General features: G+C 33.0%; 4 protein-coding genes and 1 long non-coding RNA gene across 9 annotated transcripts in view; 4 read left to right on the forward strand and 1 right to left on the reverse strand.

Annotated features, from left to right (window-relative positions):
* The window catches only part of LOC18429695 (polygalacturonase-like), a 2,038-nt gene extending 483 nt beyond the window's left edge, over window positions 1-1,555 (forward strand). The window contains exons 2-3 of the mRNA XM_020664613.2: window positions 1-28; window positions 1,262-1,555. The exon at window positions 1-28 is cut by the window's left edge and continues 32 nt beyond it. Coding sequence (XP_020520272.2) covers window positions 1-28; window positions 1,262-1,555 — 322 coding nt within the window. The remainder of the gene's footprint in view (window positions 29-1,261) is intronic.
* Window positions 1,556-7,211: 5,656 nt separating this feature from the next.
* LOC18429696 (polygalacturonase) lies at window positions 7,212-12,631 on the forward strand. Of its 3 annotated transcripts, XM_006838979.3 has the most exons (4): window positions 7,212-8,011; window positions 9,245-9,534; window positions 10,564-10,789; window positions 12,105-12,631. In XM_006838979.3, exons 1-4 carry the CDS (start codon window positions 7,592-7,594, stop codon window positions 12,321-12,323), a joined length of 1,155 nt encoding a protein of 384 aa, XP_006839042.1. In that variant the 5' UTR covers window positions 7,212-7,591; the 3' UTR covers window positions 12,324-12,631. The 3 variants fall into 3 exon arrangements, with proteins under 3 accessions (XP_006839042.1, XP_088705828.1, XP_088705827.1); XM_088849702.1 differs by lacking the exon at window positions 9,245-9,534; XM_088849701.1 differs by lacking the exon at window positions 9,245-9,534 and having other exon boundaries at window positions 7,220-8,025; window positions 12,105-12,438.
* Window positions 12,632-46,758: 34,127 nt separating this feature from the next.
* Window positions 46,759-54,577, forward strand: LOC18429697 (small ribosomal subunit protein uS7). Its single transcript, XM_006838980.4, has 4 exons — window positions 46,759-46,878; window positions 53,188-53,459; window positions 53,996-54,199; window positions 54,295-54,577. Exons 1-4 carry the CDS (start codon window positions 46,813-46,815, stop codon window positions 54,347-54,349), a joined length of 597 nt encoding a protein of 198 aa, XP_006839043.1. The 5' UTR covers window positions 46,759-46,812; the 3' UTR covers window positions 54,350-54,577.
* A 10,803-nt stretch (window positions 54,578-65,380) lies between these two features.
* LOC148780126 (uncharacterized) lies at window positions 65,381-66,426 on the reverse strand. Its single transcript, XR_016042770.1, has 2 exons — window positions 66,231-66,426; window positions 65,381-65,758 (listed from the first exon to the last, which is right to left on the reverse strand). It is a non-coding gene; the product is annotated as an uncharacterized LOC148780126 (long non-coding RNA).
* LOC18429698 (Man1-Src1p-carboxy-terminal domain protein) lies at window positions 66,397-96,798 on the forward strand. Of its 3 annotated transcripts, none has more exons than XM_011623457.3 (10): window positions 66,397-67,551; window positions 78,366-78,493; window positions 78,606-78,677; window positions 78,874-79,019; window positions 79,098-79,212; window positions 79,509-79,589; window positions 80,403-80,540; window positions 95,035-95,122; window positions 96,227-96,334; window positions 96,446-96,798. In XM_011623457.3, exons 1-10 carry the CDS (start codon window positions 67,239-67,241, stop codon window positions 96,466-96,468), a joined length of 1,212 nt encoding a protein of 403 aa, XP_011621759.2. In that variant the 5' UTR covers window positions 66,397-67,238; the 3' UTR covers window positions 96,469-96,798. The 3 variants fall into 3 exon arrangements, 2 of the variants coding, with proteins under 2 accessions (XP_011621759.2, XP_088705829.1); XM_088849703.1 differs by having other exon boundaries at window positions 67,157-67,551; window positions 78,366-78,407; XR_016042768.1 differs by lacking the exon at window positions 95,035-95,122.
* Window positions 96,799-121,167: the final 24,369 nt, after the last annotated feature.

Below are 121,167 nucleotides of genomic sequence, written 5' to 3' on the forward strand. Positions count from 1 at the left end.
TGCTGGAGGGGTTTTAAATGGCTCACCTGTATTTTTCGTATAAATATATCCAAAGTCTAGATTGAGGATTACACAAGCAAAAGAGAATTGTATAGAGTTATATACATGGCTCATGTTTCATGATAAAAAAGACAATTATAAGTGCAAGAAAATATTTGAATTGATGATCTCGACTTCGAGAATTATGTACTTCAAAAATTGAGGATTTAAAACCTAAAACATGATATATCTTGTAATACATTATATGGACCATCTTTTTCTAAAGTATGTATAAATCCATGAAATCTATGATGTTTTTGGTGTTTTAAATTAGTGTAGAAATAGATTCAAAGGCCCATCGTAGAGATCTTCGATGCCAAAACTACCTTTTGCTTAGTTCTTTTTGAGGTAAATGATGTGCAGATTTACTTTCTAAACTATACCTTATACTAAGAAAAGAGTTTGGGCTTAATTGGTTAACACTTGATGATTTGTAATGCTACATCCTAGGCTCAATTCCTACCAAGGGTAGGGGCTCTCTCCTCACTAACACATCCCCCAAAAAAAAAAAAACAAGAAAAAAAGTCTACCAAAGGTAGGGGCCCTCTCCTCACTAACACACCCCCAAAAAAAAAAAGAATAAAAAAAAAGAAAAAACTGGACCTTATACTAACACACCATTGTGTATACATACATGGATAGATTATATAAGGGAAAGAAATAGTGATATGACCTATATATTTATTAAAACTATGGATTTGAAATTTGTCCTCATACTTAATACAACAAAATTCAATCTCACTTAAGTAACTGTCTTTTCATTATTTTATTTGTGTTCCAGGCGTAGAAGCGTAATTGGGTTTCAATGATTATAGGGCGTAGAAGCGTAATTGGGTTTCATTCAATGATTATAGGGCACATTCTGTTGGGGGAGAGGAATGGTGATATGACCTATATATTTATTTAAAACTATGGATTTGAAATTTGTCCTCATACTTAATACAACAAAATTCAATCTCACTTAAGTAACTGTCTTTTCGTTATTTTATTTGTGTTCCAGGGGTAGAAGCGTATCCTCATATTTAATACAACAAAATTCAATCTCACTTAAGTAACTGTCTTTTCATTATTTTATTTGTGTTCCAGGGGTAGAAGCGTAATTGGGTTTCATTCAATGATTGTAGGGCACATTCTGTTGGGATTCAACTGTCTCATTCCAGTTTTGAATGCAAGTCATTTTTTCTATCACACTTTTTCCTGAGTGTTCTTGTTTTGAATGCAGTCTCTAGTCTTCAACAAATGCAAGAATGTAAGTGTAAACAACCTCACGTCAATGAGCAGCAAAATGTTTCACATTATTTTTTATGAGTCAGGAAGGGTTAGAATTTATGGTGTAAAGGTCAGAGCCCCTGCTAATAGGCCTAATACTGATGGTATTCATGTGGAAGGATCAAGTGATGTCCTCATAACAGATGCAAATATACATACTGGAGATGATTGTATCTCAATTAGACCAGGAACACATGATATGTGGGTTGAGCAGGTGACTTGTGGGCCGGGATATAGCATCCAGTAAGAATCCTTATAATATTTGAGTTTTGATTAGGGTTTGGCCCCTTTGTTGAGTAGTTAAGCTCATTGCATAAAAAATCACCAGTTTGATTGAGGACTAATCTAGTATAACTGGATTGGGAGTGAAGCGATTCTGAGCCTAAAAAAGGGAATTGCCCAATTTTCCTAATCTTTCTATAGTGTTTAGACTTTACATATTGAAATTGCCTAGCTCAAGTCTGACCGGTCATGCTAAGGTTTCGACCCATAGTGAGACCAATCCCAAGCCTGACTTTTTAAACATAGGGCTTAACATATGGTCGTGAGTTTGTATCCTAGACTTCTATAGTTTTATGATGTTGACTAGAATTTGTGGTTTCTAATCAGCCATCACATACTTATGTTAGATATTTGTGAACTCTAATCCTCTCTTGCACAAATTCTCCTTTTGAATAACAATAACATAGAAAAGAAAGCCTACCAAATCGTACAAGAGCTAGAATTTCATTGCTTTGAAATAATTCATATATTACATGCAAAGGCTTAAGTACATTTTATAATAAGTAAATAAATGAATAAACATTTTTAAAATATATAAATAAAGCTATTATAATACATTAATATATTTTCTTTTGGTGCAAAAGGATTACAATCATCCTTATCTGTCAGATATACAATTAGGTAGATGGGAGTGAGTCGGGAAAGTTTTTCCTTCTAACTTCCAATTGCCAAAATTCAACTCAGTGCTAGGGTGGCTATGGCCTTTTAGTACCAAAGGCAAACAATTTTATCGAATACTCTCCCATAAATAAGTATGTACACATATATGTTTTATCTTTTTTAGCAAAACCTTGGTTTTTTGCATGATATATGTATAAATATGGTGATTGTGTATATATGTATTGTTTCCAAAATATTATGCACGTATACATGTATTTTAATATGTTTTTGCACTATATAAGACAAATATATGTCACAAATATATGTTTTTGTTCACTTTCAGATGCCAACATTTGGGAAATTGCAGCTTGGGAGCCTTGGACAATATTTGGATGAGCCAGCCGTGAGTAAAAAATGTAGGTTTTTACGGGATAACGAATGGGTTAAGGATAAAGACAGGCAAAAAGAGTATGGCTGTGTGAAAGAGAGAGTATTGATAGGGTGGTTACGAACAATGTAGAAAACCCGATCATCATGACCAGAACTACTGTACACATGAACAGAACTGCCCATGACCAGAACTACTGTCCACATGAACAGAACTGCCCAGATCAGGTCTGTGGGGAAATTATAGAAACCTCTACTTATACATATATTTTAAGTATACCTTTTGTCAATTTTGAGTACCCAAATGATGTCTTATCCAAGGCTGCAAACTCGATAGTGTTTAGAACTGACCCAGACCTGGACTAGATATGTTAGTGTGCGCATGTACATGTATGCTGGTTGTGTGTATGTGTACAGGTTTTAGACTTGGACTAGGGTTAGGTTATTCAAGGCGGAATTAGACCGAACTCGATAAGGTCCAGGACTGACCCAAACCTAGACTAGAAATGTATGTGTGTGCATGCATGCATGCATACGTTTGTGTGTGTGCATGCATACGTTTGTGTGTATGTGTGCAGGTTTTAGACTTGGACTAGGGTTTGGTCTATTGATCCCACAATTTGATTTGGATTGGTGCAACCCTTTTTAGAAAACATATTTTATCTCACAAAAAAAACCCAAATCCCAAATCTCAAAAGAAAAGAAAAGAAAAAACCTATGAGCCCGTAACAAAACCTAAGTGAGAATCCCTAGCTATTGCTACTCTAAATTTGAGTTTGAGCCTATATAGATCAACCTAAAGGTGCTTATTATTATACTTTTAGGTCATGACAGTCTTTATTATTATTTTTTAAAAAAAATAAAAATATTAAAACATAAAACCCTAAACCCTAAACTCTAAACACTAAACAAAATTTGTTAGCGCAAAAATCTAATGTACAGATAAGCGGTGTGACATATATATAAAAACGTTACATGAACTTCTGCAACTGAGGTGGCCATGAACTTTGATTGTAGTGCTAGCAATCCAAGCAGGGAGATTGAATGGCAAGATGTGGATCTCATTTACAAAGACCATGAACTTTGATTGTAGTGCTAGCAATCCAAGCAGGGAGCCATGAACTTTGATTGTAGTGCTAGCAATCCAGGCAGGGAGCCATGAACTTTGATTGTAGTGCTAGCAATTCAGGCAGGGAGCCATGAACTTTGATTGTAGTGCTAGCAATCTAGGCAGGGAGATTGAATGGCAAGATGTGGATCTCACTTACAAAGACCAAAAGGCCCCAAGCCTCTTGCATACATGCTAAAGGCACAGCAGCTGGTTTAATCACACCACCAAGTTGTTTATAGATTTTTATTGTTATTTTACTTTCTTTTTTTTTTTCTTGATTGGTGTCACTAGCTCGACTATGAACTTAAAATATTGCTAAATTAATTTAAAACTATCGCTAGATAGTGAAATTGGAGAGAGATAACAGATTGAGGGAGAAGGTAGTGAGAGATTTGGAGAGAGATAAAGAGACATTAAAGTGAAATTAGAGAGAGACTAGATTGTTAGGAATTTTAGGAGAGAGAGAGATTGTTAGGAATTTTAGGATGATAAGGTTTGAATGCAACGACCAAAACAGTTCTTGGAATAACAAACTCATGGGTCACGTTTTAACTGATACTCTAAGTAATGTAAACATGCAAACAAAAGTCTTTGAATAATGAACAAAGAATTAAAGATTTCAGCTCCCAAAAAATCGAGCGCTACGAAATACAAACATTTATACTTAGGAAAAATATTTCTCTAATGGATATAAATCATTGAATTTTGAGACCCATGATTTTTAGCCTTCTTTCTCGGCTTAACATTTGGGAGTCTATAGGCATTGGCCCAAATTTTATGGGAGAGAATTGTGGCTTTTTGGAGAACAATGAGAACCCAAGAATTTGATTCGAAGGCATAAATTTGGGATAATAATTAAAAAAGATTTTTAACATTGGTAAAAAATAAAACAAAGGGAAAATATAGAACAAGACCATTTGCCCAGATTTCAAGAGATAGAATTGTGGATTTCTTGAGAACAATGGGAAACCTAAAGTTTGATTCAAGAGGAAAATGGGAAAGTGGAGCTTCAAACTTGGATAAGCACCTTCCAGTGGGAAGTGTGCTTCCAGCATTCCTTCATATTACAAGGGAAGAGAATGGACGATTGTGAATTTTTCAAACTTGGATAAGCACCTTTCCAGTGGGGAAGTGTGCTTCCAGACTTGCACAATCACCTTCCATTCCTTCAGATTACAAGGGAAGAGAATGGACGATTGTGAATTTTTTATCATATGCATTGCTTAAATTTTTTTTTTTATTATTCATATTGGATTGACATGAGTGTATGTGACACATACGCACCTCATGAAACTAAAAATATCATTTTGAAAAAATAAATAAATCAAAATATCTTTGAATAATTCAATTGTATCTTGTTTGATTTTTTTTTGGTAAATCAAGGTCGATTAATTATTTATTTAAAAAATAAATCGACATTGTTTTACCCCTGCGCATAAAAAAAAAAGAAAAGACCTATCATGAACTCGGTGGTGGTGGATGATGGATGCCATTCATGCAGTTTTTTAAATGCATGGCTCCGATGCACGCATGCAAGCGAAAGAGAAGCTTATCACTTATATTGTCAAAAATAAATAAATAAAACAAATAAAAGAGATCAGAGAGAAGTGAAGTTTATCACTTTATCTTGTTTTCTGATTTACGGTTTTATCACTTTATCCAGATATTAGATAGAAAAGATACAGATGGGGCACTATATGCAAAGAGAGACACTCATGCAAGATATTAGATAGAAAGCACTAGGTACGGATGGGGCAATATATGCAAAGAAAGACTCTCATGCAACTTAGGAGAAGGGAGGAGGGGTGGTAATAGACCCAGACCCAACCTAGAACCCGACGGGTAGACCAACCCGGATTGGGTATAGGTCCAAATATTGAAGCTGATGGGTTAGGTTCGGGTCAAAATTTTGGACCCCGAATACTATTAGGGTCCAGGTGTAGGTCATGTAGACCCGACCTGGATCTAATTCGAATAATATTGATATTTAAATAATATTTAACAGTAATTTAAAAAATACCGGATCGGCATAGAATTGCCGCATCCGACTCGGACTTGTTCCAGTTTTACGTATATATATGAAAATGGCCAAGTTTAGAAGGGAACTAGCAGTTCTGCACAGTAAAACGATGATTCTCTATATTAAACGGCGATCCAGACTGCATTTTAGGGTGTCTGATCTAGTTCATCGATCATTTTTTTAAATCATTGATATTTAATATATGATATTTAAGTATAACTATATATTTTAATTATAATATTTAATTAAGAGTATGTTTTGTATAGAGCTCTAAACAATCAAAGTAAAGCTCACCTTCAAATAGAGTAGAGAAATGTGGTTTCAATACTGAAAATCATTGTGGTAGCCTTAAAATATATTTTCATCTTTATTTATAAAATTTAAAGCTTAAAAAATAATGTAGATCAAGCATATCAATGAAAGCTTGAAAATCTTGAAATTCTTGAAAATTGACGGTCCAAAAATGCGTTACAAGATGCACTATTTTCAAAACTTGAAATCCATTTTTTTGTATTTTCAAAACTTGAAATCCATTTTTTTGTCATCATCCATGCGTCTTGATGTCGAGTTGCTCAATTTGAAGATATTTGGCCATCAAGACAACCCCTTCTTGTGAAATTTTTGAGATGGGCTCTAATTTGATTGTTTGGAGTCCCCCTTCTTGTGAAATTTTTGAGATGGGCTCTAATTTGATTGTTTGGAGTCTAGGCTCTATATAAATTTCTTGATAAAAAAAAGAAAAAAGAAAAAAAAAAAGAAGAATCATGCAACTTAGAGAGATGGTCACGTGTTAACCGATATTCTAGGCAATAGCAGAAGAAACTCAATAGGAATAGAAGCAAAAGGATAAGGAATTATAAAGTAAGAAATAACGGCTTCCATGCATGAGAGAGGGAAAAAAGTATCACAGCCTTCATACACGTTAAAGGGCAAGCCAAAAAGGCGATAATTGCTCCAACGGCCAAGCACTAACTTCCTGATGCCCCTTAAAAAACGAGTCAATTCTATAAAAGATAAACATCTAAAAACAGAAATATAAACATCTAAAAAAACTAATTCGATATAAATAAACATTTCCAACTTATCGATTCTTCTATTATTTATATATACCCATCTCTTTTAAATTTATAATTTTTCCTTTTTATTAAAAAACAAGCCAATTCTATAAGGATAGACATCTAAAAACATAAAATAATGAATTTCTATAAAATAAAAATTTCTAAATTTTGAAAATCTGGTCATAATTTTCTCCTCCCCAAAAAATACTAATTCAGTGGAGATAAACATCTCCAAATATCCATTCTTCAATTATATTCATCTCTTCTCTCTCTTTATATTATATATATATATATATATATATATATATATATATATATATATATATATATATATATATATATATATATATATATATATATATATATATTCCCTCCTGCATCCACATCTCTTTTAAATATTAAAATGTATATGACATATATCCATCCCTTCCCTCTCAACAACCTCATATTTCTACGTAGTTTTCTATTCCTCTATGCCCCTTTATCTCCTTCATCCAAACCTCATATCATATTCTATTGGATAGAAATGCATCTTTAAAACCCCAAATTTCTACGTAGTTTTCTATTCCTCCTCTAAAACTCTTTCTTCTTCATCCCAACCTCATATCATATTCTATGGATAGATATGCGTCTTCAAAACCTCAAATTTCTTCGTAGTTTTCTATTCCTCCTCTAAAACTCTTCATCTTCTTCATCCCAACCTCACATTTTGTACGTAGTTTTCTATTCCTCCTCTAAAACCCTTCATCCCATTAAAGCTTGTTTTGATCTTCCTCTTCCCTCTCCATCTCCACTGTTTTGATCTTCCCTCTTCCCTCTCCATTAATGGAGATGAAGTACATCTTGCTTATCATTATCTCCCTCCTCTTCACTCTCGGTAGTGCCGACATCAATGTTACACAGTTTGGAACGAAGGCTGATGGAAAATCTGATGACAGCGGTGCCTTTACAAAGGCATGGAAATCGGCTTGCAACTCCGACGACTCGACTACCCTTTATGTTCCAGTCGGAAACTATCTGCTCTATCCGACCATCTTTGGTGGACCATGCAAAAGTCCAAAAATAACCATAAATTTGGAAGGAAATTTGATTGCTTCTACTGATATTAACAAAGTAGATGATGGATCATGGCTTAGGTTTGAGAATATTGACGGGTTAGAGATCAATGGTGGAGTACTAGATGGGAAGGGAGCCCCCTATTGGCATTGCAAAGAAGATGATGGAGATTGCCCTGTGGGTGCAAGAGTAAGTATTGAAAGGTATTTTGATCAATATTTACTTTGGTTGTTTTGTTATGGGTAGTTTTAATCATTTTGTTTCGGTCATTTTTTTCTCACGTTTTTTTTTGTTTTGAGTAGTTTTAGTCATTTTTTTATGGATGCGTTTTGTTATGGGTAGTTTTAGTCATTTTTTTTATGGAAAATTGTTTCAATGCCTTTTGTTATGGGTAGTTGTAGTCATTTTTTATGGAAAATTATTTTATGCGGGCTGGCGGTCCAAAAAAAGTTAAAGATGGATCTACAAAAATGGATGCAAGTAGGTTTAAAGATGGATTCAAAAAGATGGATGCAAGTAGGTTTTCCATCTATATAAAGCATTCATCTTAAAGATCGATGCAAGTAGGTGTTCCATCTAAAAACAATGGAAACTAACGGTCCAAATATTTTTTTAGTAGAATTATTATTTCTAGTTTTTAAAATTTACCTATTTTTTCATATTCATGATCTCCATGTTAAAGACTACATGTCCTAAAAAATTAAGTCAAAAAATCCATCTCAAAAATAGATTTATTAATAGGCCTCCCATTTCTACATATGGGGCTTAGCAACATAGAAACTAGAAACCAGGTCCTTTGTTTATTGTGATATGAACAATGCATTTATTTAAAACTATGGATTTGAAATTCAATCTTACTTAAATAATTACCTTTTCATTATTATTTGTGTTCAAGGGTTTCCATTTTCTATATATATTAGGATTTAGGAATAGAACAGTTCAAACTTTTTTCAGTAATTTCAAAATATCTGCTTTTATGAATTTTCTTTTTATTGATATTAGATCACAGATGTCACACCATTTCTCCTCGGACATCGTTTCTCCTCCAATTATCCTTTGGGATTGATGGGTTGATTTTTTTGAGCTAATTTTCTTGAAAATTTTCTAAGTGAGTCGAAAATTATCTAGGGGACTCCCCTGATTTTTGGGCAAGTCCCTCAGGAGTACTTAGGGTTCTAATCTGGGTGGATTAGGGTAATTATAGTGTCTACTGCCGCATTTCTCATAATTGGTCCACAAAATGATAAATCGAACAAACTTCTAAGTACATCACCTAAAACAACTCAAAAGTTGGGCATTTTTCCCTTTAAGCTTGCTACTCTTTTAAAAGTAAATCTCTCACTTACAGAGTCTATTCTTTTCTAAGTAAAAGTCATTCTTGTTTTTGTTATTTTCTAAGTAAATTCTTTGTTTGGAATGCAGTCTCTAGTTATCAAAAATTGCAAAAATGTAAGAATGAACAACCTCACATCAATGAGCAGCAAAAAGTTTCACATTGCTCTTGATAACTCTAAGGGGATCAATCTTCATGGCATAAAGATTAGAGCCCCTGGTAATAGTCCTAATACTGATGGTATTCACGTTGATGGATCAAGTGATGTCCTCATAAGAGATGCAAGCATACAAACTGGAGATGATTGTATTTCAATTTCACCAGGAACACACGACTTGCATGTTGAGCAAGTGACTTGTGGGCCTGGACATGGCATCAGGTAAGAATCTTTATAATATGTTTTGATTAGGGTTTGGCTTCTTTTTTGAGTGGTTAGGCTCATTAAATAAAAAATCACGGGGTTTGACTGAGGGTTCACTAGTATAATCGGATTGGGAGTGAGGCGGTTCTAGGCTTAAGAAATGAGAATCGTCCAATTTTCCTAATCTTTTCATAGTGGCTCGAGTGTCAGACTGGTCGTGTTATGGTTTGGACCCATAGAGAGACCAAACCCAAGCCCGAGTTTTTAAACATGGAATGGGCTTGAGGGCTTCATATAACGTCATGAGTTTGTATACTAGACATCTAAAGTTTTATTAACTTCCAATCCCCTATTATGGTTAAAGTATATATTGATTAGAACATGTGGTTTCTAATCGGCAATCACACACTTATATTGAATATTTGTGAGCTCTAATCCTCTCTTCTTCAAATTCTCCTTTTGCAGAACAATAACATAGAAAAGAAAGGCTACCAAATCTAACAAGAGCTAGATTTTCATTGCTTTGAAAATAGTTCAACATATATTACATATAAAGACTTTAGTAAATTTTCGTAATAAGTAAATAAACAAATAAATTTTTTATAATATATAAATAAGTAAATTTTCATAATAAATATATAAATAAATAAAATTTTTATAATATATAAATAAAGTTATTATAATACATTAAGATATTTTCCTTTGGTGCAAAAGTGTTACAATCATCCCTATCTGTCAGATATACAATTGGGTTGGGTGGCTGAGAGAGTTTTTCCTTTCGACTTTGAGTGCAATTAATGATATAGGCTATGGCCTTTTTTGTACCAAAGGCAAACACTCGTATTGAGTACTCTCCCATAAATAAGTATACATACATATATGTTTTATCTTTTTGAACAAAACTTTGTGTTTTTGCATGATGTATGTAAAAATATTGTGATTATGTCATTACGCACATATACATGTATTGTAATGTTTTTTTTTGCACTATATAACACAATATATGTTTTTATTCATATTAAAATGTAAACATTTGGAAAATTGCAGCATTGGGAGCCTTGCACATAGTTTGGATGAACCAGGCGTGCAGAATGTGACAGTGAAAAATGTAGTGTTTCATGGGACAACAAATGGGTTGAGGATAAAGTCTTTTGCACGAAAGAGTAATGGTTTTGTGAAAAATATAGTATATGATGGAGTGGTCATGAACAATGTGGAGAACCCCATCATCATCGACCAAAAATACTGCCCACATGGACATTGTCCAAATCAGGTATGACAAATATTTTAAAAGTGCTTTTTATCAATTTTAAGTGCTTTTTATCAATTTTGAGAACTCGAGTATGCAAATTTCCTTTTATCTAGGGCTGCAATCAGATCGAACTCGATAGGGTCTAGGATTGACCCAAACCTAGACTAGATGTGTGTCCATACGTGCTTGTATATGTGTGCAGGTTTTAGACTTGGATTAGGGTTAGGTCGACTGACCCGACAAGATCCAAGGCTGCAATCAGAGCGAACTCGATGGGGTCTAGGATTACCCAAACCTAGACTAGATGTGTATGTGCACACGTGTTTGTGTATGTGTGCAGGTTTTAGACTTGGATTAGGGTTAGGTCGACTGACCCGACAAGTTGATTCGAATTGGTGCAACCCACTTAGAAAACCTATTTTCATCTCACCAATAAAAACCCCAAATCCCAATTCTCAGTCAAAAAAAACCTCCCAAATCCCAATTCTCAAAATAAAATTAAATTAAATTAAATTAAATTTAAAAAAAAAAACAATAACCTTTTAGCCCATAAGCCCAAGCCCAGTGTTTGTATACTCGTCTGGTTCCAATTTTGGCCGGTATTGGTGATCCGGCATGATATTTTAAAAAACTTATATAAAATCCCACATTATAAAGGATTTGTTTGTAATGTATTATTGAAATTTTTTTTTTTTTCATCATTTTGGCAAAGACTAGAAAACATTTTGACCATAAGTTCTTATTTTACATTTTTCCCTCTTTTTTAAACATTTCAAAAATACCCTAGGCACAAATCGATTTTTTAAAATTCATTTTTCTCACTAATTTTCCACTTCATTTGGATGTGTTTTGTTTAGTCATGCTTTAAATATAATTTCCATATTTTTTAGATTTTTTTTATTTCTTTTTTTTTTAATACTTTTTTGCCCACTGACCGGTTCACCACTTACTTGGAACCGGCCCTTCTGAGGTTGGTTCGGTTCGATTTTCAAACACTGCATAAGCTTGAATTTGTTAGAAGACCCTAAGTGGAAATCCTATTTGCTATTATAAATCTGTGGAAATCCTAATTGCTATTATAAATCTGAGTTTGAGCCAATAGCTTAACCTAAATGTGCTTATTGTTGCACTTTTAGGCCATGGTAGTCTTTTATTATTAGTTTTTTTTCATCATGCCTATAGCGCAACGTAAATGTGCTTATTGTTGTACTTTAGGTCATAGTAATCTTTTATTATTATTATTCTTTTAAAAGAAAAACTCTAAAACCTAGTTTACTAAATAAAAACCTGAATCCTAAACCCTACACACTGAACAGAATTTGTAACTATCGTGCAGAAATCCGGCATAAAGATAAGTGATGTGATGTACAAAAACATTACCGGAAGTTCTACAACTAAGGTGGCCATTAACTTTAATTGCAACGCAAGCAATCCATGCAATAACATTGAATTGCAAGATGTGGATCTTACTTACAAAGGAAAAAAGGCCCAGGCCTCTTGCACGAATGCTAATGGGAAAGCAACTGGTGTAGTCACACCACCAAGTTGTTTATAGATTTTTATTTCTATTTTACTTTTTTTTTTCTTGGTTGGTGTCACTGGTCTGATTGTGGCTTAAAAATATTACTAGATTGTTTTCTTTTTTGGATAATTAAGTGACAAAGACATACCCCTACCCATTTTTTCAAATAGTTTAAGAGTGAACCTTTTGAAGTGTGTGGTGACTTGGGTGTGGAGGTGCTACCACCATAACCGCATCCTTTTTTCCAAATATTACTAGATTGTTGAAGTAGTGGACTATTTTGTTCATGGACATGGTGAAATTATTCAATGAGAAATTGCTCATACCTTTCTATTATTTCCTATTAATGGTTCAATGGTGTGTGTGTGTGTGTTTTTTTTTTGACAAAAAGATTCATTATTGTTTTTTTTTTTACAATAACAAAAAGGTTCATTCAGGTTAATGGATGACATGTGAAACACCTCTAAATCTTGGAAAGTGTTGTTCTTAATGATAATAGGATTTGATTAAATTTATAAATTGTGTGTGTCCGTGCGTGTTTCTTTTTGACAAAGAGGTCCATTTATATTTTTTGTTTTTTTTTTACCATAACAAAGAGGTTCATTTATATGAATGGATGACATAGGAAACACCTCTAAAATCTTGGGATTTGATTAACTCTTTACCTTTGGTAGAAGAAGGTGATGGAATGTTGAATTTAGACCAAGCATTCTCTCATAGATTTTAAACATCACTCTTATCTAAGGGCATGATTAAAAAAATAGGAAGATTAAATTTTACTCAATTATAAAAATGAATATCTTAGAATTAATCAAGTAAGCCAAAAGTGTATTTATTTTTATATAAATTGAAGATCAATAAAGAAGACTATTTGAAAATTATAGCAAATCTTAAAATTTTGGGAGTTTTCTCTCTCTTTTAATTTTTATCTTCTCACATCTCAACTCTCTCTCCCCATATTTAATACCGTATGTTTTCTCATTTCTATCTCTTTATGTCATGTGGTTATCTTATCCATGTCTAAAATATCTTTTTATAAACCTCACTACATATTGTGTCTCATCTTTAAAATCACAAATCATATATCTATATCCAATTTATTTATCAAGAATCTCCTAAAACCCTAATTTGTCCAAAGTGTGGTCTCTAGAATGTTATCTCTTAATCTATATTCTCTAGGGAAAGGTTTCTATGACCCCCTTCATCCAGACATCTAATTTAGATCTAGTGAGCCACTAACCATTTAATCTAGAACTGATGTCGTTAACCATTCAATCTAGATCTGATGGCTCAAAGTATTAGAGCAGACGCCTCAGAGTATTTTATTTTTAATTTTTTTCCTGGTAACTATATGAACATGAACATTTGTACATTGCATCATCTCAATGGGACGCACCTAAATAAAATATTAAAAAAATATTTTTGACAAAATACAATAACCAAATACCCTTGAAACTTTTAGGGGTATTTTAGTCATTTTATTTTATTGAGAGTGCTTTTTTATATTTTTTATAGGTGCGAGTTTAATAGAGTATGAGACTCCCAAATTTTGGTGTCTACAAAGAGACCCATTTACTTTTTGTATAAGGAGGACACAACTGCTTCCACTCATTAGATGTCAAATTGGATGACTTGGGATGAGTAACGAAGTTAGAGAATTATTCTTTTGAAATTTTATGTTTAATCAATAATACTCTTACAACTGCCCATTTTGAAATCTATATTCTATCTAATAATAGAGGTCTACTCTAATTGAAATCTCTCACCCAATAAGATTCTACTCTAGTTAATGGTCGTAAATGCAATAGACCCCCCAAAAACTTCACAATAAACACTGCAATTTTATGAAGCCCGTTCACTTAAAAGTAATGTCGAAAGATTCAGTTTTTGGTTCAATTTAGATGGTTAGATCTAAGCATATAGAAACTCAAATCCTATCTTATTTTTTGAAAATAGTAAACAGCGCAGGTTCGAGTCCTGTAAGTGGTCACTTTATGTATAAAAAGCCAAGATTATAGGACCGTCTCCAGCTCACCCCTCCCAAGACTTACGTAGGCCAGACCAACACCATATTATGGCCCTTTTTAATCTAACGAGTAGTTTGAAAGTGTTTTACTCTTACCTCACGAATGTACATATGCACTTGCTTTGTGTCTTACTCTCTCTACACTTGCTTTGTATCTTCTCTCTCTACATTAGCAATAGAGTACAACACAAGTCTCTCTCTCTCCCCCTCTCAATAGAGTGCAACATACCTCATGTGTATATACATGCATTGCTTTCTATCTTCTCTCTCTCTACATTAGTAATGCATTGCTTTCTATCTTCTCTTTCTCTTAGACATTAGTAATAGTGCAACATAAGTCTCTCTCCCTTTTGCTCTCCCTTGACATGCATGTGCCTTGATCGTTTTTTTGGCAATTTTGGGGGAAGCCCTTAAAAGGTCGTTGTGAGCTTCCTTTGGACAATGGAGCAAGACAAATTTAAAAGTAGAGCCCAGTATTCTTGCGGGTCACATTATTAACTTGCTCCCTCAAACAAAAGAGCTACTCAGGACAATTTTTTCCATATCAGATAATAGGTTGGCTTTTGATTCATCGGATGGGCATTTTTTAAAAATACTTAGATCTAACTGTTCAGTTTAAATCTAACCTTTTAATTTCATAATGCTATTTTCTTTTTAATTTCATAATACTTCTTTTCCAGGCAAATATAGAGTACATTTGAATGATTTTTTTTATTTACAAGGTTGAGGTTAGGAGCTTAGATTCTCAAAAATTTGATGTCCCTAATAGTACTCCCACATTGGGTTTACCTAACGGGGTGACTGGACGGCTTGCTCCCGAGGGAGCAAACAAACTTTTGGCAAAAAAGTGAGATATAATATTATTAACCATGACACAATTAAACTTGAAGTAGCCAACTACCCTAGAAAATGAAGAATGCAATTATCCATATAATATATGGGAAAAGTTTATATAAGGGCGAGGCCCTAAGCAATCAAATTAAGGCGCACCTCAAACATTCACTAGAAGATGTTGTTTCGATGCTTAAAAATCCACAAATTGATCATCTCAACCTCAAGATGTATGGACATATGAAAAAATAGATTTCAAGTCTTGGAAATAATGCATCCTGTAATGTACATTTTATACCATCAATTTTTAAGATTTTTCAAATATTTGATAGATATGCTCGATATACATTGTTTTTTTAAGCTTTAAATTTTATAATTAGAAATGAAAATTAATTTTCAGACCATCACAAAGATTTCCAGTTTTAAAAAAAAAATCTTTCAATACTTTTTGAATGTGCGCCTTACTTTGCTCATTTAGGGCCTTGGCCTAATACAAACCATATCTATAATATATATCTTCTTCTTTCTTTTTTTTATCGCTCTTTTTGTTTTGCCACCATATTTATGCACTATTTGTGAGAGTGTATGAATTTTTTTCATATAATATTGAGATTATTTGTATTCTTTTTGTGTTTCCTTGTATCAAAGGTTACGAATTGTCAACCAAGGAAAATGCTAAAAAGTACTCATACTTTAATAGCCATTTTCTTAAGGTTGGGTTTGGGGTGATTTTCAATCTTTTTCTTAACATCATTTATTTGGTACAAGAAGGTCATAATAATTTTTAATCATCAGATGTGAAAATTTAACATTTTGGAGTTGTGACAAACTTTGAAAAATTTACCGCAAGACTTTGACTACAGTGAATGATACACTTCTAACTGCCCATACATCTAACAGCTAAAAGTAATTATAACCCCCCTTACATAAAAAATGAATAACCTTATTGTATATTCTTTTTATAAATAATTGTACAAGACCTAAGGACACAAATGTATGATCATGCCCCATGAAAATGGGGTGGCTAGGGTAGGCCATTTCATTTCTCTACCCCAATCAAAGGGAAGTGTTTTTTAAACTCTGAGGGCAGTCGAAATCATATCAGTATAGAGTAATTTTAGCTTTTTTACGGTCTTCTTATATACTTTTCCTAAATGATTTAATAATTTATATGAATGATTAATTACCTTATCTATTAATGTACTTGTATTGAATATCAAAATGAAATAATAATAATTAAAGGTTGGGAAGGAATATGAAGGTTCTAAAAGTATTGTGCTTGCCGTACAGATCCGGCTGACTTGACTTCCTTGCTAAAACGGCTTGTTGCTTGGCTTTCTTTGTATTTTTCTTAATTTTCGAGCTATATTGAGGGTGTGGTTTGTATAGAGCCTAGGTTCTAAACAGTCAAATTAGAGCCTACTTTCAAATAGTGTAGAGAAATGTAGTTTCAATATTAGAAATCTTTGTGATAGACTTAAAATATATTTTCATCTTTATTTATAAAGTTTAAAGCTTCAAAAGTAGTGTAGATTACAAAATATGTTATTTCCAAAACTTGAAATCCATTTTTTCTCATGTCCATACATTTTGACGTTGAGATAAACAATTTGAAGATATTTGAACATCAAAATAACCTCTTCTTTTTTGAGATAGGCTCTAATTTGATTGTTTGGAGCCTCGACACTATATAAACTTTTCCCTATTAATTAAACCTTTTCGTTATTTCTAGTTTAGGGTAGGAAAATTTTATATAAATTTATGTAAGGGTGATGCTCTAAAGTCTAAACAATTAAATTAAGGCACACATCAAAAATTTACAAGAAGATATTGTTCCAATGCTGAAAAACGTTCAATTCGATCATCTCGAGCTCAAGATTTATGGACATGAGAAAAATAGATTTCAAATCTTATAAATAGTGCATCTTGCAATATATTTTCTAGATCGTCAATTTTCAAAATTTTTAAGTATTCATAGATTTGCTCAATCTATACTATTTTTTAATCTAAATTTTAAAATTAAATATGAAAATAAATTTTCTGGTCATCATAAAAACTGAAACAACTTCTTTCGGTCCTATTTGAAAGTACATCTTACTTTGATTATTTAGAGCCTCTACCTTGTCCAAGGGTATGGGATGCATAAGTCCCTAAGTCAAAATAGGGCACACTATTTTTTACCGACCATAAAAAAAAAAAGTCCAAAAACAAATAAAAGAGAGACCACATTGAGAGAGAAAGAGAGAGAGCAACCATGTTGAGGAGAGAGGGAGAGATATCACATTAAGAGAATAAAATATTCATAAATATATTTTGCATGTATATCTAATTAATGAATAGGTGAGAGAGCAAAGAACATAAAAGAGATCATCGAAGGAGAGAGAGTACGTTGAGAGGGAGAGAGAAAAAGAGAATAAATGAGAGGAGAGAGAGCTTGTGGAGAGAGAATAAAATCTTTATAGATATAATTTACATGCATATTTAATTAATGGCCTATAATTATTATGTATAAAGATGATAATTCATAACAAAATTGATTTTCCTCTTTTTACCTTTTCTTGAGATTTAGATAACTAATAAATATTGCATTGATAGATAAGAGGAGTTCTTATGAAAAATGGATGAGAGAGAATCGTTGGAGCGGGAGAGAGAGAAAGATATATAATAAATATTCTCATAGACATTTAAGCACTCTCTAAATGGAAAATAGAAAACTGATATGTATCTATTTCTCTCTCTAAGCGTGCCATATCTATCTATCTATCTCTCTAATTACAATGGGTGCGGTTTGTATAGAGCCTAGGCTCTAAACAATCAAATTAGAGCCTACCTTCAAAAAGTTGTCAAGAAATGTTCTTTTAATAGTGGAAATCTTTGTGTATAGAGCCTAGGCTCTAAACAATCAAATTAGAGCCTACCTTCAAAAAGTTGTCAAGAAATGTTCTTTTAATAGTGGAAATCTTTGTGATTGCCTTTAAAATAAATTTTTACATTTATTTATAAAATTTAAAGTTTAAAAAATAGTGTAGATCGACAGATCTATGAGAAGTTAAAAATCTTGAAAATTGACGGTCTAAAAATGTGTTACAAAATACACTATTTCTAAAACTTAAAATCCATTTTTTCTCATGTTCGTATATCTTGATGTCGAGATGATCAATTTGAAGATATTTGAGAATCAAAACAATCTCTTCTAATGAAATTTTTGAGGTAGGCTCAAATTTGATTGTTTAGATCTTCGGCTCTAGATAAACTTTTCCCAATTAGAATATAGAATCTTTGTCGCTCTATAACCTCTAATAAATTAAGCCGACATGTATCCACCCCTAACTATGTGGCTTAATAATGTAAGATAAGATAAGATAGTAGATAATAATAGATAAGGTTAGAAATTCACACTAAATAAGAAATTTCTCGTAGATATAACCAAGAATCCTAATCTTTTGAATTACTATTTTTAAAAAAAAAAATTATCAATATCAAGGTTAATCTTACATAATATATATTGGGAAAATCACAAAAAAAAAAAAAAAAAAAACTACAATGGCAACTTACCCAACCTAACTTTTCTCTCACTTTTACCTAACTTTTACTAAACCCACGCGCCTCTCTCTCTCAGCCCACAATAGGGCTTACTTTACCTAACCCACGCCTCTCTCCTGCCACAATAGGGCTTACTTTTACCTAACCCACGCCTCTCTCCTGCCGGGCTCCGACACTGTGTAAATGCGGTCCGGTCGTAGGACTCTGGCACTGTGTAAAGTGAGGTCCGACAGTAGGATTCCGGCACTGTGTACAGTGAGGTCCGAGAGTAGGGCTCCGGCACTGTGAGGTCCGACAATAGGGCTCCGGTACTGTATAAAGTCCGACAGTAGAGCTCCGGCACTGTGAGGTCCGGCAATAAGGCTCCGGTACTATATAAAGTGTGGTCCGGCAGTTGCAAAGGGCAGTCCGGCAAGGATCAGGCACTATGAAAGGGCGGTCCGGCAGTAGTTGTTGCTTGATTCCAGGGCCCCGACATGCGGTCCGACAGTAGGACTCCGCCACTATCTAGTGAGGTCCGACAATAGGGCTCCGGTACTGTCCGGCAGTTGCAAAGGGCAGTTGTAGATGTTACTGGATTCCAGGAATCAGGAGTGCAGTCCAACAGTAGATGTTATTGGATTTCAGGGATCAGGCACTATGTAAAGGGTAGTCCGGCAGTAGTTGTTACTTGGTTCCAAGGCCCGACATTACGTAAAGGCTCAGATCTAGATATTGCCGACTCCACAAAAAAAAAAAAATCTAGATATGGGTTTTGTAATTTCTTTGTATCAAAGGTAAATGATCATATAGTGTATGATTCTAATATTTATATAAAATTTAATCAATATGTTGTCACCTTCAAATAATTTAGATATGGGGTTTGGATCTAAAATTTCAAAAATCGTAATCTCAACCAGTATAAAACTAAAAAACATGAAATTCAAACCTTAAGTAGTTCTTTAGAGATCATATCTTGGATATTTATGTCTTCAAAACCTCTCAAAACGAGCGTTTTGCTAATTTCAAAACAAACTTAGAATGTCCCTCCTTAATAATGACATTATTTCATATTTATAATATTTAATATTTAATATTCACTATTATTATTTTATTGTTGTTGTTTATATTATTATTTCTAATATTTATCATGAAATATCATCAAAATTATAAATATTATATTAAAATATAATATCATTATATTTTTATTACAGTTTATCGTATCTTTTGGGTAAATATTATAGTATTATCTTATTATCATAAGATATTAGTATCGTATTATATGAATATTAAAATATGATATATTTTATTATAACATTTATTAATATTATAATACTAATACTTAAAAAATGAAACTAAATTATTATATAATTATTATACTTATTATATTATTATATTATTATAATATTTATCTGTATTAGTATTATTATTGCTGCTACTAATGTTAAATTAGTATTTAAAATATTTTTTGGAAACATTGATCATTTAAATATACTACTACTATTATTATTATATTAACAGATACTGCTACTACTGCTGCTGCTATTGTTGTCATTGCCTACTATATCATTATATTAGGATTATAATAATACTAATATTAATAATGGTGATGATAAATAATAATAATAAATAATAATAATAATAATAATAATAATAGTAGTAGTATATATAAATAATATAATTTAATATAATAATTATACAATAATATAATATTGTTTTATTAATAGCTTTAAATGGTCACTATTTCAAAAAAAATTAAATAATAATAATAATAATAATAATAATACAATAGTAGTAGTATTAGTGAGCTAAACATGGGATTTTTTATATACTAGGTTAATCCAGATGATATTATTCTTAAAAACCATCTCTTACAAATCCGGAATTTGTATACCTAGGATTTGATGTATAACCAAGTTTTGCAAATACACGCCCCAAAAGACCCATAGAGGTAAATTTCTTTAAATGAATTAAAATGAATGGCCCGAAAAAATGGTTGTAAAATAAAGTTTAATATAGTTAATTTTAAGGTTTGAAATCTACTATTCGAGATTCATGTTTGTGGTAGTTGAGGCTACCGACCATTTAAATTTTAGATCCAAAATCCATCTCTAATTTGGACTTTTGGAAGGAGCTTGAATTGAATAGTGCATTGACTACGCACCATCGCCAGGGGTACGATTTATGCGCATTTGGGGACGCATCTATTATAGTGATTGCACCCTCAAAATCGATACTGGAGATGGGTTTTGGATTTAAAATTTTGTAAGTTTGTATCAAGACACTACAATCATAAACCTGGAAAAGAAAACTTTTTTTTTTTTTTAGCAATGGCAGTTATTATTTTGTACTTGTTTTGGATTGTTTATATTAATTATTCAAATATCATTAGATTTGTAGTGTTTTTTTTGCTTCAAATTTATGGATTTAAGATGGAATAGATTAAAGTGATTTAGGATGATTTTTAGATCCTAAATCCTTCAAAAACCATAAAACACATGAGTCGGTCAGTTCACCAAGTACTTCTCTTTTTAGGCAAAGGTCTTTTAATCCATATGAAAATAAAATCGTTATTGATACAAAGATACTATTTACCATTTATATATAGAGGTCACAATCATTCATGTCCTTTAAATTTAAAAATTAGTGGTTGTAAGAGTGTCATTAAATAGACAAAGTTTCAAAAAAAAATTTCGAACTTTATAACTCATTCCAAGCCATCCAATTTGACATCTAATGAATGAGAATGATTGTGACCTCCATTTACGAAAGATAAATGGCCTCTTTCTAAAAACACTTTCATTAAAATCTATGATCATTAATATTAATTGCCATATAATCAATATATGGAGGTGATGCGAAGAGAGAGGTTAGGGAGCTATTAATCGTGTTACCCATCCCTCTCCTTCACTATCCATTCATTTAAGAGCAATGACTATTTTGATCATATATGTGGTCATATGGATCATATTACATTCTTGAAAGTGAATATAGTTCCTTAGGATTAAAAGAGAAAAAATCACATATGAAAGATGAATGATACTAATCACCGATTAAACTTAGGAGGGATTGAGAAAAGCTCAATGTATGCACATCATGTGGATGGTGTATGGGTGCACAAGCATCCTTCCAATGGTTCAGATTGGCCTCATCAAACAACCACAAAACGTTTTATTTCTTATTTTAATTTATAAATTATCTTTATTGGAAAATTGATGTGTAGATGAATTTTTATATAGCCCACCAAATAAAAATAATACAAAAAATTTTGACTAGAATAACTTTCAGTTGCTTCAAGATAATCTAATCGATTTTTTGTTCCAAATATATTTTTATTATTTTATTTGATGCAATATATAAAAAAGCAATCACCTCTCAAATTTCAGATAAATATGATTTCTAAATAAAAATAAATAATAAATAAAAATATATAGTTTTGGGTATCAGACAAGACTAAGTTTAATAGGAACTATTGAAGGGTGATTGTGCATCCTTCAAGCATCCTAAGGGTCCCATATTACTTCTCTATTGCAATTTTCCATACAAAGACTAACTAGTGCAATGAAATAAATAAATAAATAAATAAATAAATAAAGTAAAAGTAATAAGCTCTCCATAGGTAGGCAAATTAATGATACACTGCATAACAAGTCATAATAACAAAATAGAAGTTAGTTAAACTACATTTATAGTTCATTATTAGTTTTTACTTGGCTAACGTGGGATTCAAATTTTGGAATTTATCTTTATTGAGAGTAGCATTAAGAATAAGAGAAAGGCATACGATTTAACAAAATTTTCACCACAATGTGTAAAATTTTGCCATAAATTCGGGGAAATTGTTATTAAATATTACTTTTCTTTTGTCTTTAATTCAAATATTAAAAAAAAAAACAAACAAACAAACCAAGCATAATATAATTCCTAAATGCTCTTCCTTGACTACAAATTTGAATACATTTGGTTCTTCTATGAATTGGCCATGGACCCTGAATTTCGCCCTCTACAACTCTTTTTATAAATGAAGCTAACAATTTTGAAAATCAAGTAATCACATCTAACTTTCAAAGTTTAATGTTCAGCTTGTTACAAGAAAACAAAAAGAATGCTCACCTGGTTGTTCATGCCCATAGTTTTAGAACTTGTCGGTCCAGATTGAGAATCACTAATCAAATAGATTTTAGAGGGTTATTTACTTTTTTTAGCTCCCTCTCGAAATTGGTCCTAATCACTTTGAAACACCATGTTCCCATGTTTATTACTTTTTAATTAATATATAATTCATCAAAGAAACATAGAAAATATAGATTTATGCAACACTTTTGCTCTTTCTTTTTTTTTTTCCTTTTTGGGTGTGGTTTTTCTTTTTCCTTGTTTTTGGGGGGGTGGGGGGGGGGGGGGGGGGGGTGTTCAGTTTCTACATTGCTGATTCGGATTGTCAAATCGGTCAGTCCGGATGGAGGGCAAATCCATACATAATAATCTCCAGGTCTTGAAACATTATTTGAATCTCATATCATTAGCAAAGGTATTCCAGATTATCATGAAAACTTATGGCACTAATCAAAATTTGTTAGCCTTGAGGAAGATCATGTAGGTGTTATTTCCATTGTGCCTTAAGAATGCGAACACCCTTGGTGAGGAAAAATGCGATCATAGGTTTAGGGAAAAGACCAATAAACCGATGTGTTTTTTTTTAGCTACAATGCAAATCACCATTCAAAGTGTACAGTTAGAGGGGGATTTTTTTTTTTTTGACAAATATTCCTAAATTTTATTGATGACTATGAAAAAGGAAATTACATCATTAGAGATAACAAGAGAAGGTGAAGCACCACCCTTAGTCAAGGTATATGCCATAGAGTTCGCTTAATGAAAAACCTGGGAGAAGGAAACTAACAAAGATTCCACCAAATCCATAACCTGCAACCATAAAGATCGCAGCTCCCAGGGAACTTTTCGCTCTTTATTACACCATCTAATAATCCCTTTCAATCCATCAATTATTACCAAGATTCCTATCAACAAAAATTTTTACCTCACTAGGTAAAGTACTCAGTTCAGCAAAATTGGCAGTTAGAATGGGTAAAGTACTCAGTTCAGCAAAATTGGCAGTTAGAATGGGAATTTTTTTAGGTAAAATCTTGTAGATTTTTTACTGAAAAACAAATAAAATATAAAATTTGATATTGAGTTCTTAATGCCCTAAATTTAATGTCCACCAAATAAATGGTTTGCATTCGCACTTTCTGCGGTGACTTAAATAATAGATAAGCTTGTCGGCTAGTACAATCTTTTTTTTGGCTTAAGTTATATTTCTTTATTGCCCTGATATTTTTAATAATTAGGGTCTGCTTGTATTATACATAATACACTATCTTATCGAAAACTTATACACTCGGGATAATATTATCTTATTATCAAATTAAAACTTTTTTAGCCCGTTCCAACTATTTTTAAATATTTCTAGCAAACAATATGTGAATAAAATAAAAACAGCTTCTCGAAAGATAAATTGTCTATAAACCACCAATAAGTTTATCTTAGATAACTTTATAATGAACATTGTCAAATAACAAACATTTCATTATCAGGATTAATTTTATTGAAACAATGAATTACCACGGATAATTACTCCCTTCATGTGCCAATATGTGAAAGATTCTATGCTTCTGTGGGACCATACTATCCATTTACTTATTAGGGTAAAACCTAACCTAGGTGAGTTTGTAAGACATATTTTGGGGATCTATCCACTTCAACGTTGCAACCAAAAAAATAAAAAATAAAAGATCAATCGCACGCTCTTTATATGCCTGAAAAATAGTCCTAACATTGCACATAGATCATCTAATTCTTGGACAATCAAATCAATATGTTAAAGAACTCAAAATTCATCTTCTTTTTAATACAATCATCTTGTGATTCTTAAGTGAATTCCAAATCTCGTATATGTAGAAATGCAGATCTCTTAATAAATCTATTTTTGAGATGAATTTTAAGATTTAAATTTTAAGGACATGTAATCTCTAACATGGAGATCATGAATATGAAACAATAAATAAATTTAAAAAACTAGAAATAATAATTTTAGCAAGAAAACATTTGGACAGTTAGTTTCCATTGTTTTTAAATATAACACCTACTTGATGCTTTACACTTTCTGGACTGCATATGTAGAAATGCGGTTCAGCCCGCATGAAACAATTTTCCAACAATTAAAATAAGTTGCATCTTTAAATAGTTTCGAAAGATGTTGTTTTAGTACCAGAAATTTTTATGACAGCCTCATAATTTATTTTTATCCCTAATTATAAAATTGAAAGCTTCAAAAATAGTCTAGATTAAACAGATCTATGGACACTTGAAAATCTTGAAAGTTGACGGTCCAAAACTATATTACTAGATGCATTATTTTCAAGACTTAAAATCCATTTTTTGTCACGTCCATACATTTTGAGGTCGAGATGATCGATTTGAGGAATTTTGGGCATGGAAACAACCTTTTCTAGTGACTTTTGCGGTGCACCGTAATTTGATTGTTTAGGGCCTCACCCTTCTATAAACTTTTTCTTCAACCTAAAGGGGAAAAAAAAAATAACTTAAGATTTCGAATTGTATTTTCCAAATTTACCAAAACAATCAATGCAAATAATTGATTGGCGCTGACGGGGGATGCTATTTTGGACCTTAATTACTCTTCTTGCATTCTTCCCATCATTTGGAGAGGAGTGTGAGAAAGGATTTACTAGTATTTAGGAAATCACCTTGGGCCAGGTACTTGGCTATAGCCCAAGGTATCTCGGCAAGTCCAGACCAAGAACCTTAGAAAATTTAAAAAAAATAAAAAAGTATATGGAAAATAAAAAAGTAATAAAAGTAAAGCCCTAGAAAAATTTTAAAAATTCAGAAAAAAAATATGGAACTTTTTAAAATGACATTTAAAATAAAGAAAAAAAGCAATATGTCCAAAAAAAATTTAAAAAGTACAAAGAAAAAATGAATTTAAAAAAGGGATTGTATACAATTAGATCATTTACTTTTGATACAAGGTAGTCACAATTCCTTATGACCATTTGATATAAAATTTGATAGTTAGGATGTGTCACGGAGTTGGAGAAAATTTCTTTTGAGGTCAATGGAATAATGCAACCACCCAATTTCACATCCCATGGTCAAGATTGTTAGGATATGGATATCTCGTGTTAGTATGGATATACATCAATATGGATGCATAGATTAGGTGGTGTCTATCCATAACCATTGATATTTATCTTTAACTGTTATTGGTCGTATATTTATACGGAGTCTTGTATATTCTTGATTAATCAATAAAGAGATAATTCTCTGCAGTAGTCTGAAGCAATCTTCTATGGCGGGCCTATGGTCCAAATATACATAAATACAACTTATAAAGCCGATCAATAGCAGACAAACAGACCTTCAGAACATCAGAAATACAGTTTCTAAACCCGATCAATAGCAGACAAATAGGCCTTCAGAACATCTGGGATTGAGTAACAAAAAACTCGATCAACAGATAGGATCAAACAACAAAAAACACGATCATCAAACAAGATCGAGTAATGAAAAAAAAAAAAAAAAAACTCGATCATTATCGATGAAATACCAAATCATGAAGATTGCTTTGATACCATGTTAGAAACTGAATTTCTGTATATTTGGGCCTTAAGCCCCATGGAAGATTATTTCATAATACTACAGAAAACTCTCTCTTTATTAATTAATCAAGAATATAAGACTCCGTATAAATATACGACCAGTCACAGTTAAAGATAAATACCAATGGTTATGGATAGACACCACTTAATCGTATCAAGAGATATGTATCCATATTGATGTATATCAATACTAACACGAGATATCCATATCCTAACAAAGATTAATGTGACCACCTTGTATCAAAGGTGGTCTTGTTTTATACTTTTCTTTTAAAAAATATAATGATTATTACAAGAGAAAATCATTAATGTTTTCCAATAACATTTAAATTTTATATAAAAAGCTTATATAACAATCCCATTTTTTAATTTTGGAATTTTTTTATTTCTTTTTTTTTTTATGTACCGACTGGGCTCGACAAAATCCGATTTAGAGAGAGGGAAAAAAGGAGATAGCTTGGTTTGTGGAAGATTTTTTTATGACATGCTCTTTAAAGATTTTTTGTGCTTTTCCATTTGTAGTATTTTGTTTTATCGCTATTGGAAGGTCCGAGGTATCCGTATGCCCGCATTTTTATGAAATGCGGGCTTCGTAATAAATATATTTTTAAAATATAATTTGATCCAGCGTTTTAGAAAATATATAATCCTAAACATGAAGATCATGAATTGTTTTTAGATGGACCCTTAATTAGAACTGTTTTTAGATGGACCACCTATTTGCATCCATGTTTAAGATGGATGCTTTGTACCTCTGGACCGCATGTTATAGAAATGTGGTCTGCCCACGTAAAACAATTTTCCTACAAGTACTAAGAAACCTTATCAGTGTGATGAAGTTCGTTGTTGACTTCTTTTTGTCGAACGGAAAATTCTTATGTCATTTTTTTTTGTTGTATTTACTATATAGAAAAAGTTTTCTATATTTTAAACTCTCAATATCTTTTTTTTTTTTTTTTTTCTCTTTCAAAATGCCCTTTGAGTCCCACCAGGGTTTTTCCTTTGGACGCAACTTGATAAGGCTCCAAACTTTGTCGTACGATGTAATTCTAATGTTGAAATTTCTCAAGATGGCTCAAGATTGTATTTTCATCTTTAATTATAAAATTTTAAATTTAAAAAATAGTTTAAATCAAGCAGATCTATAAACGTACGAAAATCTTGAAAATAGACGGTCTAGATAATTTATTGCTATATAATTTTGGGATTTAAAATCCTTTTCTTTTTGAAAAATATTTGTATGGAGCCTAAGCCACCTCAAAATTTCACTAGAAGAGGTTTGTTTTGATGTCCAAATATCCTTAAATTGATCATCTTGATATCAAGATGCATGGACATGAGAAAAAAATGGATTTCAAGTTTTGAAATAGTACATATTGTAACCTATTTTTTTACCGTTAATTTTCAAGAATTTATGTTTACATAGATCTGCTCGATCTAAACTATTTTTTAAGTTTTAAATTTTATAATTAAATATGAAAATATATTATAAGGCTATCAAAAAGATTTCCTGTATTGAAACCACATTTCTCAACACTATTTGAATGTGTGCTTTACTTTGATTGTTTAGAGCCTCAGCTCAATACATACCGCACCCTTGTTTTCATATCCATACATCTCAATGTTGAGATGATCAATTAGATGGATTTTATACATCAAAACATTTTTTGATAGGTTTTTGATGTACACCTTAATTATATACAATTTAAAGTATCAATCTTATAAAAACTTTTTCCTTTTTCTTTTCTTTTCCAAGTTTTTGGTCAGAATATAGTTCTAACTTGAAATCTTTTGTAGAAAAAATGGGCTGGCAACTGAAGTTCTCACCAAGTCATTGAAAAAAAACAAAAACAAAAACAAAAAAAAACGAACAATTTTGATACTGGTTCGAAACTTCATTTCCCAATCCACGCTTTTTGCCAAAATTAGTGTAGAAAATTAAATTGGAAGTTGAGCTTTTGATCCAGCTATTAAAAAAGATACAAGTATTTAAGATGGATCAAAGGTCCGAGACTTTGTTTTTTTTGGAAAATTATTTCATGCGTGCTGGACTGCATGAAACATATGTAGTCCAGAAAGTGTAAAGCATCCTTCTTAAGGACCCGGTTTCTATACGGCCAAGCCCGCATTTGTAGAAATGTGGGCTTATTAATAAATATATTTTTGAGATGGATTTTTGCACATAATTTTTAAGGACTTGTAATCTATAACCTAGAGATCATGAATATGAAAAAATAAGTAAAATTTTAAAAATAAAAATAATAATTCTAGTAAGAAACAATTGGACCGTTAGTTTCTACTGTTTTTAGATGAAACACCTACTTGCATCCATCTTTAAGATGGATGCTTTACACTTTTTGGACCGCATATTTAGTCCACATGAAACAATTTTCTAGATCTTAAAGATGGATGCAACTAGATATTCCATCTAAAAACAATGGAAACTAACATCCCAAATGTTTTCTTGCTAGAATTATCATTTGTAATTTTTAAAATTTATTTATTTTTCATATTCATGATCTCCATGTTAAAGATTACATGTCCTTAAAAATTACAGTCTTAACTCCATCTCAAAAATAGACTTTTTAAGAGGCCCGCATTTCTAGGTATGCAGGCTTGGCCGCATAGAAACCGGATCCTTGTTTTCTTTAGACTTTTAGAGTATAGTATTGCATCCACGAGTTGTAGCCACTTAAAAGAATTATTTTTTAATGGTTCATATTGAACCGGCCTCATGCAACGGTCAAAAATGAATTTCATTTTATAATTTTAATTTTTAATTTAAAAGGGATATTAACATGAAATTTAAGTTTTAGTTTTCTTTTTTACAAGTATAATTGAATAAAAATAGTAATAAAATATTTTAAATAAAAATATCGATTAAAATAGATTTAGAGGTATTTTAGTTCTTTTTATTTAAATAATTTTTAATTATTTTTATGAAAATGGACCGACAGCCCAAAATTTAGAAAAATATCTTATTTAAATAAAATAAAAATAAAATATTGAAATTAACTTTTGACAATTAGATATGGCCCTGTAAAATCTCACCTATTATAAAGATGCTTCTTTCTACCTGTCCAAAATTATGTGGAAGAGATACTTTTTTTTTTCAAAAAATTATGTGAGAAATGGATTTAGAAGTTGGAGATCCGGCTTAAATAAATAATTTTTAAAAAAAATTACTTTTAAGACCGGATGGAAACTCCATATTCCAACCAATTTTTTAACAAAATTTTTGGGTATGCCAAAAAAAAAAAGTCAAAATTCCATTATCCAACCCAAGGCATTTGGGGAAACAATTTAAAAAGTAAAACAAATGAGAATGAAACTCCAAACACAAAAGACATTTTCCAAATACCCCAAAAAAATAAGATATTAAGGACAGTTTTCCTTTGTCAAATAAGAACATTACATCTTAAAGATAGAAAGTGATAAAATAAGGCCTAGGTCTTATGAGAATAAGTAAAGTCGCATCTCATTCTCATCGAAAATTGTACTTCAAATTAATCATTTTAATCTTGACTATTATAGATGTGATAAGAATAATGATTTTAAACCCCCAAAATATTATATTTTGTAATGACCATCTATTTTCAATTGCTCATGGATCTGGAATATTATTATCATTTTTGAGCTACAAATTTCATAATCGGCAATGAAAAAAGATTTTAAAGCCATTACAAGAATTTCCTATGACTGAAGAGTTTTTCCGGATGAAGTTATGAGGTGGGGCTTTACTTTTTGTCCTTGAAGGCCAAAACCTTGTAGAAACTACATCCTTGAGTCTCTATCCTTGACACAAATGCGAGAATACGAAACATCTACAGAAAAAAATGACATCTAGACATGACACGTTCGCACAATACATTCGTGTCTACAAATATATGTGTATGTCTATATAGTCATATGTTGAAATTTTTGTGTAGTTCTTATTTGCATTTACTACGGTTTCTATGCGGGGGCATATTGTAGAAATACGGGCTTGGCAATAAATATATTTTTTAAATATTTGATCTTAATTTTTGAAGAATATACCATCTTAAGGGGACGGTTGTTTCCTGCTCCATCTTCTAGTGTAGTTTAAAAGATGTGGCTTTCACAGGGGTTAGCATAAAAGCGACGCCTACCCCAAATTAAACTCGTTCAAACATGGACTTGGAAGCCGTGGCTTCCAAACTAGTGTTGCGATTCTTACAATCAAACGTGGGAAGTGCAACACTGGTGTAAGCCTCGACTTCCAATGAACAAACATACTCTAAGGCCAGTTTGATCAGTTTCATTATATTTTTTTTTTTAGTGAGTGTGATAATTCGTTAAGGTAATGAAAGGTTACAAGAGGAAAATAAAAAAGAAAATAAAAAAGAAAGGAAAGAAGAAAAAAAAAAACAAAAGAACAAAAGAAGAGGAAACACACAGCCATAATGCTAAGAGGCTAACGGCTAGTTTGGATGTCAAATAAAAAAACCTTCACACTAAAAAAAATCGAAAATTTTGTCATCCAAAATTAAGAAACATTCTCATCTTTTTTCATTATTATGTTGGACTGTTTCGATGGGGTTAACATACTAAAAAAAAAGTTTGCATTCTACCCTTCTAAAATTCTCTTGCCGATCCAAAAGGTTTTTCTGTATCTCTCGAAGCGGTAAAAAATTTGCTTCCATGCAATAAAAAAACTTGCAACCCAAGCTTCTCCTTATTCATGAAGAGAAGCAGTTCCTATGGTTATGGTATATGAGAAAAGGTTTGCTTTTTGTAGAGAGAGAAATGACGTTGGCTTAAAACAAACACCACCTAGGACTGCCATGGATGGGGTTTGAGCTGGCTTTTTACAACCCGAGCTTCTCCTTATTCATGAAGAGAAGGGGCTTCCCATGGATATGGTATCACCTTTTATAGAGAGAAAGGGTCTTGGTTTTATCGCCGCGTAGGGCTATCATGGATGGGGCTTGAGCTTCTCTTAATTTTTTAGAGAAAGAAAATGAAAATGTTATGTTTCATAGAGAGAGAGTAGCTTTGGGGTTTTTAAAATATGACGGAGTTAATGGGTCACGGGTTGAGGTTTGCACGGGGGTGAGAGAGTTGCACTTTTCATAAAAAAAAGTTCAAGTCTAACTTGAATTTTTTTTTACACTAACTTTTGCCATGACACTGCAGTATTTTTTATTTCAATAGAAAAATCAAACAAAATCTTGAAATTGTCCAAACGATGCAAATCTGTTTTACAATATTTTGAATTGTAATCCAAAAATATTACAATTTTGAGTACATCCAAACTGGCACTAAATGATAGAAATGTTCCATTTCATTATTATAGGTCTTCCATTTGCTTATGTTGCTTATTAATAGGTCTTCCATTTGCTTAAGTTGCTTTTTCAACACCCTTTTTTTAGAGTAGTTATTGTACTGTTTGCTTTAAAAAATATGACCTTGAGTTTTTTCTTTTCCTGTCCTAGGCCAAGGTAAAAGGGTTGGATTGTGTAAGTTAGGCAGCATAGTTAAATTTTACCAAAGCTCATATTGAGGATCATGATTCGTGTAGCTGATCCCAATTAATTGGAAAAAGGCTATGACGATGATCATGATGATTGTAGCATTTCGAGTATTGTTAGCAAGTCTCTGTTTAAAATATAATTTTTTAAAAAAGTTATGATTGTTTAAAATCTGTTATATTTTTGAATTTTTCAAAAGATCTTCAAAAATTTTATTTTATCAATAGTGGAACTAATATAAATTTGAATTTTATCCTTTTTTGAAAAAAAAACTACCTAAAATTTATTTTATTATTAGTGGAACTAATACAAATTTGAATATTATCTTTTTTGTGAAAAAAAAACTACCTATATTTCATCGTTTAGTATCTTTGAATTTTGTTTTAGAGATAAGTGCAAGTAGATTAAGAATATTGATTTTTAAAAAAATTATACAAAAAATTATCCAATAGTTGCCCTTTAAAAAGTGCAAATAATCCATCAAAACAGCTATATATTTCAAAATAATAGTTAGAGTTATAGGAAAAGTAACTTAATAATATTAAAAAAAAAATCTTCTAAATATAAAGCATCATTATAATGAGCAAGAAAGAGATTCAATGACAATTAAAAATATTCTAGGATGAGCTTTGAATATTTGGATTTTCTTAAGCATTTTGTTGCCTTCTTTTTTAATATAGAAGTTTGATTAATTTCAACTTTTCAATATTTTTATTTTATTATTTTATACGACATCGAAATTTGGATGGACCACTATTTTACATTTTTGGTCTTTTGTGTTTTAGTAACTGCAACCTTATACCGAAGGTTATTTTTCTTTTTTTTTTAACAATAATTCTATACGTTGGGTCCCGCTTTTGTTGTTTGCTAATGTAATTCTTGTGTTTGATACTATTTTTGTTTTATTATATACTCTCAATAAATTCTATTATATATTTTGTGAGGTGACTAAATAGTAAGTATTAGTATTGTTATTTTATTTATTGAAAGTCTAGACAAAAATTTGTCAAGTACGCCTCTAATTACACCACGTAAGGACATAAAAGCTAAAGTTCAATAATTTTAGTGTTTCCACATAATAACTGTAACTCATAATCTTATAATGTGTTATCTTTACATATCCTTTTTTTTTTCATTTTTTTTTTTTAGCAAAATCTGTAATATTTGCCATTTTCTAACTTAACAAATTTTTTATGATTCATGTTTTTTACCCCATTTTTTGCCTCCCACTTTTTGGAGCAAAATAGATTTATTTATGATGTTTTGGTTTTTGCCGGGTATATTATTATTTCCGACTTGCTAACTACGATTGCAAGTCAATCAGAAAATGGATCTTGGGGTGCAATGCAATGTGTAAGCGGCCAGGATTGCATTGTCCCATGACTAATAAAAACAAAATTTTTATATTTTTATTTCTTGGAAGTTTAGTATTTTTTATTTGATTCATACGACAAGAAGGCACTAAATGTGCAAATCTGAGGTTTGAAATTGATGGATTTTACACTCGCGAGTTAATCGTCCACTTTTTTAGCTAGAAAGATTGATTCATAGAGAGAGAGAGAGTGTCTAAGTTTCAATGAGATAAATTGATATTCATTCCATGCATCTAGAGAGTCCAGCTTTGAAGGGGAGATCAATTGGCATGAGGCATAAAGAGGGGCAAGCTTTCTATGCTTCTCCCACAACATAAAACTTATATACTTCCTCTTATCCAACCCTTTATTTTGAATGAAGAGTTAAGATTGTCCCAATCCTAATGTCACATCTCTACATTATTTTTTTAAAAAAAAAATTTATATAAAATATTTTGACACCAAATTTTGAGCTTCCAATCCTCTATTAAACTCGTACTTGTAAAAAATATATATAAAAAAAAATTCAATAAAACAAAATGATCAAAATACCCCTGAAAGTTTCAAGGGGTATTTTGATCATTATATTTTATCAAAAAATTATTTTTAATATTTTTTATAGGTGCGCCCCAATGATAAGATGGCACGTATAAAATTTTGTATTCATACAATTTTAAAAAAAAAATTAAAAACAAAATACTTTTAGGCATCGGATCTAAAATCAAAAGGTGAATGGCTCAATTGATCAAACTTGGACGGTTGGATGGTAGGGGAAGCATAAATCTCCCATGCTATAGAGGAAGTATAGAAACCTTTCCCTATAAAAAAACCTATGAGAACTCAATTCAGTATGATCTCAATGTGGGCCCCCATAAAAGAAAGCAATTGCGAGTGTAGGCTGATCTTTCATAGAGAGTGATGGTTGGGTCCAATGTAGGAAATCATGACTCCGGCACAGTACCGGGCCTTAGGCCAAGCCGAGTAATTATGATCGGGTCGGGTAGGTAATGGCTAAGCTAAAAAGTGTTTCAAAAAAAACAAACAAACAAACCCAAAAAAAATATGAAAAATATGTTTGAAGTAAAATTAAACGAAACACACCTAAATGTGGTTAAAAATGTAGTAAAAAAATAGACTTTAACAAATCAATTTGTGACAAGTATTTTAGGAATAATTAAAAAAAGATGGAAAAATGTAAGCATGCTACTTTGCCAAAATGATAGAAAACATAAAAAAAACACATTATAGATAAAATTTCTTATGTTTTGAACTTTTAAATATTTTTTTGAATTTTTTTTTTTAAAAATCCGGAGCTTGCACTAGAGCCAAGCTTAACCAGACCGGCACACTAAGTCCGGCGGTTCCAGTCAACCTATCCGATTTTGGGAACAGTGGTCGGGCCTTCTTCCTTGGAGAGCAACGATACATCATCTTTGATAAGAATGAAAAGAGAAATTATTTAGGGAAAAAGTTTATATACGATACATCATCTTTGATAAGAATGAAAAGAGATATTATTTAGGGAAAAAGTTTATATAAGTGTAAGGCTTTAAACAATCAAATTAAAGCACACATCGTTTGCTTTTTTTTTATGCAATACTTTTGTTTTTTTTTTTTCTTTTTTTTCTTTTTTTTCTTTTTTTTTTTCTTTTTTGGGTGTGGTTTTTCTTTTTCCTTTTTTTTTGGGGGGGGAGGGGGAGGGGAGGGTCCAGTTTCTCGATTGTTGATTCGGATTGGCAAATCAGTCAGTCCAGATTAGTCCAATGGGGGGCAAATCCATACATAATAATCTCTAAGTCTTGAAACATTATTCGAATCCCATATCATTAGCAAAGGTGTTCTAGTTTATCATGAAAACTTATGGCACTAATCAAAATTTGCTAGCCTTAAGGAAGATCATGTAGGTGTTATTTCTATTGTCCTTAAGAATGCTTAGGGAAAAGACCGATAAGCCAATGTGGTTTTTTTAGCTACAATGCAAATCAACCTTCAAAGTGTACAATTAAAGTGTGAATTTTATGGGGTAAAATTTTGTACATTTTTTATTCAAAAATAAATAAAATTTAAAATTTGATCTTGAGCTCTTAAAGCCCTAAATTTAATGTCCACTAAATAAATGGTTTTCATTCACACTTTCTGTGGTGACTTAAACAATAGATAAGCTTGTCGGCTTGTATAATCTTTTTTTGGCTTAAGTTATATTTATTTATTGCCCTCATATCTTTTAATAATTAGGGTATGCTTGTATTATACATAATATATTATCTTTATCGGAAACTTATATATTCTAGATAATATTATCTTATTAGTTATTTGGCACATTTTTTTAACTATGTATAATATTATCAAATTATTAACTTTTTTAGCCCGTTCCAATTATTTTTAAATATTTCTAGCAAACAATATGTGATTCTCAGCAAATTGTTGTGAATAAAATAAAAACAGCTTCTCCAAAGATAAAATTATCTATAAACCACCAATAAGTTTATCTTAGATAACTTTATAATGGACATTGTCAAACAACAAATATTTCACATTAATTTTATTGAAACAATAAATTATCACGGATAATTACTCCCTTCATGTGCCAATATGTGAAAGATTCTATGCTTCTGTGGGACCATACTATCCATTTACTTGTTAGGGTAAAACCTAACCTAGGTGAGTTTGTAAGGGAATCTATCCTCCTCAACCTTGCAACCAAAAAAATAAAAAATAAAAAATCAATCACACGCTCTTTATATGCCTGAAAAATAGACCTAATATTGCACATAGATCATCTAATTAATAGACAACCAAATCAATATATTAAAAAACTCAAAATTCATCTTCTTTTTAATACAATCATCTTGTGATTCTTAAGTGAATCCCAAATTTCATATCCAAAATCTGCCCAAACAAAACTTTGGCCAGAGGGAATAAATGGTAAAGTAGGCTCTTGCAAGTGCACAACATATGAACTTGAATAGTACGAATCATTGCATCTATTGCTTGTCAATCCGTGGACACTTTTACCAAAGGGTGTGATTTGTATAAGGCCAAGGCCAAAACAATTAAGGACCTCGTTGCTATGCGGCCAAGCCTGCATATGTAGAAATGCAGGTCCTTTAAAAAATCTATTTTTGAGATGAATTTTAAGATTTAAATTTTAAGGGCATGTAATCTCTAACATGGAAATCATGAATATAAAAAAATAAATACATTTAAAAAACTAAAAATAATAATTTTAGTAAAAAAACATTTGGACCGTTAGTGTTCATTCTTTTTAAATGTAACACCTACTTACATCCATCTTTAAGATGGATCGTTTACATATTCTGAACCGCATATGTAGAAATGCGGTCCAGCCCGTATGAAACAATTTTCCAACAATTAAAATAAGGTGCATCTTTAAAATAGTTTCAAAAGATGCTATTTCGGTGCCGAAATTTTTATGACAGTCTCATAATTTATTTTTATCCCTAATTATAAAAGTGAAAGCTTAAAAAATAGTATAAATTGAACAGATCTATGAACACTTGAAAATCTTAAAAATTGACAGTCCAGATACTATACTGCTAGATACATTATTTTCAATACTTAAAATCTATTTTTTCTCATGTCCATACATTTTGAGGTCGAGATCTTCAACTTGAGGAATTTTGGGCATGGAAACAACCTCTTCTATTGAACTTTTGAGGTGCACCATAATTCGATTGTTTAGGGCCTCACCTTTCTATAAACTTTTTCTTCTACCAAAAGGGCAAAAAAAAAAAACCTCTCATTATGGTTTCGAATTGGATTATCAAAATTTACCAAAAGTTGAAGGCATTTAAGCTATTTACGGATTTCGGATCAATGATTTTCTAAACAATGGTGTTGAGCGTTTCTTTAAAATGAAATTCGATGTTGTCATTTCAATGAAAGTTGAGGCCATCCGAACATTTCAAGTGGAAATTCGATGTTGTCATTTCAACGGAAGTTGAGGCCATCCGAACATTTCAAGAGAAAGGCTGCGCCGGTAGTCTCCTCGCTATCAAAGAAATGCAATAACGCAAATTGTCCTAGAAGTCCATGTAGCATGCACCTGCGGGAGCATATACCGTAATTTAACTCCCTCGGGCAAAATAGCGACTAGAGGATAAAAGCATGATTCTAAAAGGTTCAGGAGAAATTTGCTCTCCCTTTAACCAATAGCTTTAGATACCTATTGTTTTTTTGGTACGGTATATTATAAGACATTTATCTTTGATATAAAGGGGCACAATTACTTACAACCAGCAGATGTTAAATCTGATAGCTTGGATATGGCAAAAAATTCGAGTAAATTTCTTTTTAAGTTTAAACATGGTCAATAGGACAATTGTATGCTGATTGTCCATTATGTGCCTAATGACAATTGGCAAGAGGTGCAATTATTTTTTATGTGCCTAATGATAGCATGCCCCATAACTATCTTTGGTCCATATAATATATAGGAAAAAGTTTGTAAATGTATCAACCTTGTGCTATTGAAGTAAGGTGCACCTAAAAAAGCCATAAAAAAGTTCGTTTCGATATTAAAAAAAACTCCCAAATTCATCATCCCAATCTGTATGATCATGAAAACAATATTTGTAATGCATTATCTAGACCATCTATTTTCAAAAATTTTAACTTTTTATAGATATACTCGATCGCATCATTTTTGGAGCTTTAAATTTTATGGTTGAGGGCGACAACAGATTTCCATGCCCTCGTAATGTCTTTCGGCACCAAAACTGCATCTTTGAGCATGCTTTTGAGGTGCACCTTACTTAAATAATACAAAGTGTATATATATATATATATATATATATATATATATATATATATGAAAAAGTTTATATAGAACGGAGGCTCTAAACAATCAAATTAGAGCCTACGTAAAAAATTTCACTAGAAGAGGTTGTTTTGATGCCCAATATCCTCAAATTGATCATCTAAACGTCAAGATGCATGGACATGAAAAAAAAAATGTATTTCAATTTGAAAATAATGTATTTTGTAACGTATTTTTGGACCATCAATTTTCAAGATTTTCAAGTTTTCATTGATTTGTTGATCTACACTATTTTTAATGATTTAAACTTTATAAATAAAGATGAAAATATATTTTAAGGCTATCACAAAGATTTTCAGTGCTGAAACTACATTTCTCAACACTATTTGAAGGTAGGCTCCAAATTTGATTGTTTAAAGCCTAGGCTCCATACAAACCACATCATATATATATATATATATATATATATATATATATATTCAGAGCCTTATATAGGCCCTCTATGTTGGAAAAAATGAAACGAAACACATCTTTCTAAACTGCTCCTTCTTCTCTGAACTACTAGAGAACAAATTATCCACCCAATGGCAGATTGCTATAATGTCTCAGCAAAGTTATAAAAACATGTTGTTATCTTTAAAGATTTATTACTGTTCATTTTTCTTATATACTTCAAATTATACTGGAAACATCATTTGTTTGTTATCGTGCTTCTTAAAATTATTTATTATAATTCATTATAATTTTATTAAAAATTATCTATATTTCACACAAGCTTACTAATTATAATTATTTTATCTTCTCAATTTTAAATTTATAAATTTTCGTGCACTCAAAAATATCTATGAATGATTATAAGTTTTTATTACAATTATTAAATGTTTGGAAATAACTAAAAGGCCTTGCTATAAAAAATAGATTTATTTTTTAAAATTTTTGAATAATTTATAATTAAATTAAAAGTCTTGTGCTCTAAATGTAGTTTAGGACTAAATTTCCAGTTTTTCAATAATAATTTTCAGAATTTTCCAAAAATATCCCCATCATATTTTGCTTTACGAAATGTTTTTATAATTTTCAAAAAATATCCTATCATATTTTCCTTTACCAAAAATTTATTTTCTAATTATAATATTAGAATATAGATTAGTTTTAGAATCTTTTACCTCTTGAGAGCTCGAAATTAATGCTTTCAAGTTTTTTTTTTCATAAGTCATTTTGTTGTGTTTTAAAGACATTTCAAAATAGAAAGATCAGAGTAAATTTTACTGTGAAAGTCTCGTGCTTTCAAAATAGTCTATGATTAATTTTTAAATTTCTTATAAATTAGTCAATTGCTCCTACTGTTTAACTATAATATTCTTTTCCCTTTTATTTTAGAAAAACGGTTATATAAATCCGAGGATCTAAACAATCAAATTAAAGCCCACCTAAAAAATTCCAATAGAAGAGATTGTTTTGACGTCCAAATATCCTCAAATTGATCATCTCGATATCAAGATGCATGGACATGAGAAAAAAAATGGATTTCCAGTTTTGAAAATAGTGCATCTTTTAAAGCATTTTTTGACCGTCAATTTTCAAGATTTTGGAATTTTCATAGATCTGCTCGATCGACACTATTTTTTAAGCTTTAAATTATATAATTAAATATGAAAACATATTTTAAAGCTATCATAAAGATTTCCCGTATTGGAACCATATTTCTCGACACTATTTGAAGGTGGGCTTTAGTTTGATTGTTTAGAGCCTCGGCTCTATCCAAAGCACCATTTACTATATTTACAAATATCTTATTTTATTGGGCGCTTCGTTAAGATGACATTTGAACCTAACGTATCTTTTGGTTTTTTAATCTTTTTTCAGTCTTCTATCTCTCATTGCATGTCTACGTGCATTAGTTATTATAATTTAAGAAATCGTCATATGAATTATTCATTTTGTTTGTCATAATCCTACTTTAAGTGTGTTAGTGTGTTATTTTCAAATAATCTCCTTCATTGAATTGAAACATCAACAATAGATAGAAAAATAAGCCGCTTTATGACTTGCACATAAAGCGAATTCTCAAATTTATTGGACAAAGGAAGTTAATTTCCCAAGAATTTACCCTCATCGAACGATATCAATTTAATTTCTAGATAAACCAATTCCTTAAAAAGGACATTTGCAAGGATTAAATTTTCTCTAAGGTTTAAAAAATGGGAAATTTTCGCTAATATACTTTAATTTTAAGAAAATCACAAAAAACTCTAAACTTCCTAAAACCTCGCCCACATCCTTTTTCTCAATTTTCGACATTTTTTGGACAAAAATACCATTTACGGTAGTCTTTCGACCGTAATGCATTGCGACCATTACGATAATTAAAATACTGTTGTAAATAGAGATAGAATTACGGTAATTCTAGTACCTTAATAACATAAACATCTATTACGGTACTTTAATTACCGTAATAACATAGAGTATTACGATAATTAAAACACCGTAATAATTTAAAGTACCGTAATAATTTAAAGTAGTATTACAGTAATTTAAGTACCGTAATATTACCCCACTCCACACGAAAGATGTTTTTACTCTCTCGAGCCTACTATTTATTTACTCTTTAGATGAAAATCCACGCTAGCTCTTATTTTTCAAATCTCAAATTTTTAGGATATAATCTCTACTTAATTTTTATATAGCTCTCAAAACTTTTAAACGAAAACACGTTTAAATAGGTGTTTTTTAACGAGGGATTAGATCCACATCGTGCTCCCATGGGAACATAGATTTTTTGAAAAGGGTATCTCTGATATTAGTTTTAGTTTGAAGCTTTTAAAGTATTACCATAATACTTTAAAAGCTTCAAACCAAAGCTAAAAAACATGGGAGCACAATGTGGATCTACTCCCTCTCTCAAAAATACCTATTTAAGTGTGTTTTGGTTCTAAAATTTTGAGAACCATATAAAAATTAAGTAGATATTATATCCTAAAAATTTGAGATTTGAAAAATTACAGCTAGCGTGGATTTTTGTCGAGGGAGTAAATAAATAGTAGGCTCCAGAGAGTAAAAAAATCTTTTGTATGGAGTTGGGCAATATTACGGTACTTAAATTACCGTAATACTACCTTAAAGTATTACGGTAATACTCTATGTTATTACGGTAATTAAAGTACCATAATAGATGTTTATGTTATTACGGTACTAAAAGTACCATAATTCTATCTCTATTTACAACGGTGTTTAAATTACCGTAATGGTCGCAATGCATTACGGTAGAAAGATTATCGTAAAAGGTATTTTCGTCCAAAAAATGCAGAAAATTGAGAAAAATGTGTAGACGAGATTTTGGAAAGTTGGAGGTTTTTTTGCGATTTTCTTAAATTAAGGTATATTAACAATAATTTTTCTTAAAAAATTAGATCGGGTGGCCGAACACATCCCCACTAGGTTATAGTTGACCCGATGAACCAGCCGACTCAAACAGATTTGACTAATTAGGGCTTACCCGAGTTAGAAAGCATTTTAAAAAAAGAAAGTTAAAAAATCTAAAAATCAAATTAAGTTGATATGTAAAAAACGATGAATTTGTTGCATATTTTGATAAATTATTGAAAGGTCCGAATATCGAGAATTTAACTTTTGTCTGAGGGCCACACAGTCATTTCATAACCTAAAATGTAGTAATTCGAAAAATAAATAAAAATGCAAAAACAATAAAATCTAGAAAACTTTACACACATATCCCTGAATTTTCCTATTATTCAATATTCCCCTTGAAATTTCATAGTTTATGTTCATCCCACTAGTTTAAAAAACAATCGGTGACTAGGATCGGGCATCTCAAAACCAGTCTGGATCGGTGAATTGGAGGTCCGGATCGCCATATTATTGTAGGAAAAAATAGTGAACCAGCAAAAAAATACATATAAAAACAGTGAACCGATCAAGAACTTATCAAGATCGGTGAATTGACATTTTAATTGTAGCAAAATGACATTTTTACTGTAGCAATCATCGGTCCTCTTTTAGACCCAGCCGATTTCCTATATATTGATAGAAGCAGTACGGGGTGACCGATTCCTGGGTCATATCGAGTGATTATGTGCCAACCCGAGGCTTTTAAAATCAGTGGTTCATCCCTAAAAATTTAACTTTTTTTTGTTTTGTTTCAACGACCCTTATTTCGAGCCTTGAAAATAAAAAACTCTATACGCTAAAAACGTCTGGGTATTGGATGGGCTATTAACCTTGTTATTAAAAAGTACACATATTTCCAACATTGAAAATCCAAAATTTTGTATTTCAGATATTCAATTCCAAAAATCACAAATCAAAATATTTAATTTTGGATTTTCAATAACTTAAATTTTAATAATCTAATAGAATAGGGTTTGTTTAGTTACATGACATGTAGGAACGCTTACATATAAAAGTATAGAGTTAATGTACGCAAAAAGACGAATGAGAGTAAACATAATTTATCCATAATACTAAGTGGAAAGGAAAAAAAACTAAGAAAATAAATAGGCGTTATATAGGAAATGATAATAATAAAACTGTTATCGGCAAAAAATGGACAGATTTAAAAGGTAAAGTTGTTAATGTCAAGAGATAGGTGATATGCTCCTATCAATTAAACTTCTATTATGGGAATAGATAATTAACGTAATAAGTACTTATGCACCATAAACAATACTAGATGATAAAATTAAGAGACAATTTTAAGAGGACATAAATGGACTAGTGCAAGACATACCAAATAGAGATAACCTTTTTAGGAGGTGACCTAAATGGTTTAGGGAAGGATACTAGATGGTATGAATGGATATATGGGGGGATATGGATTTGGTGAAAGAAATGAGATGGTTGAGGCTCTTCTAGATTTTGCAATGGTCTATAACCTAGTAATAACAAACACTTAGTTTAAAAAGTGAGATCAACATTTAATAGCTTATAAAAGTGGATCATATAAAAATGAAATAGACTTCGTCCGAGTTACGAATGTAGATTGATCATTATATAAAGGCTATAAGATTATCCCAAGAGAGAGTCTAATTGCACAACATCGACTCATATTTATGGATATCTGCACAAAGAGATGGAAGAGAAGGAGGTGAAATGAATAGGTGTTCGAGAATTAGGTGGTGGAATTTTTAAATATTAGATCATAAACTTATTTATGGATAATTAGTTAAAAAAGGAAAATGGAACTCTGAAGATGAGGTCAAATGTCATATGGAATCAGATGGTTGACAATATTAAGAAAGTGGCAAAAGAAGTTTTAGGATAAACTAGAGAAAAAAAATTTGCGATAAGAAAACTTGGTGACGGAGTGATGAGGTTCATAATGCCATTAGTAAAAAATAATCACGTTATAAAACTTGATATTGTAATAGAAATGATCAAAACTTAGAAGAATACAAAAATGCTTGGAAAAACACTTAAAAAAATAATAGGTAATGCCAAAATTAAAGCACATGATAACCTATGCAGTAATCTAGAGACAAGAAAATATGAAAAATATGCATTCAAATTAGCAAAAATGATTAAGAAAAAATTTAGAGACCTAAACCATATTAAATATATTAAGAGTGGGGTTTGAAAGTGCATGGGAGAATTTAATAAAAATATGTCATTCCAAAGCATGTCATATTAAAAGCATGTGATTCCCAAATTAAGAGCCAAGGCACACAAAATATTTGACAAGTTCGTATGCCCTATACACTTAAATTTAAATTATATGTCAATATTTACATCATATTTTACTAAAGTAAAAAAAATGTAGGTGTAGAAAATAAAAACAAATGATCAAAATTAGCACTTACCAACGTTATTTTTGTGGTGGACGATCCACCCCACTAATTGAGGTTTTGAAATACTGACTATTACTAGTCTTGTCATTATAAAATTCATGATTTATTGGCACCATATGGTAGATTTCCTCCCAATTTTAATTTTATTTTTGGATTCTAGTACACTATCACACTATCACGATACGCCGTTGGACATGCTGAATACGGGTGAGAATTGCCCTTATCCGGATCCGAAACCTGGATTTCAAATCCAATTCGAATCCAAATGAAATCCGGATACGAACCCAAAAGTTTGAATTGAAATTCGGATCGGATCTAAGTGCAGGTGGATCCAATCCGAATCCAACCCGGATCCAACCTAGTTTATTTAATAATAAATTTTTATTTCATATAGATATTTTTTTTAAATAGTATATAGATAAAATAATTCAGATCCAAATCCGAATCCTAATCTGATGTGTACTATTCAGATCCGGTTTGAACCCATATCCAATCCAAATTTATCTATCCCCACATTCTCACCCCTAATGCTGAACCACACTCAATCCCAAACCATAATTCAGCCCTGAATATTATGATAATATTCCAAGCATCCATAATATTCTATTTTAAGAAGCCAAATATCCTTAGAAATATAAAATCCTTAGTTTAGGAAACCAAATCACCAAATATAGGCAGATTTTCCAAAGAATAAATACTACAATATTTGTCAAACTGAGATTTTTTATTATCAAAATTGGCAAAAAAAAAAAAAAAAAATCTCTATAAAGTGGTATTGCACATGGGTGCCCAAGTTCCTTCACTCTTTTATGCTTTATTTTCTTGATTATGTCTTACTTTATTACTTTCCTTAATTGTATCATCATTTAGTTTTATTGTTTTGATAGTTATATTATTCTTGTTTTCTTCTATTTTTGCTTCTTTTGTATTTCACCTTACCTTAGCCAACTCGGTTGTTGAATGCAAGGATAGGTCTTTGAGGCTGATTTTTTTTGTAGGTCCGCATTTGGTGTTAATTTTAGATACGATATCAGATAGGTCGGACTTTGATTAGTCGCGTTAGTTTCAAAATTGCATTTAAACACACTTATTTTATGGCTTGTGCAATCTGCAACTATATTATATAACAAAATCAAGTGCGTAAACACATACCTATCTTATAAATTGTACAATATGCAACTATATTATATTACAAAACCAAAAGATACATACTTACATAGTGTTCAACGTTTGTACTATATATTATATCTCCCATCCTTATGTAGAAGTATTGCCTAATATGTTCCCTTAAGAACAAATTGTATACTTAATCCATAAAAATAAAAACAAAAAACGTATTTAGTAATATGTTATGTATTTAAAATTACGATCTACATTTAAATGCATAATTTAAAAGAAAATAAATTGAAATTTATGTTTTTATAAGGATCTTGTGGTGATAGATCATATATCCAAGGAACATGTGATGCATATGTATGTTATACTATGAATATTAGTTCCTTCAATTATACTATTGGTTACCTCATAAAATAGGCTCATTTTCTTTTTATTTTATTTTATTTTTATTTTTATTTTTTTGACTTTGACAGCTTTACCTTTTTTCTATTCTTTAATGGAAAAGGTTTAAGGAAAATTTTATATAGAACTCTAATTTCTCTTATTATTTCATGGTAGACCCTCTTTCTTTTTTTCTTTCAAGTGGTATAAAGAAACCCCTAAAGATTTCACCGCACCCTCTCATCTCTTTTGACCATAAAAATTAGCCACAACAAATCTATTTACCATTTCAACTCAAAACCTTTTTTAATCATCTTTTTCCCTTTCCACCTATTAAAAACGTTTTTGGGTTGAAATGCTATAAAAAGACTTTTTGGAGTTAATTTTTATGATCAAAAGTCAATAATAAAAGGAGATAAGAGATGATGGGGTATAATGTAATATTCGGGGATTCCTTAAGCGGCTTGAAAGAAAAATGGAATGAAGGTTTACCATGAAATAATACTATGAATTAGGGTTCCATATGAAATTTTCTCCAAAAGTTTATATAAAGTTGCAACCTTAAAATGTAGAACTACGGATGCACCTCAAAAATCCATCAGAAAAGGTTGTTTTAATATTGCAAAACCCTCTAATTGATCATCTTGATGTCGAGATGTATGACTATGAAAAAAGAAAGGATTTTGAGTCCTAGAAACGATGTATCTTACAACACATTATCTAGACCGTCCATTTGCAAGATTTGCATATGTTTATAGATCTACTTGATTTTAATCATTTTTGGAGTTTAAAATTTTGTAATTAGATATGAAAATAGATTTTGAGATAATCTTAAGAATATTTTTACATGAAATTGATATGCTACGATAAAATTTGGAAGTGCGTCTTAAATAGATTCTTTAAGGGTACAACCTAATACAAACCACGCCCTTCTTTAATTTATGTTTAATTTCAAACCGCATCTTAAAATATTATATATTACATGACGTACAAAGCTATCTCCATATTTTTTAATAAAGCCGAACGATTTCTTCCTCTGGAGGAGGATACCATCCATTTCCTCCCTCTAGGAAAAATATATGCTACTTTTTTAATATCAATTTTGGGGGAGGTAATCTATATAACAAATAAAACAATTATTTTATTTTCAAAACAAATCCTTTATATATTACAAAAACTTATGCCATAAGATTGAATAAAGATTGTCTAGTTTTTGAAGGGCTAAATCTAAGTATCATAAAACTTAAAAGTTAATTTTTTTTTTAAAAATAATCATCTAGTAATTATTATGTGCCTTACAAAATTTTATACAAAAAGTTATCCAAAACAAGTGTTTAGACTTTAGAGCGAGGAAGAGAATGCACAGTACGCTCCTGCGAGAGTGTTTGCACATTTATGCATTTACACACGATTTGCTGAACCGCGCGTGTTGCCCGCCTAGCTCGTGCTTTATATATAGTAGATAGTGGAGATTGGGAAGTTAGGGTTTTTGGGCACATTTCCAGTCGCCTCTCCTGTAAAAGGTTAGAAGAGAAGATGGCGGAGGTCGCTACACTCCCTGAAGTGAAGCTTTTCAATCGCTGGTCCTTTGAAGATGTCGAGGTTCGTTTTTGTTCCCATTTATCTTTTTCTTTTATTGTGATTATTTGCCTCACCTATATTTAATTTTCATCCAATAATCACTTTTATGTTAACCTAGATAAATTTTCTCTCGCTAAGATATGGTTGGTCTTTCTTCTAATTTTTGAAGTATCGGCATACCAAAATTTTTTCCATGCCTTTGCTGAAAGTTGTTTTTTTAACTTTCTTTGAGGTTTAATTGTATTCATTGTGACTTGTGTTCTTATATAATAGTGATTTAAGATGGAAATAATGATCGGTTGAAATAACTGTGAACTTTTTTTTTAGGTTTATGTTATTTCCCATGTGGAATTGAGATATTTTGTTTCATGCATTAAATTTGCATTTTCAGTTTTGATTTGGCTATTTTTTTTCAGTGTTTTTTGTTAAAAATCTGTTGCATTTGGGTTTTGGCCTCAGATGATCAGTTCATTTCATAATTGGAGAAGGAAGAAAAAGAAAATCTATTGATTCGAAGGTTCCAATTTTATTTGCTGGATTGATTCAGAGCTTAGGTGTATGTTCAGAGATTTGAAATCTTTATTTATTTTTGTTTTTATTTTGAAATGATTCATTATTCCCCACAATGTAATTGTAAAAGCTTTATGTTTTGGTTATTCACCATGTGTGGTTGGCAAAATGATGGACATATTCTTACGAAAAAAAAATATCAGGACTCTTCGTCTAAAGATAATGAATTTATAAGTTTTACTTGAAAATTTGTGTTCATGGTTCTTTCATGGATACATTATTTTCATAGATGAGAATGGGGCTCTGGTCGTGGTGGTAGTACCACTTGAGTCTCAGTTAAAGGTCATGGCCTCCATTCTCACCAACACTTTCAAAAAAATTGACTTATTCCATAACGGTAGGGACCTATAATCCCCACTGACCTACCCACCCAAAAAACAAAAATTTCTTTTCATAGATAACATTGTTATGTTTAAAAACCAATAGAAAAAATTTCTATGCTCAAAAGAGTTTTAGTTTTTTCCCATTGGTAACCCTAGTACTCTGCAGATAGGAGTTTTAAGAGTAGGGAAAGAAAACCTTTGGATCCCCAAGAGAGGGGCTTTTGGTCCTGTCTCAGTGAGAAGGTTTACATTGAGTGCTTTATGTGGTCCACTTGTTAATTTAGATGTTGGTTTATCTGATTGGTGTGCTCACTAAAAAATGTCAGCTTAAAATAAAACAAGGGATCCGGATGAGTTGTTTCAGGGTTTCTGTGGATAACTGTGGAATATTTCAATTATTGTGATCTTGCTAGACCATTTAGAGCATCCGTCAAAGAGACAGATATGCCTGTGAAGATGGTGGTGGAAGATGTTACTCAAATATTACTGAATTAACTTCTGTGGCAGCAAATTTCCAGTTTTAATTTGGAACTTTTGTAGTCTATAGAACGATTCCAAGTTCCAACTCATCTACAAGATGACATTTAACTATTTCTATAAAAATGCTCTCAATTGGTTGGTTGTAATGGATTTATATTATGGTGGTTGTTTTGTCTATTAAATATTTTGTGATCACACATTAAGTGATGGTCTTTGATATATTGTGATGTGGATGGAGAAAGTTAATAAGTGATGATTATTTAGATGAGCTTTGAGTGATAAACAATAATGTATAGAGCTACGATCAATGGTTAAAACAATGCATGTTTTTTGTGTAAATTAAAACAATGAGTTCATAAATAATTATTGGATATTTAATTTGGATCAACTTCAGTTGTCTGAAGTTGTCCTAAGAAATAGAGTGGTGGTTTTGGGAAGTTTTGATACCCAGGGTTCTTTCCCACCTAAGCACGCCTAGCTTGGATTTCATATTTGCTTGAATTTCATGTTTGCTTGGATTCCATACTTGCTTCAAATCTACGTACAATGGTCATTCTAGCTGTCCGAAATTCTTCATTTTCCTTTCATTGGTGTAATACATTTTGTAGCAATATGCTGCTGTGTATTTCTTAACCTAACCTTAGATATATTTCTTATAAAGGGGGTTTTGTCGAAATTTTTAATATAATTGGTTATTTTCCTAAGTTTGTCCAATGTTTTGTTAATTATACTTTTTACCCAAGGTTGTTTGGTGATTATTCGCCATGTTAAAAGTCAAGATTGTCCATTAGACAATTCTTACTAGGCTAATTTGGAAGTCCATATATTTTAAACTAGTTTGGGTCAATATTAGGGTTTTCTGGAGTTGTTTTTGTAATTCCAGTCACCTAGTGACATGTATATAAGATTAGAAACACTATTTTTATTAAATACAAAAGCAGCCCTTTGTTTTGATAGCTTTCAATATGGTGACCGGATTAGAGAACTCTGGGAGGGTAGATATTTGTTTTTTTGGTTTTTTGGTTTTCCATTGTCAAAGAACCCTTAAGAGATGCTTATTTCAATGCTGAATCTATTTGATTTCTGAAGTAAGCGAGCACCCATACCTATTTTTGTCTGGATTGGCAAGAGTGATGGTTCCCACTTCCTCCTCTATCAAAAACATATTTGCTTTTCTAAAAAATAATTGTTTATAAAATAGTGGTATTTGAAGTTTACTTGCTCTTTATCTTAAAGAAAAAAAATGTACTTTCATCTTTCAGTGTTTCTAGCACCACGTATCATGTGTTTGATGTAAAATATTAGTAGTTTAGAGGCTTTTGAAATGGTATCCAGAAAAAGAAAAGGACTTTTGTGGTGGAGGTGCAAACTAGAAAGTATTGTTCCTATGAATATCATCACATGGGAAAAATCAAATGAGTGCTGTACTAGAATCACTTTCTCCTATGATCACTCTGAGAGAATCCTTTTACTGCCATCTAATCGCTTTGTTGAAATTCCTGCAGGGGCAGTTTTTTTTTATGAGGTAAGTCCACCTGCCTTTCTAATCAGAAACAAAAACTCCTCATGGAGTTGGTTTTATTTTCCTGTATTGTATGTGGGGATGATCTTATAGGGTCAAGAAAAGCCTCTCGTTATTATGTGGTTTGAGTATTTTTGGTTCTGCATTAGGGTCAGGTCATGTATTGTGCTTAAGTTATCTTGAATGAACACCTGAATATCATTTTTTTCTATTTACCATGTGTTGTGCTTTAGAATGTCTATATTCTCAGAATTATGAATTTATTAAAGCTTTGTTACCTACCATTATAAGAAAAGATCTCTCAATTATCCATGTTATTTTCCTCCTCAAATCTCACTATTGTGCATCTTTCCCTCTTCCTCCTCTTTCCCTGCACAAAATATCCTAGTCAACTTTAGTTTTTTTTTTGAGAAAGGTTAACTTTGTATAACTGGTTAAGAAATGTACAATTGGCCTAGTCAACTTTAGTTAATTGCTTCTGGTATCTGCTTTGTGAACTCCTCGAGTTTTATCTCATTCTCGTTACTTGTTATACCATTTGGTACTCTTCTCACCTTTTTGTGCATGTGTTTACGCATATGGCATGGTAGATATCTGCCTTTTAAGTTTAGTTTTTCTTATGTGCCATACCATTGTGGAACTTGTGTTGGGACTCATGTGATTCCTATGGATTTTTCTACTCATTCCTAAGTGTTGATTATGATGTTGATAAAGACTTGACCTTTTTTTATTTTGAATAAATTTGACTTTGAAAAGCCATATGGCTTCAACTCTCCGTGCCTTTCATGTCACTTATCTTAAATTCATGAAAACTTTTAGTTATAAAAATTTGCAATTAATAATAAAAATTATGGAAGTGTCATATTTCTAATTTTTGGTAAATAAAACAATTTGAGAACAATATCAGTAAAATTTCCAACTAGCACAAAAAATCAATGGCTGATTAGATCAATTTACTCACCAATAGTGCTTTCTCAAAAATTTACTCACCGATAGTGGATACTTTTTAATCAATCTTTTCACTTAGGTTCCTTTTGAGCTATTTTGTTAAAAAATTACTCAAACTAGAGAGGGCCCTTTTGTAATCTAAGCCACATAAGTCACCTAATTCAAATGATCTGTGTTCATACTTGTTCCAAATTTCAAAATTAGAGGAAAAAACACTTGGTCCAGTTGTTTGAAAATTCGGCTGCCTAGCCACCTAAGCGGCGGCCAATCACTTAAAACGCCTAGGCGGGGGCACCTAGGTACTACCGTCAAGGCTCCTAGGCGCTATAGTTAAGGCGGCCTCCTAGGCACCTCCTCGATGCAGGTTGCTGAGGGCAGAAAAATGCCCTCGGTTACGGTCAAAATAGTAAACCCCCCCCCCCCCTTTTAAAAAAGGGGGAAAAGGGATTTGGTAGACATTCTAAACCTCCAAAACCAAAATTGTACCATCTAGAGAGAGAAAAATTCTCCAAAAACCTCTATTTTGTGATTTAAAAATAGATCGAAAAAATTTCGATTTTTCCCAAAATCAAAGGCAATGCTTCGTGGTAGATTTCAGAGCTTCTGATGGTCAATAGTGAGGACTTTTGGAGATCGGATAGATTAGGTTTGGGCCGACATTGTTTTCATTTTGATATTTTTAGAGCATTATGCAATTATGATAATTGAGTAAGAGTTTTGATATTTTTTTGCTATGATGTATAATGTTTTGAATCAATTTTTTTTTTTACCTTTTTTTTCCTTCTGTTATATATTTACATTTTTGTACTTGAAAGATGATTTTTTTTTGTGATTAATTGATTATTAATTCATTTGAACGATGAAATTGGTCCTATATCAATTTATTTTATGAATACTTGGTTCTTACTTTGTACAATGTGTGATGTTTAGATATCCTATTAGTTTTGTTTTACATTTTTGATATTTTTACATATTTGTAGATGGAACATTTACAGATTTGGACTTATATTTTGTGAATAGTCATAAGCTTTGGATGGAATTGATATTTTGTGAATATTTGATATCCAATACCAAATCTTATGGATATTTTTTAATAAACAATAATTATATTATAATTTATATCTTAATTCTTATGTGAATAGTCTCTACCCGTCCCCGCCTAGGCTGTTACGCCCCCAAAACGCCCAGGCACCGGCCTGCACTTTTTTTAACATTGACTTGGTCTAAGGAAGCCAGTTGGGATATTTATGTAAATTCTCCTGCTTGTTTCTAGTTTTAAACTGCAATAAAGCTATTTTAATGAAAAAAAGCGTGTTATGATGTAAATTCTCCTACTTGTTTTAGGTTTCAAACTAGGATAAAGATATTTTAATGAAAAAGTGTATTCCAGTTTTTGAAGATGGAATAAGCAAGGGTATTTAGGCCATTTGGCTCAAGTATATTAAGTGGGCCAAATCATCAAAATACCCTTGCTTGTTTAAGGTTCCTAAACTAGAATGGGGCAATTTATGCATTTTTTGACAAAATAGGTGACGGGATACCTAACTGCAACTATTTTTGATAATTCTGTAAATTGATTGATTAAAGTCCTCTTCGATTTTTTGCTGTGGTGTGACTTTTATGTTGATATATTCCCAAAACTTAAAAGCTATCTTATTTTTTGGACTATATAAGGGAAGATGCCTTTGAGAAAGAGAATCTTTATCCTGAATTTTGATGAATGATTTTCAAATAGCACTAGATCTATTTGCATCAAGACTCTCTTTAATAGGATAATAAATGGTTTTGATGGTTATGATTGAATAAATTATAATGGAAGGCTATGATTGCATGATGATGATGATGTAGAAATGGACATCACAAGAAATTTAGTATGAAACTTAGATTTAAGTTCATGTATTTTATTTTTATTTTTGGGGTTCATATGTTCCCTTTTGTTAGTTACTAGCAATAGTTGATCTCTTGTATCATCTATCTATCCATTTCTTAGGCCTAATAAAACGAGAGAGTATGATTTTATTTGGGACAAATTGCAAGTTTAATGTTTTCATTGTTTTGACGATGATGGTTTTTAGAGCTTCCACAATATTTTTATCATTGTTTTACTTTAGTAATCATTTCATTTGTTTCCCTCATATTGAGGGAAATGACTGATTCTGAGTAAGTTTAAAACATATCTGATCTGATTTGTTAGCATATATGCTCAACCTGGTATATCTGGTCTTTATATATCTGGCTATCATCTGCTGAGGTCTCACACTGGTTTGCTATGACTCTATCTTAATAGTGCTGCACTCCCCATTGAGAATGGAAGGGATTCATTTATTTCTTTGTTGTGTGTGTTGTGTGTGTGTGTGTGTGTGTAAGAGAGAGAGAGAGAGAGAGAGAGAGAGTCTTAAGAAGTTATTTCAAGCTTTTGTATGCTTCTCCAGACTTCTCAGTGCTTACACCTTACTAATTTGCTGTAGTTTTGATTTTCATTATCAGGTTAGTGATATCTCTTTAGCAGATTATATCGCTGTCGCCCCATCTAAACATGCAACATTTGTCCCTCATACTGCTGGCCGTTATTCAGTAAAGAGATTCCGCAAGGCTCAGTGCCCCATTGTGGAGAGATTGACAAACTCCCTCATGATGCATGGGAGAAATAATGGCAAAAAATTGATGGCTGTGCGCATAGTCAAGCATTCGATGGAAATTATCCACCTTCTCACTGATCAAAATCCGATCCAAGTAATAGTTGATGCAGTTATAAACAGGTGATTTTGGTTTTATTTTCTTGTCCCTACGATAATTATGTAAATTTGAATGGGAGATCTATATACGTATATGGTCTCCTCACTCTCTCTCTCACACACACACATGCATATAGCCATGCACACAGATGTACACTTGCACATCTTGTATTATCTTTGAGCTTCCTCAGCTTCTGTATCAAAATAGGGGGATCCGTTTGTCTAAATGGAGGTGACCCAATGTGGTTTCAATGTAGTTGTGACAAACACGCCCAATAGCACACATAATTTCTTGTGTTTTATCCCTGAAATGGAGGACCATGTGGTATCTCTCCTCTGGCATCCACTTGTACACAGATCCTACGTTTATCTGTTATCCTTAAATCTTTTATCTACTATTTCACGCTCTGTCTCTCTCTCCTATATTTAATGGAAGGTCCTTTCATGCTCTTTCTCTCTCTCACTTCTATATTTAATGGAAGGTCCTTTCATGCTCTCTCTCTCTCTCTCACTTCTATATTTAATGGAAGGTCCTTTCATGCTCTCTCTTTCTGTGGCAGTGGGCCAAGGGAAGATGCAACTAGGATAGGTTCAGCTGGTGTTGTGAGGCGGCAAGCCGTGGATATCTCTCCATTGAGGCGTGTGAATCAGGCCATTTACCTTCTAACTACTGGTGCTCGTGAGAGTGCTTTTAGAAACATTAAAACGATAGCAGAGTGCTTGGCCGATGAGCTCATCAATGCAGCTAAGGGATCATCTAACAGGTATATTTTTTATTTACTTTAATTTTGGTGATCTCTTCTGGTTTTTGCTTTCTCTTAATGTTCTGTTACGTAATACTGGCCTGGTTGCTCAACAGCTATGCCATCAAGAAGAAGGATGAGATTGAAAGAGTTGCAAAAGCTAACCGTTGATGGATTTGCTTTACTGGCGTATTTTTCTTTCCCAAGAGGGCATTAAAGAGATAATGTGAGAAATCAACTGAATCTGGCTTTTATTTGTGGTAGTTCTTGGATGGAGCTTGCCTTTCCCTTTCTCTTTTTGAATATGTATGAACTTTTGGAGCGAAAAGAATTGCAATTTTCGCTTTTTTCCATGAAACCAAGGATTCTAAGAAATGAGCACAAAATACTTTTGCGCAAGGGTCACTTGCATTTTCTGAAAACCATGGTTTGAAGGCATTTTAATGATTAACTTGATTGTCACAAAATAAAAGGAAGACATTCGTTTAGATTTTGGCTTTTTGGATGCCCGTGCAAAGTGACTTGCATTCATAGGTTGGACTTCAAACTACAAGTGAAAGAGAGGTCTTATTATCGACTTTTTTCATCATCAAAACGACTCTCTCTCTTTCACGCACACGTATTTTGCTGTCACTTCTTTCCGCTTTTTTCCGATCCTCAATGCATTGAGCTACCATGTGAAGAAAGAGAAACAATGAAATAGAGATTTGGAGAAACCTAAACTTGAAGATGATACCTGCTCTTGCAAGCCTTCATCCAAAAACTGAAATTCAAGAGAAGATGGGGAATTAAGGGGGTTCTCTCTTTATGCCTTTTTGATACCAGGTGGCTTTATTTCTCAAAAGCTTCTATCTGAAAAGACTTCTCTAATTTCTCGTGGTTTGTAGCCCGGTTGCTGAATTTGTGATGGGTGATGATGCAACTGCCATACGGAGGGTTACCGCTCCTGCTGAGACAATGACGCATTCGTTTCAAAACCAGGAGAATCTGCCGTAGCACAAAGCTGAGTTACTGGTTCAATTGAGGCATTTGAGGCTGGTTTTTTTAGAGAGAGAAACAATGGGTGAGAGAAGAGAGGTTTTAAGACCCTCATAACACACACTCTCCATTATAATCTAAATGAGAATCTTTCATTGTCCATCATCATATTGACACTCTTGCATGCAATCCAGACCTGCAAGTTTTCTAATAACCAGACAGGGAGATTGGTTCTTAAAAGTTTGGAGTGTACCTAGTTACGAGGATAAAACAACCCATGAGTGACAGTTGTTTAATGAATTTATAATGGCCATGGCTTATTGACGATTCAGTAGGAGGAAACCTATGAGTGCAATGGTTTATGTGATGTCAAATTGGATGGTTAGAGGTGAGTTATTTGATAATTTTTTTTTTGGAATTTTGTGTCTATTCAATGAAATTGTGTCTAGATACACTTCCGACCATTTTTTTTCAAATTTAAGGCGTAATGGATTGAGACTGTTGTGGATAAAAGAAAAAAGAAAAAGCTTATATAGAGTTGAGGCTCTAAACAATCAAATTAGAAGCCACTTCAAAAATTTTAGTAGAAGAGGCTGTTTTGGTGCTCAAATATTTCAAATTGATCATCTCGACATCAAAATGCATAAACATGAGAAAAAAATGGATTTCAAGTTTTGAAAATAGTGTATATTGTAGCGTATTTTTGGATTATCAATTTTCAAGATTTATAAGTTTTTAGAGATATGTTCGATTGACAATATTTTTTAAGATTTAAATTTTATAATTAAAGATGACAATATATTTTAAGGCTATCACAAATATTTTCAATATTGAAATCATATTTTTACACTATTTGAAAGTGGGCCTTAATTTGATTGTTTAGAGCCTCAGCTCTATAGTAATCGCACCCAAAGAAAAATGGTTTCTTCATAGAGAATACCGAGAAATAAAATTGATAGGTGGAAAAAAAGCAAAATGTCCCTGTCACTAGCAAAGTAAGGAGAGATTTAATTGTACGATTACACTGCATAAGTGTCGAGTCTTGAAGAAATATATTAAGGATGCAAAGAGTCTCAAGTGTTTTTGAAAAGGCTCAATGTTTATTAATCATATAAATATATAGACTTGTCTTTTATAGACAAATTATAAATAAAAAAATATAGAAATAAATTTCAATTTCTTATATTATACCCAGACTTATCATAAATACAATATTGTATCTACACTTTCCAAATATACATATTAGCACAAAAAGCAATGACAGATCAACAAACCTTACGAATAGATGGTCTTAGGAACTGAAGGCCATATCAGAGTAGGTTTGATCAATCAGACAAAAATTTTAGAGATAAAAATAGATCATAAAGTCGAAAATGACTTGGCAGAGAGACAAATCTAAGAGTCGAAACACGACCCGGCAGAGAGTCGAAACATAACTCGACAGAAGTTGTACCGACTGGGTGAGCAACAGACTCGTCTTGAAAATCGGCGTCAATGCTTCAGGGACGAGGAATTGACACAACTAAAATGAATATGGTTCTGATATTATGTGAAGAGTCCTAAGCTTTTCTAAAGAAACTTAGTGTCCATTAATCATATGACTATACAGACTTGTCTTTTATGGACAAATTCCAGATAAAAAAATATATAAATAAACCACATATTCTTATACTATACCCAGACTTAATAAATATAAGATATTATATCTACCATTCCTAAATATATAGATTAAAATATGCGCCTTCCATATTAATTGAATATACAATATATTATTTCCTTTCACAAGAGAGTTCAAACGGTAAACGGCTCGAAGAGAGGGTTCTAAATACAAAAGTATTCCGCTCAATTGCCAAAGCCAGGAAAAGAGTTAATAACATAGATGACATCAAAATGAAGGGGTTAAAGATATGTACAATGAAGAGACAGGAGAAAGTCAGTTCGGCGTGCGAGTCCAGTTTTCCATTGAAATTATTTCTCTCCTCAAAATCCAAAATACTCTCATGGCGTACTTCGAACAATTTCGCTCCCTTAGAAAGGGGGATACATGAATAGAAATGGATTCATAACTGTTAAAAACCATTTTTCTAGAGGGATTCCAGAAGGGCGTGCTTGATAACAGAAAGTATTTTATTGGAAGTTTAGAACTTTTTAATACCGTTCAAGTTTCGTGTTTGATAAGAAAATGGAACTTCAAACAAAACTTCAAGAAACTTTTCAAGTTCCAATTTTGCTTTAAAAAAAAAAATTCCAACCCAAGGGTTGGAACTTAAACTCGGAATTTTTTTTTTTTATGAACCACCCCATAATAAAATGTATATATTTTATTGTAAAATATACAATATAATTTAATGTATAATATATAATATATTTTATTATATATTTTATTTTATTTATATAATAGATATTTATAATATTATATAATAAAAATATATACAATGTATATTATATTATATTATATATATATATATATCTATATATATTATTATAATATTATTTTATGTATATTATATAATAAAAATAAAGATTAACTTATATAATACAAATATATATCAATAAAATAAATATAAAATACACTATATGATATTTTACATTACATTATATATGATACATGTCTATATTTTATTGTATAATATATAAATATAATATATTTTATTATATATCATATTTTATTTATATAATAGATATTTATAATATTATATAATAAAAATATATATTAATAGAATAAATATAAAATACAATGTATAATATACTATATTATTTTATATAAATATATATTATATAATAAAATAAATAAAAAATCACATTATGATGTTATATTTATTATACATTTATGTAATATAATATATAGTATATAATATATATTGTATAATAAAATAAATATAAAATACACTATATTATATAATATACTATATTATATATATTATACAAAATATATATTTATGTAATATAATATGCTTTCTTATATATATTAAAAATAAATATAAAATACATTATATTATATGTTATAGTATGTTGTAAATATTATAAAATATAATAGATATTTATAATATTATATAATAAAAATATATATTAATAGAATAAATATAAAATACAATGTACAATATACTATATTATTTTATGTAAATATATAATAATAAAATAAATAAAACGTACATTATTATGTTATATATCTTATAAATTTATGTAATAAAATATATTTTATTATATATTATATATTATATAATAAAATAAATATAAAATACACTATATTATATATTACACTATGTTATATATTATATAAAATATATATTTATATATTTATGTAATATAAGATATTTTAATATATATATATATATATATATATATATATATATATATATATATATAAATTACATTATATCATATATTATAGTATGTTATAAGTATTATATATTTATATTTAAGTTATTATCAATGTAAAGATAAATATAAGATATTTACCATATATCCATGTTCAAACACAGAAACTATGAACTTTTTAACTTTCCAGGGAGGTTATCAAACACAGAAACCATGAACTTCTTAAGTAACTTCTAATTTACAGTTAGAAACTTCCAACTTACAGTTCATGAACTTTCTTCCAGTTATCTAACTGGCCCAAAAGGTCAAGTCAATTCAAAGCATAGAACTATTTTTAAGAAGAGCTTAAAAGGTTTTCAAGTGGGATTTCTTCCAAATGACTATGGTGAACATAGGATCAAATATATCTCAAGGATCAAGATAAATATTTGTACCAGTATCCTTGTACTGAGTTCAAAGCTTCATCTGAATGGAAAACAAATCCAATCCCCATTGATGACATTATGTAATGGGGACAGCTAATTCAAGATGCAGAAAGTAAAATTTTATAAATTGGCTTATCTTCAAGCACTTGAAAGAAATGGCTAGTTCAGGGGTGTCTTCATATTTGTGTATCTAATTATCTTCTATGTCGAAAAGGATTCTAAAAAAGAGAGAAACAAAGTAGATATGAAAAAAGAGAGAAACAAAGTAGATCAAATTTTTTTTTTAAATATCTATCAGGATTTGATGATTATGCCAGAGAAAAGTGATACAAGAAAATTTGAGCAACCAGGAAAATCAACAAGGAACAAGCCAAACACAAGCATAATTCAAAGAAACTTAGGGTTTCCTCCTCGCCCTAAGCTAGGTTCTAAAAGCCTATATTTTTTCATTCTTTTTCAATTTTTAAAAATCATATATAATTACCCCCTCAAGGCCCATACATATTTTATATATAATTTAATATTCAAATACATTAAATATCCATACAATAATAAAATGACCCGAAAAGGCTTAGAGAAATTTACGTACAGACCATATTGGGGGGGTCAATTACAAAATGGAATCACGTTTGTCCCAAATTACAGGCGGCACCCCCACCATCATGGGTATTTTTTTTCCCAAGTCACCCCCTATATGGTAACACAAATACAGGACATGTGGGATTTATACCGTGCCCCAAATTACATGTGGCACCCCCCACCATCACAGATATTTTTTTTCCAAGTCACCCCCTATCTGATAATACAAATACCAGGCATGTGAGATTTATACCATGCAAAGCAAAATAGCTATCCGGTGTTTGAAATACCGGATAACTATCTGCTATCCCCATACCCAGCAAGCCATCTTTCTCTCTCCAAACATTGTGACTTTGTATTTTTCTTAAAATAATCTCTCTCAACCCTTCTCTCTCCCCCAAACCATCTCTTTCTCTCTCTCTCTCTCGTAACCCATTTCTCTCTACCCTTTGATCTGTAACACGCTGTGTTCGCATCTCTCACTCTCTCTCTCTCTCTCTCTCACACACACACACATATACACATGGATATACTATCATTAGATCTATCACACGTCATTCATGCTTCCTTTTTGCCACTCTAACAATGCATCCCATCTCTCTCTCTTTGTGTGACAATCTATCTGGGCCCAATCTAATGGTCACGACCTCAGTTCATGTTTGACTTTTCATTTTTTCTTATATAAATTCAAATCACTTGAAAGTTTGAAAGACTATTATTAAAAAATAGGATAATCTAATAAAAATATAAAACAATAATTCATAAAATATAAATTGATCAAAAAACCCCCTGAAACATTTCAAGGGTATTTTGATCAATTTATATTTTACGAATTATTATTTTTTATATTTTATTAGGTACGCTTTGATGAGAAGAATGAATGCCTAAAATTTCAACTGATTTTGATTTGTAGAAAAAAGATGAAAATTTAAATGCAAATTTAGGTTGTAATTGTCAGATCGGCCCAAATTAAATTTGGGCTATAGCTGACATTGTAGTCATGAGTGAATATATATATATATATATATATTATGAACATTGATTTTGCCTACCCTCATCACCATCCAAACTTCAATACACGGTCACGATTGTTCAGCAGTATTTTATTTTTAATGTTTTTTCTAAAAATTAGAATGATCTGAAATTTGAAGTGTGTGTTTATAAAAAATATGTGAATCTATAAAAAATATCAAAAAAATATTTTATGCGAAATAAATTAACTAAAATACCTCTAAAATGTTTCAGGGGTATTTTGATCTAATTTTTTTCACGAATTATTTTTTTTATATTTTTATTAGGTGCGTCTCACTAAGATATACACATACTCCAAATTTCATATCATTTTGATTTGTAAAAAAAAAAAAAAAAAAACTACTCGACAATCATGACCGTGCAATGAACTTTGGACGATAATGAAGGTAGGCAAAATCACTGTTCATTTCGCCTATAGGCATTGGGAAGACTTTTCCTATATATATATATATATATATATATATATATATATATATATATATATATACACATATGGGAAAATTATGTACATATATGTAATAGTTTTTGTTATTACCAAACTACCGAATAGTTTCTGTTATTACCTATCTGTCCGTTTTTTCATAGCGATTTTTTTTAAAAAAAAAGACAATTTTACCTTTTTTCGATTTTTGAACAACCGAAATCAAGCTAATTTCGGTTCTTTAAGAACCAAATTTTTTTCTCTCTCTGTCTGAATATTCTCTCTCTATCGACTAATCAAATTTAATTTTCAGTTATTCAAAAATAAAAAATTTAATCAAAAATTTTAAATTTTTGGTTCTTCAAGAACCCAAATTTTTGTTCTTTCTTGTAGGTCATCTGCGTATTCTATTTTTATTGACTAATCAATTTTTTTAAAATTCAATATTTGAACAACCGAATTCTATATTTCATCCATGCTTCACCCGTCTTTTTCCTTTAAACTCTTCCTTATATTTATCCATTCTCTTTCTATACCTTACACTAGGTGGGTTTAAACTCTTCCCTATGTTAAGCATGGGTCTAAACTCTTCCCTATGTTAAACATAGGATGAGATTGCAAACATTGTGTGGGTTTAAAATATAGGAAAGAGTTTAAACCCACTCAATATAAGGCATAGAGAGAGAATGGATAAACATAGGGAAGCGTTTAAAGAGAACAGATGGGTAAAACGTGGGTGAAAGAAAGGTATAGAGAGAGAATTCGGTTGCTCAAAAATTGAATTTTAAAAAAATTGATTAGTCTATAGAGAGAGAATACGCAGAGGATCTACAAGAGAAAAAAATTTTCAACTGAAAATTTTGTATTTTCGGCTTTTCAAAAACCGAAGTTGCCCTGATTATCCATTGAATTCGGTTGTTTAACAACCGAAAAAAGGTAAAATTATCTTTTTTTTTTAATTTTCGTTATGACATGAAAAAAATGGACTGATAAGTAATAACAGAAACTATTAGGTAGTTTCGTAATAGTGCAAACTATAACGAATATGTATGTAATTTTCTCTCTCTATATATGTAGGGAGTGGACATTGTCAACCAACGCGCTGACTGCTATAGTATTAGCCAATGGTTTAAAAACCGGATCGGTGACCCGGATCGGGCTTTTTAAAAACCGATCCGGATCGGCGAATCGGCGATCCGGATCGGAATCGGGTGAATCGGTCAGAATAAAGCTTCAAAAAAATCCGAAAAAATTATTAAAATTCATTATAAATATTGGTTTTTAGGAATTCAATAAAAAATGAGGGTACTCCATTAAGAATTTTCATGTTTTTGAATGAATATGCAAATATTGATATGTTCTTTCCCTGCATGAACCGCCATTCAGCATTTAATTTACAGTATTTCGTGCTCATCCCTACACTGTTGCTGTTGGGACTCGATATGTGAATAATATGGTTGGGATAGGGTGGCCTCAGAATCATCATCTCTCTCGTTTTCTCTTTGAATAATATGGATTAAAAAAAAAAAAAAACAAATTTTCAAAAAAATCTATCATGGATTAAAAAAAAAATCACAAATTTTCAAAAAATTCTATCATGGATTACAAAAAAAAATTCGATCATGGATTAAACAAAAAAAATCACAAATTTTCAAAAAATTCAATCATGGATTACATAAAATTCGATCATGGATTACATAAAATTCGATCATGGATTACAAAAAAAAACAAACAAAAAAAACAAAAAATTCAATCGTGGATTACAAAAAAAGAAAAAAATAGTTCGATCATGGATTACAAAAAATTCAATCATGGATTACAAAAAACTCTATCATGGGTTACAAAAAAAGCAAAAAACAAAAAATTCAATCATGGATTAAAAAAAAACAAACAAACATTTCAATCATGGATTACAAAAAAAAAACAAACATTTCGATCATATATTACAAAACATTCGATCATGGATTACAAAAATTCTATCATGGGTTACAAAAAAAAAAAAAAAAACAAAAAAATCGATCATGGATTACAAGAAAAGAAAACAAACATTTCGATCATGGATTACAAAAAATTCTATTATGGGTTACAAAAAACCAAAAAATTCGATCATGGATTACAAAAAAAATCTATCATGGATTACCAAAAAAAAAAAAAAAAAAAAAAAAAAAAAAAAAAAAATTCCGTACGGAATCGCCGATTCACTGTACAGAATCGTCCGGTTTTCTCTAGAACCGGACGATTTCCGATTTTTGGGGCGATCCGGTTCCTTTTTCACTATTTTCGAGTCGAACCGGGCGAGTCCGGTTCGACTCGGCGTTTTTTAAAACGCTGGTATTAGCCAATGACCAAAATTCAATCTGGGCTGATTTAACAGTTACAATCTCATTTTGTATTTGAATTTTTATTTTTATTTTTTTTTACAAATCAAAATCACTTGAAATTTTAGACGTTCATTTTTCTCATCAAGATGCACCTAATAAAAATATAAAAATAATAATTCGAAAAATATAAATTGACCAAAATATCCCTGAAATATTTTAGAGGTATTTTGATCGATTTATATTTTACGAATGATTTGTTTTATTTTTTATTAGATTATTCTATTTTTGAATAATAGACGCTTTAAATTTCAAGTGATTTGGATTTGTAAAAAAAAATGAAAATTCAAACACGAAATGAGATCGTGACCGTAAGATTGGCCCAGATTCAATCTGGGCCATTGGTTGACACTATAGCTATCAGCCCGTGGGCTGACATGATATCCCCCCCCAACATACACACACACACACACACACACACACTCACACACACATATATATATATATATATATATATATATAAATTTTATAATGGGTGTAGTTTGTATAGACCCGAGCCTCTAAATAATCAAAGTAAATTGCACCTTCAAATAGAGTCAAGAAATGTGGCTTCATTACTGGGAATTTTTGTGATAGTCTTAAAATATATTTTCATCTCTAATTATAAAATTTAAAGCTTGAAATCATGTTTTTCTCATGTCCAATCATCTTGATGTCGAGATGATCAATTTGAGGATATTTGGGCGTCAAAACAACCTCTTTTATTGAAATATTTGAGATGAGCTTTATTTTGATTGTTTAGAGCCTTGGCTTTATATATAGTTTTTCCTTTTATAACTATACTCAACAAATTGTGGACTCAACAAATTGTGGACACTTATATACATTTATTTTGTATATGGAACATTTTTTAGTAAAGGTAATTTTTGTCATAGGAGGAGTGTGACATCTTCCATATGGGGTGTGATATTACCCACATAGAGCATTAAGTATCACTAGTGTACCTCATGTAGATGATGTCTCACTCCTCCTAATGACAAAAAATACCCCTATTAAAAAACATTCTACATATAAAACAAGAGTATATAAGTGTCCAAAATTTGTTAAATACAATCATAAATTTCTATATAATATAAACACCATAACATAACTATATATATATATATATATATATAGCTATATATTTGAGTGTATCAAATATTGAACAAAAGTTATAGCAAAGAAATTGTTACACAACAATACTAGCGATTTGGTTTTTCATAGTTGAGAAGAAAACCCTAATTTGAAGTCAAAGATTACCCGTTAACAGTAAAGCTCAGTCTATGATGAAAGTGGCTGGAATCCATGGTAGGAAACATGAGTTTCTGATCTACTCATGCTTGGTTGGAATCCGTGGGGAAATCCTCCCCTTTGGCTCTTAGATGAGAGAGAGAGATGGGGGAGAGAGGAGAGAGAAAAGATGGTAAACATAGAGAGAGAAAGAGAACCCTATCGTGTCATTTTTTATATTATTTAGGATATAAATATGTCATAAAATGGTGTCAAATTGGTTTAAATGGTTAGAAGGCAGATTTTTTGAAAAACTATTACCATTAGATACATTTCAGATACATGGATCTACTGAGAAATGGTTTACCAAATTAGGATATAAGGAGAAATTTTCCCTTCGAAATTTTTGGGTAGTTGGCAAAACATATATTTAAAACCTTGTCCACTAATAAGAGCCCAATATCATAAGTTGGTATAGATAACCATAAATAAAAAATAATTTTGAATATGGAGACAATAGCCGATTCATCCTAAGTCCGAAACAAAAAGACAATATAAAGACATTTGTAAAGTGTTTAAAAGAGCTCTACATACATCTCAATATATAAGCTTCTATGCTAATATCTCTCCTTATGTACATCGCATATTAGTTAGGCAATATGGATATGACACACACGTGCGTGCTCATGTACGCACACACACACAAGCAGAGTAGATCCTCTTTATAATTACCATTTCTATTCAAGACCAATCCTGAATCTACCAAATAAAATGATGTCTTACACAAACATATGATAGACTATTATGTTTTCAAAAGATCCTCCACATTGGTCACACCAAACATCAACCACACTAAATACAGATTCTCAAGCAAACATTTCATTCACTATATGAAATATCCTCATGCACCCAATTCTTTAGTACATCCATTTGGGTAGTATAGATATGTGTATGTGTGAGAGAGAGAGACCCTCTTCATAATTTAGCCTCTTACATTCAAAAAAAAATTGCATCTACCAAATACAAAAAGCCTTATGTCCACACATATCAAGACACTTTGGCATTCTCGAAAGATCCTCCACAACATCAATACCAAATGCATAAGAAAAACTTTCATTCGTAATATGTGTAAGAGACAGAGATAGATATATATCTTTCTTTTCCCATGGTAAATGATGTGGCAACTAAGAGGAGGCTCAGTCTTATGTGCTTCATTATGATAGGACAATTTCCCCCAAACCTATGGATCATAGAATTTATTAAAATAAAGGAGTTAGTTTATAAGAAAACTCATATTCCATTCGTAAAAGAAATTTCAATATAATTCACCTTGAGAAATCACATATGTAGACATGATGCTGCAAACATTGGCACTTGCATATTCTCATATATAATTGGTTGAATTAGGCAAAAATAATAAATCAATTGAGGTCACAAAAAATCCAAAAGAAACTAGAATAAGCCAATTATTTGTATATTATGGAATTAAACATGCAAATCTAAAGCAAGTTCCACTTCAAATGCATAGAATTATCAAAAAATTAAGTGAAGAGATGAGGGAGAAGAACAAACTTCATACTCCTGAAAACCCCCATCTCCAAGAAACCCCATTTGATTTTCTCTCTATAATAGAGAAAAAGCCCATCCCCAATTTTGAGCTTTTTCCAAATTCACAAAGCAAAACCCCCATCCCCAATTTTGAAGAAGCATACCTTGTTTTTAATGAAACACAGGTCTTCCAAAGACGTTGCTGCTCTATCGAGCTTCCTTTTCAGTGAGCTCAGGGGAGAAGAGAGTTCTATCGAGCTTCTTCCTGTTTTCAAGTCTTCCAAAGCCGTGCTCCATCTTTTTCCCCAAAAGTCTTCAAATTTCACAAAAGGTTTTGCAGAAGCGGTTTTCAATGAAAACAACTACGAAAAATAAAAAGTAACCTTTATATTAACTATAGTTAAAGCATTTAATGATAAAAAAAAATTGTGCATTTTTTTGGGCATATTGATATTTGCTAAAGTATTTAAGTAGATTTGGGTTTTTAAAGTAGATTTTGGCATGTTGATATTTAAGTAGATTTGATATTTGTTGATATTTAATTGTCTTTTTTTTTTTTTTTTTTTTGGGTATGGTGATATTTAAGTAGATTTGATATTTGTTGAAGTGTTCAATGTGAAGATTTATATGGTGTATTTTGGGTATGTTGATATTTAAATAGATTTGATATTTGTAAAAAAAAGATTGTGTCTTTTTTTTTGATATATTGATATTTAAGTAGATTTGATAATGTGAAAATTTATATAGTGTATTTTTTTTTGTTTTTTTTTAAATAGTTGTGATCTTTGTTAAATTATTTAATTTATATCGTGTATTTGTTTTTTTGGTATGAAGTAGTTGTGATTTTTGTTAATTTATTCGATTTTTTTAGCTTAATCCGATATATTAACGATATTTTTAACTGAAGTATTTTTGTCAATCCATATTTTTGATCCAACTTTTTAAAGTAAAAATATATATGTATTTTATTTTAAAGTAAACGATTTATTAAAAATCCCCAACTTGCCAATTATGATCATGAGCTGAGGCGTCACTTTTAGGATTGCAGCTTTCGTCTATATATATATATATATATATAATTTTTTTTTTTGGGTGTTTGGGTGATTCAAAAACCCCACCGTCCAATTTATTGGACTGCTCATAAGGCGGCATCCTTAGCTGTTACCGTACAAATGCAACCATATATAAGCTTTCTCATCCTTCAACCCCGAATTCAATGGTTTCCCTCTCAAGCACCCTGCTCCACGCTTTCTCTCTCTGAACCCTTGAAAGAAGCTGGCTTTGGTCTTACAATGAAGCGATCAAGGGCTTCTTCTTCTTCGTCATCTATTTCTGATCTCTTGCCTTCTACAAAGGAGCAGTTTCTTCAACTCTTAGGCGTTGCTGCTATTGCTGTGTCGGTGGCCATGTCCTGTAACTACTTCCTCAATTACTCTTCTCTCACCATCACTCTTCCTTTCTGCGACAATGGAGCAGATTCCTCTGGTAACCTCTCTCTCATAGTACATACACAAAAAATAGTAGTCTCTTTCACAAAGTACACTACAAGAGTGGGTTCTCTCTGTGTCATCGTTATACAATTTGAGAGTGGGTTTCTTTCTCTATCTCTAACATAATATATGCGATCTAAGAGGAGTGGATTCTACTCTCTTAATTCAATACAAGGGCTAGTTTCTCTCTTCTCTCTCATTTCATGCTATACAGAGTGGCTTTAGTTTTCTTCCATCTGTCTTTTCATATGCCAGTTTGATGCAGGTCTTTAGATTCTCCCTTTGAAACGATATTAAAATATGCAAGAAATCAAACCAACAAACGCAAGATTATGCAAAGTAGTTGAAGAAGGAAATCAATCATGAAACGAGCATCACAACCTTCAAGTTTCTTTTTAAAACCCAAATAAAGCTTATTTTGTGGCTTCCTAAACCCCATTAACCTATACTTAGAAAATACCAAAAATAAGCCCTAAAAATCCCCAAATAACATTGATCCACAATTTAAATGCATAAAGAAACCCAGTTTGTCCGTCCATCAGTCTCCTCTGATTGAAAACTCGTCTTGAGGTCTAAAGAGAGCTAAGATGGGTTTTGCATCAAATCTTCATTCTTCTTCAACTTTGTTCTCTGTGCACTAAAAGTATGAATAGTACCAAGAATCAATGTTATCGGAGCCAGACCAATCACCTAAACAGTGTTCTGGTTTGGCCCAGTCAAAGCCAGTCAAATTGCTACTGAAACCGGTTGAATTGAATTCTTAGAAAATAAAGAAAAACAAGAACACTAGTTGAAAAATATGAACTATGTAAAAAAAGAAAAAGAAAGAAAGAGCTTTCTCGTCTTTGTTTTGTTGTCCAAGCGGTCAAACTTGACGAATCCGACTGGCCAAAACATTGGTTTAACCAGTTTTCAACCAAACCATGTTTTTGCTTTGGATCAGACTGGTCAAAATTGGTAAAATATTGGTTTAACCAGTTTTCAACCAAACCATGTTTTTGCGATCAGATTGGCCAAGGCTTTGGTTAGTTGTCGACCGGTTGGACCAACCAATTAATCTAGTTTGGTCTTGATAACACTTGTGAGAATAAATCAAGAAATGAATCAAGACATGTAGATGGTAGAATTAATACTAATAAGTAAAATTCAACCACCTTTTCATTAGTTGTGGATTTCTCCTTGACCCTTTCCTCCTGAAAATCCAACCTCTCTATTGTAATTGGATTTGCAAAACCCAAATGATCATTTGGGTACAGGTCAAAGATAGGTGGTGAGTACTAATCTGTGACTATGAAAGGATAATGACCAGAAACATTATGCATTCACAATCATGGAAACCAACTTGTGTCAAGGCCCCTTGTTGGTGAAGCAGGTTGACAACGAATGTTTCTCCACAACAGTGAATCTTGTGCTCTTCACATCTGATCCCCAATATCCTTCCATGCTGCTAGGCCTCTTGCACATCATGCATGATTTGAAGTAGTTGGCGATGGTTTGTTGCAATTAGGTACATCCGTCTTGATCAGTAGCAAAAGCTAGTCTTCTCAATGAAATTTTCTAATTGCGACTTGAATTCCCTAAGAAGCTTGGCTGTGATGCCAAGTGACATAAGCCCAATATTGTATTCTTGAAAAATATCAAATCATGCAAGTCGCCAAGCCAACAAACACAAAATTAACATGAATTAGCTCGAGAATGAGTCAACCATGAAGGCAAAAGCATCACAAGCTTCAATGTTCCTTCCATAAAGGAGAACAAATCACAAGAGTAAACAATCCAAGTTTCCTCTTAACTACCCACCTGCTATTTGAATAACTTTGGTTCCTAAAAACCCTATCAATTCCTATGAAATCATAACTGTCAATTCCTTAATGATCTCAACAATCTATTCCCATCATAATCCTACTAAATAAGAGAAATTTAAAGATACTAGAATAAACACAAAATGGAAACTGAAGAAAACCTAATTTCATGACTTCTTGAATTTGATAACCTATAGAGATATACCAAAATAAGCCCTAAAAATGCCTATGATGTATGCCTCAATCCCTAGAATCAGATTCCAAAGAAAATCCAAATCTGTCCATTCCATATTGTGCGCATGTCAAGTTTCGGCCTCAAATTTGTTCTTTAATTTGAAAAAATGAATTTTCTGTCCCTTTAGTGCATTTCATTGGAATTTTGTGGGGTTATTGGCATTTAGTGGGTTGATACTTGAAAGTCTTATTTGAAAAGTTCATCACCTTGATCAACTATAGAGATTTAGACTTTTTTTTTTGTATTGGAGCTTTATTGCATGCCTACTAGGAGTAAATTTATTTGAAATACTAGAGTGATAGTTGGAATACATCATGATTGATGAGCAAATATGGTTTTTGTATTGATAACCGACTCTCATTGGATGATACTGCATCATGGTAATGGAGAACTATTTGTCATCCAACACTTTTAGGAGGACTATTCATAACCAATTATGAAGGTTACACCTTCAATTAATTGTGAGGATGACGAGAGATTGACTTGGGGAAGAATGGATAAAGGGACTTGTATTTTTTGAAATTTTCGTCTTATTTAATGGTACAATTATTTTGTTTTAAGGATTGCGCATTGCTTTCCAGGAATCAGTGCAATCGCTGGTGTAATCTAAATGAAATTTGTTGCAAGAAAATTTTGATGGCCACTTATGCAACCAATGCCTGGTGAGATTTTCAAGTAATCTTTTATTGAGTGGTGTGTCAAAAATCATGCAAATAGAGGATGGACTATGCTTTTGAGGAGCGGTGAACCCTTTTTTTTATTTTTAAAAATTATTGACTATATCTAGTTGCTCATGGAAAGCAGACTAACATGAACGATCTTGGAAGAAAAGAGGGGAGACAATAAAAGTGGATGCGGTTAGCCCTGCGTATTAGGAGTCTCTCCCACGGCTGACCTGAGCTAGTGTGTTAGCAATGCTGTTCACCTCTCTTACAGTGTGAGTGGAGGTCACTTCCCTCCCATGACATCAATCTTGGATTTCCTCCTCGAACTTGGCCAACCTCCATGTATAAGGAATCATTGCCATCAATGGTGCAATCTAATTGAAATTCGTTGCAAGAAAATGTCAATGGCCACTTATGCAACTAGTGCTTGGTTAAATTTTGAATGGGTCTTTTTTAGAGAGAGGTGTTAAAAACATGCAGATGGAGGATGGAGTATGCTTCAGAGGAGGGGTGAACCACTTTTTTCCTTTTCTAAAACTTAAATGGGAAAACTGACTAAATCCAGTTACTCATAGAAGCAGACTAACGTGAACAATCTTGGAAGAGAAGAGGGGAGAACGATAGAAGTAGATAGGGGTAACCTCTGCGTATAAGGAGTCTCTCCCATGACTGGCCTGAGCAAGCGTGTTAGCAGTGCTGTTTACCTCTCTTATAGTGTGTGTGGAGGTCACTTCCCTTCCATGACATGGATCTTGGATTTCCTCCTCAAAGTCAACCAACCTCCATGGATAAATAATCATTTCAATCGCTGGTGTAATCTAATTGAAATTCATTGCCAGAAAATGTCGATGGCCACTTGTGCAATCAGTGCTTCGTGAGATTTCCAATCACTTTTATATAGAGAGAGGTGTCAAAATCATGCAGATACGGGATGGAGTATGCTTCTTAGGAGTGGTGAACCATTTATTTCCTTTTAAAAATTAAATGGGAAAACCAACTAAATCCGGTTCTCATGGAAGCAAACTAACATGAACAATCTTGGAAGAAAAGTGGAAAGTAAAATAAAAGTAGATAGGTTTAGCCCTACGTATCATGAGTCTCTCCCAAGGCTGCCTTGACCTAGTGTGTCAGCAATGCTGTCTTCCCTCCCATGAATCTTGGATTTCCTCTCCGAAGGCATCCAACCTCCATAGAAAAGGAATCATTGCAATCAGTGGTGTATTCTACTTGAAATTCGTTGCAAGAAAATGTAAAGGCCACTTATGCAACCAGTGCTCAGTGAAATTTTGTCCAATCTTTTATCGAGAGGGATGTATCAAAATCATGTAGATAGAGGATGAAGTACGCTTCTGAGGAGGGGTGAACCATACTTACCAAACTTTCTCGCCCAAAGTCGCGATTTTATTTCAGAATTCTGATTCCGACGAGGAATCTTCATGGAATCCATTTTGCGAAGTTAGAAATCTTGATTCCTTATTTTAAGAATCTTGATTCAAACACTAATAGAATCTCGTTTCCAATATTTATTGATTCTCGATTCCTTAATGGTTAAATCTTGATTCTATATTTGTTGAATCTGGGTTCCACATATAATGATACTCAATTCAATTATTTTCGAATCCAGATTTCTGAACATCAAGTACTGTGGTTCGTAGATGCAAGAAACCAAAAATTAATCAAACATCGAATCTTGCTTCCACGCTCATAGAATCTCGATATGATTGTTTTGAAATCGTAACATCACAAAATCAAATACAAATTTTTAAGGTGCACAAATATGTGACTTATGGATTAGTTCAAATATTTATGGATTTCGATTTGAGGTATTTGGAAACCGGTCTGGAAACGTCTCCTATAATTCATATGTGCTCTGGATAATAATCCGATGAGTGAATTGTCGAAGTATTGGTTCCATAAATCAACTTTTAAATACAAATGTCTAGATTTATGTTCTTGATAAGTATCATTCGTAAGTCTTTTGCAGGTAACAAAGCAATTGTAAATTCTTTTATAGGTAAAGGCAAGTATAAGTTGGGCGTTGAAGCATTAAAATTAAGAGAACTTGGGCCTTGCAACGTTAAAAGTTGAATACTCCATGTCGTCACCCCGGGTATCAAAGGCTCATACTACACCATAGACAACACAATGGCACACAAACAAAGTCCCATTTTGAACTATAATAAAGAAATCAAAATCATATTTTTAAAATGTTTGAGATAATATTTGTATCTTTTGTAGACAATTTCCCTAATTGGGCTACGAGTGTCTATTAATTGGCCTTACTTTTGATGCTGTGTCTAAGGCTTAATAGTCAAGACATTGGCTTCAAATCTAAGGAGCTTTGGTCTTAGAGACCTCTGTTCTCGTGCTTGATGAGGTTCTAATTTGTTAAGGTGCTAGATGTCGTTGATGTAGGAATGTTGGTTCAAAGGGGGTTGAAACTCGACCCCATAAAGTTACAAAACTCGATTGCCAAGTGGGTGGAAACCCAATTCCAAACTGATATGAATCTCGATTCTAACTACTTCAAAAACAAGATTCTAAGGATGTCAGAATCTTGATTCCCTGTATGAAGGAATATTGATTCCATATTGGTTGATTCCAAATAGGTCAGATATTCGATTCCATAGAGGTTGGAATCATGGTTCCATATACGTAGGGATCTCGATTCCGTTGGGATTGAATCTCAATTTCTATAAAGTAGGAATCTTGTTTCTTTTAATTTCCCTTGTATGGACGTCGATTATGAAAACAAGAATATTCTAGCCGGTTTCAATTCTGCGATTCCGATTCCTAAGACGATTTGGAATCTTAGGCATTTCCAAAAACTATGGGGTGAACCATCTTTTTCTTTTTAAAAATTAAAGGGGAAAACTTACTAAATCCAGTTGGTCATGGAAGCAAGCTAACATAAACAACCTTGGAAGAAAAGAGGGAAGAAAAATAGTAGTAGATAGGACATATTAAAAAAAAAATAGTAGATAGGGGTAGCCCTGCGTATAAGTAGTCTCTCCCATTGCTGGCCTGAGCTAGTGTGTGAGCAATGCCGTTTCCCTCCTTACATTGTATGTGGAAGTCACTTCCCTCCTATGACACAAATCTTGGATTTCCTCCTTGAATTCGGCCAATCTCCATGGATTATTTCCTTCACTGTGAGCCCAACGTATGGCTATCCAAGAATCCCTCCCAACTACAAGAGGATTTTAGAAAGTTTAAGAATTAATCTTCAGCCCCATAAGCTAGGCTCTGGTTTCAGCCACATTGGCATTGCCAGTGCCCGTTGGTCCTGCATAAATTGGGAGAACATTATCGCTGTATTGTTTGATAACTCGTCCCACCTATGAAGGCCTGATTGACGAAAGAGTCTTCATCGAAGTTTGGATTAAGCTTCACTTCTTTCAGTGCATGGGTCCTAATATTGGGTAACGTGCTGCTTGCTACCTCCTTGGGCTTTCATAATATCCTGTAGCATCAAGCAATGAAGTTCTTTTCTACTTTAGGCTCCCAAGATCATCACGTCTCTAACTCTTTCTCCCACTGTGGAAATTCTAGAGTGAGTACCTACCTTCCATCAGTGAACTATAACCAAGGAGAACTCCCCATAGTTCTACAAAATGCTCTTTAATGGACTCATAGTTGATTTTGTTGGAGTCTGTTGTCACTTTATGAAGCTTTGGAGGTGATGTTTTGCCTTGTATGTTAGCAACAATATGAGAATGTATAGTCGCAAAAACTTTCATTGCATGTCAAGAAGTTGAATATGCATTTGTTAGAAAAATGGCTGGTGATATGTGATATGTGAAATGTGGTGAGCTGTAGAGCCCCTAATAAAGGAGAGCACTCTTGGACACATTTCTTTACCAAATGTTGGAAATATGAGACACGGCCCGCTGATTTCCCTAAAAGCCTAATAAATAAACAAACTAAGAGAATAACAAAAAACAACCATTTCCTATCTATCTCCTTCTCGATGAACTCATTAGATCAACTCAAGTGCTTTGCCAATTCTCTCCACATCATGGCATTCAAATGATTCCATCAAGAGCTTCCTCCTTGTGAACAATCCATAATTACCCGAATCTCTCACTAAGGTCGTGATTCTGATTCGAGACCCTGATTCGATGATTTCGAATCCTGATTTGATGATTTCGATTGGGAATCTTCATGGAACCTGTTTCGTGAAATCTAGAAAATCTCGCTAATTCTCGATTTCGCAATCGGTGAATATCGATTCTATACTTGTTGAAATTGGTTTCCACATTTAATGGAATTCTACCGCCTGCCTCCTTTTTTTTTTTGCTTTTTTCTTTTAAAAGTGATGCTTAGAAGTTTTGAATGCCTCAAACTACTCGAGCTAGACATACAATCTCAAGCTACAAGGTGTGGTCATCTTTTGGTGAATCTCGATTCTATACTTGTTGAAATTGGTTTCCACATTTAATGGAATTCTACCACAGTGTTTAAAATGCGGCCGCATCATGCGGTACGTGGTGGGCTCCGCATAAGAACTGACCGCATATGCGCTTTTGACCTATGCGACTGCATATGCACCGCATCAAGCCGCATCGTATCGCATCGCACCCCATCCCATTGCATCCCCTTCCGTCGAATTTTTTTTCGATTTTGCCCCTCAAGGAGGGGCAAAATGGTCTTTTTGACCATCCAAAAATGGGGGAAATTGTTTGGGGGGTACTAAACCCCCTAAACAATGATTTCTAGCCATTTTTGTGGCTTTTTTTGCATCAAATCAAGGGAAAAAAATAATTTGACAGAAATTTATTTTTCATTCAAATCTTTGATTTGGCGGTTGTTTGATACTTGGATGCTGATTTGACGCTTTTGATTGTTAATTTGGGGATGTTAGGATGAATTTGTGATAAGAAATCGGGGTGCAAAATTTGACTTCAAATTTCAAAATTGAGTCTCAAAATGGATGATTGTATTAAGTTATTAACTATTAACTCTGCTTGAGCTTGACTTTTGGTTTGTAATATCACTATTTTGTGCTTATGGTTGTTTATGGTTGTGCTTATGGTTGTTGATGGTTGTGCCTATGGTTGTTATGGTTGTGCTTATGGTGTAAATTTGTGCTTATGGTTGTTGATTGTTGAATGTTTTATGAAGCTAGTTTCAAGTTTCTATTTTCTATCAGGGGATAGTGGATAACTGGATACAGAATCTCTGACAGCTAATAATTTTGAAGTTAATCATTAAACTAAAATACCTACTATCACATATATCACCTCCATATTTTTTTTTATGCATTAACCTATTTTTTTAGATTTTTTAGAATTTTTTTACATTTATTGACTGCATCGTCGCGATGCACCTGCATCCGGGCCACATCGAGCCACATTGCCGCATCGCTCCCCCTACCGCTTTTGGCTGCATCCCGCATTTTAAAAAACTCTACCACTCCCCCCCCCCCCCCCCCCCCCCTTTATTTTCCTTTTTTTTTTTTAATTGTTTAAAAGTGATTTTTAGAAGTTTCAAGGTATCAAACTACTCGAGCTAGACCTACAATCTCAAGCTATAAGGTGTAGTCATCTTTTTTGGCATGAAATGGCCAATAGTAACCAAAGTAATGGTCTACGTTCTCTACTTAAGTCTTTAAGAATGAATCGTGTTTACCCAATGAAGAGATTGCAACTCCAAGATGTTAGAAATAATGTAATACAAATCATGTAAACGTGCATGTTGATTTATGAGTAGGATTGAGACATCTATTTTTTCCTCCTCAGTTCCCTCTCAATTCCAAAGATGTCAGAATCTCGATTCCATATTGGTCGATTCCAATTAAGTTTGAAACTTGATTCCAAAGATTTAGGAATCTCGATTCCATCTACATAGGGATCTCGATTCTCTTTTGGTCGAATCTCTATTCCTAGAATAGGAATCTCATCCCCCCTGATTCTTCTTGTATGGATGCCGATTCTGAGAGTCTTCCAGCCAGTGGCGATTCCGCGCTTCTGATTCCTAAATCGGTTTAATTTCCGAATTACTTCAGGTAACTATGGAACAGTCACCAACCTTTCTGGTTCCCATCCTTGGCCAAATTTACGATTCCAAGGACCATCCTGACATAGTTTTTTTGAGAATGTTAACTTTGTATAGAATAAAAGAAATTTGCATGAATAATGTTCTATGTACAGCATCCCACATATCAGGCTCAAAATACAGAAATTAAAGCAGAGAGAGCGCTGAGGTTCAGGGGGAGAGAGATAGTTCAAAAAAGAAGCAACCCCACTTATTGGGTTTTAAAAAACAGAACCTAAACCAAGAGAGCGTAGTTGTTCAGGGGGAGAGAGAGAGGACCAAAAGAGGAGCAGGCATAAGATAATACAGCGGTAATGAGTGAAAGTAAACAAAAAAGAAATAAAGCACCACATTCACAGTGAGCGAGTCTTCATGGTTTCCTGAGGGGGTATTGCTGAGAGCCTTCATTTCTAAGAAAGTCTTCAGGTTGAGAAAGCATTGCTGAGGAAGTCTTCATGATTGTCTGATGGAGAATGCTGTCAGGTCTGGCTGGGATTCTGCTAAGATGGACTTGATGGCCTGTGGGAGAACTGTTGGTCCCTGATATTAGAAACCTGCGGTTCTGAGATTGGAGTACATGGCCTGTGGGAGGACTGCTGGTCCCAGAAATTAGAAACCTGCGGTTCTGAGATTTGGAGTCCATGCTTCGCAGTTGTCTGTGTGGTGTCTCCTGTCTTCAGCAGTGTGGCTTCCTATAAATCAAGCGGTAAAAGGCGAAGGGGCAAAGGCAAAGATTAAGTCTGAGATAGTAGCGATATTGCACATTTGGCATCTAGGGACGTCGAAGGAGTTGAGAGCGATGGAAATGCGGAATGAGTTGGTAAGAAGACAGAGATGGGTTGTGATACTCCTGATAGGGAATGTGGAGCAGGTCGTGTTGTGGAGGTTAAAGTTTGGGATATTGAGGGATGACTGAGGTATGGGTTTTGGGGGCAAGGAGGTTAAGAGAGAGGGTAGATAAAAGATGAAAGGGAGCTATAGCCCAAAGGCGAAGTAAAATATGCTAGACTTCCATATGCCCAAAGAGTTGTAACAGGTTGTCTAAGAAGGAGAGTGGAGAGGGGGAGGAGGATGAGTAAGTGGGAGAAGAAGAGGGGGAAGAATGAGAAGAAGAGAAGAGAAGAATGAGGAGAAGAGAGCGATGAATGTGAGAAGCGATGGTGAAGAGAGAATAGAGAGATGGTTGTGAGAAGCAAGGTGAAGAGGTAGAGAAGAAAATAGAGGAAAAGTGCAGTGGAGAGAGAAAAAGAGAATATGGGTGAGACTGGAGGAGAGAGGATCAGTCCCATTCTCAAGCAAGGACTGGTTAAGTCTCTGAAGAAGGCCCAGTGCTTTTACGTATACAAAAGCTCGGTTTTCCCTCCCTTTGACTAATCGTTTGATGAAATAATGTCCTTCCACGTTATTTTTACATAAGTTCCTTTATGCTCAAGCAAGGACTGGTAACCTTCTTAGTTTTCCTAGTGCCCCGATATCTTAGGTGTGCTCATTCATTCCAGTTTGATATATAAAAGCCTCTGACCTTGCTGGCATCTGTGCCAAAAACATCAGGTTGTCTCTTTTGTCTTAATCACTTCCTTGGAAGGAAGTAAGTTTGCTAAGTGATATATTCATATAGAGGCAGCTTCGTCTCTTAGACTTCCACTAATTGTAGACTCCCCGAATTTGTTGACAGGAGGTCAAGGGTTTGACGAACAAACTAATTTGACCTACCCTTTTTTCTTTCACAGAGAGGCAGCTTTGCTAGTAACTTAAATGAGAGTAATCCTGACTTCTGAGAACTGCAATACCCCTTTTCAATAGTGTCCTCGTTCGTGATTAACTTATTCTTCTTATTTTTTTTTTAATTTTATAGCGCTTATGTAGCAAATGGGCTTTTCTATAAGGGTTTCTTTTTTATTTTAGGAGTTATGCTACTTCTTAGTTTTTAACACATGGAAGAAACCAAACATAGAATGTGCATTTATAATTTTCAAAGGCTTTTTGACCCTTCTGTAGTCGTTCAAATATTGATTATTATAGTTTCATGTTACTTTTATTATTTTTAACCACTATTTGGTATTTGTTTCAGATTTTTGCGAGCCTTGTCCAAGCAATGGCTTGTGTTCTGAAGGCAAGTTGTCATGCATTGATGGATATAGAAAGCATGGGAGATTATGTATTGAAGATGGAGAGTTAAATGAAACAGCTAAGAGACTTGTGTGTCCAGGAAATTTCTTTTTTGAGCTCCGAAACGGGATGCAAATTTTTCTGAATTACCTTCCTTTAGGATCTTTCCAATGCTAGTAGTTACTGTGTTAAAAATGTGCAGTCAAAGATGGTTGAACTTCAGGCTTGTGGATCATATGCACATTTCCTTTGTCACGGAACTGGGGCAATCTGGGTATGTTATCATAGTTCTCCTTTGAGCACCATCCTTAGCCTATTTATTCCATTGTGGATCTCAACCCATCTTTTCTGTAAATAGGTATGTGTGTACAATAAGTAGACCTAGTTCTTACAAACAGCTTGCAAAGTTGAAGCTTCAAGCATCACTATACGCAATTTGGAATAACTTCAACTGAATCTTATATGTGCAGTTTCAGGAAGAAGAAATCTTAAGATCTGTTTGGGAATCCAATCTGAAAGTAAACTATGGAATTGACAGCCACATATTGGAGCATACAATACAAAAAGTACGAGAAATAGTAGAAAGCTCATTTGACATCAAAACAAGTCCTGATGGGTATGTTTACGCTAGATATTGGACCAAATTGGGGTACTAGACAGAAACATTGGAAATGTTGGTATGGTTTCTGTGCAGGATGAGAGAATTGAAGTGCCCAGACTGGCTAGCAGAACAGTACAAACCACTTCCCTGCATTCTTCGTATATGGTTCTTAAATCACATTCATTATATACTTCCAATTTCATTACTGGTGTGTAATCATCACATCTTCTAAAGATTTACGGTGCATTTGTTTACCAGAAGCTGCAGCATCCAGAAGCTGTGACTTTGATGACTGTTGCATATCCTGCATTTGTTTGTGGGAAGGGTGACGACGTCAAAGCAATATGTTTTGGGGAAGCCATGGGTTCCTTGCTAACCCCTGAAAGCAGCTTCCAAAGTGTTGTGAAAAATGGGGCTTTGGCTGCTCCATCTTTGTTTAATAAAACACATTCTTATTATTGCTTTCAATCAAATAGCATGTGACATATTGATTCCAATCTTCAGCTTGTAGCATTTGTGAGGCTTCTTTGGAGGGTTCACATGCATAGAAAATTGTCAACCAGAGCTGAGCAGATTTATGAGCAGGTATTCTTTTGAGCGCTTTCAAAATGTCCATTTCATGTTTTCAACCCCGATTGTCGAAAAGGAAAGTTAAGCATGATAATCATGCAATTGGCTATTTTTTTAGGAAACCATTGGATACTTGAATCCCCAAAGGAGCCAGCAAAAGGTTACTCTTTGGCCTCATCTATACACTTGCTCTTCTCAGAATCCAAAATGATACCCTGGTCTGACTAGTCCTGTTTTGCCAGCTCTCCCTTTGCACTGGGCATGACCTCCTTTACTTTATTTGGCCTTGTTTCGCTGAAATGTCAACATCAGTCCTCGTCTTGATGCCACAACTCATCCCATTGACACAGCCCACATATAAGCTCATTCACAACTCATGCCCACATTTGCGCCATCCATTTTCTAAACAATTCCTTCTTTGTCATATGATATTTTGCTGGCCATGCACAATTCAACTGACTTTAATATATTATAAGCTATTTCTATCTGGCTGACAATATCTCCCAATTGCTTACACTATTAAATAGGCATTCTTTAAAAATCATAAAAGAGTTTATACTGATGTAGTTAGAAACTGTAATTTATTTCTTTAAGCTTAGTTGTGGAGATCATGTAGAGAATTCTTGCTCCTAAGCTCAATGTTTCCTTGGTAATTCTTAGAATTTGTGGTGGAAATAGTCTCTGCCTGTATCCTTTCCTCTCCCATAGGTATACCATGGAATTTTGCATAGCTACGGTTCCACGGGGAAATTTGTCTTATATGTTGCATTCCTCATGTGTTGTTCATCTATTTCAGCACTGAATAAATTGTGTTACCTAATTTGACAGGTTTGTGAGGCACTGGAAGAGAATGCTGTGATGGTGAAGAATAGTCGTGGTGATTGTGGAGCATGGGTGGTTGCCTCTCGGTTGAGAGATCACTTACTTCTTCCTAATGAACGAAAGAATGCTAGTCTATGGAAAAAGGTACTCCTTGAATGTTATGGTAGTTTTTTTATTGGTGCTTCCTTGAATACAGTGCCTATTTGGGCTGTTTTCTTTGTCTGTGTTGTTTTCTTTCCTGTGGATCTTCTCGTGCATGTTGAAGTTTGCAAACTTCAACCCTATGTTAAAGAAATCGGAAACCGAATTGAGAAGGGCTGGTCCATTTCTGTTTCATCACAATAATAGCCATTATGAAGGAAAAGTGGTGTTTAAATGGAAACGGGGAAAGTAGGTAAAAAAGGGTAAAACCAAGGTTTAAAAGCTAGATCAGTGACCTGGATCGGCCACTCCAAAAACCGTGTCAGATCGGTAATCTGGATTAGAGAATTGGTCAGATCAGCTGGTTTCAACCTCAAAAACATTAAAAAAAAACCAAAAATCCTTCAAAATGGTTTTTTTGATTTTGCCAATAAGGGGGTGGTGCATTATGTACTTTTATTATTTTACAAAAATATGTGAATATTAAGATGTCGTTCTCCTGTTTGGATGTTTATCGACCAATGCGTTCACATCATTGGAGCTTACAATCATCATGGGTATCAATACATGGTCCAAAATAGAGCATGGAGCAACGAAAATGCAATCTAATACCAAAATGAAGCTGTTTCTTGTCCTCATTGTGTTGGCGCCTCTGATTGAATTGTCTCGACAATTCATTGAGCCGATCCATGTTCACCTCATAGTCATAGGTGCTGATCTGATTCTGCCCGGGTCGACCATGGTTGGTCTGCTGCTCTCTTAGCCCAAAGTCCCCAAGGTTTGTTTACCCCTCATGATGGATACCACTCTCTCGCTTGCCTTACCCTATTGCTTTCCCCCACCCCTCTTGTTAGATCTCGTATTGTGTATATCCTGGTGGGGACAAAGGTTGTCTCAAAATCATAATATCTCTCATTTTCTCACATACCTCCTTCCTACTCTTCTTCAACAGGTGCAACACTGGCTACATCTCCAACTAAAAATAGAATTGTCGGTGGGGAAGCTCCTCCTGCTTCTCCCTACTTATCAGTATATTCTTCTTCACATTCCTCGCTAATTACCTCAAGGAATACTCTCTTGCGTATCACTGAATCTTCTTCCTCCACCAACCACAGTTGCGTTGTATCTGCGATAAATATCGCATCCAGGTCGATTGGGTTATAATCCTCAATCTTCCTCAGTAGATTTTGTTGTCGGAGCTTCGAATTATGAACGAAAATGAGCTTTTGAAGCCTTAATGAAGTCAACCAAGTTCTTTTAGGAGTGTGTATCCCCTTGAAGGTATTCCAGTGTTGCTTAGATCTAGTAGTTGAACATGTATGGGATAGTACTTTGATTGCTATCCTATTTAAGTGAGGTCCGTCTCCACTACGACACTCCCACCACTCTGCTGAAATGAGATGCAAAGAGCGCTGTAAGAAAGGGCCAAAATATTTCATAAAGTGAATAGTGTAAAAGAAGATGTAGTTGCAAAAGAGGATCCCTTAATCCATCGTACTGCGGTAAGCCATGACAAATCTTATTTCTAATGAGCCTTCCGCTTCCCTATATTTAGACATGCAATAGACATTATGCTTTAGTGCTTTACTTATGGGTCACAGGTGCATCAAGTCAATGAGATTTTTAGGGGCTATAATAATTGTTAAATCTTATCTCACTCAATACTGCTAATTGATTTTTTTGGCTCCTCTCCAACCTCTCAATAATGTATTTCATCCCCTTGATGATCTTGTTAGGAAGAATAGGCACCCAATAAAAACAATTGGGGTCGAAGTAGAAACCTATACAATACAAAGATGGAGAAACCATTTAAATTGATATCGATGAAATATTTTAATTTAAACTTTCTAAGCATATAAGTAAACATTTACCTGCATAATGGATCAGGCCTCCCAATTAACTTTTCACCTTCTATCTATGCTTCTATCTATGATCTCACCATTATAGAGGTGAAACTACATTTCTTCTGAATAGATCTCTTTGCCCTCTCGATCCCTTCATAGACGATTCCCATGGTGGATTTCTTGTCACCATCCACCATTCTTAACAGTCTGACTAAAGTAACAATTGTGAGTTCCATGTGAGCACACTTGGACCAGAATCTCTTATCGGAGATTTTGCCCTCAACATTTTGTCCCACGGGACTTTGCGTGTTTGTCATTGTCCACTCCTCATTGGTGAACAATCTCTTCAATGCAGCTTGGGACTGTACAATAGAGCTCATAGCCACGTAGTCCGTTGCGAAGTAGGTGATAGTGGGCCTGATGAACTCCTTGTCGGTATGCTGTCTCATCAAATGAAGGATCTTGGAGCGGTTATAGATAAATTTTGTGATCGACCTTATCGAAACGAGTCTCCTTCACATACTTGAGCCCACCAATCTCCTCCAATATGAGATCAATACAATGGGCAGCACATGTGGTCTATACCAAATGTTTCTTTTTATCCATCAACCGTGACTCCACAGGAGTACAAGTCCTGACATTATTTGTAATAACTTGGACCACATATTTCTCTCCTTCCTCCTCGACTATCTGGTCCAATAATTGTGCAATGAACTTTGCTTCCTTCCTCACCCTAGTAACCTCTCTATTGGACAAGAAGGTCTTACCACGTGGGCATTAAACCCAAAAGTTTAGATAATGTTTTTGATTGACTTTGTCCCACCAACCATCACTCTAAACATCGTCTATCTTTGCATCCAAGATTGCTCTGCAAAGCTCATATGTTGTAGGAGGCTTCACCCTAGGCCTTGCTTTTTGAATTTCAGCGACCAGAAAGGGGTAATATGGGTTGTTGGCTGCATTAAAGGGGATTGCTTGATCGTACCACCATTTCCCTGTGGCCCTTCCCATTACATGCCTTGCACCATTGATCATACCTTTGAGGGTCATCTTTAGAGATTAAGACTTCGAGGCTAATGGATCAATGCAATCATTAGCCATTGGCCTCGTTGGTCTACTATTTGCTCTTGTTTTGCCCTCCATGGCACTAGCACTTCTGGACAAACCAGAAGTTGTCTTCTCTACATTTGAAGTGTAGGACGAGGTTGCTCCAGATGACCCCTCTACCGCAGTTGAACTGGCACCAGGTGCCCCTATACCTCCTTGCATACCCATACAAGGCCCTCCGTACATACCCATGCTAGGCCTTGTAAGCATGCTCGAGCTGGGCCATCTATTCATACTCGGGTCATGCTCTTCATACATGCTCCGGCCAGGCCCTCCATACATGCCCATTTCGTAATCACCATGCATGCCCTTGCTGCTCTCCCACCTCTACACTTCTTGCGAGCTAGCTCTCATTGCAAGTTTTATATCGAGGTTGAATTGCCGGTCTAGATCCATGCCACTTGATGGCACATATTAACTAGCGATCTCCTCATCCATCTCGTGTTTGGCTATCTTTGTACTCTTATTAGCCTTGAGGAGAGATGCCATTTGTTTCCTGATGTCGGTAGGTACATTATTACATGGAGCAACCTTCCCCTTGACCTCTGCGAAGTGCTGCTTGAACCGGTTTACTCCACTAGTTATAACCCCTTGGCAGTAGTTACATATGATATTGTCTTTCTTGTTTGCATCAACTTTTACCATGTGTTGCTATGCAAGGTCTTAGATTTAAACATGATGATAACTGTTGAAAATGCAAATGATAAAAAAAATCATACTGAAAGTCCAATATGAGAATCAATTTGCCCTCTGACCTAATGGCCACCAACTTGGCCTAATGGCCTAGTAAGTAACATAGTGCATTGTCATTTTGTGCTTATTACGTGCTAGTGTAGGTCATAAAGTTTTTCCTTAATGATTGTCTTTCTTCTATACTTCTTTTAGGGAAACAACAAACTGTGTTGATGAAGAGTAACCGCTGAACACAAGTTTAGCTATTGCCTAATTGAACGTAACTACTAGCTACCGATGTTCCTGTAATTTCTTCTAAAATGGAATTATAATCAAATAACATCACATGCACACATATTTTAAGAAAAACATGCAACTAATAGGAATTTTAAGAAAAGCATGCTAATGGCAGAATGAATATATTGTCTACAAGAACATGACTGGTGGCCAATGTGCTTATTAGCTCTCCTAAAATTGAGTTCACACCAGCACACTAATGCATCTAAATAAAAGAACAAATATAATGGCTTTATATGATTCATCTTTAAAGAAAAACCAAATGGTATGTCTATGAAAAGTTAATCACCAAGAAAGAATCAATGAACAATGACCAATGTATTAAGGCATACCATTTGAATACAAAATACAACATTGCGGTCCACAAATGGTAGTATCTGTATCATTTGTGCTAATTTGAAATTGGTCAACATTAAAATTTGGTCTCATGAATTTAATTATATAAAATAGCTGAGCTATTCAATACACCAATATTACTACTATATAATCATAATATTGCATCATGATCTAAAAATAATAAGAAACACTTCCATCTTATAAGATTTTAGAAAAAAAAAAACGTATTAAATTTTCAGTTTATAGCATAAAAATTATATCTTCAGAGATATAATTTTTCCCTGAAAATTTAAAAATATATACATAAAATTCGGTTTAATTATAAAAAATAAAAAAATACTGATTCACACATCAGTTGCATGGATAACATACATGCATCAAAAACCCTAATTTTTTTGGTGAAACATTGATTTTTAAAAAGGCAATTTATCAAAAACCACAAAATTGATCCTCATGTTAGCCAAAATTCTGTTTTTTTCAATTTATATCCATCAATTTGAATATCTAGTACCAAATATAGTCTCATTAGGATCATTTTCAATCAAATTTGAAATTTGATTGAAATTTGAGGAAGGATTCCTAAATTTCGTAGAACATGCGAGCAAACAAAAAAATTGTACAAAAAAGATACATGAAATGAAAAAAAAAAAAACCTAATTTATCGTATGATTGGGGCTTTGTAGGTCGAAAGCCCCAGTGAAATTGATCGAAATCAATTGAATGAGGCCGGTCTCTTCGATTTTTGTTTACTATGTGAGTTTCACCAACCCTAGAGTTTCAATAAAAAATTGATGCACTTTAATAAGGAAAATTGCGATAATGATTTTGTGGGAGATTCAACCACTTTCAATTTGAATCAATTTTCACAAAGAATTGTTGTGAATCGAAGCTAAAATCTGCAATTGGTGGATCTGTTTAAACTGTGAAAACAGGCCCTCAAATTTGAGGGAACTCTAACATTCCTATGAAACAAAAAATTCATTAAAGAAAGAAAAGAAATAAGAAATGAATATACTTGCTTGATTTGAGAATTGAAGCTATGGACATCAAAAGCACACCTTAGTTTGAATGAAATTGAGCTGCAAATCGATCGGGTTCTTAAAATTTTGGATCGTCATCATGCTTTTCAACAAGAATCTTTTGGGCAAAAATCAAGGAAGAATCTTTACTTAATCAAAGAAATAAACACAACAATTATATTAAAGACTTCATTTCCTTCAAAATGAACCAAATTTCAGACAAAATCGTTGTGTCGAAGAGAAAATATGCAAAAATGGTGGATTTGTTGAAACTGTGTAAAAACGGGCCTAAATTTGACGGAAAGTTTTTATGATAAATTTTTCATTGGTGAATCTTGGTGTTATAGATATTATACTATCACTTCATTCATTAATAGACTGAGAAAGCTTCAAAAGCATCCAAAGTGACAAATATGTGAAGATTCTTCAACTTTCAGTACATTATTGACGTAATCAACAAACCATACTATACAAAATTGGTTGATTCACTATACAGACGATCTACAGGGTGACATGGCCGGATCCTTACATAGTACGCAAGGTTTAAAAAATCACCGATCCAGATTGGAATCGCCCGATCTAGATTGGATTACGCACTGCCCATTTTGGATCCCCTCATATATTGGGATTCACCTGTTTTCTCCTCGGATCGCCGATTCCACTTTTCCGAATCGGCAATTTGCTATAGTAGAATCATGGATTCCATTTCTGAGCTAATAATGCCCCGAATATCACGGGTGCTTTTTCACCCTTTCCAATGCTTTTTTTTCTTGCCATTCTGAAGCTTTTTTCAGTCAGTTATTGAATGAAACGATTGTATGATGGCTATAAAAATAGGATTTACGAATCAAACGTCTATCGAAAAAATTTTCAATTGAATTTGAGTGCGTTTTTTTTCAGTTTTGAAAAATTTGCTAAGTTGTGGATTTTAACTTCGATAGCCAACCATTTTGGCTGAAATTTGGTGCATTTTAAAGAAACTAGAACCCTTTACATGATCTTTGTGTTGATTTGTTCAATTAAACGAAGATGGTAGGTGGATTTTTGCTCGAAAGGTTGCTCTTGAAAATCGTGACCCCGATCCAAAATTGAAGATCCCGATCGATTTATAGTTTGATTTTGATCAAATTAAGGTACTGTTTTTTATCTCCAAGCCTTCAATTCTCAAATAAAACAGGTAAATTCATTTATCATTTACTATCTCTTTTCTATGAATTTTTTGTTGCTCAGCTGTGATAAACGTTTTAGGGTTCCGCATTTTCTTAAATATTTACTTCAATTTTTAATAGAATTTCTTCAAATTTGATTCAAAATGATCCTAAATGTCCTACATAAATTAATATGGATCCAAGTTAATGGATCTAAACTGAAAACATAGAGAATTTTTGCCAAATGCACCTCAATTTAAGGGTTTTTTGAGTAATTAGTTTTTGAAAAGAAAAAATTATTTTGCTGAATGAAATTAGGGCTTTTGATGAATATGGGCTCTTGATACATATGGTGTGAGAATAGCTGAATGAAATTAGGGCTTTTGATGAATATGGGCTCTTGATACATATGGTGTGAGAATAGCTGAATGAAATTAGGGCTTTTGATGAATATGGGCTCTTGATTTATATGGTGTGAGAATACGTATATTTTTTTAATTTTTTGTTATCTTCAATTTTATCTCGTGATTTTGCAATTTTTAGGGGAGAAATGTTGATTTTTGAATTATTATTTTTATAATGTTATAACATCTAGACTTGAAGCGTATTATCGTTTTTTTTTTAATTTAATCTTATAATATTGTAGTATTTCTTTGTCCTATCTTTAATCAGTTTTTTTTATAACATCTTGACTTGAATGCTCGTGTTTTTCTTTGATGTGTATGTGTTTTTTTTTGTTATTTTCATTTGTCTTTTAACAATCCAATAAGTTTCATTTTTTGGTTTCAAGATGAATGTTTCAATGTAGCCGACCGCAATTAGTTGGGAAAATGCTATGATGATGATGATGATGAGTGTTTTAATGTATTTATCTTCAATCTTTCTATATTTTTATTTGTTTAATTGTAGTTAAGGTGTTCTCCTATTTTTGTAATAGCGTTTCTCTTTGATGGGTGGCTTAGATGAAAATAGAAAATCCTAAAGTAATGCAAATAGGACATTTGGATTACTAGATAATGATATTTGGCTGTTCAAATGTAATATCTCTTTAGTTTAATTTTCTTGCCTGATGTACTGATAAAAAAAAAAGTTAAAAAAAAATGCCTTGTCCCTTGTGTGTTGTTTATCCTTGAATGAAAAGATTCTCAAAAGGTCTCGGAAAATACTGAAAAATATCTCATTTGGCCTTTGGAAATGTTGCTTATGGAACCCTTGAATCGTTTGGGATTTGGCTGGTTTTAGAGTTAACTTGTTTAGTCCCATGCTGACTTTTGGGCAAATGTGAAACAATTTTTTTATTTTATTTTAAGTGCATGATAGAGTTCTTTAAATTAGCTCTCAAATTTATTTATTTTTGAGTGATTTTAAATTAGCTCTCTATTATGAAAATATAGTATTCACTTGGACTTGTCAATGTCTAAGTAGTTTGTACAAGTTACTAATGTCTTGGATAACCAAGCATTTTTAAGTCTCCCTTCTCTCTGTCTGCCATTTTCAAGTAGAGGTTCATTGTTTAATTCTAAATTTGGTATGCGTAATTATTTGCATTTAATTGTTATCATTTTTTTTATTTATTTCATGTTTACATAGTGTTCCTAAACCCTTGTCGCATTGTATGCTGAACCTAGATTTTAGGCAAAGAGCCCCTCTGAATCTTCAAATTCAAATATTTTACAGATTTCATATTTTCTTATATTCAAATTGGCACATATGATATAGATACTAGCATTTGGCGACCATAATGTTGTATTTTGGATTGTGTCATGATACATTGGTGATTAATTTTTGAGTTGTTTCCGCAATGATACAGATACTAGCATCTGGTTTTTCTTTAAAGATGCTTCTTTTAAAACCATTAATATTTGTTAATTGCTTCATTTATTAGATGAGACAATTAGCGCATTGGTAGCCAGTTATGTTCTTATATACAATATAATCCTAAAATGCTTTTCTTAAAATTCCTATTGCTTGCATGCTTTTCTTAAATTCCCTATGCATCCAATGTTATTTGATGATAAATTCCAATTTCGAAATTACTATAGAAATTACAAGAACATCTTCAAATGTTCCCATATTTCCTCCCAATTGTTGTAAAGCGTTCATGTGGCTCATTTATGTGCACTGTGCACCATGGGATGACATTTGTGAGAACCACCATCATAATAAGGGGCCAAATGGTCATGCTTTAGAAGGTGGGATGGATTTGAAAAGTGGGAAAAATAAACTGAAATAATTTCATATTAGGAAACCAAAAGGAAAAAAATGCAAAGAAAGAAAAGGTTCCACATTAGTAATAAAATAGTTATTTTGTTAGGGCACAATACTAATAAAATAGTAAAAAAATTGTTGGAGCATATTAGTAATAAAATAGTTATTTTACTATCAGCAGGGCACATCGATTTTCCTCTCGAACATTCAGGATGATTTTCTGACTGTTTGCATATTGACTAATTGTCATCATGTCCAAATCTAAGGAGGATCGTGCACGACGCCATGGGGTCAAAGGTCAACGTTGTTCCAAATAAAAAAGACAAAATCATATATAATTATTGTCAATTGGTCATAACTAGTGGAGTAAACCGGTTCAAGAAGCATTTGGCAGAGGTTAGGGGGGAGGTTGCTCTATGCAACAATGTACCTGTCAATTTCAGGAAACAAATAGCGGCTCTCCTTAAGAAGATAGATAAACAAAAGATGGATGAAGAGATCGCCAGACTATATGTGCCATCAAGTGGGTTGGTTCCAGACCAACAATTCAACCTCAACATGGAGTTTGCAATGAGTGCCAGCTTGGAAGAAGTGCATCGACAGGAGAGCGGGATGGGTATTCATAGTGGTTACAGAATGGACCTGTATAGAGGGCCCAACCTAAGCATGTATTAGCGGTCCAACCTGAGCATGTATCCTTAGCCCGAGCATCTATGGTGGGCCTGCCCCAAGCATGTATGGAGGGCCCACCATGGTTATGAATAGAGGGCCCAACAGAGGGGCACCTGATGCCAGTTCAACTTCAGCAGACCTGGTCCCACACTTGATGTAGAGGAGACGACTCCTGGCTTGTCCAGGAGTGCTAGCATCATGGATGGCAAGAAAGCACATAGTAGATCGATGAGGCCACTGGCTAAGGGTCCATTGAGCCATTTGCCTCAAAGCCCAAATCTCAATAGATGACCCTCATAGGCTTGATCAAAGGTGCAAGGCATATAATGGCAAGGACTAAGGTGCAAGGTATATAATAGCAAGGACTATGGGAAAATGGTGGTATGATCAAACGATTCCCTTCAATGCAGCCAACAGCTCATATTACCCCTCTATGGTCACTGAAATTTAGAAAGCAGGGTCTGGGGTGAAGCCTCTTACAATGTATGAGCTCAGCAGGACTATCTTGGATATAGAGGTAGAAGAAGTTCAGAAATGGATTGAGGATCTTAAGGAGAGTTGGCCGAAAACAGATGTCATTGTTATGAGTGACGGTTAGTGGGACAAAGTCAATAAGAAAGATTATCCAAACTTTCTAGTTTATTGTCCTCATGGTAAGACCTTCTTGTTTAAGAGATCGGTCACCACGGTGAGAAGTGAAGTTCATTGCACAATTATTGGACAAGATAGTTAAGGAGGTGGGAGAGAAGCATGTGGTCCAAGTTGTTAAAGATTAATGAAGAACGGAAACATTTGGTATGGACCCCATGTGCTGCCCATTGTATTGATCTCATATTGTAGGAGATTGGTCGGCTCAAGCATGTGAAGCCGACTCTTTAGCAAGGTCGATCACAAGATTTATCTATAACCACTCCAAGATTTTCCATTTGATGACACAACATACCGGCAAGGAGTTAATTAGGTCTGCCGTCACCCGGTTCGTGATGGACTATTTGGTTGTGAGCTCTATTGTACAGTCCCAAACCGCATTAAAGAGGTTGTTCACTAGTGAGGAGTGAAGAAAAGGAAAACTTGCAAAGTCCTGTCAGGGACGGAATGTTGAGGGCATAATCTCCAATATAAGATTTTAGTTCAGGTGTACCCACATTGAATTCACAACTGCTCCTTTAGTTACACTGTTGAGACTGATATACTGTGACAAGAAATACATCATGGAGATCCTTTATGAGATTGAGAAGGCAAAGAGATATATTAAGGAGAAGTGCAGTTTTGCCTCTGCAGTAGTGGAGATCATAGAGAAAAGGTGGAAAGATCAATTGGCATACCTGATCCACTATGCAGGTAAAATGTCTATTTATATACTTAGAATTAAAATATTTCTTCGGTGTCAATTTAGGTGGTTTCTCCATCTTTGTATTGTATAAGTTTCTGCTTCAGTTGTTTCTATTCAGTGCTTATTATTCCTAACAAGGTTATCTAGATACATTATTGATAGGTTGGAGAGGAGCCGTAAAAATAAATTAGTGGCATTGAGTGAGGTAAGATTTAACAATTACTGTAGCCTATAAAAATTTCATTGACTTGGTATACCTGTAACGCATAATTAAAGCACTAAAGCATAATGTCTTTGTTAGATTTCTATGTATAGAGAAGCGGAAGGCTTATTTGTAACAAGACTTGCCAGGGCTTTTCGCAGTACAATAGACCCTAGTAATGTCTTATATAATTACGTAATCTTTTACACCATTTTCCTTATGGAATGTTTCGGCCCTTTCTTACGACACTCTTTACGTCTCATTTTAGTTGAGTGGTGGGAGTGTCATGGTGGAGATGCACCTCACTTAAAGAGGATAACAATCAAGGAGCTCTCTCAGATATGTTCAGCTACTGGAAGTGAACGAAACTAGAGTACCTTCCAATGGATACACACTCTTAGAAGAAATCAGCTCACTTCGACGAGGCTTCAAAAGCTCATTTTCGTTCATTACAATTTGAAGCTCAAATGATGACATTTGGATAGGAAGATTGAGGATTATAGCCCAATTGACCTGGATGCAATATTTATCGTAGATACAACTGAGCAGTGGTTGGTGGAGAAAGATGATCCAGTGATGCGCAAGAGAGGATTTCATGAGGCAATTGGTGATTAATGTGAAGAATAAGATGTTGATGAGGAGGAGTAGGTTGCCCATCGACATTTGAACAATGTGTTGGAGATGTAGGTGGGGCACCCGTTGAAGGAGAGTGGGAACGGTTGTTCTTCAACAACGGGAGATGTGGGTATAGTCAGATCGACACCAAGGATTTTGAGGCATATATGGATCGGCTTAATAAATTGTCGAGACAATTCAATGAGTAACATCAACACGATGAAGAGGAAGACTGACGTCACCTTTTGTTTTAGTCACTGTTTACAAAATGGATTGGTGACTCGGATCGTCCACCCCAAAAACCATGTCGGATCGATGTATCGAATCGGAGAATCAGCCGAATTGGCAAGTTGTCCCAAAAGTTTTTCAAAAAATCATTATAAATCTCTAAAAATAGTGTTTTTTTAGTTTTTAAAAGAAATTAGGAGTAATGCATTATGTACTTTCATTACTTTGTAGAAATAGGTGAATACTGCGACGTTTTCTTGTCTAGATGTTTGTATAATTAGTAATTATAAACTATATTATCATAATATTGCATCAAAATAATTTAAAAAATTTATAAAACACTTCCATATTATAAGATTAAAAAAATAATTTCCCATAAAAAGTGAAATTCGTATCACATCAAAGTATCAAACATTTATTAATTCGCTTTACTCATCCAAAATTATCAAAACCTAACTAACTATGATATTATATACTGAAATTGAAATTGTTGGTTTATATTTTATAATTATTTTAGTTTACAAAATAAGAGCAAATAAAAAAGGTCTTATACTATCATCTAATTTAAAAAATCTTATTTACAATTTTTTTCTTATTTACAATTATAAGGGAAAATAATACATTACATAATTTATAATGCAAAATAAATTGATAAATAAAATAGAGGATTTAGTTTTTAATGTATGATTATTAATTATAATATTATAATAAACATGATTCAATAATTTTTGTATAACAACTTAATACAATTCAAATTTATGTTAAATTTTTATTGCTGTATAAAATATGTTATTGTAATAATAACAAATTAATAATAAGTTATTTGTTAATATTTGTAAAATTTATAAATATATTACTTTAAAATTACAATCTAGACTAAATATGTAAAGAACATAATCTATATAGCAATAATAATGTACTAAAAAATTGTTGAAAAAGAACCGATTCTCAAGCAAAGAACTGGTACAAACTGGCTTTAACCGGTCAGATCCCGTTTTATTAATAGATCCGGGATGGTTCCATCAATACCCAATCCGGATCGGGTGGATGTAGAGGATCGGCATTTTTTTAACCTTGGTTTTAGTTGTTGTATGCTCCATTTTGGACTATTGATTCACATCCATGATGATTGTAAGCTCTTTTTTCAGTGATATGAATGAATGGTTAACAAACATCCGGATAGGGGAATGTCTCAATATTTTGTGTATTTTTGCAAAATAATGAAAATACATAATGCATTAACCCCTAATGTTTTTGGAAACTCAAAAACACTATTTTTAGGGACTTTTAGTAATTTTTTAACATGGTTTTGGGCCGAAACCTACTGATATGGCTGATTCTCCGATCTAGATCGTCGATCCACCGATCTGATATGGTTTTTGAGGTGGCCTTGTTATTATGAGATCCGGAAACGATTCCCGATATGGATCGATGATTTTTAAAACCTTGGTGAATAGGGGATAATTCAAAAACTGGGTATATAATGGACAAATCTAGGAAACATGGATCGTTTAATATTTGTAAAAGGGTTTTTTTTCCATAATAATTGCCATTATTTTGGTTATCTTGATGATACCATCTGTTTTCTCCAACTTTTTGAAATTGTTTTACTAGATTGGATTGATACCGAATGTAAAAATTGCTATGCTGTTATACAATGGCCATTATAGTATGTACAATGGCCGTAGTATGGACTGTTTTTTACGCCCCAATCCATTATGTTTATGTAACGCATCGGTGGGAGGCATCAGGGTTGTAATGGCAGTTATAGCCACTGTTACTGTGCTTTAATGACACCAGAGCATCTCTAATAATTAGTTTGCAGAATTCAGACACACCAAAGTCAACTAGTTGACTGAACTAAGTGAAGATTAGAATTATCTGGGGTGATGAGAGATCAAAATTGGTTAATGATTGCTAGGATCAAGGATATGATGCTAACACCATTATATTGCCCAGTAACAGTTACTGTCATTGGTTTTGGCCATTATTTAAAATCACTCAAGGAAGAGATAGAGGTATTTTAAATAACAGTATTATTTTGGATCCTTTTTTTTGAAACAACACAAACTCTAGGAAGGTTTGATTACTTGTATGGCCCCTTCCTATAAGCATACCTTCCTAGAGTTTGTGTTGTTTCAAACTCTTTGTGTTTCATTTTCATACAGTCTCAGGCAAATCAATCAAGAAGGTTTGATTACTTGTTCTTCCTCAAACTCTAGGAAGGGGCCATACTACGCTGAATGAACCAACCAGTGTAGGGCTCCACATTGTGAGCTAAATATTAGCTTTGACCACTGGAAAAATAGAAGCAGCTTTTGTTTGAAACTTCTAGTTGATGCTCCTAATGACATTTTGTTAAATTTTCAATTTAAATCTTATGTCTTGAAGAAGTGTTTGGATTCATGCAGTGGCATGCTCTTCTATCCAGTAGGAAAATCCACAATGCAAAGAGAAACAACACTTTAAAGAAAATTTTAGAGCAGTTCTTTCCACTGCACCATGCTCCACACAGTGTAGACTATGCTTAAATGAGTACATTGTCAATTATGCTTTTGGACTCATTTACATCGAACAGAGAGCATATAAAACAGAAATGGCAGACATCCATGCTGTATAACTTAAATTCCATTAGTAGTTTCCTAAATATCGAAGCAACATACAGGTGAGGCTCTTCAGATTATTGTGCATGTCAATAGTAGTTGTCTATCAATGACTTGTCGATTATAATTTATTGATTCTTTGCTTGGATCTATTCTTGTAGACTATATTCTTCATTTATTGGCCACAATTTCATGTTTCTATTTATAATGAAGGTTGGAGAATTGGTTCAGGAAGATTCGCGTATAGATCGGTATCCATTGTTAATCAAAGGTGAAACAAAAATTGTTTGGGAGTGGCAAGGTATGAACTAAAGTTCCTTCTTGATAGTGGTGCGAACTAAGGCTGAATCTGATGAACTGAGCTTTCAAATATGATATTAATACATTAAAAACATACAATGCATGTTTAAACTGTATGCAATATATCATACGTTATATTATATGGCTAAAAAGCATACAATACATTTTATGCTGTGTGCCATATATCATAATTTATTTTATATGCGCTATATAAAGAATCCGTGTTCATTTATCCTCTAAATACACATAATATTCCATTTTGCTAACAACAACAGGCGAAGGAGATGAAAAAAAATACTTGCGAAAATATGTTAAAGAAAGGGGAAGCAAAAGGACCTGTCTGGAAAATAAGGGCTGGTCTTGAATTACTGTAGTAGGGCAAGACCAGCTGGTTCGGTTTGGACTTAGGAAACTGGCTGATCCAGACATTGAACTGGATATTCTTTGGTTCGATGTCGGTTGCAAGGTCCCACCGGTTCAGGATCCCCAACTTGACTATTGTGATGATTGGTTTCTGTTCCGGTTGGTCTGACCAGCCAGTCTGTCACAGTCTTAATTTCGTTGATACAGATTCATATCAGTTTGAGGGATATGTCACTTGTTTCCATGTCCATGTCTAGCATTACTGGAAATTCCAAGTCATATCCTTGCTACCCTGTATCCATTTCCCCACTTATAGTTGGTTAGTTTCGGTTTCCATTGGTTCTAGGGGAGCTACAGAAGGGGATGCTTTTTTCATATTTTGAGAACAGTAGCTAGTTTTGTAGAGGCTTTCGATGGGCGAATCTATCAAAACCGATGGCAATTCTACTATTTGAAATTCGGATTAGAATTTGTATGGTCCTTTTTTTCTAAAGTATCTAATTAGATTTCATTTGACAAAGCTATGATGCTTTGAAATTTGCCTTGGAAAGGCTTAACAATTATCAGGTTCACATCAAAGGGCAAAAGATTGGTAGTCACTATTTTATTATTGAAAGACAATTCATGAAATTAGTTTTTCAATTCATTAATAGCACAATCTAATAACAAATGTTTGCTTGCATCCGAGTTGCTTGTTTTGGTAGTATGCAGATCTCTTAGATTGGTTTCTTTTCTCTTTTAGTGGAGGGCTCTCTACATTCAAGGATGAGAACAACACAAAGAGTGAGCAAGATGAGACATTTTGAAAATGAAACTGCAGTTTCAAAACAAGAAAGTTGCAGCAGGGCAGGTGACTGTCGTAATCAATTCAGTGTTGATAGTTTTCTTCTTCCCTTGACTAATGTCACCTTGAATATATTGAGGATTTTACTTCCTTTTCTGTTTCTTATTTTTTTTTCAGTCCCAGGTCTTGCATACTCTTAAACCAAATACTAGTTCGATCAATTGTTCTTGAAGCTGCATCTTCAACTGAAATCTCTGCCAGATCACTGATTCCCAAACATGGAAGTTCTTGAAATGGAGATATCTACTGGCTGGCAGACAAATCTGTGTGTGTGTGTGAGAGAGAGAGAGAGAGAGTAAGAAGTTGGGTTCCCATGATATGGTATATATTGTGACAATACTGTTTCAAATTCCTCACCTTCAGTAACCCCTTGCACATCGATAGTGATTTCTGTGCCTCCCTTATTTAAAGGGTGTGGTTTGTATAAGGATAAGGCTCTAAACAATCAAAGTACAGTGCGCCTTCAAATAGTTTCGAGACATGTGGTTTCAAACATTAAATCTATGTTATAGCCTTAAAATATATTTTGTCTCTAATTATAAAATTTAAAGCTTAAACGATAATGTAGATCGAGTAGATCTATTAAAACTTGAAAAGCATAAAATTGACAATCTAAAAGTGCATTATAAGATGTACTATTTTCAAAACTTAACAATCCATTTTTTTCTTATGTCCATGCATCTTGAGGCCAGGATGATCAATTCGAGGGTATCTGGGTATCAAAACCACCTCTTCTTGTGACATTTTTGAGGTGCCCTCTAATTTAGTTGTTTAGAGCCTCGCACTTATATAAACTTTTTTCTTAATTAAAAGGGACATTTTTTCATAACACGTAGTCTACTTCATAGCTACACTGAGCGGTACAATACCGTGTATAAAATCTTGTAGTTTGCATCAATTGACAATGAAAATATTTTGTTCTTATTTTTCCCTCATAGTGGGATCAGAAGTTGTATTGCTAGCAATATTCATGAATATCATCCAGCGGTGGAGGGCTTTTTAAAGCTTTTTAGGAACTGGATCACAGACATTTGAGGATAACATTACATGGTGATGCTCATCAAAGGAGATGAGGGGAACCTCAGGTCTTTTCTTGATTTCAGTTTTTGCCTGGTCTTTAACCTTCTTTATAGAGATAGGCTTAGACACCACTCCCAAGGCCTCAAGTCATGGGAAACTTAAGGCGTTAGTGGAATGTTGAAGCACCAGTCATTCTTATAGTGACCGACCTATTAAAAGATGGGTGCGGTTTGTATAGTACACATTCAAGTAGTGTTTGAGATACCCTTAAAATATTTTTTTATCTTTAATTATAAAATTTAAAGCTTAAAAAATAGTGTAAATCAAGAAAATTTATGAAAACTTGATCAATTTGAGGATATTTGGGCATCAAAACCTTTTCTAATGATAATTTTGAAGTGGGCTCTAATTTGATTGTTTAGAGCCTCAGCTTTATATAAACATTTTCCTTGAAAGATGGAAGCCTGTCAATAGATACTCACATATACTATGGGTCCAATCCTAGTGTTCGAGATAGTACAGCTTCAACCTCATCTTTGTCTCGTCCTGTTTTTTCTTTGATAGAAAATCATAAATTTTATTAATAAGATATTAAAATGAAATTATAGAATCCCAGATAAGAGTCTCATTTAAAGCTATACCCCCTTTGACAAGGAAATCCGCTAAATATTGGTCTCACAATAAACATGTACAAAGGAAAAATAAAAAGGTCTAGAGATGTCTAAAATTTGTAGTAAAATAGATCTGAACTCTCAAGATGATTTTGTTATTTTTTACACCACTTGATGACGTTTAGTGAATCACTATTTACAACACAAAAAGACTCTAAATCCCTTACCACAAAGTTTTAAACCATTAAAGAGAGCCAAGAGTTTTGCATGGTTTGTTGTGGTTTGCTGTTTTCTGTCCAAGAAGGTTTGCATAACCACTCATCAATAACCAGCTAAACCCGGGTTCCTAAACAAATTGCCATAAAAATTAAGTTTAAAAACCCCCTCTAGAGGCAGTACCCATCTCCCCTTAGGCCAGCATGCATAACCATCCCTCCATAACCAGCTAAACCCAGGTTCATGAACGAATTGCCATCAAAATTAAGTTTAAAGACCCCCTCCAAAGGAGGTACCTATCTCCCCTTAGGCCGGCATTTAAAACAGCCCAGATGGAAAAGTTTCGATGAGTTTATTTTAACATCCACTTCTAGCATGTCTTTCCCAACTGTTGTAATTGAACACGATAGCCAAATAGAGTGTAATATTTTTTCCAAAATTCTCTAAAAAGGCATATATTTTCTCCAAAATTCTCTCAAAAGGTATATATTTTCTTCAAAAGGTATACTTATCCCATCAAACACTATTCTATTTCTTTCCTTCCACACTTCCCATAAAATCAATCCTTTTGCAATTTTGCCAAAACACTACACATGTCTGGGGTAACAAAGATAACGCTAAATTTGATATAATCCCCTTAACTTCCGATGACATAACCAAAGCAACCCAAGTTGGTCAAACAAACCATCACCAAATTCTAAATGTAAAAGAACAATGTATAAACAAATAAGCACATATTTCAGCATCATCCTTACACAAAAGGCAGATATTTAGCAAAAGTTTTCCTTTCTTAATAAGATTTTCTAGCATAAAAATATTATCTTGCACTGCCAACCATAAGAATGCTTGTACCTTAAGTGGCAAAGGCTATTTCCAAATAATGGCAATTTCAAGCATGGACCATCTCCATCGGTTATGTACATTGACTTTACCGAGTATATACCATCTTTATCAATCTCCCAAACCACCTCATCAATTGCATCTTGCGGAATATAAACTCCATTCAATTGCATTAACAACCCATAATACTCTCGAAAAATCTCTTCTAAAATCTTTTTACAGGGGAGATAAATATTCCACACAATCTAATGTCCCCTGATTTAAAAAAAAAAAAATCAGCAATAATACGTTGAACAACTAGTGGAAAAAACGTATTTCAAAGGTGATGATCCTAACCATTTGTGATGCCAAAAGGAGATATTGCGACGATCATCCAATCTCCATCGAATGTCATTGTGAATCAAAGTTTTACATGAGTTAATAGATCTCCAATAATAGGACATCCCCTTTGTATCATTTCTCAAACCAACCCACATGTTATATCTATCATCTCCATATTTCGTGGAAATAACTTTATCCACAGTTGATTTTTGAAGTTTAAACTTCTCCACCACAATTTATAAAGTAAGGCCTGGTTTACAATTTTGATTTTCCTTGTTCCCAAACCACGTTCTTTTGTAGGTGTGCACACCCTATCCTAACGAAGAAGATGATATTTTTTTGAGTTTTCAAAAGAGCCCCAGAGAAAATTCCTCATTGAAGATTCTTTTTTCCTAGCAACTAGAAACATAATCTGTAACAGAGACATTTGGTAAATTGTTAAGTTTGACAAATACGCATTTACCAAAGTAATCCTACCTCCCAAGGAAATGTATTTATACTTCTACAAATCAAGCTTAACTTGTATCATTTGGATCACTTTATCCCAAACAGCCAAAGGTAGTCGGCCATCTGAAATTGGCAAACCCAAATACATGATTGGAAAAACTTCTACCTTACATCCCAACACTTCAGCAATTTCAAGGACCAAAGAATCATTACAATTTATAACAATCACTGCATATTTCACAAAATTAACTTTAATACCCAAAACCACTTTACAACATTACAAGAAAGTAGCTATATTTTCAATCTGTTCACACTTAGCATCACAGAAAAGCAGTGTAGCATCTGCATATTGTAAATGCGAAATGCAAGCTCTATCATTAGGCATTTGAAAGCCCGCAAAAGGCCGTTTAGATTCAACATTATGTACAAAAAGGCTAAAGCACTCTGCATAAATGGTGAACATAAAAGGGTACAAAGGATCACCTTGATGAAGACTTCGGGAAGCACTAAAAAAACTAGTAATACAAAATGGAAAAATGCGCAGAGAATAAATACCCATAATTCCAATTTCTCCACTTCTCACCAAAGCCCATACTTTTTATAATTTATTAAAGAATGCTTTATTCAACCCTATCATAGGTTTTTTCCATATCCAATTTAGTCACAACCCCAACAATACCACTCATAATTCTTGAGTGAATGCACTCCTGTGCAACCAGGACATTATTAGTTATCAATCTGTCTTTAATGAAGGCTGAATGAGGCCTTATGATAATAACCGGCAGGATCACTTTAAACCTTTCCCCAAGCACCTTAGCTATAATTTTATTGAGACTCCAGAGAAGGCTAACTGGCCTAATATCACCAAGGTTAATAATGACAAACATTTTAGGAATAAGGGCTATAAAAGTGGAGTTGACCCCTCTAAAAGGCTTGCCTCTCCGAATGAATCCTCGTACCATCTCCAACAACTCACCTTCAAAAACGGGTAGGGGCTCGTCATCTCCATTGAATTACCTAAAAAATATTGATATTTCATCCATTAATTGTGGTATTGTATGAGCTAGTTTGGCTTCAATGAGTAGATGTGTTATGAGTTGCATCAAACGCAATTAAAAGTAAAATAAGTTTTTCTTATGCATGTTTGGTTCACGTGAAATTGTTTTCACATCAAATAATTCTCTCATGTGGTTCAATGTAGGAATATTTTTATACCAATTAGACTTAGTCCATCTTTTCACAGCAAATGACAACTAATTAATGCAAAAATATTTCCATACTTAACCACATGACAGAACTTTTTCATATGAAAATATTTTATAGAAAACAATTTCATGTGAACCAAACGTGTCATTAGTGAGGTTAGACAGAGATGCTTATTTGTAGGGAGGCTTTTGAAACAAGCGGGGTTAGAAAAATAGAAGTGGCAAACACGCAGCTGAACAGTTCTTGGGCTAGTGTTTTACAAAACTAGAACTAAATGCATATTTGGTTGCTGAACCAAACAAGCTCAAATGTGTACGATCGTGGTTGGAGATCGACTAGATAACTCAAATGAAGTGTTCGACAAATCTAACTAGAATCCAAATCCGGCCACGGGCCGGATCTGAGTAATAGGAAAATCGGCAAGTGCACTCAGCCTAACCGAACTGTTAGATATGGTGATATATAAAATTATCCACATAAGGAAATCCCGTACTATGTGGGATTGAGATTGATATTGATAAGTTTCCTAAAGGAAATAAAAATCCATTAAAATTAAGACTCTTGGGTATATCTCTTGGTTCTTGAGATCTATGTAACATCTACAGTAAGTTTCCACTTAATGTGGACTCTTAACTTTATATATATGAGATGAAAGATGAAATAATATGTGTGCCTTATTTGGATCAATATATGGGAAATGTGACTTTCTTTATAGAGAGAGGCAAAGCCACCCCTTAGAGAAGAGAGTTTCTTATGGATAGAAACACCATGGATATGCCTCCTGCAGATTGAGAGGCTGGTTTCTAGTACAGAATTGGTTCCCATGCAGATTGTTGGTGGTTTTCCCTTTTAGTGAGAGAAAGTCTCGATTGCTCTCAAGGGTTACCTTCCTGAGTTGCGGTTTAACTATGGAATAGTGGTTTCTTGTAGAAAAGAGGTTCCCATGAAGATTTTTGGTAGTTTCTCCTTGAAGTGAGAGAAAATATCAATTGCTCTCAAAGATCTCTTCTTGAATTGTGGTTTAGTTGTGGAATAGCAATGAGTATTTTCGTGAAAAGTGGTTTAGCTGTGGATTGGCACGTCGTGCCGATCAAGAGAGAGGGTCTAAAAGGTTTTGCTCTACTAGGTTGTGTGGAGGGCTAGAGAGGTAACTGTATGTCCCAAAATCTATGATATAAGTTTTATTGGTATAATGAATTTCATTTTGTTGTGCCTATAGATGTAGCCGTCTTGGGGTAAACCACGTAAATCTTAGTGTTCTTATGGCGTGTGTGTTTCATGCTTTGTTTCTCATAAAATGGCTCGTGCTCTCTCCTATTTTGTTTCAAGCTGGATAAGTACACGAGCTTGGTGGGATCTAACTTTTGGGATTTGTGTATCCGCATCTAATAGGGTTCTTAATTCCTAACGCCGAACAAGTCCTTATTGGTCTAAAAAGTGTTAAAAGAAAATAAATACAAAAAATTTTAAAAAAATATATGAAAAGTCTATGTTTTAAAGCACACCCAAATGAAATTGAAAAGTAGTGAAAAAATGGACTTTAAAAAATAGATTAGTGCCCAGGGGTACTTTCAAAATTTCCCAAAAAAGATGAGAAAATACAAAAATAAGTATTTATGGCTAAAATATTTTCCAATCTTTGCCAAAATGAACATTGAAAAATACATTACAAACAAATACCTTAATCTTTCGGATTTTATATTTTTTGATTTTTTTCCTAAATACCCAATCGGACCACCTAAACCGTCCAAAACCAGATCGGCCAGTGCCTAGCTTTGGTTTGACCAGCCAATTTCAAGTTGCTATTGCCAATTATTTAGAGTTCTAGTTGATCTCTTTACCCCCATATCGTAGGCCCGTGACGCATGTTTTACCGGTGTAGGAAATCACAACTTGGGGATGGAGCTCAGCCATCTGAGCCCCAGTAGTGGAGTAAATCGGATCGAGTTATGAGTCAAGCAGAGTCCGGCTATGGCAAACAGTATTAAAAAAAAAAAAAAAAATACAAAAAATATGCAGTGTTTAACCAAAATAAATCTAAATGAGATAAAAAAAAAATTTAAACTGAATTTTGGAAAAAATAATTTGTGACCAGCAGTATATTAGAAATGGGAATTGTCTACAAAGAGATCATTTATAATTGGGAAAAGTTTATAGAAGTTTGCAACCTTAAAATGTAGAATTACATATGCACCTCAAAAATCTATCGGTAATGTTGTTTTAATATTGAAAAACCCTCTAAACGATCATCTCGACATTGAGATGCATGAATATGAAAAAAAATAGAGTTTTCGAGTCTAAAAAATAGTGCATCTTGCAACACATTATCTAGACCATCAATTTTCAAGATTTTCATATATTTATAGATCTGCTTGATTTTAACCATTTTTTTAATTAGATATGAAAATATATTTTAAGATAATCCTAAATATGTTTTACAACAAAATTACTTGTCATAATAAAATTTGGAGGTGCGCATTAATTGAATTGTTTAGAGTTACAACCTTATAGAAACGGCATCTTTTATAATTTGAGGTTTTACCCGAGGGAATATATAGACAGAATACACCCACGGAGTATAATATCTTTTGGCTTTTACTTGTCAATGGGACTTTGTATCAGCCTCCCAAATGGGACTTTGTATCATCCTTAAAGAAACCGCAACTTTTACTTGTCCATGAGAATTTGGGTGGCGTTGATAAAACCCGAATTACAATTTTTTGGATGGCCCACCATTGTACGGATTTGGACAGAATGGGTTAGCAATCCACGGATGAATAGGTGAAATATAGGTAAAAAAGTTAATAAGAAATAGTATGGGGAGATCTTGGGGTCCTAAATTGCCTACTTACAAAATCCGATCTTGATAAGTGATTGGTGATATAAATAATTACTTATAAAATTTATATATAATCAAGGGAAAATTTTATATAGGACTCTAGTTCCTTATATTATTTCATAGCAGACCCTAACTCCTCATATTATTTCATAGCAGATCGTCTTTCTGTTTTTCTTTCAAGAGGTCTAAAGCAATCCCTAAAGACTTCAAGGCCACTCCTCATCGCTTATCTTTCTTTTTAATTGATTTTTTACCATAAAAATTAGTCTCAACAAATCTTTTTATACTATTTCAACCTAAAATCTCTTTTAACATATTTTTCTCTTTCCACCAATTAAACAAGTTTTTGGGTTAAATAGTATATAAAGATTTTTTGAGGTTAATTTTTATGATGAAAAGACAATAAAAGAGGGAGATAAGAGATGAGAAGGTATGGTGAAGTACTTAAGGGTTTCTTTATGCCGCTTAAAAGAAAAATGGATCTACCATAAAATAATATGAGGAATTAGGGTTCTGTATGAAAATTTCCCTATAATCAATAGATGACAAACACATGTGGTATTTACCCAAACAAAAATAAAACGAACCTATATTGCATTCTATGATCCTCTTCATTATTTTTTTCAAGTTCGATGTCGAGATAATCTTTATGGGACTCAAAATCTTTATTTTTTTCATATTCAGACATCTCGATGTTGAGATAAACAATTAGAGGGTTTTTTAACATTACAACAACATTTTTCAATAGACTTTTGAGGTACACTTTAGTTCTACATTTTAAGGGTACAATCTTGGATAAACTTTTTCAATAGTTAAATACATTTGACTTTTTTATTGTCGGGTCAGGTCTAGGTTTGGATCCGATGAATTAAGGTATGGTCCCAGACCCAGACCCGACCCGACAACCCATTGGCACATCTAGTTGGCAACCAACCGAAGCTGGCCTGGCCAAAGAGATCCTAGCCCTACTCAGACATTGTTGGGCCAGGTTGGGTCCTATAGATCCCGATGAACAGGACGGAAGGACAAGGTCATGTCATCCTTGTCATGAGTCATGACCCTGGCTCAGGCACGGTCCTTAGGCCACATTTTGTGGATTAAGTTCTAATTGTTCAGGGCTGTGGTAGGGCAGCCTGATCCATTGCCAGTCCTTGTAAAATGTCATTCTCTCTCTTTAAGCATGCTCTAAACCTGTATCCTCTCTCTCCCTTGCTTTCCTCACCATTGACTGCACCTCCCTCCCTCTCTCTCTCTCTCTCTCTCTCTCATATCCACCCCCATCTCCTAAGGAAGCACTAATCCCCTGTGACATCCAGTGGAAAAAAGCGCAATTGCTTTATCAAGAAACTCCTTTGACACGAACATCAATGTTTTGTTTATCAGATATGGATTAGAAAAATCTTCTCACATGGAGCAGGCTTGCCAATCAACTCAAAATTAGGAATTAGAAGTGGTATAATTTCGAAATCAGATCCGGTCCACCCATTTTCCAACAATCTTCATTCACGGTTGTTTGGCAAGTCACCGGAAATTTGTGACAAGAAGGCAAAAATTTTTGCCGTAAAATGTGTGTGTTGGGTTTTGAGTTATTTTTTGTTGTTTTGCTGAAAATTACTGAAAGCTAGCTAGAATATGATCATAAAATGGGAAATGTGGTTTTTGGTTTTATTTGGAATACTATCTACCATGGAATATTTCTTGAACGTACTCAACGTTTTTGTACGCTTGACTCTGTAATATAGTAACTATTTTTTTTTGCGGAGGTTTATTTTAAATAATTGATCAAGGGTACGTATACTGGTTTGTTAAAAATAAAAATATATTAACAATAATAGAAAATGACATCACATATATGATATGAGATATAACATTAGCCACACGAGTATCATGTCATTCATATAGTGTTAATTGCTTTCTAACTACAAATAAAATGCTATCATTTTCTTACATAGATATCTATTCAACATCTCTCTAATAATAAAATAATCTAATAATAAAATAATAATAATAATAATAATTACTTGCTAAAAGATTTTTGTATTATAAAGTTAAGGTAAATGTGTCCTATGAGGCTTATATGATTATAAGAAGAAATAACAACATAACCTTCTTTTTCTTCTCTTTTTTTTTTTCTTTTTCTTTTTTTTTTTTTTTTTTTTTGTTTTTTTTTTTTGTTCTTTTTTTTTAAATTTTTAATTTGTTCTTGAGAATGGGCATTTTGTTAATAAACAGGCTTAAGGGGCTCGCCCATAAATAATGAACTGACCATGCTGCAAAGCTTTTCACTCCAGAATTGATGGAGAAAAGAATGGCACCAGTAACTATTAAAAGATATGCCCTACTAGAGCCGCCAAGAAAAGCATACCATAAGTTTTCTAATTATTTGGCATTCCTTATAGGAAAAAGTTTATATAAGGTTGCAAGAATTGAAGTCGCACCTTAAAAATCCATAGAAAAAAGTTGTTCTGATGTTGAAAAACCCTCTAATTAATTATCTTGACATCGAGAAATATGAATATATATATATATATATATATATATATATACAAAAAAAATTACCAAAATACCCCCCGAAACTTTTCGGGGGTATTTTGATCAATTTATTTCATATAAAATATTTTTTTTGATATTTTTCGAAGATTCACCTATTTTGATAAATACAAGCCTAAAATTTCAAGTGATTGGATTTGTAAAAAAATAAATAAAATTCAAACACTACTAGACATCTGTGATCAACAGATCGGCCCAGATTTAATCTGGGCCATTAGGTTTATATGTTAATATGAGCTAGTGAGCTAATCTCAGCTTTTTTCACACACACACACACACACACACACACACACATATATATATATATATATATTATTTTATTTTTTATTTTTATTTTTATTTTATTTTATTTTTAGTCCCATAAATAAGGTATCTTGCAACACATTATCTAGACCGTTCATTTTCATGATTTTTCATATGTCTATAGATCTACTTGATTTTAACCATTTTTTCAATTTAAAATTTTATTTAGATAAAAAATAGATTTTGAGATAATATTAAAAAAAATTTACGTCAAAATTGCATATTATTACACGTTATGATAAACCTTAGAGAAGCCATACCCTTCATTATACAATGAGACGCACATGGAAGGAAGATTTCCTTTCATGTTTTAGAGTAGAAAACAGCACGTTGTGCTAGCAGTAGGGTTTCGAAAGTAATTGGGATGGACCATTCCTTCACTCAAAGTCGAGGAAAGGCGCATCCAACCGTCCATTGTTAAATCCGAATGGTTGGAGAGATATGAGCAACTAGGGTTGGCAATGGACTTGGACCCGATCTAGGACCCATCGGATATACCTGAACGGGTTCCGGTATAGGTCCAACATTTGGATCCAGTGGGTCGGTTCAGGGTCCAAAACCTAGACCTGAACACTATTCGGGTCTGGGTTGGGGTTTAGTTGGACCCGATCCGTACCGACTCATACCCATAAACTGTTAGAAATAAAATAGTTCATGCCTTATTCGTTTGGGTATATTAAGAATTACATATAATAAAAATTCATAATCATCTTTAACTATTAAATGACAAATAGGGCGTCATGAAATCTAATGGCGGGTTGTGACCTTGTTGCCAATAATTTGGGTACGTAATGGTAAAGAAAGTGAAAAAGAAAGAGGGAAGCTCATAGGTAAGGTGGTAATAAACCTGACCAGACCCAGGACCCAACGGACATGGTATGGGTCTAACTTTTGGACCTGAATACATTCGGGTTTGGGTCCGGATCCAAGTCCAGTCAGACCCGACCCATACCCGACCCGTTGCCACAACTACGAGCAACGCGTTTGAAACTTAAAAATACCGGTCAGAATCTTGCCCTCCAATTTATAGCCTTGGACAATTTCAAAAAGACAAAATCACTTGTTATCTTTCTATATTGAGCTCATGTAGTCTGCTCCCGTGGGAGTATATTGTACAACACTAAAAACATCTACTCATGAGAATGTTTTTAGTTTAAAATTTGCAAAACTACATAAGAAGTATTATATGATTATTTTTAAAATAAAATATTTGAATTTTCAGTATCGTGAGACTTAGATCCATCGTTTCGATTTCTATTCAATCTTGAGACATTATTAGTTTTAGTACATACAGAGTTTATTTCAAAAATTTCTTTTATTGGGATAATTCTATAGGTTGCAAAAATTATGTTCTCAAAATTTGAGATCTAAAATATTTGCCTGGTGTTTTGCCCAAGGGAATAAATGCATAGTGAACTCCCTCTGGAGTGGTAAATCTTTTGGCTTCCATATGCATATCCTTAAGACGCACGACCCAAATTTTATCATAATATATAATTTTGGTGCTGATAATTCTTAGGATTGCCTGGAAATCTATTTCCACAATCTAAATAGTTTAAATGAAGTACATCTATGAATATATTAAAATCTTAAAAATAAATGGTTTAGATAATGTGTTGCAAGTGCACTATCTTTAGGACTTTAAATATTTTTCTTTTTTATATTCATATATCTTGATGTCTAGATAATCAATTAGAGGAGTTTTCAACATTAAAACAATATTTATTTATTTATTTGACAAGAGTACATTTATTTTATTAATAATGACATTAAAACAATATTTTCCGACGGATTTTTGAGGTGCAACCTTATAGACTTTTTCCTTTTTTAATTCCTATCCAAACTTGGGGTTAGTTCGAACCTCACTTCTTTTTTCTGTCTATATTTTCACCCATGTTTTAGATGTGTAGAAATATGGTAAAATTTCATAATGATCAAGACATGATTCCATGAGACCATAACAACTGAAATAATAACATTCTAGGATTGAACTAATTTTTGGATGCTCAGATGTAAGTGTTCGAGAACTTATAATTCATTTTTTTTTTTAAATAATCATCTTATAAGAATTAAATGGATCTCAAAATCATGTATAAAGAAATCTTACTAATTACCTCTGATGGACTAAATGGACAATATGCTCTTGCCATAGCAAGCTATTCATGGTCCTTAGATAAAAAGGTACATATATCAACATATTATTAATTGCCACTTCAGCTACCTTAACATTAACGTGAAAATTGAAAAAAAGAAAAAAAAATTGTCAAGAAAAAAACATTAAGGTGAAAATTAGGTGCATTCATAATTTTCGTCTTAGATGGGTTTGGTGGTAAATAAATTTCTCACACTTAAAACGGGTTTGGTGGTAAATAAATTTCTCACACTTAAAGACGGTTTGGTGCTAAATGAAGTTCCCACACTTTTGCTCCTCGCCGTACGCCGTTTCTTGCGGTTGTTACCGTTCCCATGACTTGCCCGTTCCGTTTGATAGTCTTTAGTTTGGGGAGGTATGTGACTCCATTCTCACTAAGAGTAGGGACCCAAATCCTTGATGACTTACTACTTGTTTTAGAATGGCATGGGGCCTTGGCGGTAGAATTGCCAAGCTTCATGGTAAGGTCTCTAACTCCACTCTCACCAAAGGGTAGGGGTCCAAGTCCCTACTGACATACCATTTTTTTATTTTCATTCCTACCAATACTAACCCCTTTGAGAATGGCCTGGGACCTTGACGGTAGTATGCTGAGCCTTATGATGAGGTCTTTGACTCCATTCTTACCAAAGGTAGGAGCCCAAATCTCCATTGACTTACCACTTTTTTTTTGCGAATGGTATGGGGCCTTGGCAGTAGTATTGTCGAGCCCTATGACAAGGTTTCTGACTCCATTCTCACTAAAGGGTAGGGGCCTAAATCCCCACTAACATACCAACTTTGGAAAATGGCTTGGGGCCTTGGCGGTAGTATGGCCGAGCCCTATGGAGAGGTCTTTGACTCCGTTCTCACCAAAGGGTACGAGCCCAAATCCCCACTAGCATACCACTTTTTTTAGGAAAAGGTTTGGGATCGGTAGCATCCCCGCACCCAGTTACCACATCGTAGTATCCATTCCTACCACTGACACCCTCAATTAATACCTTCAAAATATAACTCCCTAATCTATTGAAAAAACGGGTAAGGGCCTGTCTTCCCTATTGAATTACCAAAAAAAAAAAAAAATACAAACCTACCTAAGAGGAAAACACTTTCGAGTATATATAATGGGATGGTAAAGTACACGACCATTTTTTTTTATATATATATTTTATTTTATTTTATTTTTTACAAAAGCCTTACGATCATTTTTGACAATTGAATGTGTAATTCAATAGATGAAATCGCATTACAATATTTAAAAATTTTTGTTTTTGACTTTGTGCCCAAACAATGTTACATCCTAAAGTACCAAATCTCAAATCTAAAAGTCAATGATAACTATGACCTCCTTGTATCAAAACAAATGATCTTATTGTATACATTTCCATATATAATAGGTTAACCTTGCAGATACCCATAGTTTAGTGTATGGCAGTGTTAGAAAGTACGACTCGGGTAGAGTAATTGGTTCTGGCTAGAACCTATTACTCGAACAAAGTCTAAATAACTCCCTATTAGAGTCGAGCACTGTAGGAACTAAAAAAAGTTTTAAAAAATTATAAAAACTATTAAAAAAACCCAAAAAAGGAAAATAAAAGAGAATGTAGGTTTAAAGTGAGACAAAGCAAAACACTTCAAAATGATGTAAAAAGAAGTAGTAATATATATATATATATATATATATATATATATATATATATATATATATATATATATATATATATATATATATATATATATATATCAACATATGATTGAGAGTGTTTTGAAATAATCTAAAAAATACGATAACATAAAATTAAATATTTATGGCCAAAACATTTTTCAATCTTTGGCAAAATTGATAAAAATATATCCCAAATAACTTCTTCTTTTTTAGAATTTTTTATTAACTTTTTAGAATTTTTTTAATATGCCTGAGTTGGGAGTCCAACTCGGGACAACTTGGGCTCGGCAAGGGCCTGAACCTGAGCAGAGTAGAAACTGCTCGGCCAATTTTTCAATCACTGGTATATGGTATATGGTATACGGTAGGTTGGGTGGGAAATTGGTCAAGCCAATCTATAACCTGACTAGGTCTAGATCTAGACCTAGGCTAGACTAGGGTCAGGTCTGGTTCCACTTGATCTTGACCCCACCAGGTTGGGGTCAAGGTCCAGGTCCAAGTCTAGCTTGGATCCTATTGGGTTAATTGGGGTCAACAGATCGAACCTAGTATGTATTAGTATAAATGTATAGAAAAAAATTAATTAGATAGTATTAACATAATTTTTTGTATAGTTTTTATCCATATACATGGACCCTATCCAATCCGGTGGGTTAGATTTTGACCTAGACCGGGGTTAACCTAGACTTGGTAAGGTCCAGTCCGGGGTCGTATCGCCTAGCCTGACCTATTCTCATAGGTCACGCAAGCATCCTTCATGGGGCCACAAAACTTAAGGAATTTCTCGATGGTTAATTTCATCTATTAGTTGTGGTACTGTATGAGCTAGTTTGGCTTTAATGAGTAGATGCGTTATGAGTTTTATCAAACACAAGTAAAAGTAAAATAAGTTTTTCTCATGCATGTTTGGTTCACGTGAAATTGTTTTCTAAAAAATATTTTTACATGAAATAATTCTCTCATATGGTTCTATGTGGGAATATTTTTATACCAATTAGTCTTAGTGCATTGTTTCACACAAATTGATAAATAAATTCTTTCATATGAAAATATTTTCTAAAAAACATTTTCACTCGAACCAAATGTGCCATATCAGTGAGGTTACACATACCTTGATGCTTATTTGCAATTGCAGGGGCTTTTGTTACCCTGATGCTTATTTGCAATTGCAGGGGCTTTTGAAACAAGTGGGGTTGGAAAAATGGACGTGGCAAACATGCAACTGAACAGTTCTTGGGCTAGTGTTTTACAAAACCGGAACTAAACGCATATTTGGTCGCTGAACAAACAAGCTCAAATGTGTATGATCGTGGTCGGAGATTGACTAGATAACTCAAATGCAGGGTTCAACAAATCTAAGTGGACTCCGAAACCGGCCAAGGACGGGGTTTAAGTAACTGGAAAACTGGCTAGTTCACTCGGTCTAACCAAACGAGTCCCAGCTAGTTTAAAAAGTGTTAAAAGAAAATAAATATAATTTTTTTTAAAAAAATATGAAAAGTCTATTTAAAACACAATTAAAAAAAAGCACACCCAAATGAAATTGAAAAGTAGTGATAAGTTAGACTTGTGAAAAATAGATCTGTGCCGAGAGGCACTTTCAAAATTTCCCCCCCAAAAAAAAAAGAACATATAAAAATAAGTATTTGAGGCCAAAATACTTTCCACTCTTTGCCAAGATGATTAAAAACATTGAAAAGCACATTAAAAAAATACCTTATTCTTTAGAATTTTATTATTTTAAATACCCAACCAGACCACTTAAACCGCCCAAAGCTTGATCGGCCAGTGCCGGGTTCTAGTTTGACCGGCCAATTTCGAGTTGGACTAGCTGACTATGTGAACACTGTTCATATGTCAATCATCTAGAGTTATAGTTGATCGATTTACCCCCATATGATACGCCCGTGATGCATGTTATACCAGTGTAGGAAATCATAATTGGGGATGGAGCTCGGCCATGGGCTGAACCCGAGAAGCAAAGTAAATCGGGCCGAGTTCTGAGTCACTAGACTTGAGTCAGGCAAGGTCTGGCTAGGCCAAAAAGTGTTAAAAAATAAAAAAAAATAAAAAAATTTCAAAAAAATATGCCGTGTTTAACCAAAACACATCTAAATGAGATAAAAATAAAATTAAAAAATGAATTTTGAAAAAATTTAATTTGTGACCAGGGGTATATTAGAAATGAGAATGTCTACTAAGAGACCATTTACAATTTGGACATGGAGGTCAAAATCATTTATGCCCATTAAATGTCATTGGATCGACAAAAATTTCCAAAAAAAAATTGTCAAACTTCATGAGTGGAAATGATTAATAATTGTGACCTATATGTAGAAAAGATAAATATGTTATTTCTATACAATCCTTTAAATATAATCCAAAAAGGAGGAAAAAAAGTGAAAATAAGTAGTAATGGCCAAAAACACCTTTTGGATCTTTGCCAAAACAATGAAAAAAATTTAAATAACATATTAGAATTAAATTCCTTATTTTTTAGGTTTTTTTTATAATTTTTTGAAGTTTTTAATTGCCTCTTAGCTTCACCCCCAAACTCGGATACTCGGGCTCGCTGTGGAACGCTCGAGTTACTCGGGGAAGTCCGGCATGGCTCGTGGATGCCTTGGATAAAAAAAACGTACGTTTGATGTACATGTGCACGTTCATTACCGAAGTGACATTCATTTGCACATTGAATAAAAGAAAAATAGGAGTTCAAAATATCTTAAGGGTGTGGTTTCTATAAGGTTGCAACCTTAAACAAGCCAATTAAGGCACCTCCAAATTTTATCAAAATATATAATTTTGGTTAAGATTATCTGAAAATTTATTTTCACGTCTAATTATAAAATTTTAAAATCCAAAAAATGGTTAAAATCAAGTAGATTTATAAACATATGGAAATCTTGAAAACGGACGGTCTAGATAATGTGGTGCAATATATACTATTTATGGGACTCCAAATATTTTTTTTCTTTATATTCTTACATCTTGATGTCAAGATGATCAATTAGGCAATTTTTCAACATTAAAACAACTTTTTCCGATACATTTTTGAGATGTATTTGTAATTCTACATTTTAAGGTTGCAACGTTATGTAAACTTTTTCCATAACTAAATAACTAACCAAAAACTTATTTGAAAAAGTTCATATAAGGTGCCAACCTAATACTATAGAAGTAAGGTGCACCTAAGTATTCCATTGGAAATGGTTAACACTAGAAAACCTTTAAATTGATCATCTTGACCTCGTAATTCATAAATATTAAAAAAAAAGATTTAAGTCATACAAAATAGTGCATCTTTTAACAGACTATCTCGATCATCCATTTTCAAGGATTATGGATTCGCTTGATTGCCACCAATTTTTGAACTTTAAATTTCATAATTAGAGATGGCAATCAATTTTCATGTCATCACAAGGCTTTCTAGCACTAAAATTATATTTTTAGGCGTAGTTTTAATATGTATATTACGTTAGTAGTAAAGCTTGACACCTTATTAAAACCTGACCCAAAATTATTAAATGAACCATCATAAGAATATCCAATATCCTCCATAAAATTCTAGCATCCTTTGTGTTTTTCTCTAAATCTCCTCGTCCCTCAAGCTCTATTGCATGTAAATACGACGCACATTACGCTCGAGTCATTTACATGGGATCAAATTTCTATACCGTCTAATTTATTAGATACTCTCAAAGTTTATCATTACTATAGAAACTCATAAATTCAAAGGAAAAACTAGGGAAAAGGGTCAAAACAAGGTGTCTGAAAACCATAAAAAAAAAAGAAAAGAAAAAGAAGACAAAAAAAAAAAAAGGGTGCGATTTGCACAGAGCCGAGACTCTAAATAATAAAAGTAAAGCCCACTTTTAAATAGTGTCGAGAAATGTGGTTTCAATGCTGAAATATGTGACAGCCTTAAAATATATTTTCATATTTAATTATAAAATTTAAAGCTTAAAAAATAGTGTAGATAGAGCAGATCTATGAAAAGTTGAAAATTGACGGTTCAAAAATATATTACAAGATGCACTATTTCCCAAACTTGAAATCCAGTTTTTTCTTATGTCCATGCATCGTGATGATTAATTTGAGGATATTTGAACATCAAAACAACCTCTTCTAGTGAAACTTTTGAAATAGGCTGTAATTTGATTGTTTAGAGCCTCGGCTCTATATAAACTTTTTTCAAAAAATGATACTTTAATCCAATGTGCAGTTATCATTGAAAAACAAATCGCATATAAATCAAAGTAAAGAGAAGGATCATTGTATATAATAGAAATATCCTTTTCTTTAAAGAATCTCACATATCTTTTTACAGGATTCATCTGTTTTAAATGGCGATAGCTGCCATTCTACTTGGCATAGGCAATTATGCACAACTGGAAGTTTGACCAAGAAAATAAGACTGAAACTTGAAAAGGCCATCTGCTTCATGTGGGGGGACAAGTAATGTGGGGTCCTTCCCTTTGGATTCAAACTACATGCCAAAACACCGTCACATGCAACCCACCCTTCCTTTTCAATCGAAGTTTAATGACTTTCTTTTACAATATTCAAATTTCAACAGCAAAGTTTACATACCTTTTAGGCCTTTACATTAGTCAATGTTCAATGCGTAAACTTGCTTTTCAACTAATTTACAGCCCCCAATGCAAAGTGTGCATCAAAGGGGAAGAAGCATCAGTTTTTTGTAGGGTAATTTTGTCAGTTTCACCTCGATGGAGTAACATGCCATCTTATTTATTTAAAATTACTTGCCCCTTTTGAGGGAATAGATATTTTTTATATATTTTTGACGGGTGTGCTCTTGCTGGAAGTGCCCCCAAGGGTTCACCCTATCAATTGATAAAAAAAAGAAAAAAAAAAAAATTTATTTTGTGAGTCAGAGGACTTATTAGCCCGCACAATCACAAACGTCCATAGTTAAGATGAACATCCACAACTAAAGATCCCTATCAATGATTTAGGAAAGATATTTTTATTTTTCCTAAAAAATCATGGATCACTATAAATTTGGATCCAAGATTGATACTAATAATGAGTGTTCAAGGGAGCCCACATGAAAATAGTATGAGTAGGGGGACTCATAAAAACCAGGTCCAACTAAAAAATGATAGGCACTTTCAATTGTCCCATAAAGTTTGGGATAGTTGAGAGGTCAGGACCTCTTCCATTGGAAAAATGCCATAGCATTGTTTACGTTTATTGTCAGCCTAAATCTAAACAGTGTACTCCCACGGGCTCATATTCAACATGCGTCTAGAGATTGAATATTACTTTAAAAAGGGAAAATTTTGTATAGAAACTAATTCCTCGTAAAATTTTGTATAGAAACTAATTCCTCGTATTATTTCATGCAACAATGATCTCGCCAAAGATTGAATTTTCTTTATCTTTTTTACAAATGCGATTCACCTGAAAATTTGAGTGTGCATTCATCTCAATTAGGCTCATTTAATAAAATAATTTACAAAAATTAAATTACATAAATTATCCTGAATTTATCATTTTATTTTTTACAATTTTTTTTTTTAGGTGTTACACCCAAAATTGCAATTCTTGAACTTTAAAAAATAAAAAATAAAAAAAATAAATGTGATAAGAAATTGTGGTCACATCCAATCAAACCAGGTTGATGCTTAGTCATTGGACATACATTGTTCCAAGGGAAAATTTTTTAAAAAATCTCAAGACCACACTTTCTATGCAACATACCCCCAACCTAATTTTTTCACTCAGTTTTTTTTCTCAAAACAAACTTTCTATGCAAATACCCCTCATGGGAAAAAGTTAAATTTTTTTAGATGGAAATGCCCTTCTGGAACACAAAAATCATTTTGGACAGATTTTACGTTGACTTTTGAACCCCAATAGCACATTGTCGAAGTGCACCATCATATTGCTAGAGCGCACAAGTGCCGGACCGTCTTTTTCTTTTGGACCCTAATAGCACATTGCCGGAGCACACCATCACATTACCAGAGCACACAAGTGTTGGACCGCCCTTTGCAACTGTCGAACCGCCTTTTGCAACTGTCGGACCGCCCTTTGCAACTACCGGACTGACATTTGCAACTGCCGCACCGTCCTTTTCAATTGCCGGACTGCATTTTACACAATGCTGGAGCCCTACTGCCGGACCGCACTTTACATAGTACCAGGGCCTTACTGCCGTACCGAACTTTACAAAGTGCCGGAGCGCTACTGCCGGACCTCAGTTACACAGTGCCGGAGTTCCCTATTTTGGTGGGATAGAGGAGAGAGAGGTGTAGGTAAGGTAAAAGTAAGGGAGGGTAGTTTAGGCATTTTTTTCTTTTTATTTTGGTTGGGGTTTTTTTACATAGAAAGTATATTTTGAGAAAAAAGTGAGAGAAAAGTTAGATTGGGGGTAAATTGCATAGGAAGTGTAGTTTTGGGTTTTTTTTTTTTTTGAATTTTCCCTTGTTCCAATATGAGATGCCGTACAAAATTGTGTGTGTGGACTGACATTCATGTCAATATTTCTTTATAAATAATGAAATCACTCTTTTAAGAATGGGAGATTAAAATAAGGGTGAGGTTTGTATAGAACCTAGGCTCTAAACAATCAAATTAAACTAGAGACTACATTCAAATAGTTTCCAAAAGTGTGGTTTTAATACTGGAAGTCTTTGTGATACCCTTAAAATATATTTTCATTTTTATTTATTAAGCTCAAAGGTTCAAAAATATGTAGATCGATCAGATCTATGAAAACTTGAAAATCTTGAAAATTGACGGTTCAAAACTGCAATACAAAATACACTCTTTCCAAAACTTGAAATCCATTTTTTTTTCATATCCATGCCTCTTGATATCAAGATGATCAATTTGAGGATATTTGAGCATCAAAACAACATTTTCTAGTGAAAATTTTGTGGTATGCTCTAATTTGATTGTTTCTATTAAAACTTTTCCCTTAAAATAATACCCCAAAATTTTAAAATTTTGGAATATACTATTTTTCCTCAAATTTACATCCATACCCACTAAATTATTATTTGTTTAATTAAGAATACCCCTTTCACGTCAGTGATGCCCTTATTCCTCATGAAACCATAAAGTACACTCTTGCTTTTGGTAATAGTGGGACTTATTCCCACTAGGTACTTTGTATTTTGAAGAGCATCACGGACTTAGAGCCTGAGTGTTTGCACATAAATCTAAGGTAGATATTGCCTTGTGTGTCTGAACTTGTTCTTTTGAAGAAATCGATAAAGCGTGGGCTCTAAGAAATTTGCCGCAAGGGACACTATTTTCTCAAATAGTTGGTTAGAACCGACTTCTATATTCCCAAACTTTTTTTTCTATATATATATATATATATATATATATATATATATAAATAAATAAATAAAGCTAACAACATTTGGGAAGCTATAATGAATAGTAATATAGGTGGAATCTTAATTATTAGATTTTAATCGAGTGGTTCAAAATCCATATAACTATTTAAATTTTAATTTTTTTTATGAATTTGATTAAGATGAAATTTTGGGTGTATATGCCTAATACTATTGCGCATCATATAAAAATATAAAAACATTATTTTCAATAATTTAAAATGACAAAATTACCCTTGTTATTTTTAGAGGTATTTCAGTCATTTTATATTTTGGAAAATATTTTTTATATATTTTTTAAATGTGCATCCTATTTTTAAGTACACATGTATTTTATTATGATCCGATTTCTGAAAAAAATATTAAAATTCATATAGTGATATACATTCAGAACCACATGATAAAGATTTGACGGCTTACATTCCACATATATTACTATTTATTACAGCTTCCCAGTTATTGTTAGGTTTAATATATATATATATATATATATATATATATATATATATATATATATATATATATATATATATACATCCAATCTATAATTGTTCGACCTGTGTATGTAGAAGTATGACTTGTCAGGTCTTCTTCTAATTGGATATCAACTGGGGTTGGTCTCTTATAATATGGTCGGGCATTTATGGGTTGCCAGGTTTTACTATAATTGATACGATTTATACTATCAGGAGCAAGTTGTATTTCAGAAAATGCTTCCTGCATGTTTTGTATCGTATTGGCAATAGGTGGTTCTACAACTTCATTAGTTTGGAAAAGTATTTCCTCTTGTAGAGTCATATTATCGTGTTCAGGGATTTTTGCTTTTCCTTTATCATTATCAGGGAGAACTGGGAGAACTATTGTAGGTTTGGGATCTTTTATTTCTAATTTAGATAATTTAGAAATTAGTTGTCCCATGAGTGTTGTATTATCATCTCCAATATGAAACTTATCTCTATTCAAGTCAGGAGGTGGTTTGAAGAATTGTTTTTTCTCTTTGTGAGTGGGAATGGAAGGTTGTAATAGATTTTCTAATCTATTTGTTTGTTGTCCTAATGTATGAAGACAAAGGTTTGTATAATTATTCTGTTCGATTATGTGTGGAAGTAATTCTATTCGAGCTATATTTGCATTATTGAGCTTATAAGGTGTGGCTACTGTTTTATAAACAACTATTTGGGTTGATGAAGAAGATTCTACAGTTTGTTCTGGAGTTTTTGTAGTTGGTATTGTAGTAGCAACTCCTTGGATTTTCAAGCTTTGTTCAGGGGGATGCATAGATTTGATAGTAGTTCCTTCTGTGGTATTAAATGTCGTATATTGAGTTTTTAATGTATTTATTTCAAAGTTAGGAATAGGAATATTATGCTGGCTTAATGTGTCTCTTAACCAGTCAAAAAAGCATTTTCCTTTATTTCCTTTTTGTCTCCATTTGTTAAATTGAGAATGAAATAATTCGACTAGCCTAGGTTTAAATTCTTTCACATACCATTCTCTAATATTTTTATTTGCCGGAGATAAAAAATCTTTGATAATATCCTCTCGGGTGAATGTTATAATCTTATCTGGAATATTTTGAATAGGGTTTTGTGATGGTTGGTTTTCATTATGGATAGCCCATGTTTGAGGTAGAACAATATCTGACCAAGATATCGTTTTTGGCAAAATTGGTATCAGAGACAACCCTGTTTTAGAGATCTCATAGTGTTACTAGTTCTGCTATCTTAAGAAACTTAAGAAATTAATCCATTAAAGAAAGTTGGTCCGAGAGTTAAGACACGAGACGAAAAAGTCTTATGCAAAGTACCGCCAAGGCCGAAGAAGAGCCGCTTAGGGAAAACGCTGGACTTTTGGTCGTCCTGAGTTGTCATTATCCGCAACCTAATAATAGAGAAATTTATTAAGAATCTAACAGATACCACAGCCAGTAAAACTATTAGAACTCTAAGGATTAAGAACAAAGAAGAAATCATTATTAATGATATTGAAAATCAAATACAGAATTGGAATATACCCAAGGTTCCAATATCAGATATTTACAAAAAAGGTACATTCGACCTCAAAATCGGATATGCCATAAAAACAGTAGAAGAAACTCTCTCTGTTACTAGTAATCAAGAAGATTTCCAATTATTATCTCAAAAAATATTACAAGTTCATCAAAATAGAAATTATAAATATCTTCATATAGGATTAATACAAATAGCAGTCAAACCCTTGTCTCGATTAAGATTAAATAATTCTATCTTAGTTTGTTTACGAGATACTAGGCATAATAGATTTTTAGATTCACTATTAGGAATGGTCGAATCCAGTTTATGTAGTGGACCAATATATTTCAACTGCTTTCCAAATTATTCTGTATCACTCACAGACCCAAATATTTTAAATGTCATATCTCTAAATCTTAAAACACAAAGATTTGATATGATAACAGGTTCTCAAAATATAGCTATTGTTTATAGAATATATTATAAAGTAATGACTACATTATGTCCAAATGTACTTCAAATAGATACTAGAGGACAAACAATATTTTTTCAAACTAATATGGAAAAATCAAATACAATTATACCAAAAACGATATCTTGGTCAGATATTGTTCTACCTCAAACATGGGCTATCCATAATGAAAACCAACCATCACAAAACCCTATTCAAAATATTCCAGATAAGATTATTGAATACACAGATGGAAATATTGAAATACAGTTTACTACAAATAATAGAATTCTGAGTAATGCATCCATCTCAGATGCATCCATCTCAGAGACCGCGAATAATCATTCTTTTCGAGACCTAGAACCCCCAAGAAAATCCATTACTACTTATACTAGAATTTCTCCTATAATGAGTATTCCACCAACACCAAAACCACAGATTGATGGACTTCTGCGAACATCTAATAATATTTTTATACCCCAATACAGACAAGCTGAAAATGAACTTGCTGAAGCAGAATTTATTCAGGTATTACAGCTTGAAGAAACATTCACCCGAGAGGATATTATCAAAGATTTTTTATCTCCGGAAAATAAAAATATTAGAGAATGGTATGTGAAAGAATTTAAACCTAGGCTAGTCGAATTATTTCATTCTCAATTTAACAAATGGAGACAAAAAGGAAATAAAGGAAAATGCTTTTTTGACTGCTTAAGAGACACATTAAGCCAGCATAATATTCCTATTCCTAACTTTGAAATAAATACATTAGAAACTCAATATACGACATTTAATACCACAGAAGGAACTACTATCAAATCTATACATCCCCCTGAACAAAGCCTGAAAATCCAAGGAGTTGCTACTACAA

The sequence above is a fragment of the Amborella trichopoda genome, chromosome 10 (genome assembly GCF_054954075.1).
Source record: "Amborella trichopoda isolate Santa Cruz 75 chromosome 10, AtrichopodaSantaCruz75HAP2 v2.0, whole genome shotgun sequence".
In the NCBI taxonomy this organism is placed as follows: Eukaryota; Viridiplantae; Streptophyta; class Magnoliopsida; order Amborellales; family Amborellaceae; genus Amborella; species Amborella trichopoda.

What these genes read in the sequence shown, in the direction of transcription:
- LOC18429696 (XM_006838979.3), top strand. Translation starts at nt 7,592, where the DNA reads ATGGAGATGAAGTACATCTTGCTTATCATTATCTCCCTCCTCTTCACT. An exon ending in GGGCCTGGACATGGCATCAG is followed by an intron (nt 9,535 to 10,563) that starts GTAAGAATCTTT and finishes GGAAAATTGCAG; the next exon opens with CATTGGGAGCCTTGCACATA. An exon ending in ATGGACATTGTCCAAATCAG is followed by an intron (nt 10,790 to 12,104) that starts GTATGACAAATA and finishes ACTATCGTGCAG; the next exon opens with AAATCCGGCATAAAGATAAG.
- LOC18429698 (XM_011623457.3), top strand. Translation starts at nt 67,239, where the DNA reads ATGCAACCATATATAAGCTTTCTCATCCTTCAACCCCGAATTCAATGG. An exon ending in ATCAAAACAAGTCCTGATGG is followed by an intron (nt 79,020 to 79,097) that starts GTATGTTTACGC and finishes GTTTCTGTGCAG; the next exon opens with GATGAGAGAATTGAAGTGCC. An exon ending in CTGAGCAGATTTATGAGCAG is followed by an intron (nt 79,590 to 80,402) that starts GTATTCTTTTGA and finishes CTAATTTGACAG; the next exon opens with GTTTGTGAGGCACTGGAAGA.
- LOC18429697 (XM_006838980.4), top strand. Translation starts at nt 46,813, where the DNA reads ATGGCGGAGGTCGCTACACTCCCTGAAGTGAAGCTTTTCAATCGCTGG. An exon ending in GGTCCTTTGAAGATGTCGAG is followed by an intron (nt 46,879 to 53,187) that starts GTTCGTTTTTGT and finishes TTTCATTATCAG; the next exon opens with GTTAGTGATATCTCTTTAGC. An exon ending in GCTAAGGGATCATCTAACAG is followed by an intron (nt 54,200 to 54,294) that starts GTATATTTTTTA and finishes GTTGCTCAACAG; the next exon opens with CTATGCCATCAAGAAGAAGG.